Source organism: Crassostrea angulata, chromosome 5 (assembly GCF_025612915.1).
Source record: "Crassostrea angulata isolate pt1a10 chromosome 5, ASM2561291v2, whole genome shotgun sequence".
NCBI lineage: Eukaryota > Metazoa > Mollusca > Bivalvia > Ostreida > Ostreidae > Magallana > Magallana angulata.
Window position 1 is genome coordinate 51188678 of NC_069115.1, and position 117974 is coordinate 51306651.

General features: G+C 35.1%; 5 protein-coding genes across 14 annotated transcripts; 2 read left to right on the forward strand and 3 right to left on the reverse strand.

The window, feature by feature from the left end:
- Positions 1 to 202: 202 nt before the first annotated feature.
- On the forward strand, positions 203 to 3605 carry LOC128184091 (novel acetylcholine receptor chaperone-like). The gene is made up of 3 exons (XM_052853417.1): positions 203 to 361; positions 2362 to 2497; positions 2665 to 3605. Exons 1-3 carry the CDS (start codon positions 251 to 253, stop codon positions 2955 to 2957), a joined length of 540 nt encoding a protein of 179 aa, XP_052709377.1. The 5' UTR covers positions 203 to 250; the 3' UTR covers positions 2958 to 3605.
- Positions 3606 to 4127: 522 nt separating this feature from the next.
- LOC128184089 (protein MFI-like) lies at positions 4128 to 10426 on the forward strand. Of its 2 annotated transcripts, XM_052853413.1 has the most exons (14): positions 4128 to 4387; positions 4745 to 4791; positions 5005 to 5093; positions 5516 to 5618; positions 5973 to 6070; positions 6370 to 6559; positions 6717 to 6863; positions 6996 to 7152; positions 7654 to 7784; positions 7989 to 8053; positions 8304 to 8474; positions 9080 to 9135; positions 9366 to 9383; positions 9807 to 10426. In XM_052853413.1, the coding sequence occupies exons 1-14, from the start codon at positions 4333 to 4335 to the stop codon at positions 9947 to 9949; spliced, it is 1470 nt and encodes a 489-aa protein (XP_052709373.1). In that variant the 5' UTR covers positions 4128 to 4332; the 3' UTR covers positions 9950 to 10426. The 2 variants fall into 2 exon arrangements, with proteins under 2 accessions (XP_052709373.1, XP_052709375.1); XM_052853415.1 differs by lacking the exon at positions 9366 to 9383 and having other exon boundaries at positions 4136 to 4387.
- A 179-nt stretch (positions 10427 to 10605) lies between these two features.
- On the reverse strand, positions 10606 to 52459 carry LOC128185877 (spondin-1-like). Of its 5 annotated transcripts, none has more exons than XM_052855559.1 (15): positions 52020 to 52459; positions 40689 to 40798; positions 38648 to 38784; positions 30355 to 30431; positions 26850 to 27008; positions 23854 to 24008; positions 18389 to 18539; positions 17728 to 17834; positions 17145 to 17388; positions 16641 to 16661; positions 15712 to 16155; positions 14901 to 15071; positions 14017 to 14424; positions 13298 to 13476; positions 10606 to 12301 (listed from the first exon to the last, which is right to left on the reverse strand). In XM_052855559.1, the coding sequence occupies exons 1-15, from the start codon at positions 52213 to 52215 to the stop codon at positions 12293 to 12295; spliced, it is 2568 nt and encodes an 855-aa protein (XP_052711519.1). In that variant the 5' UTR covers positions 52216 to 52459; the 3' UTR covers positions 10606 to 12292. The 5 variants fall into 5 exon arrangements, with proteins under 5 accessions (XP_052711519.1, XP_052711517.1, XP_052711520.1 ...); XM_052855557.1 differs by having other exon boundaries at positions 10606 to 12597; positions 52020 to 52458; XM_052855560.1 differs by lacking the exon at positions 14901 to 15071 and having other exon boundaries at positions 10606 to 12597.
- A 10609-nt stretch (positions 52460 to 63068) lies between these two features.
- Positions 63069 to 93386, reverse strand: LOC128185876 (zinc finger C3H1 domain-containing protein-like). Of its 3 annotated transcripts, none has more exons than XM_052855555.1 (36): positions 92860 to 93386; positions 92268 to 92575; positions 91960 to 92025; positions 91317 to 91520; positions 90786 to 91029; positions 90322 to 90683; positions 89958 to 90084; positions 88763 to 88848; positions 88132 to 88647; positions 87807 to 87914; positions 87387 to 87602; positions 86951 to 87030; positions 86548 to 86722; positions 85992 to 86174; positions 83190 to 83654; positions 83006 to 83098; positions 82620 to 82729; positions 82378 to 82509; positions 80773 to 80894; positions 80381 to 80482; positions 79884 to 79991; positions 78033 to 78204; positions 77595 to 77784; positions 77250 to 77435; positions 73639 to 73809; positions 73194 to 73366; positions 72152 to 72272; positions 71703 to 71780; positions 71202 to 71302; positions 70827 to 70937; positions 67492 to 67596; positions 66013 to 66279; positions 65544 to 65645; positions 64687 to 64726; positions 64198 to 64260; positions 63069 to 64053 (listed from the first exon to the last, which is right to left on the reverse strand). In XM_052855555.1, exons 1-36 carry the CDS (start codon positions 93320 to 93322, stop codon positions 63922 to 63924), a joined length of 6282 nt encoding a protein of 2093 aa, XP_052711515.1. In that variant the 5' UTR covers positions 93323 to 93386; the 3' UTR covers positions 63069 to 63921. The 3 variants fall into 3 exon arrangements, with proteins under 3 accessions (XP_052711515.1, XP_052711514.1, XP_052711516.1); XM_052855554.1 differs by having other exon boundaries at positions 90322 to 90686; XM_052855556.1 differs by lacking the exon at positions 91960 to 92025 and having other exon boundaries at positions 90322 to 90686.
- A 4158-nt stretch (positions 93387 to 97544) lies between these two features.
- LOC128186331 (synaptotagmin-12-like) lies at positions 97545 to 113559 on the reverse strand. Of its 3 annotated transcripts, none has more exons than XM_052856130.1 (9): positions 113403 to 113559; positions 104197 to 104393; positions 103020 to 103170; positions 102554 to 102689; positions 101062 to 101191; positions 99047 to 99259; positions 98570 to 98693; positions 98238 to 98371; positions 97545 to 97935 (listed from the first exon to the last, which is right to left on the reverse strand). In XM_052856130.1, the coding sequence occupies exons 2-9, from the start codon at positions 104362 to 104364 to the stop codon at positions 97765 to 97767; spliced, it is 1227 nt and encodes a 408-aa protein (XP_052712090.1). In that variant the 5' UTR covers positions 104365 to 104393; positions 113403 to 113559; the 3' UTR covers positions 97545 to 97764. The 3 variants fall into 3 exon arrangements, with proteins under 3 accessions (XP_052712090.1, XP_052712091.1, XP_052712092.1); XM_052856131.1 differs by having other exon boundaries at positions 113415 to 113532; XM_052856132.1 differs by lacking the exon at positions 113403 to 113559 and adding an exon at positions 106721 to 106793.
- Between the last annotated feature and the right edge of the window lie 4415 nt (positions 113560 to 117974).

The window sequence follows — 117974 nt, forward strand, 5'->3', positions numbered from 1 at the left end:
CACACTTCTCTCTCTGTGTGAAGCTGTAAGCGATTCTCGATCCCGAGCAGATAAATTGAAATAAACCATGTTATTTGCCAGTGATACCAGAATGGAATAATTTCTACATATATTTTGATTTAATTAAGAATATTACAAAGTTTTTCGGTATATCCTTTGATATCGTTAAGGTCTTAAAAGTTGAATTTCTTACGCTTTATAGATCGGGATCGCGGTTCAATCTGCCGGGTTACAGTGAACACAATCGACAATGGCATCGTATGTTCTGAGGGTGATTTCTCTTACCCTTGGCGTCTTCTTTATTTTTATAGGAACTTTAAAACTCACCCCATCTGTTAACAAAGAATTACACAAGGAAATGGTAAGAACAGATTCCGTATTGTTTGTCTCGTGCACGAACGTGTTGTTGAAACTAAACTGTAACATTTGAACGCAAAAAAAATCTAAAAATATACTATGTACAGGTATATGCTATGCATTACCTTGAATCAATGAATGAAAATCCTACAGTACTGTGTCAGAAGCTCTGGATGATGATGATTTTGATGATGAATGTTTTACCGCGTTCTAATTGGTTAATACATCTAATCAAGATTGTTTTACTTAAAAATTTAATTTACTTTGTGATTTAATGTATGCTCAACAATTAAAGCTGAGCAGGACTCATAAAGTAATTTCCTATTCTCTAGCTGCAGGTCTGTAGCTCCCGGTAGGTCTGAAAAAATCGGATGGACGACCTGGGAGTTACAGTGCCTCTCGTAGTAAAAAACTGCAATTTATGGCGCACAAAATTTTGCGCTAGTTTTGGACTGATTAACCTTATTTCCTAACTAATTCTATACAAATATTTGATTCCAAAAAATGATATTTTACTACAGACTTCATCACTTAACTTGCCTCTGATATTCTTTTAAACTCCATCACCAGCCCTGCCCTGTGATTTGAAGTGGACTGTGGTGCAGTTTGTTTACATTTAAAAATGGCGACTCTCGAGCTAGACCAGACAGTTTTATACAATACTTCATAGTCCCTGGAACTGTTTGCTCTGCATAAAACATTTATCCAAGTAGATACATAGACGTTTTGTAGTATTATAATCACACGGATTAACAATTTCTTTTATGGGATCAATACCAAAGTACAATTTATCATTGAAAATGAATTCACAATAATGAAATCGAAGATTGTCATACACAGGACAGTAAAGTACAAAATGTTTTTCATTTTCAACTAATAATTTACAAGCATAGCATAAACGTTTTTCCTTTGGGATAATTGGTTTACGACATCTACCTGAAATCAGCAGTAAATTGAATGAAGAATGTAATGGAGTTAATTGTTTTCACAGAATAAGTTCGGAAATAAGGTTAATCAGTCCAAAACTAGCGCAATATTTTGTGCGCCGTTTTTACAGTTTGCAGTTTTTTACTATGGGAGGCACTGTAGCTCCCAGGTCGTCCATCTGATTTTTTTTAAACCAGGAGCTACAGACCTACAGCTACCTATTCTCCTGTGTGATTAAGTGCATTTATTATACTTCTGTGAAAATATTCTGTGTAAAATAACAATGAATAAACATGCTATTCTATCTAACCATGAATTTGTTTCCATGCTATCTGCCCTGGAAAATATACATTGAAACCATTTACCAGCGGTATTTTATATCCCTCGTTTTTAAACTTGGAACACCTCTGGTAAAGTGGTGTAATTCAGATTCAATTCTAAGTCCCATAACTGTAATTTGTTTACTCTCAAGAAAATCTGTATCACTGAAAAATGAAGTTTTCTTCAGTATCATAAAATACCAAATGTGTTTAATTTACTGACTACACGGACGATATCAAGTTCATTGTAAATTGTCCCCCTTAACAGCAACTATTTCCCTCACTTAACTTTCACCTTGTGAAATACATGCTGTCTCAGGGGACATTAAACTTGCTATTGTTCTTTTAGCCAGTAAATAGGTTGTTAGTTTAATTAATATCAACCAAGGAACAATGTAGATAAAACCTGTCCATTGAAACAGGTGATGTCAATACAGAGAAAAGCTCTGAACTATGATTACCGGTAAGTCCTAAGCTTATATACTAGGAGTAACCTAACAATAGGGGCATACCCTATATAAGCCTCTGAAGGTATAGCAGCAAGGAATCTGAGGTTCTTCTGAAACAGTTGATTTCTGCTTTTATGACATGCCCTTGTACATTTCATGATACAAAAGTGGGACAAGAGTCAAGAGGAATCTTGGATTATGCAGCAAAGAAAGAGATGTATTGTGGTCAAATGGTGGAGTTACTCCAGAAAAGTTATTTTTGTATTCATGATGACCTTTTTTAAAACCTCATCTTATTTCTCTTGCAGAGAAAAATGTATATTAAAAATGCCAAAGTGTTCCCATTAGTGAAATGGACAAAGTGGAAACCAAACTCCCATATGTACAGAAAAGTGATAGGTGGATCTGAGGTGGTGTGTGGTGCCATTCTTTCTTTCATACCTGGTAAGTACCCCTCTATAATTATGTTTCTTAACCATTAAACTAAAGAAATGCAGATAGAATGGAAAAGAATACTTATCAGCAAATCCATATATTTATCTAACAGTAAGTATTTCTGTTTTCAGTGTTATCATATGAGAATAAAGGCAATGTATCTCATTATTTCATAGGTCCCCTCAAAGAGGCAGCTAATGTGCTGATGATCCTGTTATCTTGCCTTGACATATACTCACATTACGCTCAGGATGAAGGCTTGGATAAAATGAGTCTCTCTGTGGTGTTCTTCCTTCTGCTGACGTGTCGCCTTATTATACATCTCCAAATGAAGGCTCGGGAGTTAGAGGAGGCGGCTCAACAGAACCAGGTCACTGAGCAGGCCACACCCACTTGTCAAGGTCACACCCACAATGTACACCCAGCAGCCGGGGCAGGCTTTTCTGCAGCTGTTAAAAAGACTCAGTAAAAGAACTATCAAGGAGAGTAACTCCGTTCTGTCACTGATAAAAGAGCTGCTAAGGGGATTAACCCCTGTTGTAAGAGCAAGGGATGAACAAAGAATGTCTGATTTATTTTGAGTATTTGTTTGTCGTGTGAAAATCACTGGAGTGTAATATTACAATAACTGTTATTGATGAGAAATCCATGGTATTTGTGCAGTATTGCGATTAAATGTGTGTTAATGCATGTGCAGTTTTGTTTAAGAAATAGTTGTACTCCCTCCTTTACACATTGAATACATGGTTGTCATTTTTATCTAGTTTTAGAATATACTCTGGAAAGGGCATTTGTGCAACTGTTTTGAATGTCATTTTACTGTATACATGTATTTGAACATCAAAGTTAATTTTATTTTTTATTCTTTGTCATTTTATTTAGCAAATGACTATCAAATTTGTTGTTGTTTTGATAATGACTGTGCTTTTATTTTGCTTTTTTCCATTTCTGATAATACATGTACATGTATAGGCAATGGATTTTGTTTGGGGTTTTTTTTAATTCATAGACCAACAGTCACAAGTTCTTAGCAATGATGAAAGAAGTGAGACCATAGTACATAAGTGATTACAAAGAGTTTTAATATCAGTACTAGTGTCATAAAATTTTAAAATAATCAAGAGAGTTGTAGTTTTTGTGTAAAGATTTTCTGTACATTTGTACACAGAAAAACACCTCAATTGTATTATACAGGCATGGATGAAAACCCCCTTTCCATCTAATTTATTGTATTAAAGTGTGGGTAATGCACATTCAATGTAAACTGTAATGCTTGAAGCATAACCTTAATTAAATTCAATGTTGTAAAAGCCTATAGGTAATTTACATCACAGGAAAACATTCAAAGTTGTCCGTGACTTTATTTCATATAAAAAATTTACATTTATTTTCAGTGATGTTCAAACATATGCTCTGCCCACAGGGGCCAAACACGTTTTGACAATGCTTTGTTATGGTTAGGCCTACCAGTACATTGAAATTAATATCAAAATGGGCTTGGCCACTGTGGCTCTGCCAGGAAGACTTGGGCAGAGATCAATATCTTTTGCAAACAAAATTTATATCTTCAACAATGTATATATAAAAGACAGTAAAATTTTGACTAATATAAAAATGATCGAGTAAAATACGTGTATTGTCTTTGGTCAAAATTTCAAAAATACTGATTAGTGTTGAGTCGAATTCAGTGTACACCCATTGTATATGAGAGACAAATTCACTAGACACCGCATAAAAACTTAATGCGCATGTGCGTAACTCAGTCGGACGAAAACATTGTTGAAATTAACAACGAGATGTAAAAATGTAAAACAAAGTGAATATATCCATAAATACATCCAAATATGATAAGTCAACGTGAAGCAGACGATATTGCATTTAAAAACGACCTAACAGGAGGTAATTATCGCAAAATTTAAGTAAAATCTCGTTAAATTGAAAAGTGGCATCTTGTTCGAATTTCCTCAGTCATAAAAATTGATATTTTACTCAATGATTGCTGAGGAATTTGATTACCGGTATTAATAAGTATGCTACATTTGTTATTGACAAGAAACACACACGTGTGCTTTATAAAAGTCGCTTAACGATATTAATGTGTCATAACTTTCCTCATAAAAGAATACGTATTTTTTTAAAATAAATAGTAAATTTAAAATTCAGACAATGGAAATTAAAACATGTTCCAGTATATTCAGTTCAAACCAGTTATCTATGGAAAAGATTTTTTGAATTATTAAGTGCATTTCTTTTCAGATGTAAAAGACAAGAAGTTAGCGAAAGCAAGCAAAAGTCTAAGAAGGGTATTACTTAATATTACAATATATGACATGCACTTTATATAAAAATAATTGATGATAATTATAATTAATGTGTGTAATGGCATACTTGAACACAGCAGATCTGGATATTGGTTTGATTCCAATTAATGTAAAAGTTAAAGAAGTAAATCCAAATTTGAGAGAAAATAATTGATTTTTAAAATGAATCTGAATTTATTGTTATCATGATTAAAGACATTGATCAAAGAGAATTCAGGATCTGAAGAAGCCAGAGTTTCTGCTGCTATAGAAATACAACGGGCTTACCGAGGATACTCAACAAGGTAAAAAAAAAATCTGTTAACATTTCCACACAATAGCTAAAAGGAAGGATATGCTACATAGTCAAGAGGCAGTGGATATCCACACAAAAATATTCCATTACAGTTTCAAAAATCATTAAATGGGTTTTTATGTAAATAAATGAACTATTCACACAAATCTGAAAGGTGTCATTTCTTTTCGCTTTTGTTAGAAAATTATCATTTTAATAACAATTCATCATATAAAAGAAAGAGTTGAGAACAATTGCATAGTTATAGAATATCATCCTTCGACGCAATCTGTGATGAGTTTTGTCATGGAGTATGCTTCTGTATATGTTTTCACCATTCTTTGCTAAACCTGATTGAAGAAAATCTGTTTAGGGTGTTCAAAATTAGGTGTGAATAATACATTTAAGTCTCGGAACTTGATTTTTTTCTAGATGTAATCTATACGGAACGGTGAACCCCAAGATCAGCAAGACTGCTGTGTACAGTAAAAGTCAGGATGAGGAGGCGAGGATACGAGAGGTGGCCAATGAACAGGTCTGTAACAGCAGGCAACTTAAGTTCTGATTGACTTAACAGCCAGATACAAGATTTACACCCAAAATTTATAATTGTATACATGTACTAGCTAGCAAGCTGATCATTTTGATGACTTTGAAATGTAACAATTTGTTTTGTCAAAATTTGCGCAAGATCAGATGTGTGTAATAATGACATTTTTTTTAAAGATTATGATCAATTATAATTTTTTGAAAAAGTTAAATTTCAGCACTTTATTTTTGCTTCCGTTAAAAATATTTTTTAATGCCCTTGAATGATAAACTCATAAAAATGAATGTTCAAAACAATTGAATGAGTAAACTTAGGTCTTAAATCATTGTGTCATTGCAGGTGCTAGACTATGAACCACCAAGTGAGCAAGATGAAATCCGAATCATATATGAGGAGTACCTCAGTACTTACGATAATCCAGATCAAGATCCCCTAACGTAAGCTCGTAAATCATTGCATCACTTCTGTCATCACTTCTGTATATAATTGTTATTACCACGCTTACCTCTGTTTTTGTTAATGGCTTTAGTAGGTTTCAAATTTTAACAATCACGGCATGTCATGCAAAAAATGAACTCTAAAGTCACTGACAGTTGAAATATTTTTCAGTTATATGAAGCATTAGTAAACATACAATATGCTGTATTTTAAACTGATTTGTCGGCTTTTATGAATGGCCAAATAAACAAAGTAGTTTTGGGTACCGTAATATCAGAACCTGTATTATTATTTGTAGCTATGAAGAGTTTGCTGAGCGGTATATGGAAGCCCTGAGGGAGAGTCAGCAGTCTGTGGAGACCCCTGTCCCTGTCCAGCCCCCACCCCCCGCAGTCATACAACCAACCCCTTACATACCCAGACCCAGGCCACGCCTTAATGACAGGCAGGCTGCTAGCATCATACAGAGGGCCTGGAGAAGGCACATAGTAAGGAATTCATTCCGGCATTCTTTTGATAGATCATATAACCATACAAATTTTCAGGAGAAATATTTTCTACAATGAGTACTGTAGTTAAATTATTTTATGATTATACCCGACTTGAACATATTGAAGTAACTGTTAGAGATTTATTCCGTTTCAGGATATACAAGTATACAGATATTACAGAGATCTGATAAACTTCAAGACGAGAGGAAACCCTGCTTTAATGCTCCGATGCATAAATCCAAATGAAGCAAAAATGTTAGATGCAGCCTCAGGGGTGCATGTCAAGTTCAGACTGGCAGGAGTAAGTCGTCTCAAGCTTTCACCAGAGCTTTTGTTTGGGATAAGTGAAGATTGTCTGAGAAATACTGCATAAGTTTATGTTGATTTGTGTTAGTAAACAGAGTTTATTAATGACTAGCTTCTGTTGTTGTAGGAGAGGTTTCCTCCCAATATCTACTACAAAATCTTCACCCACAGACCAGTTCAAGATTTGTGTGCCAACAGTCCAAAGGATTACACCCAACCAGCGGTTAAACTTCAGATTGGGAAAGACAGGCACAGCCAGCTCAGAACACAGGGTCTGCAGGATGGTATGGTTAAACTCAATCTATTATTATAAACAGATAAGTTTATAAAAGAGAGCATGTGGCTCAGTGGTCAGACGTTAGGCCAGTAATTTTAGAGTCATGAGTTCAAATCCTGATGTGGGCACTGGGTGTTGTGTGTTGTGTACTTGGACAAAGCACCTTGTTCACATTTTTTCTGTCCATACACCCAGCTTAAAACTATTGCTGGGAACGAACCTGTGATGGATTGGTGTTCTTTCCAGGCAGGAGTCGGTAATACTCAACTGCTTAGCATCACAAACTATGTATTGTATAAACTGCAGCCAGCCAGTTTAAGCTTCTTGTCTTGGAAAGGATTTAATTATTTTTAATTTATGCTTTAAAGAGAGTGATAATTTCCTTCATTAACAAAGTGATGATAAATAATAAAGGCACAAAAGAAGCCATATCTGTAAATCACTCTTTAGACACAAGTCATCCCCACAATTATTGCCGGTAATGAACTTTAGACTTGGCTCATTTCAGATCAGGATGGCTGGTACAAGAGGATAGAGAACAATGGCTGGAGGCTGGTGTCTGACCGCCTGGTCCAGCATCTGACAGATCCCATTACCTGGGAGACGAGCAACAAGAAGTACCAGTACTCCCACGACAAGGTGTGTATCATCAAAGGTCAAAGGTCGATGCTTCTCTGCGGAGTGTTTGTTATCTCCCCCTGTTCTCTTACACTTACAGTATATGTCATACTATGAATAATATACAGCTAGCGCTTGAGATGTAAAAACTTGGAGGAATATGAGATTACTTTAAGGTTGTAAATATTAGATTTTTAAAATGATGCCTTTTATCTTTATTATCAGCTTCAAAGAAAACAAGATGTTGAGAAAAGAAAGAAGAAGAGAAAGATTGAATGGATGCAAAAACTGTAAAGATCTGTTTTAATAGAGAAAGTTTGATTTTATAGAATTTATATTGCATATGCATGGGTAAAGAAGAAAATTTGCTAGTACATGTACATGTACCTGTCACTAGGACTTGTTTGTCACAGTACATTCGTTTAAACTTTTAAAAGAGTTCAAAATTATAAATTCCGATTAAAAAAACCCAGTATGTTTGTAGAGTGATAGGAAATAAGCAACTAAAAGGTAAATAGTATGTATGTTTTTCTAATTAAGGTACCAGGAAGGGATGTTAAAGGCCAAGTCTGACGACCCCGAGACGGTGAACCTGATAGAGGGCGCGGCGGCAGGAATGGTTGCCACTGTGGAGAAGATGGGCCCTGACGCCCTCGAGGATTGGGAGGTGGACGAACTCCTGGACTGGACCACCAGTCTCAACTTTGAGGAGTAAGTCCATGATTTATCAATGGATTAAGGTTGACTCTTGGGGGTAAAAGCTTGAGGAGTGAGTCCATGATTTATCAATGGATTAAGGTTGACTCTTGCATGTCTCAACATTGAGGAGTAAGTCCATGATTTATCAATGGATTAAGGTTGACTCTTGGGTGTAAAAGTGTGAGAATCAAAAATTGAAGATAAAAGAGTTCACTTCTTGGCGTTTGGTTACTATAGTATGTTTTAATTTCTCTGTTGTCTATGTTGCTTGCTGACTTCTGGAGAAAAAATCTTTTAACAATTGAAAAATAAATCTTTTTATTTTCAAGTGTTCGTACTTATCCAAAATAAATAATCCATGATTTATCAATGGATTAAGGTTGATTCTTGGGTGTAAAAGTCTAAGAATTCAAAATCCAATGTAGTAAAGTTTACTTCTTGGCGTTTGGTTATGTTTTAATTTGTCTGTGTTGCTTGCTGACTTCTGAAGAAAATTTCTTATAAAAAATGAAAAATAAATCTTTTTATTTTCAAATACTGGTATATAGTTATCAATAAATATTTTGAAAGAAAATTTAAAAAGCATAATATATGTTTTTCACTACTTTTTGATGCAGGTATCTCAATAACTGGAAAGATGTGGCAACAAGTGCCTTTTCAGAGAAACAAGTTGGTAAGTTTTTTTTTATATACCAGGGTAATTATGGAATCTTTTATGAAGTAAAAGTGCGTTTTTTATCAATATTTTTTTTTAATAATTTACCTTCCATTTTATAAGAAAAGTTAAAATTTGTTTCTAAAAAAAATCTGAATTTCTCATTCTATATTCTGGATGTACTTGAAAGCAGACAACTTTACATATTTGTTCTACAATCATTCTGTAATATGTATCAAATATTTTAGACATAAAACAACCCAAAAGTAAGTATCTCAGATAAACAATGGATGTTGCTAGAGTAACTGTGAAAGGTTGCATGACAGTAACCATGGTGACAGATTGTAATCAAGTTCTTGATATTGTGTGGTTTCTTGTTTCCAGTGAATGCAATGCTTAGTAATAATCCGCTTAACATTGAATTTTGCTTTTGCTTTTATTGATTGGTAAGAAAGGGAACAAAAAATTAACATAATTTAATATTGTACAGGATAGAAGCTATTTATAACACATACAGAATTCTTTCTGTTATACCATTGCATGGACTGTCCTGCTTTTTTAAAACCATCTGTGATTTTTTATTGTGTGGCGAGGGTTGGTGTTGGAAACTTTCTGATATGAAGTTCATATGTCAATATCTTTTAGATATTTGTCCGCATTGGTGTAAGTCAATGATTTGATATTTACAGATGATCGGATTCGCCTGATGACGGGGACATTGGATCCCTACGAGTTCTCCATTTCCACCGGCCCCTCGCGCTATCAGTCAACCCAACCCTCCAGGAACACCCCAGCTTCCAGCGTGTCAGGTCAACTCCAGGTCAACGGGTGAAGGTCAACTCCAGGTCAATGGATGAAGGTCATTGAAGAATTCAAGGTCATTGAAAGAAAAACAATTTATGTTCCAGGAATGAAGATTGTTACAAAATTTGTCTTATGGATATGTACTTACAAATTAAGTTTGCTTAAATTTTTAAGTTATTTGTCTTAATGATTGAGCAAATTTTATTTTACACATTTTTTTTAATGTAAACGAGATGAATTTACACATATTTGAATGTAAATGTATGGTAAACAATATTAAGTTCTAAATTGTGCCTCTATTCAGAATATTGATGAAGATTTTATTTTTATACATGTAAACAATCATGTGAAGAATTTGTGTTGTGTATGACTGTGATATGTGAATGTTTACAAACTCAACAATGAACAGATAATATCTGTTTATAAAGATATGCCTTGTATTATGCCTTATTTTGTTTCGAAGAGAACTATTGTTTTTGTTTTAATAAATATTTTATACTCATAATTGTGGTATTTTAGTATGTTTTTTAAAGTACATGTACCAGTATCAATATTTTTTGCAATCTCTTAACTTTTGTCAGTATGTAAAACCAGACCCTCAGTAGGCTCTGAGTGAATATCCATTGGTGTGTCTTGACTTCTTCATGTCAAACACTGTCTTCATTAAGCCAAAAAAGCCAAAGATGATATTTATAAGTTTTATTTAAAACCTCATGGGTACACAAGTACTGTTTGAAGAGAGTATAGAAATGGATACAGGTCCTGGCTAGACCTTTTTTTAACAGGCATAAATAAATACACAGGGCACACGTAGCACAAGGTAGCCATGACTTCAGAGTTAACAGTCATCAAAACAACCATATTTATAACAGCGAAAGAAAAATCTGTAAAAACCTCATAAATTTACAGAGTTGTAGAAACACATGGATGAGATTCTTGATAATTTTTAAAGTTCTTCATAAATCATGCATCAATTTTGTCAACAAAATTTGTAAACAATATAAATGTTTTTGAAATGTATGGGGGTGATAAAATGAAAAAATAACAGCTAAATGGGAATAATTAGAATGGAACATGAACAAGTGTATGAGGACAATTTAAATACACACATAGACAATGTAACATAAAATTACATGCAACTGTAAATTAATTAACAGTGAACCTCACTGTATCATTAAAGACATACTCTGATGAACATTTCAAAAACCTGAGTTTGATACATAAATCATTATAAAGCATGTGTCCCTGCCACAAAAATAATTGCATACAATTGAAAATATTCCCAAAGTTTGTGAATGCTGTACATTTTATGGATTTTTTTTTCTTCAATTCACCACTGTCAAAAAATTGGATGCATACGGTAATTAACAATGTTCTCAGTTTGGTTAATGGATTTTTTTACTGATGACAACTGTTTGCCCCTTGAGTTTGTATTTACAGAGCAGTAAAGCTACTTTGGAGGACATAGTTATAGTTAAGACATGGAAGAACTAGGAACATGTACAACAACAAAACTGCTGCCATGACGCTAGCATACATTGTAGAGTGACAACTATTTACATTGGAAAATGAATGATCAATATTTATATTCATTACAATTCTAAATTACATATTCATGATATATCATCAATATTCATGAGGTGAGTGATGACATACTGCACCACTGATACCACTTTTTATACGATGAAAAATTGTACGAAACGTACTTGTCTACATCACATAAAACAATACAACTTTACAACAAACTTTCAACAGCCAATACCCTGATATTATGCAATACATTAGAATGGAAAAAAAGTAAATAAATTACATTAGGTCTGTACAATAAATTAACCTTATCAAATCTTGTAATCAAATTTGAACCATTTTATATACAAAGATTTTCATAACACAGGATATGAATTTCAACTAAAGCAATTTATAAAACAAAATTTCATTGAAAATTTCACAAATATTTTGAAAATTAACATGAAAGCCACTATTTATAACTATATATCAGAATCAATCATCTCATTTTTCATTCTCTATCAATATCAAATCAATCTGTCAGTAGTATAAATGAGGTTATAAGTATGTATGTACAAATAACATAATATCAACGAAAATCACAAATTCTGGAAACAAAAATGCCAGACATGCATGTCAACATCTATAGAACTCCAGCTAACGTCACAGTTCTAAGCTGGTACTAGTCAGAAACGAAAATCCACACAATGGACATGCAGGTTAACTTTGTTCTCTGTCAGCATAACAGCAGAGTATATACCAGGGTTCTAACTGGTTCAACATGTTATTTCTGTTAGGCGAAACAGCACATAGGAATCTTCTATCATCAGTTTTTGTTAGAAGAAGGGTGCTCATTGGCCGATCCTTAGTGTATCTACAATAACGTCTTCAGAATGAGGTATTTCAGGCGTCACATTCATCGTCTAATGGATTTACAAACAGATACATTCATCAGTTAGTCACATGACCCGTCTCTCATAGTGGTCATGTGATGAGGTGTTAATAAAAGTGCACCAATCACAACGTTTGTTACATTCAAGTGGATGAATGTCAGATGATATGTGTAAGTGAATGCTATTGGCAGATTATGTTGCTTGGTTATCAAATTCACTGCTGTCAGGGCAAGAATCCTGGTATCTTATAAACTGCATCTCTCATCATCCTCTCCATCTATAACAAGTAAGATATATCAAATATTTTTTCCTAATGTCTTATCTGAAGTTTTATGGCCTTATCATTTACATTTGCAAACTCAAAAATTCTCTTTTATTTCACTTCAAGCCTTTGAATTTTGCCCTGTCATTTTTAACCCATCATCGTAAACCCAAAGCCAGTCCTAAGCATACCAATACGGACCAGAGACATGCAAACTTTTAAAGATTTTGAATCAATAATTTATGCCTTATTCTGATGGTTCCTTCACACTTTTGTGATGAAGATATCACCGATCACTTGAATTCTATCACAAATGCTTCGAACACTAGCAGATTTTCATAACATAATCCTTACTTGTATTTCTTAAATCTAATAATAAAAAGTTTCTATCTTTTTCATAGGTGAATATAATTAGTGATTTAATATTTATAAAACCAAGCAAATTTTATAGTTTTATTGATGGTCAGTTAGTGCATGCAAGACTGGCAATGGATTTCTGATCATGTTTAATTGAAATTTCATGCACATCTCAGATACTATGTTAATAATTAACAATCAAGTACATCTAATAAGTACATTCTCAAATTTGTGTATAAATATTCAGGTGCAGATAATTCAATAATTATATACAAATCAGTGAAATTTTAGTGGCTTGGTAAAATCTTCATTAACCATGCTATTATTACATCTCTGCTGGCTTTTCTTCTCCACTTACATCAGAATCTGGACACTTTGGCAGGACACACATTCTCTTGGCCCTCCGGGCGGGGCATATCTGTCCCCCCCTCTTTGGGCGCTTGATGATGGCTCGCCGCCTCTTCTGGACCGCATTGTCCCCACAAGTCTGTGAACACGGCGTCCAAGCACCCCATTCCCCCATTTGACAATCAACCGCTGAAATTGACAGAGGAATAAGGTCGAGTATGAAGTGTGTTTCTTGATGAAATAAAATTAGAGGAAAAATTTAAAAGGTTCTTTCATTACAGAATAAATACACAGTACATAACTACTGGTTTATCCATAATTAAACTCAGCAATTTAAAAAAACAAACTGATTTACTTCTATTATATAATTAGTAGCATGTACATTATTCTGCTTAAAACACATATTTCTGATTTAAGCAATTTTTGTGGAATAGATTCATTATGTTGAAAATAGCAAACGTACATAAAATACACTTTAAAGTACATGTATCTAATACTGTAGATTCCTAATTAAACATGAGGAATTAATTTCCATGTGATATTGCGAGAAGCAACCCTCACAGATTTTAAACTTTTGCTTTTATATTTCAAACAGTTTGAACTTTTGGAATTTTTATTTTAAAAATTGGTTATCGTGATTTTATATTCTCGTGATTTTATACAAAATACTGGAATCGCAGATTTAAGTACTCGCATCAAATAAGGAATTCACATTAAGTATATACTTACGACATTTTGATAATTTACACTTTCGTGTTTTCACCAGCTTTCTGGGACATCTTTGTCCCCCGTTATCGGCTGGCACTTTAATTGTCCTAGTTTTTGTCATCACTCCTCGCCCACATGTAACACTGCACTGACCCCAGTCAGACCATGCTGACACCATACAGTCAATAGCCGGACCCAGGCTAGGGTCGTGGGGCTCCACAGGGGGTCTGGGTTTCAGCGACTTTCTTTTCCCCTTCTTCTTGCCATTCTTCTTCCTTCTCCTATTTTTCTTCTTCTTGTTTTTCCCTCGCTTGGACCCCTTTCCTCGTTTGCGTTTGTTACTTTTGTTAATGTTTTTGGTTTTTATTGTTGTTACTTTTATGTCCCCTTCCATGGGTGTCACCACTTCGTTTCTTGAATTAAACAATGCTGTAAAACAAACAATAACTTTAACAATCAAATTCAACAGAGAAGACCTTTAATCATTATTTTGTCCTGAATTAACACACTGTGTTTACAACAAACATTAAAATAAGCTTTCATGAAGCAAAAAATATCAGCTCCATTTAAATAATTTTTATTGCTTTTTCTTAAAGATTGAATGTTTTTCATTGAATTATTTTATAATATGTCTGTAAACGCATATACTCTACAGCAGATACAATATCGTTAGAGATTTGAGAATTACATAATTTAGACAGATGTGTATTGTTCAACTACAAGTTATGACAAATACATTGATATTTTAGCTCAAATGACTACAAGTGATAGCTGACTAAAGCGAGCGGAAAGCAGTAAATGCTGCTGCAAATATATAAACGTTTACAGTTTTAAGTACAAGAATGAATTGAAAACAAATTGTAAATTTGTTTATAGTTGACTTTGACATAAGAAAGAATTTGTACCCATGTTTTCTGTACAATACTTGTTGCAATCGGCCTCATTCTCAAATTTGTTATCGTTACCACGGCAACCACCATAGGGGAAAACCATGCAAGTATTGAGGGTGGTGTTATAATACCAGCGAGGGAAATTTCCCCTACATGGCCCCACACTGGGACTCAACTGACAGATTGCTGCAAGAAAAAATTTCCCGTCAACCTCTTCATGCTTTAAATTCTAAATCTTTACATGTACATACATGTTATTTCAGTATACATGTACATGTTGTATCATTATTATCACTTTGTACTGAATTATACAAAAATACAGATAATATTCACTAGTTTGTTATTTATTACAAAATTTATTAAATATCTGACACCAAATCTTATAACATGCAATTTTTTTTTCTTTTGAAATCAAATTGACCTTGGAGTGTTTCTTTAAATAAAGTAAAAGGACTAAATCTATCTATCAGATTTTGATTTTAAAGAAAAGATTGTTGGAAGCTGCTCCAGAAGGGTGCAATGTGTATTGTGTTGTTGCAATTTGTGATTCCTAATTTGTGCAGCAGTGAGGTTATGATAGCAATTCATTCATTTATTGAGGCCATATCTGTGTGCTGTGCTGTTTTAAGGAATTTGGGCTGGCATATGTCAAGACAGCAAGCACTAAACTTATTTTCACTGCACCAACAGCTGTCAAACTTGTTTAAAATTTAATACATGTTAGTTTGGGATCAAAACAAACAAAAGGAAAAACAAAGGGGTTGAACAACCAAAAAAAGGGGAGGGAATCCAAACTCCATCAGAGAATGCAGTGCATCTTAAATACCTGAGTAGTCTTTATTTTGTATGGCTGACTGACAGTCAAGCTGAGCTCGACACAAGTCTTTCTCCATCAGGTGAATACCACACTTGCTGGTCGTGTTACTCTTCTTTAAGAAATTTCTCCACCTCTCCCTGAGACCCACCCCACAGGTCTGGCTGCAGGGGGACCAGTCACTCCAATGAGTGATGGCACAAAGGTCGGAGGGGTCACGGACCCTCGTGTCTATTTTTACAATGAAATCGTCAGGCAGAGTCTTGACACTGCTCCCTGACCCCAAGTCCAAACAATCTCCTTGACACGACCTTGACTCATCAAGGTCGATGCCACACACCTCAGGCTGAATTTGTGGATTTTTCAGCAGACGTCGTCGTTCCTGTTTCCCACTCCCACAAGAATTGCTGCAGACGGACCATTCCGTCCATTCGGTCGCTGCACATTTTTCTCTCTCTGAAATTAAGGTAGTTAGGGTTAAACGGTCTACATAATGAAAACCGCGATCAGCCCCATGCAATAATTAGACCACAAAAAAATCTCAATGTCATCCATTAGTAAGTCAGAGTTAGGACATAAACATACACATTACACTGTGAGAAAACTAAACAAATCCCATCAAAAATCTACAGCTGAAAATAAAATTCACAGTATCAATATATACAGATTGACCAATTTTGGTGTTTGTTTTATTCCCTTTTTTATCACACAAAATTTCAGATTTCATGTATAACTCTGACAACTGCTAAAGCATAAAAGGCATGCCTCATGCAACAAGTTATATTTGGTCCTGATGACTGCAGTATTTGTCTACAATGCGTGTAGATTTTGCAAAGGTATGCAGTATTAGACAAGATACATGAAGACGAAACACAGAGTAACAAGAACTGCCCTGTAAATGTGTGAACAGTACATCACAACAGTGAAACATGTCTACTTACTGCTCTGTAGATATTTATCAGCTGTTAAAATGAAAATGACAGCAATGGAAGAAGCAGGTCAGTGAAAGCATGAAGCAGAGTACAGCATAGAGAAAATATAGAACAGCATAGAGAAATACAGAACAGCATAGAGAAGTGGAGACCAAGGTTCTTGACTACTTTACACAGAGATAACCTACAAGTCCATTGTCTATCCATCAAAAAGAACACAGAGGATGCTTTCTTATTCATGCTGGCTTCCAATACAAAGGTGAATTTTATCAAGTGATTCTATTTCAGTCAATGATCGAACAGCATCCAAAAATGTTAATCATAACACAATCCAAGTGTAATTTCCTAAAAGAGTGTTACCCTTATCTGCTGTAAGAGAATGGACTAATCCCTACTACTCATTCAGCCTACTCAGACTAACAGATTCAGAGACTCATACCTATTATCACACACACACACACATAGAAGACACACACAGATCTAGGTTTGCTTGCTGATGATGCCGAGCCTTACCTATCTTCTTCTTCATCATCATCTTCTTCTTCATCAGCTTGATCAGCTCTGAGGTGCTCATCGTCTCGTCCTGGGTATCTGTTTCCTTTCCATCGCCATTACAAATGTCCTTGGTTTTGGTCAAGGTGACCCGGGCCATCGGTTTGATGGGGTGCTTCGAGAAGAAAGGTGAGCCTGGATGGTTGGGCTTCCTGTTCGTGATGTGCTGGATTTTTTCAGGGGGGTTGGTTTCTATATTGTCGTCCTTTTTAACAAAATATCAATATAATGTTAATAAGAATCATCCTTATAACAAATACAAATGAAATTATCCAACAGTTTGACACTTAACAGTGAATATCTGAGAGTTACCTCCCATGGAGTATATAGCAAAGAAGAAGGATGATTACTTCATGAGCCTCTTTTTATATTTTCACAGATTAATAAAACTATGCCTGTATCAAAAGGTCAGGACGACTCAAATTACATTTGTAATAAATTTTTTAAAAATTAGACCCAGAATATATACGGGTATAAATTATTGCTGTAGACATGAATATGATTGGAGCCATTGTATTCATTCACGCCGAGGACGTGGCCTTACAAAGTAGCTGATTCCACTGTCTGTGCCGGCGTCCCAGGGGTAAAGGTCTATGGTCATAGAGTCCGCCCATGTACAGTTCTGCTGACACAGGTCAACCTTATTCACACCTAAAAATTATCCAGAAAAATATAAAACAGTGAAAAGCCATAAATACAATCTGTCTTTTATTTTTTGGCTATTTCAATATTCTTTTATTGAGTGTATCTAATAAGCACTGAAGTTTCTACATACAGAATATAGTTGATTTTATATTTCATGTGTTGATCGGTAACAGGTTGATATTCATCAATGCCAATGAATGATCATAATTAAACAATTATAATAACAAATATAAACTCTGTGACCAGGGAAATATTCAATTAAAATTATTGAACATTGTGTGACAAGACAAATACCGTATATACGATAATTTTTTGCGATGATCTGATTTTCACTTTTTTCGCGATCTCTTTAAAAATTGCAAAATATTGAAAACGCAAAAATTTTATTTTGGATTATTTTTTATTTCAAACTTATAAAATCGCAAAAAATGACCGTCGCAAATTTAAAACGCTACACATTTCCCCCATTTTTGCAAATTTTGTGACACGCGAAAATTACCTAATATACGGTAATCAATGATTTTAAAAATTGAGCACTCTGCAGCCCCTTTAAGACATACCTACACACCAGTCGGGGCTGGGCCCGATCATAGACAGCAGGGAGAACAGGTGCTTGCTGGTGTCCACCTGGAACTTGGCCGTCACCGTACCTTGAAGGTTGTCCTCACCCCACAGGGGTGTGGTCTTCAGCACCGACTTGATGCTCTTGCTCTGTAATATAATAATTATTGATAACAACATGTCAGGAATTGTTTTTCTCATAAAGGTCAATCCATGGAGTGGTGATCCTATGGAATTTTTTTGTGTATTTCTGGGAGCCTGTGAAACTTCTGCTTCGGTTTTACATGAATCTCATCATCTGTTTACACTGTATGTATATAAAGCTACATTACTATATTTGAGCCTATACTGTATTCTATTGCAATTGCATGTAGATTTAATTATTAAATAAATATATTTCATTCAATTAACAAGAATATAATTTACAGTATTTTATCTTTAGTATTTGAACGATTTTCTAACTTTTTGTGTGTTATAACATTGATAGCTAATTTCATACAAAAAATCAATATCTTATCTTTAATAGTATGAAATTCATAAGATTCCTTCCTGTGTATGATTTAAAGCTTTATTAATAAGTACAGAGTACTAGAGATTTAATAAAATGTACTCTTGGAATTATTCAACAATAGATGATGTTCATTGCGTGCTTCAATTTGAATTATGTGAGCTTATCCTTGATCCATGGTCCAGGGGTCAAAGGGTTGACAGCTCGTTTGTTACAAGTAACCCCACCCATATGAATGTATCTTTCTTTAACCTGTCAATACTTTAAAATCCTCGGGAATTCGAGATGAATGCATTGTTGCAACAAACTGCCCTGTACTTTGGATACAGGGTTTTTAATGATCCACTTTAATACCTTCCTCTATCATAAAATGACACGTCTACATGGGAAGACTTTGGAATCAAAAAATCTAATAGAATGTTTTATGAAAAATAATCAAATAAATATGATGGACTACCAATAAACTTCAGTCCTTAACGCTGATAAATGCTGCCACTGGAATCTAGGTGCTACATAATCAGTGAGATTAATGAGCATAAATTTTTATAGCAATAATGCATCACATAATTCATCAACTGTAGCAGACACTCCACCAAACCTTATCAAAAACCAAGACTCTCGTTTGTGGAGAGGACAAGAAAAAGGCAGTAAAGTATGTGAGAGCAGGTCACAGGATGCAGTATATCAAATCCTCCCTTTATTAATTCAATAGATTACCCCTCAATGCTAATCCTTTCTCTCAATCTCCATTTTAGTCAAGAATGAATACAAGAATTCTTATTTATACAAATACTGTCAAAACAACCTAGCTGGCTTTGTATGGAAGTTTAATGTAATGATATAAATGCTGAGAAATTTGCAGCATTGGGACTGTGCAAAGGATGCAAATTTGAATTCAGGAAAAGAGACTGTTGGTGTACTAAGCCCGCTGCCCGCCCGACAATCAGTGCTGAGAAGTGGGCAAAGCAAGGAAACAGAGGCTTGAATCCTTGAGTTTTGCTGTCAATCATGTTGTATCATAATTCGTCTGAAGATGCCACTTTTAGAGTTCCTTACACAAAATAATTCAATCCTGAAATAGTTATTCTTGACACATACCAATTACACTTCTTTTTTAACTCTGACTGCCTCTGACTGACTCTGAGGTGTTATATGGCCTACACTTGCAGTAGATCTTAATTAACAAATGTGTATCCCCCTCTCCATCTTTACCTCTGTAATCAGCTAGTTGCATAACATGGCAGTTTTATTGCATCTCTATCAATAGCAGCAGGTCTTTTACTTTACGAAGACAAATACACTTGTGAAATCAAGCAGAATTCAGAAAAACTATAAATCTATCTGCCTGAATTATTAGGAGAAAAGATCATTGAATCAAGTCTCCCTTGCCAGGCTCTTAATGGAGTCCTGAGTGACACTGAATAATGCCCACACTTTTCACGGCAGTTTTCATATATTTTCCCTCGAATAGCTAGACTTCCCACAAATTTCCCTATCAAAACACCTCCACATATAATCTATGAAAATCGGCTTTCGTCATAGTTCTTCTAAATTCATGAAAGACATTTGTTGGCTAAAAATCTTACTAAGTTGGTTATGCATAACCTTGAAATTGTGACTGGTAAAAATAAAAAATAAAAACATCAAAAAAACGTATCATTCTGACATATCTTGATGAAGAAATTTTCCTATGAATTATTTTTTTTTCAATGTTTTTTATTTCTTTTATATTCTTAAGTACCATAAAACTGTTTTTAGATGAGTAAAAACTTTTTCCTTAAATGGACTCAAAAGAAGGGCATGAATAATTCATGCTTTATTTTTATTCTTTCATAAAAGCTTTGAATTGCTCTATTAATGTCTGACTGATTAATGTGATGTGGGATCTTTATAACTCATTAACAAATGAACCCCATGTTAATGAGTTCCAACCATTCTAAAAGGAACTTTGTTTTTATGTTGTCAATGAACCAAGTCACTGACATTTTTTTTTTGGTGAACAACAAAAATTGCTTAAATTTTAAAGAATGACCTCCCCTTAGCCCAAAACAGTTCCAGCAAAAAACAACCAGTTAAATTAAAGTACATCACGTAAAAATTTTTAAAAAACAATAGAGAGTAACCTCTGCCCAGTTGGATATATATCATGATTTGATAGTGGGATCTAGCTATTCTAAATCCAATTATAAAGCCAGATTCCCTCTTTGAAGATCTCAATATCACAACCATTCCTTGCCGATGCACACAACTTCTAATATCTACAGTTCTATGCTTGAGTGAGAATCGAACACATTTGTCATATCTCAAGCCTGTTCTCTTTCATCTTTTTAATCACATGAGACAAGTATAGTGCAACTATTTGATAACAACATAGATCATTACGTACTTTTTCTTGTAAAAAAGGGAACATTGTATTACATATGATTATTGCAGACAATTCCGACTAGACGTCGGATGTTTTGAGGAACAGATATTTTTAATTCTGACTAGTAAATCATGATCATTGGCATGAAAATTACATTTGTTAATAAAACACATTATATATACATCCGTCTTCTTTTTTTAACAAAATGATTGCTCACAAAGCCATGTACTTCTCCCTTTAGTGAAAATTGCGGTTGAATATGGATTTCAAAGAAGTTATTTTTGTGTCGCAAAACAGCTAACGTTTTTGGATAAATAAAGTACACCTAATTGTTGGTACCCATTCCTTTAGAAATTCTACAAATTCTTTCTTCATTTTATTTTGTGTTCAATCTGAAAAACATGAGTTGATGTCAATCCGGCAATGGTCTTTAAACAAGATCACTGCTCGGAAACACGGGAAAGTAGAGTGATGCGTGTCTCTACATCAGAAAGCCATGTTGACAAGAAAAATCACTAGAATTCTCCAAACAGTTTATGCTGTTCTCTGCACCACATGTCATTGCTCGATCAAATATAATCAATTAACAGAATATCTGACAAACTATTGAAAAATCTGAATAATTTTGATGGCTCTGCAGATCAGAGGCTAGCGGTCAGGAAGGGGGGGGGATAAGAAAATGGGGGTTATGAATCTGCAGATCTGAGCACAGAGGTCAGGAAGAAAGGGGGGATATGAAGAGGGGGGGGGGGGCATTTACTGGTAATAAAGAGACAGATAATTTCTAACTTATTGGTATCTTCCCTTCAGGAGGAAAGAGTGAATCCAATACTGGCTCGATTAGAGATGGCCAGCTTACTTCATCTTCTCAGCAGAAATCTAGTTTAAATCAGACTTATTAAGCATCTGTCATTCAGCCCAGTTTACCTCAATGACTCCTGTATGATTTGTCAGACCGTAAATACACTGCTTTATAATATCCCAAGTTTTGAGAATCAATTCAAATAATGTGGTTATCTAACCACTGTCTCATGCAAATATCCACATATGAACCCTCGAAACAGAATTGGAATATGAATGAAAATGACCAAATCATGACCTTGTGTTCCCAAATGACTGAATGTTTATGATAAAGACAGGAGTGTCGTAAGAAGAATAAATTGAAAGAAATTAGCTTTGAGACCTCATTTTGACCTCTAGCTTGGTTTTCTGGGATTATGAGTTGTAGTTAGGGATTAAGGGACACAATGTTAACATGGCCGTCCCTATTATCACCCTCAGTACACGGATGGCAGGGATATTTCTCCCTGTCTTCAATATCATGATGGATGTAGGCCTTATGAATAGGGAAACCTCTTTTCATATCTTAAAAGGGCTGGCTTTTAAAGGACTCTTTCATAAACCAACAAAAATTGTTGCAACTTAACAAATTTGCTTTTGATCATTTTGTTTGAAATTCGATGAATGCCAGATATGTAAAATTGTTGGTATTAGTGTCTGCACCATTGTCAACACATATAATTTGAATCAAGTTTTTGCCAATTAAAATAGTCTTAACAATTGCTCAATTTGACGCCAAACAAATATGCACTGTCATGCTTTCTAGTGGTTCACAAAGTCACTTTAATGATACAGCTTTCAGCACATAATGGGGCAAGGAAATTGACGAGTTATTTCATATTTATACCAATAAATGCCTTTATTTTCAGCCGAAGAAAAGTTTTTAGGTTTTTATGGAGTGTGAGATGGAATAAATTGCTGGTTTGAGTAACTGTAAGTTGATTGACAACTCGTCAGTCTGGTGCCGTAGTGTTCATTAAAGCGTTTGCTAGTCATACCCATGTACACATGCAATAAAAACACAAGCTATATAAAGATCCTTCTACCCCCTGGAATCATGTTAAAACATTTGATTACTGAAGCAGATAACTGTTTGAAACAAATCTCTTTGGGTGTCATGGAGAAAGAAAAATATTTTTATTGGCCAATTACCACATTTTTGATTCAATAATACTTAAAGTAAGTTAAAAAGAAATTCATGGGAAGCATGAGATGCTACAAAAAAATACACCTACAAATCGTAGGAGGCTAATGTCTACTCATCCTTTTGGAAACCAAAACAAACATTACTCATGTGTCTAAAATAGATTTTTATCCCAAAGATACCACCAGTAGAATTCCTGATTTCCTTACTGAGATCTATCTTTAAAGTACATTTCTCTACCTTCCTACAATTATCTTTTTTTTTCTCACATCCCACACTGATCATTGCTGATCTTGGGGTGCTTTAATGCCTTCTTTCATCCTTTAACAAAATGTTATTTCCCTGTGTTTTATGCCCTGGGATAATGTCTGGCAAGTAGGTCTAGGGCATTCAAAAAGATTTTAAGGCTATCATAAATATACCTTCTTTTACTATTGATATGCTCTTAAACATTAATACAAATAAAACATTGTACACTTCCAACTTCCAACTAAAATGTAAATCAATTTACAAAGGGAACTTTTATTTGACCATAGTTTTGCCTTGAATTTGTGAAATTCATCTTGCCCTTATTTTATGCCTTGAATTGCCCTTGAATCTGACTTACATTTCTCTTGAACTCTGTCTCCAGGAAGTTGGAGAAGCCATATTCGCAGACTTCCTTCACCCCGCGTGAGGCGTATTCCCCATAATTCCACACTGTGTAGTCATTAGTATGGGAAGCTCCTATGACGCTTGACCAATGCAGCTGAACTTTTTGCACTGAAAGTAAATAAACATGCTAATTAATGATGATGTTATTAATTTTCATAATTAGGTGTCTGCAGGTTAGTTTGCATATGAGAAACACCATTAAAATGAATTAATATGCATGGCATGTACAAAACAGAACATCTGTTTGCAATTCATTATCACTATTATAATTACAATAAAACTAACACTGTTCTAGTTTTTAGGTCTTAGCCAAATTCAAAGACATCTTAAGCATTTGATACTGATGAATAAACTTGATTTTCCAGATTCCTTCATGTAAAAATGTTCAGTAGTTCTTTAAAACCAGCTAGCTCATCTTTAATCCAATGTCAAATCCATCCCATCAATAACCCATTTTTTATATCTATGTGTCAGGGCCCAGAATTTTTTTACACTTTTTAAATAAGATAATACAAGGGATGAAACTCATCAAAGACCCACAACTTATACAGACTATGATTCTCTCTCATCTGTTTCCAGAGAATAAAAGCCTCATGATAACCTTTAGAAATATAATTCAATAGCTGATAACCAAATGAAAATTTTTCTCATACTTGGGCAATAAGCATGTAATCGCTTCAAGATAAATTTTGCGATTTTTCTCTACGGCTAAAAGTTAAAAAAACTATTTCAAACTTGCCAATAAAATAACATATTAAAACATGCATTACAAAATACTACAGAAGTCAGAGATACAAGGGGCACCTGTTTGATACAACGTATGATAACAGATATAGGATAGCATCAATTACTGTTCTATTTGGGCCCGTACAATAACAGTTGCTCTTACAATTAAGAAATCCCTTTTAATAATTCACTCTTCTGAAGAGAATCACAATTAAAATTTTATCATAAAAACTCGTACCATAAATTTTATCTGAAAAAATCACATCTATCAAACTTGCACTAGTGAATTATGAAATAACTTGGTTGCTGGCCTAACTAAGTGGCAAAACACCTTAATATTGGAGAAAAAATGACTTCAATGGGTGAAAATGATTGCTATTTGAGTCAGCTATCATTTCACTGGCTGATGAATTTTGACAAACAAATCTCTCCTAGTCAGATGCTATCTATTCATATTCTTCTCAACCAGCACAATGGCCAATATTATATATATACTTATATCACTTAGAGATATTTTATCTATAAGGAGATTAACCCTATCTGAATGGAGAAAACATGGGGAGCAAATCAAACTGTGGACCCCTAAGCAAACTCGACTGGCAAGCCACTCTACGGAATCAATATAGAACGATCTCATGTCCCCCATGAAGTGCATTAAAATCTTATCACTTTGTCAAAGGCTATGATAAATGGCTACCCGATAGATTCTTTTTTATCCCTGGAAGTCAAAAACCACAACTTTCTGTCAACTGTCATCATCTTTTCAATCTGATCGGGACAGCTCCATTTTGTTTAAAGGATACTGTTTGAGAAGACATTTAACAGAATCAGTTTCCAAACCACACATGGGGTGGAGCATAATGCAGATTTCTGCAATTTAGATTTTTGTATGGTGACTTCGTGTGGACATCTCATTAATGTTACTGCTCCAAGCAAAACATTTGGTGTAAGAAACAGAGAGGAACCATTTAACTTTCAAATTTCAAATGTCACTACTAAATCACACAGGGAAAACACGAAGACCCCAGATGTTATAAAAATACACCTCAACTTATGACAATATTATCATTTCAACGGGGAGAAAATGTTAAAGATTGATAAATCGTTAGCAAAGAAGTTAATCAAAAGTTCAGAAAAAAGATCTAGGTCAGAATCTTGGTTATATATTCATGATAAACAGATAAATAAATTCATTTCAACCAGTCAAAAATGGAACCACCTTAAAAATTCCAGTGCGGTACACCAATCAATTTCTTTCTGTCAGAAAAAATATTTTTGGATGATGCTTAATCAAACCCTTAATTATTTTCTATGCTAAATTAATATATTCGTTACCGAGCCCAGTAAGCATCTAGTCTGATGCATTGCATGGAGGCAACGGGTGCAGGGAAAAAGAAGAATGAGACTTCGTATTTAGCTTCAATGGTAATGAGATGAGTTTTTTAGCGCAGAAAGAATGCTAACACTATCAGACACCTGTTTTGCTAAATGAAGGCAGGGTTTTGTTTTTTACGACATGCTCTTAATAGTTTTACGGTGACGTTACTATCTTTTCTCATCATGACAACATGCTTTCTACTCCAAGTCAAGTCTAGCTGTTTGTCTGTTGTCTGATTTACAATTAACCATCAAGAGAGAATCTTGAAAAAATTTAATGAAAAATATCTAAACAAAATGAAAGAATGTGAAGTTGCATCAAGGATGGATTTCTTTATTCTATTCTGAGTTTTATAACGAGAGTGCATATTGCATCTTTGTGATAGAGTGCAAGATTTCATGGTTTTTACTAGTACATTATTATTCAATCTACCTCATCATACTCAATAAAAAGCTTGAAATCTGGGTGTGGACTAAGTACTGATACAGATCGCAGGACCTTGTGCCCTCATTGGAGGATCTCTTAGTGTGAACATCTGTTCCTCCTTTCCCCATCTCTTATTTAGTCCTCAAATTGCACCTAAACTTTTATATTGAAGCATTCCCCATGAATACCGATCATTAAAGGAAGCAACATTCCCAATTAACTGCTCCAATAAACAAACTTCCGTATTTGTAACTAACCCCTGTGGTTTACCTGCCTAAGACACTGATCCCTACTATCATCAATGGGGTATCCTTTAGGGTGGGTCTGCTAGGACTAAGAAATTGAGACCTATATTGTCAATGCATGTAAAAGGGTTTCCCTTGGGTTAGGTCTTCCAGAACTAAGTAATTGAAACTTACCATCATCAATGGGGAATCCCTTTGGGTGGGTCTGCCGGGACCAGAGGCCCTGGAAGTGCATCTTATAGCGGGCCTCCCCACAGGCACAGCACTGGGGGGCAGGCTCCACCTGAGTACCACCCTGGGCGGTGGCATCTCCCAGCGGAGCTTGTATAGGAACTGAAAAATAAGGATACAATTAAACTCTGCAACAAACATAAAGTAAAATACAATCTCATTTTTTCTTTATGGATTGTATACACTGGCACATGTTAGAAATACCAGATAAATCTTTTTCATCATCATTTGACCTCAACATAATCATATAGTATTACCCATTTTAGCTTATTGCCTTTAGTGCAATAATAATATGTGTCTTGATTGCATATCCAATTCATCTTGCTTTATTTTTACATGTTTTCAAGATAATCATTAATCTATCAGGAAAATGTGAAATTTTATTGATGACATCCATTAACTTTCAGTGCAAAAGAAAGAATTTTAATTTGAACAAAACAAAAGGCATTTGTCCACTAAAAGATTTTATTACAAAGAACAAATTTTTAAGAATAGCCAGTATCATCATAAGTGACAATGAATACCTGGCCACTCAAAATAAGAAGGCTATTGTGAACTTCTGCCTCTTAAAGATCATCATAACCTCGTGAGTGTAATTAAAAAACAGAGCCAATAATTCAAACATAACTGTGACTCCTGAATCAATAGGCGAAGCATTTCTCCGACGGAGGTAATTACAGGTTTTCGTGACACAATTAAGGCGAGGGCGATTCAGTGTAGACTTGGAGTCTTTACAAACGTGATATGAAGACATATATTTATGAAAAAAAAAACACAATATTGTCTTTTGGGGAGGGAACATACATTTTAAACTTTAAGCAATCCATTTAAAAAATAATCCATTGACTTTGTTAAATTGCATCATCTCCGATTCAAATTGAGAATTTCTGGCACGCAACTTGATCAGAAGTACATTTAACATTCTGTAAAGTGTCTGTTAATGTTCATTTAAATTTATCAAATCAATTAATAACCCTAACTTCCACATGCCTATCATTTTACCCTGCACATAAAAGTGTTAAAATGCAACTCAATATGACCACGAAAACCTAGAGTTTAAAGAAGCATAATAGATGATGTAACAGCTTGCCAAAGAAGAGACGTTTACGATTAATATCTAACACCCACTAAAAACAACTTGGTGTGCGGATGATACACCTCAAAAAGTGAGGCGATTTTTACTGCAATTAGAGAGTCTGTCTGGATGGTGGATACAATTTCATTCAGACGCATTATTACATATATTTGTACGCAACCACCGATGTGAAAACTTGCACACAATTGTTATGCATTCAAGTTATAATCCAAAATGTTACAGAACATTGTAAATTGCCATAAAAACATGCCGCTGATTTCATATCATTTTAACAACTTCATATTCGTCACTAAATCTAAAATGCAAGACACACAAAAAAGACTTTAATTTTACAGCCACTAGTAGACATATCCCATTTTATGGCCAATTTTAAGGACATTTATTTTTTTTCAAGGTCCTATGATTAATAACTTCATCACAAGATGAATAGAGAAAAAATTCGAAATTCTGCATCTAAGTTGATTTTTACCAAGCGATTTTTAAGTGTTCTCAAATAATGCTGCAGACAATGTTTGCTCTCCAACATTGAATTTCTATTTTTTTTTTCAACGATAACAGGTACAAACTAAACAGAAGCTGCAGAGCCATGATTTATCAGTGACCAGTTGAGGTTTTTCACAAGGTAATCTCCTGGATTCTTGATTTGCACTCTCCAAAGCTTTCACCAGATTAGATAATACTACCAGTATTACCCCCCCCCCCTTTTTTTTTTATTAAAAGTCTATCCACTCATTATTGTAAGTTGTCATTACAACTGGTATTATTTTTAATTTCTTCGTTACATGTACATGTATTTCTTTTGTAGGGAAGGAGAATGTGTGTGTGGGGTGGGGGGGAGGGGGGCTATCAAAATTGATCCTATGCATTTTTTCAAACAAATGAAGACAACTGCAAAAACATTAACAGGCCAAGAATCATAATAGTGAAAAGAAAAGTGTTTAGAGCATTTGAATATAGGCTCTTTGTTTATACTTTTCAGTTTTTTTATAATACCCTTAACATGAATGTTCATTAAATATTAGTTCTAAAATCCCTGTTAGTGAAATCCACAGAAGAACCCCCATTATTACTATCATCAGAATGCAGTTTTCAAGCAAATGAATGCATGATAAAATAAACATTTCAGGCCAAGAATTTTATTTGAAAAAAAACAAAAACATTTAGCCACTTACACACTTGCTTTAAATAGACTATTTTCTTTTACCCTCATTAATATTGCACCCTGAACATAAATATCTGTTTGTTTTATAATGGCCTCTGTTTGGTGTCAGATTCCAACAAGTACCTGTTTAATCCCTACCCCCATAAAGAAGCGATCCTCAGCAAGACCTTACACCAGAAACTACTTAAAGAAAACAGGTGTCTGAAGCACACTACAGCCAAACATCTCTGAAGATCCTAACTCAGATGTAAGTTCAAGAGATCAGTTTATCATAAATATCTATGAAAGGTTTTAACAGTTTTGACAAGTAGTTACCACACATTAAATCTTACACCATCATAACAGTCAAGAATTCCTTAATTTCTGCTACAGAGCAGTTACAATAAAATATGCCCCCATTCCAGATACACATCTAATCTCAGTTCTGTACAAGGTTACTGACTTAAATTGCAATTATGATCAATTTTATATATACTGGTACTTTATACTTTTTAAGTTATGTAGACAGAAATTCACAGTTTGAGCTACAAGAATTTTCTGAAGAAGACATTTCAGTTTGGCCATACTAGCTGGTGCACAATACCCACCCATCAATACCAGTGTATATATAGTAAATACTGAATGTTACTATGGGTTTAGCATCAAGTTGCTTTTTCATATCATACATAGTTAAAGGCTCAGCCATGATTTAAGCCTAAGGTTAATTTTATGCAGAATAATAGAACCATGTTAACATGAGCTTGGACTTTGGGTAGTTGTGTAAAACAGCAATGGGATGTAGGCCTGTCTATTTCATTGCATACATCCTACCGAAACTCCAAAGTCTTGTTAAAATGGTTCTATTTTGAACCAACAGCAATATCTGAAAGTTTTTTTTTCAATAAAGGCTGAGGTAGATAAGTACACGTAATATATCAAGAAGAAGAACTTGACAAAGAAGTATAAAGATTTGACAATTACTGTAAACATAATATATTTAGCGTGTACAATATTTGGCGGAATATGATTTTTCAACAAATTATCGTGGATTTGATTATTAAAGCGCATTTCTGAATGTACCTATTTATCTGCTAATATATTTTACATTTTGGCAATGTATTTGATTTAGCGGATGCCGTTTCCGCCAAAAACGCTAAATATAATACACAGCCAAATGTAATACATTTACAGTAATCCCCGGCGTCACTCACCATCTTCACACACTTTGTACGTCAGACCGCCTTCATCTTTGAACCAGATATCTGGATGTTCCGATATCACAGTGCCTCTACAAATAAGAAATGAAATAAAATTTAAAAACACCTCTTTTTAAATAATCTAAACAGAAATGACACAACATTAATTCAATAATTTTGAGTTGTTATAAATGAAAATCTCCCTAAACTTACACAAAGAAAAACAAAGCCCTATGACACTAAGACTAATAATATCAAATTTTGCCAGAATGCTGAAGAATTGGGCAATTGTTGTGGATTTTCTACAGTATTTGTGGGAATGTAGCAATGTGCATAGAGAAAAAAAAACAAAGTGTGCCTATCTATGATTGAGATGATAGGACACTCATGTACCCATGAAATCAATGGATTCTGTTCCCCTTAAAATCTGGCGATACTAATATTTCTTGACATGAAGTACAGGAGTTCTAACATTAAACACAATACCAACAAGCAACAGCTTGAAAATCAAAAGGTACTCGCCTACACAATTCTATCAAAATAATCATATATAAAAAAATATGCAGGGGAGTTACTGCAAGAAGTCCATAAAAAGAATTCATACAATAGAACACAATAAGTAAAATTGGGCAAGTCTCTCGGAAGCTAATCTTAACATACATGCTTTCATAAATAATAAAAGATCAAACAGGGAACCACAGAAAGCGCCAAGAATTTCTCAAGTCAAATAGATCAAATGGTGCCGACTCCCATGTCGAGATAAACCTGTCGTTTGGATAATTAAAATATTGCATTTGTTGAAATTAAACAATTTTACATCACAATTAGTTGTCAAAATATTATCAGAGGTAATTCGTTTTATTACTACAGGGGCTTTACGATTAAAATCTCTGATAGCTTTAGACAGGTTTTTAAAATTATTGAATTTTTTCATTTTTTCCACCCAATTGAATCACATATTATGATTTCGTAATTGGCCAATTTCTAATCAATTTTAAAAATCTGAAGAAAATTTTTTAAAAAAAGAAAAAAAAAACGATTTATCACTTGTATTTAAATACGTAATTTCTCACACTAACTGTCTCATCAAAACCAATCAACATATTTTTGACTTTGTAACATTGAACATTCCAAATCCCTATTTACCCAAAACAAGCCAATTTATTATGCAATAACGTTCCTAATTAGTCCCCAATAACAAAGGTTGATTCTCCCACTTAGAGCCCTCTCCAAAGTTCTTAATATGTGATGATCTGGTGGTCCTTTGTCTGGTTCTCGATCCCTATTACACACCTGGTAAGAGACTTGGGGGGACAGGGGATTAGGATCAACGACTAAACTCGTAGGTGACCCTGATCCCTGGGCAAGTGGTGCCTATACGTAACAGTGAATTGGTACTTTAATACATAACAAACCTTCAAGTGCATGCAAAAAATAAAATCCTTTAAGGATCATTACTAGGTTCCAAGGATTCAGGAATTAACATTGCTGGGGAATTAACCTCTGTCGGTTCAGAATATAAAATACAAAGAGACCTGTCTTTAAAATACTTAGCTCATAAAAAGATTCTTAAAGCAAATTTACTTGAAATTTTTTGAAGACAGTAAAATCTAAGTTCAATATGTATAATTTCTTTTATCTCTAATACAAATTTATTCACTGGTGTCTTGACGGCATTATCATGAGAGATAGTGTTTCAGCAGCAGTTAAACACACACCTTAATTGCTGCGACACATATTTTAAAATCATTAAATTCGATTCTCAAGAAACACTTTCATCAATGGGGGACCACCTAAAAAGATAATTTAAGCCTTTTCATAGATTTCTTATTAAAATCTACCTGAACAACCTGCGGACCAGAGGCATACATTGTACCTATCAGGTAAAACCAGGCATAATGAGCGGACGCACTTTGCTCGGGATAGGACCACAGAGACTATCCTTTGCTGTAGCACAAAGCGGTCAGCATTAAGAAACATTCAATCTGTGAAATTTTTGTACCACTGAATGAATAAATCACCAGCCTTGCGGCTACTGTGTTTCAAAACATGCTTACATAGGGTTGAGGAAATCAGACAAACACATTTTATGCTGCAAAGAAAACATCATCTTGGGACATGTCACACAGAAAAGGAGTTCTTTCTTAAGGGTTTAAGTGGGATAAATCACTGAAATATCTCTCCTGTTTGTTTAGATTCCCCGAAACCAAATGCAGCGCAGCCACAATGTTTAATAATAATATGTTAGAAAAATAAAACATTTCAACTTCTTAACATACATGGAATGTCAATTCCCATAGGCAATTTGACTTTAAATTTACATATGAAATATTTCATTGTTTATGTTACCAGGAATGCAAAAATAAGGCTGAAATGTTTAAGAGCTTGATGTATGGAAAGTTTGCGAACCTTAGAAGTGATTTATAAAGGGTTTCCATATTCCTTTTTATTCACGCAAATCAAATTTAAATATACAAATATGTGCATTATCAGCAAGTGCTTTTCAATTCATTTTCTCAATATATTTGGTGAACTTCATACATTTTTTATACAAGAAAGGGATTCTACAAAATCATGTCAATTTTATTTCCTTTCAAATAGTTTTGTATCATATAATGTCATCTACTTTTTTTTAATGCTTTGCAATATTCAGAATGATTTTCTTGGAAATTCGACGCATAACTTTTCAAATGGTATTTGCCATTTACTGATCTTAATATGGACACCTGAGAAGTGAAAACAGCATCAACTTATTAATTCTATGAATAAAAACACTTTGATTCTGCAAGAGTTCATAAAAACACAGTGAATGAATGTGAATGGTGACAAAAGAGATGACTATCACGTATATATATAAATCAGAATTAACATGGGTAAAAAAAATCTTATTGAATTCACTCTAAATTGAATACTATCAATATATCAAGTCCCATTCCTCATTTGACTACAGGTATCGATACATAAAACCTGTATTGTACTCTCACTGTGTTTTTTACCCCTTTGTCTGTTTCCATTGTCCGTCCAGTGTATTTTATTCAAAGAAAGAAAAAAAAATAAATGTATAAAATATCAACCACTACTTATCTAGTTACACAACAAGCCAGAAGGGAGATGGTTTGTACAAACACTGAAACCTGAGAAGTCCTTGTGTTTATACATAGATTTAATTTAAAGCACAAGTTAGTGACAATTCCAGTTTACTTAACATATAAAGCTCCTACATAATCAACAACACACAGACATTTGAGATGACACTAATGTATCAAGGCAAGCAGGTCCCGAGGTCTAAAACAAGGACATAGGCTAAACCTGATAATCCGACCCAACACAGATATTGTTTATGACTTTTGTTAATAATAAAGATATCTACCATTTCACTTTTTTATGTGGTTTATTTTTCCTTTTGAGTGACCTCTTTATTTTATTTAAAGCCAATCTGCAGCTGAGGAGATTAACAAGTGTTATTAGATATGTCCTGAATATACTGTTGTCTCAGGGTTAATCCCGATTCCAGCTCTACCATGTATGATACTGTTCGTAGTAATGATATCGGATAATGCATTTTTGTCTTTAATCCTATAAGTCTACCAGAAAGATGGGCTCAAAGCTTCTGGAGAAAGAAAAAATTACTTCTAGCCACCCAGTCCACAAAATCTGTCAGCAATTTGTAAGACTGTATGATCGTGATAAAGATCTGCCAAATTGGGTGCTTGCCATTTAACATTTGAGAGGACAGTTTGTAAACATTGGGAGGAGAAGGCATGTCATCCTTTTGTCGTAGCCGAGACCTTCTTCTCTGTTTTCATACAATTCCCAAATTATCACATCGGGAGTCGAGCTTCCTGACTTTGGATCTGATAATGACAGACTGCAAGACGGTGGACCAGCGGCCTGACGGATTTGAGTTGACACTACACTACACAATTATGACATATCCAAACATGGATCCCCGCTAATCTGACAGCATGACGTTAACAGTAAATAAATGTTCCAATTAAGATGGACTGGTCCCCAGAAGTTGACAGACAGGTCGAGTTAGACAGTTTCATGGGTATAAGTTTCACAGGTATATCTACCCTACTGCCATTTTCATCGCTAATTTGATTGCGCCTTTTTGGTTCCATTATAATAGGGGTAAAAAAAAATAATACAAATTTGAAAAACATTTTAATAAAGTTTTGAACCAGTTGTTGGTGTAGATAAAACACCTGAAAAGCATACAATTGCAAGCCATTTGCCCAAAGTGACAGCAATTTATCACCAATCATGAGTTTCCAGGTCTGTCAATTGATTTAGTGGACCAATTACCCCTGTAAGCACCTGTTGACTTAACAACCCACCGAGTTCACCACCCAGGCCTTCCTAATCTCATTAATCTGACCACCCCCTCCACTCAATCTGATGCTTTCTCCTACCACTAGGTGGCACCGACAAGATTTCTTGGGGGTCAATGAGGTCACAGGCATTGGTGGAATGACTGACAGGAAACATGGATGCTGAGCAGAGAACAAATGTGTCAGCCGATAACTGATGTACCCAACAGACATCTGACCATGCAGAGTGGACACAACAAATGTCTACTTTCAGTAGTTTACACATTTTTAAGTGCTAAATGAGATGGATTGACGAAAATGGCCCATCACCCAGGCGTACAGGGAGCATAAGATTTATCAAGTGGCAAGACTGTAATGAATGGCCCCCTGTATGTCACACAAGGCTGTACCACAGAATGCAGGTGTTGTCCTGGGAAGAAATCTGTCTAAAATAATACATAATTTGCACAGAATATGGCACATTTTTTTCTGTTATGTAATGTTTTAATTGTAAAATGTTTAACACTTTTCCCTGACCCTTACGTTGAGCAGATCTTGACTGAAAATAGCTGCATATTTCTGTAGAAAGTTTTGACATTTTGTCATCCACCACAAATCAACTTACACAGCCAGTGTTTTACAAGACCCCAAGTCAAGGCTGCGAAATCTCTGTCTCATTTCACAGGTGCACTAGCTGAGAAGGTTTTAGAGAAAAACTTGTCAAGCTAGTGCATTGCTTGAAACATTAAAACACACAGACATTAAAACACACAGAAGATGCAGAACCAAAACAGTACTCATATTTGTTTACATTCCTTGGAATTTTACTCTTGCCTGTCTCCGTTTTTTTAATTCATGAAATCATCATAAATTCAAATAGAGCAATTTTAACCATCTCCTTACATAATACAAAACAGTTGATATACATGTTATGCTGTATCCTTTCCAACTGAAGTCATTATTAAGATATGGTAGATAGGAAAAACTCCATGTATTTTTTAGACTTAAAACTCCTTCATTTAAATCCACTGAAGATGAAGTTAACACAAGCTGACATTTCTTTTTAAGCTTAAGAGTTTTCAAGCTTTTTCTATCTAATTTAAGACAAGAAATGAAGCATTCAAACTTTCTATTTTTTACTCCTATTAAATCTATGCAGATATGTATAATTTAGTTATCTTCATGCACATAAAAGAAATTATGACGATGATAAAAAAGAATCTCATTAAGAAAATGCCATGTGGTATAAATATATCTCCCTGTTTAATTATATCATCAGCAATCTGCCAAAAATCACAGATTTATGATATTTTTTGAGCTCATCATTTTCCAACTCACTGCCGAGCTCAATGGCTCAGAGAGAGCACAGAAAGAGAGACCTTGAGCCTGGGTGATGAGATACAAGATTTCACAAAGCCAAGCGACACACTAGTCAGTATTCAGAGTCAAAAAGATTCCTTAGTTCTCCTTGATGTAATAATCAGACAGAATTAAACAATTAATTATGCATTATACACAGGAAATATCAGGGATGACTCTCGACAGAACTATAATTTCATTATAAATGTCTTGATATTGTGAAACCACGCAAATATTCTAAAGGTCTGCACCAGTCCGGAAATTAGCCATGACATCCGTATCTATCTATATCTCCTAACAGTCTTTTATGCTTAATAAATAAATTACCCAATAAATTAGATGTGTTTCAAACGTCGTGTAAGCCCGCTATATATAAGATACATCAAATGATGAGGAGCCGATGAATGAATTACTCAATGAAATATTTCTTACATCTCTACACACACGCCAGTCGCCAGCCGCGAGATAAACTCATCTGTACATGCTCTTTAGCAGGAAACTAAAAACGTTTTAATAGAAAACATTAGATCCCCATCAACTTGCGATAAGTCCTGGCTAATCAGGGCTCGTTTGATATGTTTGATATACGCCTTGGACTTGCAGTCTTCCGCTGCCCATAGTTGCTTTTTCCAGATATGTATAATCAGAGAGCAGAGACTTCCGACTCCAAAACAACCATTCATGTCTTCAGTATCGCAATCACCAGAACGTGTTATTGTGCAGATCAAATGCTTCTATGCCTCATCAACAGAGGATATTACATATAGGCCCTAATTTTAACGACGCCATTCAGAGACACTTTATCTACTTGTTATTCTCCTGATCCCTTTTTCTTGTTTATTTGATTACAATGGTGGATTACTGAACATTGTCCAGAAGTTTAAACATGGCTATACAAATACAAATACGATTGTCTACAAGTAGATATCAATTAAACCAAAGCTGTCCAGATTTTGAAGACTTAGCATGAGAACAAAAATACATATCAGGGTCAAATTCTGCATATTTTAATGATACAGTTATCGGGTTCGAATTTTTGATATCTTCTTAACAAGAACTAAATGCGACTGCACTTCTTAGGACCGCCGCACAAAGACGACTGATTTCTGTAACCAGATATTGCGAATTAGCGAGAGAAGATCCTAAACAATACTGTCATGCTCCCCAAACAAATTTATTTGATTAATTGGCACACAAAATACCAAAAAATTCTAGATATGCTCCACAGTACTGGCAAGGTGTAGAATAGTTCAATATTTACTCTTCTGCAGTATTACGCAGGATAAACTTCAGAGGTATTTCATTACCAGCATTCCGCTTGGTACGATATTGACTTTGCAAGACCGATGAACAGACTTCTTTTTTCTCACCTGGTGCAAATTTCACCAATTAGTACTCAGATATCTAATTCCATGTCTATTCTCTTATTGTTTAACTCACTTAAAACCTTCTTAATCTGCACTACTTGAACATTTCCAGCTGGAATGTCTACCCCTATACCCATAATTGACACCTGTGGGACAACACAATCTGAAATTAATGACATCGACTTCGTGCCAATGTCACCAAAGGCCTGCAAAAAAGCATGTTCATGTCTGCAATTCTCTACCAAACACAGGGGCACTTTTATACACTGATCCTCTTTTTCTTAGAGCATTTGGAATGCTTTTTTTTTTAAAAGAGAAAAAAAAGTTTAGGGTGCATTTGTGAGAAATTTGACAGCCCTCCAGAAAGGGGAAGAGAGAAGCCTACTTTGCACATTTTCACACTAGTTGACTTCTTTTACAGGTATATCAAGGAGTGCCCTCCCTCAGGTCAATACAATCCCAAAAACTTCTAAACTTAATGGTAAATCAAGCAAAGCAAATTAATGAAATAATACCTACAACCAATTAAACCCAGTCACATGCCTTTAAACCCTCTGGTAATACTGTCTGAGCTTATTCAGTCAATGCTTAGAGAAAGTTATCAACATTCACCATCTCCATGTACTTTGTACATGTGATGATTCAACACAAATTATCTGATTCAATACACCAACATATTCCACTCACATTTGCACATCAAAGGTTTTAGTTTATGCAAAAAATCAGTATTTCATGTGCCCTTAGGTATTTGCAAAATATATAAAAGAATTTTTTCTTACACCATGTACACCTGAAATAAAGCAGAGTGACTCTGATTCACAGTAAGCATTCATTAACATTCAACAGAATTAATTACTCAGCTCTGTTGCCGATCCAGAAATTCTGAATTCAACATTGAATGAATTCTTAATGAATGATGTCATTTATAGATTACATGTGTAATTATGATTCCAAAACATGTACAGGATATTTCACCTACATGTAGCTATCAGAGATATCATAGAAATGAGTTAGTTGAGGGAAGTTTATGATGATGAGAAGTTGGGAAGATGAGATGGGGGGGGGGGGGGAAGCAAATATTGTAACTTGACAACCAAATATTCTAAGTAACTAAGTATGAATGTTGTTATCCTGTGAAGCCAACTCACTAATACACATTGAAAGAAGAGAGATAGTGATGCAGCCAGCACGACTCGCCCAAGAATTATGGTAGAGGGTTGGGGTATAAAGGTCCTACTAAGACAAAGGCCCTCAGTCTGCAATGCTCACCTGAACTCCACACACCCTGTCCCTGGTTCAGGGGCCTGCCATACAAATGACACCTCCTTTTTCTCTATGAGGTAATAATGGGTGATGACTGTGTGGTTACACTCAGGATTTTTTCTGGCCTTTCCAGTCCGAGGAAGCTGCAGAAAATTTAAAAACAATTCTTAAATAACAGAGAATTTATTCATTTTTTAATTCTTTAATACACATAATCTTCAACAACTGTAATTAATTTGAACTATGTGAAGAAATTTTTTTTGGAGAAAGACAAATTGGTTCTAAATTGAATTCAAGTTATTTACTTTACCACCCACTATATTGCATGCAAGTAGAAAAAGTTAATGCATTCTTATCTAATTTGAATCAATTGGTCATTCACACATAAATCTTGTAAGCTTGACTGGATGACAGCTTTTGGAGTGGTTGGAAAGCCAACAGACTTTAATGAGTAACTGACACAGCTTTAAACAAAGTGTAAATCAAATATTTCATTACCATTTTGAATTTATGTCTGAATAATAAATTTAAATGACCACGTTTATTGAAATATTAACATTTTTTGTCATACATTCAGTAAACTAGACCCATCTTTAGCTATACATCAGGTACATATACAATATGCTAAGTCAACATTTTCCACAAGTCAAATCTTTATTCAAATTTCAGTGAGCAATAAAATAAACAACATTTTATCACTGTGGACTACAGTTTGATAATGAATGGCTTTTTTCCTCGTTTAGATTTTAAGTCTAATGGTCTATCAAGATTCTCTCAAGTCTTCTACACTTCCATTCATCTGTATGATCCTGAGGTGGCCTATTTTGTTACAATTTTAATGATTCTTTCTCTACTATCGTACACCATCTCTTTATCCAACAATGATCAAAAAGGCTACATTCTAATAGTCACTGCAATTAATGTAGTCTAGGTGTACCAAGGATGATTTTAAAATAACTTTGACTTTCCTCTAAGATTCTTTTTTAAAATTCTATTTGCGCCAAACACATGTCATATACTGTAGAGAAAACTTTACTTCTGACATTTGTTTCCACAAAAAAATTGAATACCTTCTCTGATCATCAGATACTATGAATTAATAATCATAAAAGTTTGAATATTTTTTGGGGATTTGTGTTTGTGACCTTTTAATTAAACATCTGGTGGATTTCAAGATACCAGCAGTTTACCTTCATTTTTAAAGCTTTAAAGCTAACTTACAGCAATGGTCTAATTAGGATATCTATTTCTCACACTTGATTAGCTTACAAATGAACCTCCTGTTAGGCAGACTATCTGCTGAAATGTAGAAATTTTATCAAGTTTCTGTAGTTTACACACATTATCCTCCCGTAGTGACTAATGATCACTATTCCGTGTTTTTTAAAACTTAACATATGATGTATCTGAGCTAGGCACACGTCTTAACTGATAGTGAAAATCTTGTTTACTATTCAATATTGAAAAGCATTCTAACAAATAGGTATAGATTTGTCTACATATTACACACCAGATGGCAGATATAACACCAATTCTCATGTTAATGAACATAAAATGCCATTACATTTGGTAAACTGTATTTTGTCTTTCATTTGTGAATGCGTGATAAAAAGAATTTTACAAAAATGGAAATAACATGAACTAAACCATTCTAGAAAAAAAAATTGAGCATGTCTGATTCTTGTCTATATTGCAAAATTTATCAGAAAACTTATTATCAATTAAAAAACATTCTGCAGTGCACTCCTTGCTTAGTAAACTCAAAAAATTAATATTATGAAAATAAATCTCTTAACATTCCAAGACAAAAATCACATAGGATCATTGAAAACCACAGAGAGAAGCATAGGCACATGTCAATAAGCTATCTTTTGTGCGTTTCAATTAAAAACTGCAACTGGTTTACAAGTATTTGATGAGGGATTAGCATCCTCGTCTAAATTCTTCAAAGCGTTGTATTATCTCTTAATTACACCCTGTGATTAGCCGGTTTAATATACAGATATCGAGCGCACTTCAAGACAGAGGTTCTAATCAAGACACTTACAAAGAATTTTCCCACTGTCGTTCTTTCGTCTTTGGCTTTGTCCGATACAGCAACTATCATGAATCCCAAAAATCCATTGTCTTCATCTTCATACCGATTAGTAAGCTGAACTGTAAATAGGAATAAAAGTAAAATTATTCAATTAAACTTTTCTAATAATTAGATATAGGCATATCAATATGAGCTTGAGTTGTGTTATTTCGTCACTCCATATTCATATTTTTTTTATGTCAAAAAATCTTATCAGATTGTTTTTTAATTCATTAATCTTTGTGTATTTCTTTTCCTCTTTGATTTTTACTCAGTTTGAGACTACATGCCATATATAAACTCCGGAACTCAAGCAGCATTAAAGCCGAAAGACAATAAAATGTCACCTGTGTAAAATTTACAGATTATATATGTACATGTATCCCTGTAGATGAACAGACGAATGAAATCTCTTCAAAAAAGGAAAATATTTCTGCTATTTCAATCTGCATTTATCATCAAAAACGACTTGAAAAACAGAATGCCTTGCGGATCTTCTTGAAACTGATTTTAGCATAACTTAGTACACACTGGGCATACGGAATACACAGCAATCTCTCATTCTACCGGCGGTAGTCACAGGTAACAAAGATCAAAGCCCCTTATTTCACACGTTTAAAAGTTTGTGATTGACAAATTATACTTCAGTGAATGCAATGGCAACACAGCTCTGTTCCATAATCAGGGGCTAATTCCTAACGTCAGCAGGCGTTCGACAGGGTGATTCACCAAGCCCTTCATTCTTAATGCACTTGACATCTTTGAACTATTGATTCAAAATATATTCTTGTCTGCATTTAATCAAATTATTCTCCTTCTTGTGTCAATAATTTAACCAATTTATCTCGTATCAAGATCAATATCTGTTATGATTATAAGGCCTTGCGGTATGCAATCGAAACGAACCGAAATTCACTGTTTCTCTGTTAACATTTAAGTAATCAAATAGCTTTGTTTCGCTTCTTTTTCCTGATCAAAAATAAAGTGATTTCCCGATTGTTGTCTGTTTCGTGGTTTTCGTTCTATTGGTTCACGACAACATGCGGATTGTCTTGTTCCACTGAACGAACAACGACCTGGTTTTATTTGACGGTTAAATGAAAAATAAAAATAAAATTATCACATTTCCGATCAAAACTGAAGATGTATATTTTTTTTAATCGGTGTTCTGATGTTAAACCGATTATCAACTTTTAGAGGGAGTGGTGCATGGTCTATGGTGACCGACATTTCTAGGTTTTTGGAGGGTTTCTGACGAATCGAGTACAAAGAACGGGTCTTTCTGGTTTTTGCGTTTCCTGAGATTCGAGCACAAAGAACAGGTTTGATTATAGACCCCAGATACGGCGAAAAAGAAACTGATTAAACAGCAAATGTATTGTTAATATCATTCATTGATAAAAATCTGATAACTGATAAACGTGGCTTGGTACCATGCAGTAAAGACCATCAGGATCTGTTTGGAATATAATAGAAAGAATAAACTTTATTTTATAATTCTTAAAAAATTAAGAACAAAGAAGGTTATTTAACGCCACTTTAATTTCCCGTTTACCTATAGATGTTAGTTAATTAGTGGATATAGATTTCCTTTTTATAGACTAGAGTGTCGAAATTGTGTCGAAGTCCCTGTATATGGTTTTAGTTAGGTATCCTACGGTGATGAACCAAATGACCATATGACAAAGATAAGAAATAGAAACTTGTATTTTCTATGCTATTCAGTATAATAAGCAATATACTAATTTGCAGACATTTATTTTCTCTCGAGATTTGAAAAAAAAATCCAATAAAGTAATGGCGGGAAATTCTGCAAGGATTGGCGCCCTGATTGGGTGACCGCAAAACTGAAAGCGGTGTCTGCAATAATCCGATCTTGTGTTAAATTGGGTAGAATGATTAAAAGATCGCGACATTCACATCACATTATTTCCTAAATACAACCCAAAGGTAGGATTAAACATGAAAAGTGCCGACATCCTTCCCAAATGCACCTCCTTTATAATGTTAAATCAGTGGCAGGTCACACTAATTAGCGGACTCTCCAGGTGCAATGCCATTTTCATGACTACATTGATTTACCATCAATAAAGAGATCGGTCTATTTTTGAGTTTTACATTTGTTTTGTCGAAGAATCAACATGGTAACGCCCTCTGTTAGCAAGTTTCGCGTCATGGTACAAAAACTTAGGCACATTCTGTTTCTTACAGACAAATTGGAAGGTTTCGGCGCTAAATTGTCATCAGGGTGTCTGATAGTCAAATCAACTGTCGGCCTAATTCACAATTTTCAGGAAGCAAATTACCTGTATTATAGTATTATGATCTGCGCTCTTTACCGCAAAATATATCGTATATACATGTATATGTTTATAGGATATCATCGGATAAGATTAAGCACAATTCAATAAAAGAACTTTTCGTCGTTGGCCTCACTAAAATAGTTTTCACATTTCATGATTTTGAATGATAACTGTATGGAAATATACATGTAAGTGCAGTCGAACTCAGTGCAGTCTTTGTCGATGAATAGACTACATGTACAGGGTTAGATATATTTTGTACTTTATTTGTCAGTATGCAATGCCGGGGTGTAATTTGGGGAGCTGAGCAAACATTCAGTAACATTAGGTACATTACACGAACCCCTTACCATTTACCCGCTAAATCTGTTTGGCATGTATATGTGAAACTAATAGCCGGTCATTAAGGAATCTGGTAAACTGATGGCTGTCTGAATCGTGAAATTGAGTCAATATTCTTATCGCCGTGTATGTTTGTTGGTCCGTTTGGAAATTCATTTGACCTAAACTGCAAATTGTCATAACATTTCAGGATGGGTCGATATCGGGTCAAACAAACCGTAGATCCAGATCAAAAAGTAACGTTTAAGGCCAGAAGCAGGTGCGAGAAATCGATTTTAATTGGTCTTAATTGAATTCTGTACAATGCAAACGAGTGAAATAAAAACGTTAATGTGAGGATTAAAGGATTCTACTCCGTATATATCTGTGTATTTACACATGTCTGTTTATCCAATAAAAGTGAAGGGAAAAAATAAATTAAAATTGTTAAAGAGCTGGTATGGTTATCACAGGTGGGATCGAGAGTTAAAGTGTGTGATCACCAAGCGTCAAGCAGCTCAACATGCCAAATTTACAGCAGATATACACGGTAAATGAAAAAGATACAAACCACACAGACATAAGATACTCGCCGAAACAAGCCTGTGAGGATAGCTTGCTTACGAAAATAAAAGAAGTTAAAAAAACATTTGGTCCTTTTTTTGGCTAGCGTGTATACATGTAAATCTGGGGTGAATGGAGGGTACAGAACATCTGGATTAGGGTGGGATGGGAGGACCCTGGAATGCCGAGTGCTTGAGACGTTTACACGCGCTGGGACTCGCGGGGTTTTCCACGCAACACGCCATGCTTGTTTAGTCAGACAGAGTGGTGAAAAATCAGACACGACACGGAAAAGCGAATAAAATCGAACGTGTTTTGATGTATCAGCAGAGGTTTTTAACATCAGAACTAGACCGAGGGCTTGTCAGGGCATAGTAGAACAGAATCTTTGTAACAAAAGAACGATGTATCTATTGGTATAGACGCATGATCTATGTAAGCGCGACATTCATATAGGATTCAAATCCAAGATATAAGCCAAAGTCTGTAACTCAGAAAAAAACTCAAGTAAAACTGGTTATTCTTATTTGTGAATGAAAATATATAACGCCATATAACCTAAAAGTTCAAGCGATTTTTTTCTTATCGACGCCTGCCAAACTTTTAGCAATATCCCGGTGATTAATTGGTAGCACTAAAATCAGGACCCGTAAGCCTCCGATACGAGGTCCTCCCAACCCAGAGGACCGCATTCATTTCAATACCGGCACTCGCTATCTCCGCCTGTCTCACGAATGGTAATATAGTGAAGTGTTAAGTCTGCTTTTCCCCAATAACTGTTTATCCCCTTGACAACATATCGCATGATAAGGGTTTTAATTCACAAAAATTTCAAACAACGCTTTTCGATCTTTGTTTTTGGAGGTCAAAGGGATTTCTGCACAGCGCGGCTCGACATTGTCTATGATAGGTAACACTTTGTTGGAATCGCTGCCCTCCCTGACATTCGACGTGTTTTCTTGCTAAGCGACAACTTGAGCACCGAGATCAGCAGGGCCCAATAACCCCTCTAGACCTAATCTGAACCCCCTTACAATATATTTATTCTCAAGACAGTTCGCGAAATCTCCGAACAAACCATTTGCCAGGGTACTAAAACATTTATCTAATCCTTACATACATATTTATTCTCAAAAAGCCGTGTCTTGGTCTCAAAGTAATAAAACTCAATTCGCTCTCATATTACATCGTATTTTTCTCTTGTTGGCAAAATTCGCAGATCATGTTTCACTTAAAGATTCTAATGTCACCCAAGGGCATATGTTAATATTTTCATTGGGAAACTTGTCATAGTAGCATGTTGGTGTATCAGATTCGTTAAAAATTTGCACTTTAACAAAGCGGTGATGAAATTACTGTTGATGAAACCGAATTAGAGGAAAGTTCATTATACAATGTAACCTTAGCTGAGTGACTCTGCACGAATCGTCCCTCCAGTATTTCGCACCTGAAACTGAACGGCAACTTTAATGAACATCGCCAATCAATCACTCAGCGGGGGGACGCCACAAGGAACCATTTTTCTTGACTTTGAATTAAGGCAACAGTGACTGTTGTCCTGTCAAAATCAGCCTCATTGTCTGATCAAGGACACTTCCGCTGACCCGCTAAGCGTTTAGAGTTTCCTCTAAATGGCAAAAAACCGTTGCTTGTATTCCACGTCTTATGTTTCTAGTTCACAGGAACTTTTATTACAAACAGCAGTTAAAAAATTGTAAAATTCTTCATAATACCACTAAGTACACTGGTTAAAGATACACCTTGACCCAAATCTTCGTAAATTGCGTAAAAACCGAATGTTTGGCCTTCTATTGAGATTAACAAATCATAAAAGATAATAAATCGACGATTTTCGTGAATAAAATTTAACTCGCTTAAGCGTTTGTTAATTTCTTTTTATGAAGATACGAACATAAAGTTGTTGATGAATTAATCGTGACGGTTCCACCTCTTGTACACAAATCACATGTCTTCGTTCAAAAATGGGAAATCGACTTTTTAAAGAAAATGGGCGAAAACTTCTGCGTGATACAATTTTGTGATTTTTAAACATTATGTAATTGCGTTTAAAAAATAGTAAAGCAAGGTTTATCACATACATTAATATTTTTTTTTGAAACATAAGAATCTTCCCGCGAGTGCGTTTGCATTGTTAAGTGACAAATTCTTTCATTTGTTTCGTATAGAAGCGATGATCAAACATCATAGTCGCATTTCTGACAGATCAAACGCAGTGCTATTTGAAATTAATGTCTAGGCAAAAGAAAACCGTAGAGTCTCGTCGATCTGCAGTGAAAATGGAGGAGCTATGCGGGAAATGCAGCCGAGAAGAAATGGAATGTCGCAGTCGTTTTCACACTTAATTACATGGTCAGGGGTTGAACCCCCGTCCCCCGCTTAGCTCTGGTTTCTCTCTCTCCCGCTAAGAATAAATGACTCAACAAACATCTAGAATAATAAACTTATAAAGCATTCCAATTTGCGCCGTAGGTTTCCGCAGACGGTCGCCATTAAATTCCAAATGTATCCCGGCATCCCACCAACTTCTTCCACGTGATCTCCAATTGTCGCCTGCTACCTGAGACAATTGTCAAATACTTGAAATGTCAAGGGGTTTTCGACTGGCCGAAAACTTTCAATAGAATTATCACTTATCCTGTTTTGAATAAATAAAACAAGTATTTGTCACCTTGTTCAGAGAACTGGTCAGTAAATTTGCTCTTTCATTTCACACGCCATCAATAGACGGGCCCAATTATCCGGATGTTTTGATAGATAAACATGTCAAGTTTTATTGAATTCAAGTGAATATATTTACGATAAAATTGAGAAGAGGCGAGAAAGTAAAATGTTGTGGAAGGGTCAGTTTTGGTTTGTGCATTTCATAGTAGCATGGAAGTCGTGTAGCAATTTAAAAAGGCCGAATTTTTATTATGTGTTTCCTTTGATGTTTTGGTATAAAGCGATAATTTAATACTAAGTAATAAACGAAAACAATCTTATCATGTTTTCTTTAATCTGTGGCTTATTAGTTGTTGCCAAATTTATGCATCTGTCCGCTTTGAATTTCATCATTTTCAACCTACTAGTATCGTCTTCAACGAAAATATGAGACCGCATAATAAAACAAAACTATCCGCAAATATTCTTACTCGACAGTCACATAATATGTTTTACCTTTCCTAGTACACGTGCTGCAAATACAGACACCATAGCTGCACCCATTTTAGCATATTAAGTCGCTCTAAACAGATCGCAATACAAACTTATGGTATGTACTTCGACACATTTTCGACGGTTAATTTACATATTAAAAACATTTTTCATACAAAACAACGAGATGTGCTTATATTCGCTTCAATGCATTTACGTACATTGTTAAGCACCAAATACATTCAGATATACAAGCTAGAGCCGCATCAGCGAGATTCATTCAGATCTACAAAAATTAGTAGTTTGGGCAAATAATAAGATTGCATAAAGTTGGGAGTATCAAAGAGTTTAGGATAAATTCTAGATGAATAACCGTTTCTCTGTTGAATTACTTGTTTGACACCTTAGATAAGTTATACCCTTTGTTCCTTTATTTTCATGAATTCGTTGAGCTATTTTTCATTCGAGTTTTCGGTTATTCTACCTAATTTCCCTTTATGTAAAAAGGTATAAAGGGGTTCTCTTTAGAGCATATCTTTTTCATCAGCGTGTGGTATTATGGTCTGTGTTTGTCGAGTATACTAGCATAGACTCGCCAACAGATAGAGAAATTCCCTATCTTCCGCAAGAAAAAACACATGAACGCTTAAAGTTCGTCAGGGAGATTGTCTGGGGTTAAGGTTATCTGCTCTGAAAAGACAAAATGATAGCTAGACCCCAAAACACAAAAAACCAAAGTGTTATTTCAACAGAGAAAGCAAATAGTAAGATTAGTGACTTATAAACGCTCAAGAACCCCGCCTCAACGCAAGTTCAACGCTACTCCGGAAAAGGCTTTATCAGACTGGTTAAATATGTCATGTATTGTGTAAATAGCAAAAATTTATGTCCCGAAATGCTCCTATTTTATAAAGAAATTAAACTTTGTTATTGACGAAGTCTAAGTAGGGAGAGTCAACATTCTCAGGCATATAAACTTGTATTTTATTAAAAACCAAATCCAAAAATATTTCATTTTCTGAGGGAGGACATGAATGTTCACGAACCCCGTCTCCGCAATATCAGCTCATTTGGTTCGTTATATTAGGTTCTTCCCTTTTAAAAGGATCGACTTAAACATGAAAATAAAATTCTTTTGACTCCATGATGGTTTTGCTCCTGAAATTCGGCTGCAGTTCATGGGAAAAAACCGGACTGTCGCCATTTCTGCAATCGAGCGGAAGAAGTAAAGGCTTGAGTCAAAGAGAAGGCGAGAAGCTGAAAATTACACTTTATACCTACTTACATTTAAATTTACCTATATTTAACTATATTTTGTTCAAAGTTAAATGCCTCGCGGCATGTGCGTATTTAGGCATCCAAATTTCATAATTCTTCCGGAAAGATATAGAATTAATTATACAAAACCCCAAGATAGACATGCTGAAATGCAATCTTTTTAGTGTTTCCACGAAGCCTACATATGACATGCACTGAGATTTTAAGAATGAATGCCTGAAATTTTGAACACTGCATCGAAATTTCATACTTAAATCAAAATGAGAAAAAACTACAGTTTATTCTTTGACGGGATCAAGGTGATCTGGTGTATAAAATACTTTTTCTTCAAATTTTAATACTTTCCATGCAATTTTAATATCTTTGTTCGAATTTATTAAAGTTCGGACGCTTTTCATCGGCTGATGGCCGATACAAAGCATAATCCAATTATCATTGTCTATGTGATTTTAGCAAATAGATATTAAATGTATTTCTTAAATAAAAACATCAATATGATAAATTATTTCATTTTAATGGACGTAAATCTACGAACGACCGTATTCTGTTTCTTTTTTATTCTATGTAGCATATACAAACATCTCTCAAGATCACGTGGCATTCCGGGTCGCAAATACTCTTCCTATTGTCATATCATTTTTTGACCATTGACACCTTTTAGACATAAATTCAGGGAAGATTTGGACACACTTTTTTCTCATTTGTCAGGGTGTTGCCTTTACGTACATATAAACCGGACCAAAGGCGCGCGTGTCTGCGGGCGTTATGTCAAAATCCCAAACTTTTTGCCGTGATGTACGAGTTTAGTGTTCTAAAGCCAGTGTATCTGGGCGATGTTTCGGGGTGATTAGGCTCCTAGTTAGACAATGGTAAGGTGTCTGGACTAAACCCTTCAGAGGGATTTACAAGAATTAGGGACAAAAAACATATTTTACAGCACAATTAACACTGGTCATTTCGCCCTCGCCCGCCGTAATGCATGTTTTTCGCGTAGTTCACAAATATTTATTCTTTGTTGTTAATACAGTGAAGTATGTGTAGTCTAAATAAATGGATTGAAAGTGCTGCTAGCTTTATTTAAGAGTTGTTGGAAAAAGTAGACACAGCTTAAGTGCATATCCCAAAAATTAAGAGGAAAATATCTATATTGTGAAGATGTTTTTGAAATATACAGTTAAAATGGATAAAAATTGATAATACATTAATGAAAAAACATGTTTTATTTTATACTAAAGCATTGGGTAGTTTAATTGGAGAGAGAGAGAGAGAGAGAGAGAGAGAGAGAGAGAGAGAGAGAGAGAGAGAGAGAGAGAGAGAGAGAATGGAAGATTATGTTTATATATGTTTGAGCTATATAATTCAAAACACTGTGCCTATATTCAATTTGAATAAGTGTTACGTGTATTTGAAATTTCTATAAAGAGGCGTTTCGATATAAATCAATTTGATAAAAATTTCATTCTACAAAAAATAAGCCTTGCGCGTCTATACAAATCCGTTGTCTTTCTACTTTATATGAGAATAAAATGATACGAGCGATGTCTAAAATTTAAAACGACAACAGATTGTGTAAGAATATCAATACACTGAACCATAAATGATAGAGCGGCCAGATCGATTGTGTGAGGAACTTTATAGTTGATCATGTCCCTCCAAGTTGAGAAGGTTTACATACAATGCATGTATAGAGTTTCTTTTACCCCCTGCATATCATTTACAAAATGAACATTGATGTTATTAACTTATGTATGGCGAAACCCACCCGTGAGCATTCTTCTAGCTTGTGTTACGTATTTAATGATGGTGTTCGCCCCAAAAATTCAATAAAAAGCGGAATTAGGTCTTGCCAGTTTTCCATGTTTCGCGAGGTATTCTTATTCAAGAAGGGTCGTGTGGGGTTACACGAAATCAGATTTCAAAAGAAAGTTTGGCAGTAAAAGATCATATTAGAATTTTTCTCATCCCGAAATATACATATATGGAGTGATAGATTCGTACCTTGCAAAGATGGCGACGAGATAAGGATATTCGCTGTTTAATTAAAAAAAACTTTTGCATAAGTAAGACATTTGAAATTCATAATCTGTCTGCTGCTTCGCGAGAACGTTTGATATTGATGTACAAGTTTGACTCATGTCAAAGACCCCATGCAACTTCCTTAATGCACCCCTGCAAAGAGTATCATTCACATCAAGAAATCACTGTAAGTATATCCAGCAATGTATTTGCTTTGATACTGACGAAAAATATCGCCCCAGTTCAAAAAATGTTGTTTTGTTTTAACTGAAGTGATAGATTACTGATACGTATAATAAAAATCTTGACGAAATAATTTCGACAGAAGGACGCGGCGGCACGCGTTCTTTACCAGTGTATATAACTGGCGATTTAATGATGGAGTGTTCGATTGGCAACTCTTCATTACTCTTCAATCAATCCATCAAGCCACTTCACATCAAAGTCTTCGACTAAACAGGGCGATTGTGCTGGGAACAAGGAAGACTTTCTTCGCCTTATTCATTCTATCTACACCTCTAGACTAACAGCTGACTCTAATATAGGGTTCCGTCTTTAAAAACAAACTTCATCAGTTAAAGCAAAAATGATAATTGAAAGACAAACATTGATTTTGTCCGAAATTGACCGATAACAAACCGAGTGACCTCGTTATGGCTAATTTTATTTAATTAGGGTTTTCCTACGGCGCAAATCTTTAGCGGATTTAACTGTTGATTGTAGCCAAAACACATTTCAACATTAATCGTTTCCCGCGATTCTGAGTTAGATTTTTATTTTAAAACACTTCACTTTTGATTTAAATGACCCTATAAATGACAAAGTTTTGCTAGAATACTCCACAACCTTGAAGTAACGTCATGATTTTATCTTCTTCTTTTTTGTAAACTTTAAAACAAAAATAAAATCCAGACAAATATAGTTTTTGTCTTTGAGCTTAAAAACGTAAGTAGGACAAATCACTTTTTTTACTCATCAAATCATCTGAGAATTTGCAACGTCGACGATTTCCAATCCTTACCGAGCGTTAAAACTTCACTGACCACATTAAAGAGCGTACGAAACACCGAAAGTTATAACAAGAAGATTTACCTGTTGAATAATAATATGTGCACACCTGAGACATTGTTTAAAAGATACACAATATGCCGAATATAGATATAAACAAAACCCTTCAAAGGCATTCGCGACGCGTCCCGATTTCCATAACGTGTCTCCTATCAGACCGAAATGAATTTCAATGAGCGTAAAACATTTGTATGCTGCTACTGTATACAAATATATGCAGTTGTAATGTGCGTAATTCTTTGCTCGTAACGAGAGCAAATTGCCTTTAAACCGGCCCATTTCACGCGCCCTGGTTAAACTTTAAGGATATCGCTTTATTGCAAAGTGTTTCCGAACAAATTAAAAAATAACATTCTGGGGTTTGAGCCAGCTTTGTCAATATGTCCGTACTGTTAGGGATAGCTAGCTAAAAGGTCTTCAAAAAGGACCGCCATATCGTTAACAGGTGTCCATTATAAGTGTTTTCAATAAAAACTCAAATGTCAGGGCATTATATTGGGACTGTGACAAATTCTTATTCATAGGCCGCATCTTCCCGATACATCCTGTTTCTTATGTACATGCTATGGCATTGTGACCAAAAAAAAATTATTATTACCTGTATAATTTTGACTGGATTTGAATTTTTCATTCTTTTTGGAGTCTAGCTCCAGAAGAGAAATCTGAAATCCGTTGTCTCCTTTGGATTTTTCAGCTGTTGTATGAATGGGGTTGCGTTCACAAATGGTAAGCTCCGCCACACAAGCCGATAAACAGACGGACAAAGTTAACACAAAAACTCCAATCCGATACATGATTACAAGTAACTGGAAACGAAAATACGTATTTATAAACCCAGGGCCCAGAATTTCACGTATTTCATGTTATATCTTCTCGATAAATAAAATTTAAAAATCCCATGTGTATTTTTCTTTCGGCATACAAGAAAAAAAAATCGAAATCCAGAAGCGCATTCACATTTTTATGGGATATCAAAATTCGTATAAAAAGCACATGTATACTCCCCTCTTCATTTAACAAACATATACACCTTGTGTGGAGAAACCACAAAAACGTATTCCGTGTCTCTTACTTATCGCGCCTTGTGATTGGACAAAATTTTCCTAGCCCCGCCCACCTATCAGTTACTTGTAATTTTTTTGTAGATAATCGTATACCTTTCTCAAGCAGTAAAGTTTTCTTGGCGATATTTTAGCTATTTTACGGCGATACGAAGAAAGATTAGGTGAAACAGATTAATCGAGAGCGTGTCGGAAAGTAGGAATAAGCACTTCTTACGTAAGACTTAGAGAAGATTATGGACCTTAATATTATAAATGTGTATTCTTAAAACCCGGCGAATCCCATGTGTAACTGTTAAGAACAAACAAAATCTGTGTCGGGAAATGAAACTTTATTAAATAATGCGAGGAATTTCTGACCACTTGAGTCGTATAAAGAACAATCTGTGGCGTGATCACCTTAAAACTTCAACACTACATAAATCACGGTTCAAGGGCCGCTATTTAATTATTTATCATTGCATAAAATTCTCAATACGATATTAATGTTTCCGCTGCGTGTTAAAGGATCCCCATTGTCCGTGAGCAGAAATTAATCACACATCGGACACCAATGTCCTGTTATACAGGGCTGACGGGAGCTCTATCAACAACATAACATTATTTCAAGGTTTGAAAGAGCGGAGAGAGAAAAAATCAGCTACCTGACTCAGGTATTCGAAAGTAAAAGAAAAACAAAAATATACCCGAAGGGGAAAAATTAACTAGCTCATGTATATAGAAGTCTCTGAAAGTCAAGTATGAAAAAATATGGAAAAATAAAAAAACAAACCCGTTACGGTATTCGAAGTTGTACTCTAAGAAAAAATATTTGAAGCTAAAAATCAACAACTTTAACAGGCATTTGAAAGCAAATATGTTTGAAGGATAAAATCAACTACCTGTGTATTTGAAAGTTGTCTAAGAAAACAGAAAAGAATTAGGTTTATGCTGGAAGGAATGAAACTCACAGAAACGTAGCGTAATCGGCCATAATATTTATATGAAAGGTAGGTTTGGTTTGAAGGCGCGATTTGCATTAAGTACATAGAGATAGGTGTTGAAAAAAAGGACACTAAATGCAATTGAACAAATAAAACCTGTCCTCAATATTGATTGAAGAGGTCTGTCTAATAACCGCTAAAACCCTTCAGAAATCGCAGGGAAAAGATTTAAATTCTAAGCTTATTAGATTGGCTCTTAAATGTTTTTAAAGACCTCCCTGTGTGATAAAATATAAATTGTTGATTTTCCTCGAGAGGTTAATTGTGTTTTTCTTAAGTTTTTAAATAGAAGTTACAAAACTTAAAATAAGCACACTCAGTTATCAAAATAAATCCATGCAAGTCAAAGAAAAAACGTTTAAACGCAGATGCTTGTAGAATTAAAAACAGTCTATATAATCAAAGCAGACTTTCTTTTTCATTTTTTATGATAATATCACGAGTTTGTTTTATACTTTCACCGTGTGCACTTAATTTTAAAAAATGCTACCTTTATGTTTTAAATGTACTTTAGTGAAATTATCCAGAAACGTTCATCAAAGAAAAAACGCATCACACATCTGCTATTTTCTTTTTTAGTTTACCCCTGTAAGTTCGCATTATGCAAATTTATTAACTTATCGAAATGCAGAAGTAAAAAACATGTCGCCTGTTCTAGTCTGTTATTTCTCAGCGATAGCGGAAGTTGTGGGAGAGCGACAAAAAATGTTAAGCGCTTAATTCACACCGAATTCTCACAATGGCGCTCCGATCATTGAGTTCGGCCACCGTTCTGTCGATTTTCACCCAGAATTTATGAGGCGTACCTGTTTACGATACATAGATAATAGACTGGGTAAAACTGCACTCTGCTCTAAAACATTAGTTATCCTGGGGGTGGCGCCAAAGTCCAGGAGAATAATCCTACATATTATGCCCAGCCATCGATATTGCTTTAAAGGGGGTACTATACTATTATGGTGTACCTGGTCGCGATCAAAGTGGGAGAATCTGTAGCGGAGACAGCTTGGGGATGGAGGCAACGACTCGACTGATAAGAGGGTAGTATCTTGTAGGGTCCTTTGAATGTCGAATAAATCAGAGAAATCATTTGATCTCTTAAGAAATATTAACAGACAGCTTGATTTAGAGTCAGGATTATAAAACACTCTCTTTATGAATTGAGTAATCAAGATCCGCAACAACGGACGTTAAAATGAAGTGACGAAGAAGTGTTGGTGGGACAATGGGGATCTTGCCGAAACGTCATGAAGGTCAAAGGAAGGAAATAATTTTACAAGGGTATTAACAAAAATATAGTTAAAATAACGCCAAAGTGAAGGATGACCAAAAGCACCCCCTCCCCCGCGAACTGACACGCTTATTCACCCTCACAAACATACGAGACTAACAGCATGGTGAACCGTCATGACTCCAAGCTTTGAGAGGAAGATGACGATCCAAAGAGCGTGTACTCATGTTTGTGGTTACAAAGGAACAGGGAATCCTATTCACATGCTTATGTTGAGATGTATATACATTTTAATGCTCGTATTTTCCAGTTGAGAAACTACGATTGGAATTCGACCTCAGCTGGGTATACCATTTTTACAGGCAATTTAACATATTAGTGTGTCTTCAGTCTTGGATTAGGCTGAGCAATTTTTGCCTGTATTTGGTCAAGACTATATTACCTTGGTCTTACACTTTCGCTTTGTTTCCCTAACAGCTAAAACGGGTCTGACGGAATCTGGGGGTTTAAATTCTGGATATTTTGTTCAAATTAAGACAGATAATGTGCGATTTAGATGAAATGCTTGATAAGAGATCGTAACGACATCGGGTGAGACTAAATAAAGGAACTTTATGAAAACTTGGCGTCCGTTGAGATATAGAGGATTGTGGTCGTCTTTTGGTATTTATTTCGTTTGATTTCACAGCATAAAGAGATTCCATGCCTTTTTCTTACACCCTCGCGCAATTATAGAGCCTTTTTTATATTCCTAGATAAAAGACAAATTACGAAATTTGTGAAATGTATTAACACAAAATTCCAAACATCTGTTGAATTTCAAAAGTCATGCATGATGTCGAATTGCTTGATTTTACAAGATTTGATTGTCCATCTCTTGATCTCTTGGGAAATCTCACATGTCCAAATTTACCATATTACAAGTTACAACCAAGTTGTTACAGTGGAGTGACGAAATTTTAACCATTGCAAGATGTCCCGGAGTTTGAGATCCAAACTATAACATTGGTCATACTACTGTCCCATGTTCCTGTAAAATGGTAAAGTTAAAGCATGAATAGTTTAAAACTCCATAATTTTTTATTATGGTACATAAAAAAAGATGACAAGTAAATGGATTCAAACCCCGTGCTACAGCAGCTGAGCAGGTGTTCTACCACTGACCCACGCATGCATACCCAAACTTTGCTAAGTGCGCATGTCTGTTGAAGACATTAATTTTCCGGTGCGAGGCCTCGAGGCTCGTTCCTATTTCTCGCTTCACTCTTTCATGAACCATTACAAAAGCTTATGTTCCGGATTTGATGGAGTATATGCAGTTCGGAAGTTCATGTAAAGAAAAAACGGCAATTACAGTTGTAAAATCTACGCATCTGTTGTTCCGCTCGGGTGCCTGTTTTCTTTCACGTAATTTCTGTGGACTTTTAGATGTTACACTCGGCCTCTTATAAAGGTCTGCCAAGTTCACAACATGTAAAATCAATTAACACGGAATAAAACGGAACCTTTTTTAGCCCTTTTTCCCCAGCATATCCAGTATTGTCAAGAGGTTGATCTACATATTGTAAATCACTAACCACACTGCTATTGGGTTAAGGTTCAGAAATAGCAAAAATAAATTTATGGATATTGGCAAATGTCATTTCTGACATATTCTTATTTTAGAACCAACCAATGTGGAATATAATTGCTTTCAGAATTTTAATGAAGAATACTAAGATATACATCGGAACATATTTAACAAAGACTGAACAGATATATACTGCATTTATAAGCGTAATTGTAGACCATATTTGTTATATTTACATACACATATATTTTCAATTAAATCTTCTATAATAAGTTAATTATAATTTCTTAATTATAAACATCGCCTGTCTAGGATTTGAAAGAACTTATACTTTCTTATTGACTCAACAAAAAAGCTTCGAAGCAGTTTAGAAATGGAATACGTCTAAATGTTATTTATTTATAAATAAATAAACAATGGAAATGTAAAGAATTACACAAAATTTAAGTTTTAAAGCCACATTTATTAAAAACTAATACTAATCTAATTAAAGTTAGACATGTAATCCGCTTCTCTACGATACGCTTTCGATTAGATTGAAGTTAAACCCATTATAAAATTAATATTTCAAATGCATGTGTTCAAGTAAATGAATTCGAAATTATCGACAATTATAAGTTAGTTAGTAAAATAAGATTAAAAATCGAGGGGGAGAAAAGGGTATTTCTTTACCTAGGAGCACTGATGATATGTTGTGGCCTTCACTGCCGTTTTTTTCCTCTTATTGACATCAGAAATATATTACGGGGAGGAGAACAATGGATAAAGATAGCCGTCAAACCGACCGTTACTGCCAGAAGCGTTTGGTTGTCGTATTTCTTTACTCTAAAAATAACAAGAACGTGCACTGTTTCAAACAGCTAATTTCAAGAGATTTCTTTTGAATTTAAAAAAGAAGAATGAAAGCTGTGGCAAATACTTCCCATGGAGCATTTAGAACTGGAGCCTGATTACTCGGGACTTTCATTCATTAGTGAAAGCAAAACAATTCAAGTTCACGCCGTCTTTCTAAAACATGATCTCTTCTTCGTTCCAGAGAATTACCATTGATAACTGTGAAACAAAAATATACCGCCAGGGCAGCTCATTAGCTGTTTATAAACAAGGAGATAATAATGTTCATGCGATATCGCTGTTGGCAGACATTTTGTGACGTGATGGTAATCACCGGGGTCAGGATGGGTGACATGTCTTGCGTCATTTCCGGTTTGGTGCTAATTCAAATTGCAGTTGACATCGAAGCTTACAATAAGTGCGAAACATCGCTTAAATATAAATATTTTTACAAGTTATCTTTTCATGAGACAAGTCGTTATCTTTGTTTACAACAGAGGAGCCAATATTTTTTTTACCATCGTTACCATTCATAGGCGTGTCTTGTATTCTACATTCGTATTTTCTTACACATATCAGATGGTCAAATAGTGACATTTATTTCAATTGTTTGTATTGGAAAACTGTAATAATATTTTGAAACTTGTTACAGTGATTTAAACGCTTACATAAATTATTGATAAAACAAATTGCGTATCTTCTGGGTAAACTGAGTCGGTGATGTTTTGCCAATTTCTCATAGAATCTCTTTGAATTGCCCTAATGTAGTTTACATCTATCTGTACAGTGAATTTAAACGACAATCCAGCAGCATAGGACATCGCCCATTTCATAAATGAATTTTAATTTAGGGACACATATTTCTTTAAATAGGCCCAAATATTTGGACCAAAGGTTCCATTTCGCACAGAAATTAGGGTATCAAAAATGAGAAATGAAATATGACAAAAAGCACTTTAAAAACATATAATTAAGGAGGCGCGGTGCTCCATCACATTTAGCGGGCTCTACTTTTCACACATGCATGTTTTCTCTCGACAGCAAGAGGTATTTCTTTTGTATAGCATTTACTTACGAAATGTTTGCTTTTAAAAGAAATCTATGTAACAACTTGTAACTGCAAAGCAAAGTTTAACTGCAAGCATTCTTTACTGAATGTTATTTTTAAAAGTACTTTTTTTTCAAGGACAGCAATACATGTATAACATACAATTTGCCGGATAAAATGGTAAATGCATGGTTACAAACTACATACATACTTGTTTCGCGACTGGAAACAAACACGTATACCAAGGAGGTGGAAGTTCTATGTACATGTAGTATTCTAGTATTATATCACACGATATAAAATTGTATTTCTGTGCATTCAATAGGCCCTCTCCATTAAGCGGTTCTATGAAAATCAGAGTAAAAACTTATTCTTATTCTAAATGTTATACATGTACATAAACAATAAGCCGTTAAAACTTCCTTTTACGGCCATCAAATGGTATCGTTATACTTTCATGTTAAATACTGAAATCTGATTGGTTAAGACGCAGTTGATAATCCGTTCTATTACCCTCAGCGTTAGCAACAGACTTGCCAACGGGTAACACTATATAAATAATGCCTGTTTGGGAGGGTAACAGTTGAAATTGACACGTACCCCGAGGAAACCATTGTCAACCGACGCGAAGCGGAGGTTGACAGTGGTTTTCGAGGGGTGTCAATTTCAATTGTTATCCTCCCAAACAGGCACTATTTATTTTATTATACTGAACGTCTTAATTCTAGAGAATTTTTATATTGCTTTTATATAGAAATGACGTGAATTCTACGGTGAACCGTACGCGCATAATTTACGCGCATGTAACAATTCGTTTTGTCATACTTTCATGTTAAATACTGAAATCTGATTAGTTAAGACGCAGTTCATAATCCTTCCTATTACCCTCAGCGTTAGCAACGCACTTAGCAACGGGTAACATTAAAAAATGTTACATGAGCGAAAATTATGCGCGTACGGTTCGCTGTAGAATTCACGTTATTAATATATAAAAGCAGTAAAATTTTCTTAAAAATTAAGACATTCAGTATAACAAAATAAATAGTGCCTGTTTGGGAGGATAACAGTTGAAATTGACACCCCTCGAAAACCATTGTCAACCTCCGCTTCGCGTCGGTTGACAATGGTTTTCTCGGGGTGTCAATTTCAACTGTTACCCTCCCAAACAGGCACTATTTATATAATAATGTCCTCTATTTCAAGCATGTTTCATAAAAATGGCACTCGTTTGGCATCATTTTTGCCAGCCAAGGGCTTACAATCCACTCATGTCTCTAAAAATGAGGAGAGGAGTGGATTGTAAACCCTTGGCTAGCAAAGATGGCTTGACATTGATAATCATTCACATTGTGTCGACGACCTCTGATTATGCATTGGACATGCTGACAACTTTTTGTTTTGCAAAACTGACTGTCAACTCAATTTCATCCTTTCGTTTCTTGTTTTGAATTTTTCTTTGCGTGGCGATATTTTTGTTTAACTATGAATAATTTCGTCGCTTCCTAGAATCAGTTGTTATTTTCATTTAAAAGGTACACGTATTAAAAAATTCATTATAAAGCGTGGTAATTTGGGACCATATTACCTTGTTGGAACTTAATCTCAGACGTGTAATAAATCTGGTCGAAATGAATGAAAAGACGTAAATGTTAATTTATTTGGAAAATAAGAGAAAATTCATATGATTTACATGTACGATAAAAACAACCCTGACTAGTTTAATACTCTATAGCTCATTCAAACTGGAAAACAGTATATTAGAAATGGGTTTTCAAAAACACGTAAAAGGATATTATCAAAATACAGAACAAAAACTCTCTTAAAAGTTCCGAAGCGTCTTCAATCCATCTATATTCAAATATATAGTAACATTAACATTTTAGATACAATTAGTTACTTCCCAATGTAATTAACCCCATCCCTCACATATTGATGATTAACTTGGTATATAGTTTCGGCATTTCGCTTTCTCAGAAAAGCGAAAAAAAGAGCAACTGCTCCCATAGTCATCTACTGGATGTCGACTGTTATTGCCCGTCATAATCACCCACTGGGTGCCCTGCGATGCACGTGCAACTAATTAAATGTACATCCGAGTCGGCGAGTAGAGGCTATTGGACCCGCGGGCTATTGTTGGTAATAGTAATGTTAAAAGTGTTGAAAACACTGTAAATATCAAATGGCTTCATTTATCATAGCAAGCATTGCTTACAGCAAGCTGGATGTGACAAATTGGGAGAGGTATGGACAGAGAATGGTAGAAAAGGCGTTCTTTATTGGTCACCCGAACACGGTGTTTGGTACGCGGTGAAACCTCGCGGTGATATAGGTATTCACTCCATTGAAGTATGTTGGCATAAACGGCAACTAGGATGACCGCAATATACTGTCTAACGACTATGACTCGATCCAGATTTTCTTTCATTCAAGAATTAGCCACTAGACACATTGATGTCAAACTTCAAGAGGTCTCCAAACTGCCTTCGTTAGAGCTTTACAGTTCTATAAGGAAATGAACGGTTGATTGGAATAAATATATTCGTTGCTATATAGATTGGTCAGAATAATGTTTCACTTTACAATGGATACTTCCTGCAGGGTTTTTTTTATGTCTTCTCATTCCCCGCCATCGGCGCTGGTCAGTCACGTGGACGTAGAGCCCTGATGCTCCTAGCTATGACGGAGCTAATCGCTGTCATCATCATGACAACGAGGGTGTTTGAAGTGATAACTGGTAGTTCATCTTGTCAATGTGCTCATAGTGTGGCAATGACCAACATCCTAATTATTTAATTGCAGAGCGGTCTAAATATAGTCATAATTTGTGCTACTTTGTAGGTGATTTAAACAAGAGAAAATGTATCTAAAAAAACCAGGAAGGAATATAAAATCTCCAAACGCATATTATTAACGATTATTATGAGGTTAAGGATGGAACCCATTCTATATGAATTATCTATCTCCAAACATAGAAGAGTCTGCATGGCGAATTTATCTCTTAATCTTTAAATCAATTATTAAACAGGATGTAAAGACCATTTGTCAATTGAGATTATAACAAAGTTATTTTTAGTAAGTTTAAAGATGATTATATAAACCAATTATTGACCATTTAGCCTCCTTAATGAGATCCGTTTTAGCAAACCTTTAATCGATTTTCTATGTACTGTTTTTGGTAAGGGTCCTCCAAGACGTCTAGAAGTGTACAAATCCGTCGGTTTATCCACTTGCCCCTTAAACGCTAACTTAACATTATGACACACCTCATGAGCGCCCGTTTTTCATTCATTCCGGAAAAAGGAGAGTTCGCCTGTCATTCTTGTTGACTCAATGTAAATAGGGTCCTGTCGTCAGAAGTGGTCGGGTCCCCCTAATATCGATATTTTTGTTTATAAATGGATCTACAGATTAAACATTACCAGTTAATTTATTCTATTCATACATCATACATAGGGGGTGTACTTAGTATTATGTATTAGGTCCACGAGCCGCTTTCTTACATTGTCATTGAGAGTTTTTGCGTTAACCTTCAGTCATACATAATAGGGATCTTGCTAAAAGGGTTGATCTTCGTAATGACAACACTATATTTTTGTTAGGACCTAATTCAGTCCGATACAGATATTGAAACTTCATGTTTCGGTTTCTTTGAATTCGGGCATATTTGAGAGAGAGAGAGAGAGAGAGAGAGAGAGATGGTTATAGTTTCCATCTAGCAGCAAAGATTTACGGAATGTCTTCAAAATAAAAAGACCCTAAGACAAACGACCTACATAAACAAAATGCAATTTTCAAAAGTCATATTATCATAATCTAAATTTCAAAAGTCTTTTAAGCCTGACATAATGGCTGACATCAGTTTTCACCGGGTCATCCCTAACATACATAACTGTCCGCTGTTTCACTGATCCCGACCACAAAACACACAGTATACACGTTCCAGCTGTTGAGTCGTCAGTCACCGATTTCACACCTTTTTAAGTTTCTGGGTTAGAGAAGCAGCAGAACTTCGCTGTTCACTAACGCATGGACTGGTCCATCAGTTCCAATTCTTTTCATACATTATACATTGAACGATTTTTTTTCATAATTTTTTTATTATTTCCACACAATTGCTTTAATTTTTGGAAATTTTAAAATTTTTAATTTTGGAAACACTGAAAACAAACGAGAGCAAGATCAACTGAGGAGACTCTTTGGCTCTTCTGTCAATGTAACTTTCTGATCGTAAGTAAGGTTTTTTTTGTCATGTCCATAACCTTCATACCCCAATGAACAACCAAAGAAAGTATCTTATTACCCAAATGAAATGTAAGGATTTTCTTTAAAAAAAAAAAGAAGAAAAAAATACTCATAATGTACATATGGTTCATTGTTTGAAATATTTAGATATGTATGACCACAATTCAACAATTATCTTTTCTGACTTAAAATTTATTGAAAATTGTCTTCTACGGTACACCAATCGTGGTTCCTGTGGGTATGAAGGTAGGATGCAATGCGGAAAAATGACTGGTACATTCATACACTGACAAATTTTATTAAAATTGGTTTTGTCCGTTGCTCTGTGAACACGATTTCTAACTTGAAAAGATACTCCAATAATGTATTGAGTTTTATCCTCAAACTGTCCTATACAGCACATGTAAGTCATTCTAACCAAAGTGGCTGACGTCACAACACCAGGGATTCTGGAAATTTTATTGTTTCATAACCACGGTCCTGAGTCACCACTACTCCAAGCATCAGTGTGCCACCACATGGTCATTAATCATACAGAGGTCACAGGTCAAGCTTTATAAATTACTACTTCATATAATTGTACTAATTAGCCTTCCAACATACAGCTTCCAAATGCTAAAGAAAGGACTTTTCTTTTGTCTTTTTCAACTCCTCCAGAGTAATAACATGAGAGATCAGTTTGAAATGAATATTTATTTAATTCATAAAAGAATCGTCAAAAAAATGATTGTAGAAGTGATATAAAATTCATAAGATGTAATAACAACACATTTACTCACAACATCACTACAATCAAATTCACTGGGATAGCATGTATACCTCTCAAAAACTTTCATCAAACAATGAAAAAATACTGATTTAACCTTTCCACTGATCCAAAACTTTACCCATACCAGACACCAAAAGCATAAAAAAAACCATTAAGTAGATCAAAATTGATTATCACCATTTAGCTCCTTAATCATTACTTTTTTAAATAAACAAAAACTTGAGGTATATATGCTAATGCCTTTGAATATTAATGCAAATTAATATTCAAAATTTTCAATTCGTTGGAAAGACAACATGATCAGTTTTTTGATTCAATGTCCAATACATTCATCCTCAGGGTTCTTTCACTCACTCAAATCTTCTCGCTTTTGTCTTCACACATGGACAGACCACAAAAAGCCAGTTTCCACAATGAAGCTCAAGGGACATCTTGGGAGTGTATTGTATGACAAACACAAGATAAAATATTAGCTCACAACATTCCATGAAAATAAAGAAAAGCCCAAGCCCTTAACATGGGGTCCGTATATATATTTTTTACAGTGTACAGAGTTATATGATATAAACTTGGCAAGAAGGGGGCCTTTCCCCCGTCCTGCAGGGGACCTCTTCCATGTTAAAGGCTTAATATACTTACGATACTTGCTCAGAAATATCAGCTTCACCATGTCCGACGAATTGTAATTCTTGAAATGTATTTGAGCATTGATGTCATGATTTGAATAATGATTACTATTTCCTTGCATATGCTTCCTTATTGTCAAGAGGAAGCTTTTGAATAATTTGTTAAAAATTGTGAAAATTCCTCAATTTCTACGCCGAGCTCTTGGCAACGCTTCTGTATCCTTGGTACCATTGTACAGGAGCCATGGGTGACTTCAAACAGCAGGAACTACAACAAGAAAGATTGAAAAGTGCCAGGATAATGTATAGAAAGCTTGATTCAGCCTCTTATTATTGCACTTAAAAAAACTTCTTTGACTATAAATTGATTTCGAAGATAAACTTGGACTTGAAGAAAAGTGATAGATTTTACATCTTTCCAAAAGGTCACATGGTACGGATGGAACTGAACTGCTTTGTGGAAAAGTCTTCGAGTCTAAAAAGAGATCAAGTTCCTTATTTGTTAATGTACAATGAATTCATGTGTGACACTCTAGTAACTGATCATGTTTTTAATAGACATTGCATCAACAACATTGGATTTCATATGAACACATTGATAAAATTAGTAATATTGAATTCTCCAAACAAAAACAACAAAGACATACCTGCTACTGACTTCTGGAGGCTACTTCAGGATCATATCACAAAAAAATACCTATCTATATGATTGTGTATCAATTTACGCTGCAGCATATTTTTGCGGTCGAGAGCCATGATAAAGCAACTTTTGATTATCCTTTCCCAAACATGCTGCATAATGTTGATCAGTTTCAATTTGTACTGCAGGTGAGGTCGTAAACATCCCTCTTTATGACAACCTTGCTGCATATTTACCTTTTATCTATACAGATACACATACCTCTGCTATATTCTCCAGTTTCAAGCTCAAAGATATCGCCCTACAAAGAAAAGAGGGCAAAGTCAACTTAAACTGCCCTCCATCTGCTTCTGGGAAAACTTCCCTACAACAAAGAATGTCCCCTAATCTGTTCACAACTGTCTCAATATCACCATTTACTATCCAGGGTTAATCCCCGATGTACAAGGCAGCTCTTAAGTTAACATGCACTACAACGTGATGGGTTTTTATTGTACTTTACTGAACAGAGGAGGTGGAAGAACTCCATCCTTGCTGCTGTAAGAAACCCTATACGCTCTGTCAAGCTACAAGCCTATTTGTTTCTCTAACACCAACTACTCCGATACATCCTGATTCAAAGGATTTTTACAAAATTTTACAAGACTATCAGGTTACAACATCCAGTTATCAGAAACACGACAAACACAAAACATCTATTTAATAATACAGGCAATAGGTAACACAGGAAAACTTCATAGCAGAATTCGGGGGGTATTCCAGCAGAGAATCTTTGATCATCTTACAAATCAGAGAAGGTCATGTTTGTTTCTTTTTTCTGAAACAATTCTGATCATGTCATTGCTAGCTTTTAGAGGTTAAATATTGCAAAAAATCCTTGTCTTTTTAATTTTAAATATTTAAAAAGATTGTAAACATCAAAAATATGATCACAATGAAAAGAATGTCTTAAACACAAAATCAAGCATGAGTATTGCCAAAACAACCTTTGATCTGAACAATCACATGCCAACAGAAATTCTAGTGAACAGTACAGGGATATTTCGATGAGAGTAATGAGGACTGAGTATGAACTGGTAAGCTGTCCTTACCTGGCTGCAGTGATAGTATAGACTTACATCTTCCACAGAGCTGGGTTGGCCAGCTTCTCTATGACTGCGGTGGTGCAGAGACTCTTGGCCTGGTAGAAGTTCTCCCTCTGTATCACCTCTTGACACACCCTGTACCATCACCAAGGATTAGAGCATCAGGAAATTCACATCAATGCTAAAACTCTTATATACATTTATATTCTTGAGGGTAAGGAGTAATATTTTTAAACAACATAGGATATACAAAATAGGAAGGATTTCTATTGCATGCACTTAAATTCAATGAAAGGTATAAAGATGGTGGGTAATGGAAATACATCTCAACCGAAAACCACCAAATCATTTTACTAATGGCAGACTTTGAACAATAAATACTGAAACAAACTGCCTTTTATCTCTATTTTTAATCTAGAAACATGTATAATGATGGATGGTAATGCTATTATGCCAAATATAAATAAGAGGATAGAATGAACAAGGACGACTAATTTTCTACCGTAGGAGCAACTCCACATTGAGTGGCATCTTCTCCAGAATCATCTGATACTCGGACAATCGGTCGTCCTTGGGAACGCTGCTGATGTAGAGGTCAATGATCCTGTTGACAGGGCGATAATTCAGCCAGGTGGATCCTGGGGAGTGGGGGGTGTCAAACATCGTGGGGACAGAAGTCAGGGCTCGATTGAACAGGCTTACATAGGTCTTGGCTCCCATAGCAACTGTCTCCTTGGCAACCATGAGCCTCTGGCTGAAGGCTAGATATCTGTTGGCGGGAATTGGAGGTAAAAGGACATGACACTCACAATGAACTATAGAATAAAACTAATTGAAACAGGTCAATGAAATACCATCATGATCATTAATTCCAATACAACAACTTGATTGGACAAGGATAATGTGAAGAAAAGTTTGTTAAACATGATAACTACGTCTCAGGTTGAAAGAAAACAAATGACCAATTCTCATGTTGAATCTGTGAATGTTTGTAAGAAAACCTCTTGTAACAGTTTTATGTCTTGTCAAAACATTTCCTATGAATCAATTGCTCTGCATTTCGTGAAAAATATGCATGAACATATCGCTGAACCCTCTTCTGGTTCAAGCAGACTCATAAATCTAAAGACAAACAAGTTACACCACCTTACAAATGCCGAAGGAAACCCTGCCCTGGTGTAACCAGTGGCTCTGATTAATTAACGCACCTGAAATAAACAATAAACATCTACCATCTGAACCCTCCTGGTCTGGACAGAACTACTCCATAACCCTGCAATCACATGACAGAGGCACTAAATCAGGAGAGTTGTAATGGAGTCTGGACTGTGCGTTCTTCATACAGTACGTTGCAAGCCTGACAGAAAACCTATCCAACAACTTGGGAACTTTGCTCGCATGTCTGTGATAAATTTCTAAATTTGTCACCAAAGTTTTATGACTGAGGAGATTATGGGTCAGGCATGATAAAATGATAACTATAATTTGAAATTCTGACCATGTTTTCTTAGTTTATGGCATCTGGGAAAAGATGAAAAATTTGATCATAAAATCTTAAACAAGACACCAACACATCTTTTTCACCACATACTACCACAGCTTAATGGTACAGGTATTTACTCTGAAGTTTGAAACAGATATATTATCAAAAGGTATCTTTTTTCCAAGGTTGAATTCATGTTTGAAGCTAAGTGAACAGGCACAAACCTATATATCTAGCTACATCAAAGTTAAAACAGCTAGCTTGCATTTTCCGATTTAGCCTTGGGATTTTTTCTCTTGGTCATGTTCTAAGATTCCAGTGTAAGTAAAGGTTAAGCATTTAATGTGATTGTAGCAGTTTGGGCTTTAACATTTCCTTGTTCCTATTCAATGACTACTAAAACAGGCATGACATTTGAATAATTCTTAGAATAAAATGTGCTTTTTCCTTTTATTTTTAAACATATAAGTACAGGTAGGTTAATTAAGGTAGCATTACCTGCACCAAACCTCTGTCAGGTCAGAGGTCGTTTCCATGGAGCCCAGCATGGTTTCATAGGCTTCCAACGCAGCAGATGTGTCACCCTGTAGCTCCAACAGAAGACTGTAAAAAAACCATAAAATTGACAAGAAGTTATTAAAATGGAAATATAACAAAAAAAAAAAAGAATTCTGAAGGATCAAGAAATCATAAACACAAGATAAATCCATACAGAGGAAACCATCATCAACTGACGTTAAATACATTTATGAAAAACTTAATCTCTTACCACAGTCAAAAGATGACTTCAAAGAGAATTTGTGTAACATAAAGCCAATAAACAAAGCTGACTGTCAAAAGACAAACTCTAAGAAATCTAGTCAATTTGAACAATACCGTATTTGTATAGATTAATGCATGAAGTCAGGATCAATGTTATGACTATGCAATCTCTTACAAAATGAAACCAACCAATAATTATATTTTTAGTTAGAAAATCCCTTTACAAAAAAATGCATTTATCTGTATCATGCATACACCCACCCCCAACTTGTCTGGATGAGTAATGAAATACTCCTTGTTTTTTGCAACTCTATGAACCTACATCGCTTTTTCTTTCAGGAGATAAACAACATCTCCACATCAGAATCAACAATGTGTTTTGTTGTTTTGAAGCATATTATGTAGGATTGATCTTTCCTGCTCTTTAACATAAATTAATAACCAAAAAAATGTTAATGAGGTCACACAATTTGAAACATGCATAATTAATTCCTTTCAAAACAATGTTTCATTCGTAATATTTCAGAGGATGAAATAGTGCCCTAAGCTGCAAACATGACAGATGAAAAGAAACGGTGTGAATTTTCATGGTGGATGGCTTAATTGGAAAAGAAATTTGTGTGGCCTGCATTTTACTTTGGGCCACAATGCCAAAGACATTGTAACCCTGCACAGGAACTTTCCCCAAAAAGATGGATCCTTTTTAAAGCACCTGAGTGAACACAAAACAGGTCAGCATTCCTTCAGTTGATTGTTACATTAGATCTACATAACATGAAGGATGAATGCTTTAAGCGCAAACATAAAGAAATGGCAAAGTCCTGTGGATATTGTTTAAATCATGTCCAAAATTTTTCTCTCCCATTTTCAGCTTTAAAATAAATAATAATAAAAAAAACGCAATCCCATTCTGTAGGTATGACTTATGACCTAATTATCTAAACGTATGGGCACTTTGCTCTGAGTTACACAGATTCGTATAACATGGATATCCCCGGGGTCCTGGAAATTCTGCACCAGAAACAAATGTCCCACAAGTCTCCCATTAATTATAGAGGTGGATCCTACTCAATTCTAGGACAGTCTTGTCTTGAGGGGGCTAAATCCAAAATTACTTCAAAGGGAGACAAATCTCCCCCAATAGAAAGGTTAAAGTTATTGAGGACACAAACTGACCTGGTATTTAGAATTTCTTTCAATCTGTTTTTTTTATCTGTTTACTGACTGTGAATTATTTAGGAAAATTGCATCTAACATGATTGCAATTATACTTGCATAAACAACTTGATGAATGAAGATAAAAAAAAACCCAAGAATGTCATGTAGAGACATTTATCATTTTAAAAAACGTAAAAGAACATCTAATTTTTTAACAATCTGCAATTTTAATAATTTGTGCATTTAAAAACCTCTCTCTGAGTGGGATGTAAATATTGCGAAACATGCACTCAATTAACATAGCTAAAATGAAGTGATCCAAACCCTAATAATAAGTATATTTAAACACAAGCAATACATGTTAACAACTGGAAAAAAATGTCAGAGCTAAAAAAAATGAAATATCATATCCAACGTAAAAGCAAACATGTCTACTATAGTCATTGTTACTGGGCAGAAATGAAAATTTCAAGTATGAGATGTTTTAAATTATAGTGTAATTATTGTAATGGCGTAAGGCCTGGACAGAGGTGACGATTCTATCTGATACAGAGTGACTTGCTGCCTGACTGACAGGTTAAGAGGTCGGTAGATGATGGAGTAGTTAGTGGGTGACATCTAGGGAGGTGTCATTATCATAAATAACCAACACAGGACTGTGGCTGTAGTTAAGTTGTTTACACAGTTGTCAAAGACACAGTGGAGATGTTATGACATAAATTTTAAAATAGGGTTACTTTTTAAAACCCATAATGGACCTTAATAAAGTGTAATTAAACCAAAAAAAAGTCAATGCATAGAGCCACCCCTGTAATTGTTTTTAATTCAATCTCTCTTAAAAACCAGCTAAAAATTGTATTCAACCTGATGACTGTTTACAGTGAAATATACCTTTAAGTTAAACTTGAGTGTATTTCAGTGAAAAAACCTTCAAGTTAAATTAAAATCCAATAGATGAATATTTCCTGTGTCCTTGCCAATAGCACACCTTCTTACTGCATTCCTGCGACCAGTCATTTGTCCAGTCTATGACAAATGATGGAACAGCACCAAACAACTCGCCATCTCATTAATCAGCCCACTTTGCCAATGGCAAGTTACATTACAGCCTCAGATGTGTTAGTTTCCTTCCTTAACAATCTCAATTCACAGTGCAGAAAAATACTCCAACTAATTTTATATTAAAAGTATGAGAACGAACCAGCATCAATACATTAACCGCATTTTTTTTTTTATTTTTTTTTATATATATAACCTTCATTTCTCTGCTCATCTTTGTACAAATTACATAATTATTTTGAATGGGTAGTTAGATTTTTGTCAAGATACAAATGAGTTCAAGATAAAAAGATCTGAGTGAAACAGTTTGATAGAGTCATTCATTCAACGAAATAATTTTGCAAGATGGAAACTTGATAGAACTCTTTGGACACAAAAATATTTACTGTATCTCCTGTTTGAATGGAGATTAATCCTCTAATTCCACCGTATATTCATTTATTACACAGATACACACCATCACAAGTAAATGTCATTAGACAGCAAGCATACATCATGTCTCATGGGGTGAAAAACTTTCTGAAATTTAGTGTTGCCTGGAGAAACTGCATAAATACAGCAAGAATCCAGCCATTTTTGTTTTCACTTTATGTTCCCACCACATCAGACAACAGGAAAATAAAATGCATCCTGCCATTTTTTATCAGCTAAGAGGCAAATTATGTGTTTCAATTTTAACAAATATTTTCTTCTATAAATACATTTCAACTTTATTCTTCCTGCTTTTGCAACTTTTTACTTTGCTCTACATTCGAACTTTTCAAACTGTATGTGAGCATAATGTTTTTAACATTATCTATCTCATATTAATGATTCTCTCTCTCTCTCTCTCTCTCTCTCTCTCTCTCACAGACCTGTAGTTTAGCCACAGATAGAGATTCTCCTCCAGGATAAGTTCTGGGGTCACAGCCTCCTTGATGTTTGGGGGTGTGTATTTCACCGGGATGTCCTCATTCAAGAGGGAACTAAAAAATAGAAATAATATCCAATTACCATACTGATCATAATCCACTGGTTTTGGTTTGTAATACAGAATGGATACGGTATATCCCGTAATTTTCGCGATGATTTAATTTTCTCAATCTCTTTAAAATCCCAAAAAATAAAAAATGCAGAAATTATATCTCATATTATTTTCTATCAGACAATTTTAAAATCGTATTTCCTCCATTTTCGAAAATTTTGTGACATGCAAAAAAACCCAGATATACGGTAAAATGCTAACATACCAGAAGAGAAGATTGGGGTCAGCTAAATCTGACTCGATGTCGACATCGTAGAACACAAGGACACTCTTCTCCAACGTCTCTATGGCCTTGTTTGTCTCTCCCTGTAAAATGTCAAATCAAGGAGGACTTTCATAGATTGATACATGTACTACATGTATCAACTAAGTACTGTAGATTCTTATTTTACACTAGTACATGTACTTAATTCCCTGATTCAATGGTTTGGCATCAAATCGCAAGAATATAGAATCAGGAAAGCCAAATTCTTATCATAATTCCAATAGTTTACATCTGTCCGAAAAATTAAAGGGAGATTTTAAATTCCATGAGATGTGCTGCTTGCGGTTTTATGCGAATATTAATTCCTCACGTTTATTTAGGAATCTACAGTATAAGTAAACTCTCCTTCTCCTGCATTATGTTTTAACTTTATTTGAAATTGTTCAAAACTTTCAAAAATACAAAGAGTCTCAATTCTTTAAGTAAATTCAACTGATTTACCTGCTTTAGTTCAAAGTTTGCTGCATAGAAGTACAGATGAGGACTAAATGGATTGGCATCTAAACTGTCTGCAAATACCTGTAAATGAATCAAATGTTTATCAATAATTTGTTGCTGTTGTATTAGGTTTTTACATTTTTAGAGCAGACTTCATTGATTTGACTTGTGTAGTGGCCATTGGTTCTCCACAATAGAGTTCTAGTGTAGATAGTAGTAACATAACCTGTCTAGTTGTCTGCTAGTCGTGTATATGTTAGTGATATGTTACCTGTCAACTGACCTGCTACTAGTGTAGTTTTAAGTTCTAGTGTAGATATTGGTGACATCTGGCCATCTAGTGGCATTTAGCTTCCCGTAGTGGTGTTTTAGTGTAGATATTAGTGATATTATCTGCTTAGTGGCATGCGGTTCCTTACAGGGGAGTTAAGTGTAGGTGTTAGTAAAATTACCTGTCTAGTGGCCTGAGGTTCTCCACAGTGGCTGTAGAGATCTGCCACACACACCCACACACTGACCAGGCTAGGGTCCTTCATCAGAAGTTGTCGACCCAAGTTAGCGGCCTCCTCATACCTACATCAGTGAAACAGTGAGAGGGAGTAAATAAAGTTGTCATTGATAAGTTATACCATTCAATTTCACTTTTAAAACATCGTGTTTTATTTCACCTTTAATACATATTGCCATGCATTGTGTAATTTCAGTTTTTGTGCAAGTTTGAAATACATCTGGTTTTATTTTCATTTTTATCTATTGTAGATGATGTAAAAAATGGACCAGTAAACTCAGACTCTGTAAAGACCATAGCTTCAACCTACAAAAGGAATGATTAACAGCCCCAAAGACTTTAACAAAAGGTGTTTAATTTCAGGTCGGATGTGACATTACTGGCTGGTGGTACTAGAAGCCAGAGTCACCACAAAAAACAATTCATTGACAATGACTATTTGCCTGTTATACATTCTTTACTGGGATTTAGCTAAAAGTGTTATTTTTCATACCTTCATTTTAAGCCAAAAGACATTAAAATATAAGAGAACAATTAGTTAATTTTTTTTTATCTTTTACAGAATTCAGAGAGGCAGCTGGTTTAGAGAAATGACAAATTAAATATAGCAATGTGACTTTTATTGCCTGAATGTTGTTTTTAACAAAAGACATTGCAAAAAAAGATATCATTCCCTTGTCAAGTGTTTGCCATAGCAAATGTACAGGGCAAATTGGTACCCTTCTGTCCCAGATCTGTCTGTGAAATATGACGACAATTATCAACATTTACATTATATTCAATGAGAGGAACTGAAATACTTTACCATTATCACTATATCCACTTCACAGTAAACAAAACTTACTTGCTCAAATATCACTGCACACTTACACTATCAAATGCATGCGACTCTCAGAATCTCCCCAATCAAAATTCAATTGTTGCACAAAAATTTAAAAACAACAGTCAAAATTTGAAAATATGTTAGTAACACTCCCCAAACTTACATGGTGCTGACTTTAAGGAGGTGAAAGAGATTGGTGAACAGCATGGAACCCTGGGATATCTCCTCTCCCTCCAGACTCCTCACAAAGTCACAGGCCTTCCACATCATCTCCTTGAAATGGTCCACTGGTAGCAGAAGGTCAGGGGTCAACTCCCAGTTTAAGGTCAAATTCTCCTAAAAACAGTACATGTACAATTCAATTCACTTAGAATATTTGTGAAATAATACATTTCTAATTTCTTAATTCAAGCATGATTCTATTGGATGACAATATAGGTAGCAGATCAAGCTTTGTATTAATAATCTACCTTACTGACATTTCTTTTCTTTTCTCTTTTTGTAGAGAGGGATTATTTTAATAACACTTCAGGGCAGTTGATGTCCAACTCGTATCCAATAGATCTGAGAAAGGTGAGAGAGGGGCACCTGTCCTGTCTATATCTTACCTTACAGACAATCTTCCCTGTGGACTGGTTGGTTGGGTCGTAGAGCTGGTGGGGGACAGACTTGTAGCCCATGATGTGGAGGAAGGCCAGCCATAGGACACACCGGTCCTCCACGGACAGTGCAGACTTCAGCCAATCGTACCTGTTAGGTCCCTCAGCAGTTAGCAGGTACTGAAATACAACAAGTATTCATGGACAATGTTGTTTTTGACAGAAATCAATGACTTTTTTAAATTTTGTTTCAACTTCTATTTTGTACGCATAATAACTTAACAGTTAGCAGGTACTGACATAGAACAAGTACTATTAAATCATCAGACTTTGTGGAGGCTCAATTTTTTGTTGATTTTGTGGATATCTCATACCCATAAATTTAACACCCCCAATGAATAATAAAATACAGTACTGAGTATTTCTTCATTTTACTACAAGCATATACCCACAAAATCACATCCCAAGAACCTCTAAAAAATAAACAACCCTTGAAAATTGGCCCCCACAAGTAGGATTCCACATTATTTATAGCCAATGTAGTCTTTTATGGAAATCAATGATTCATCAACTTGGTTTCAACTTATATTTTGTCAGCATAATTAATCTTACAACTTTTCAAATGACTGTACATCGGTAGCTTTTTGATGAGTGGTATCATAATGATTTTACCCTAAATAATATGATCACTATTACGAGAATGTCAAATTCCATTCTTTCAAAGGAAACTATTTCATTTTCCATGCAACTAATGACAGAGAGCTGAACTGTTATAATCAGCAAAAGACGTTGACATCATTGTTTTTAGAAGTGCCATAATTTCAAAAATAGCTTCCCAAGGGTGAGAAACTTATTCAAAAGAAACCATTGCACCAAACATCATCTCAAAAAGAGGTCTCTGCACTCCAAAACTCGCCTGGATCAAGCATTCTATTGATATTGGAGTTCTTTTCAAACATGCTCTATTAAAGTAAGCAAGTAGTCATTTAAAGTAAAACACATATTGCACCCAAAAGCATCTAACATAGATATGAATTTCCACATAGAAAGCAATTTTCATTCTGCCAGAAATTAAGAAATAAAACCAGAATCCATTAACAATATTTCCAATGAACCTTGTTACAACTGCATTTTGTGAAAATACAAGTTCCAACTACTTGACAATGTATTAGGATACTCTTACCCAAGATTTTGTGAACAATTAATGTTGCAGTGACAGCAAATAATTCAAGGGTTCTTCAGACAGCTATCAGACAGTACTTAAACGCTCTGAGGGCTTTAACAACTGGCTCAGGTGAGCTACCATTGAGAGCCTTGGACAAGAGCATACTTAGACTCAATGTTTTTTTACTGTGTGGTCTAGAAATATTTTCAATAACATCCAGCTATTTTCAATAACATCCAGCTATTTCAAACCTTGAAATTAATAACACTCTTCTTCACTAAACAGGTGCCATCATTTTATGTCTTGTTGAAGTATCTTAACTGTTTTTCCAAAAAAATAAATAAAGATTATTTATCATGTATTCATAATTCAGGGTGAGCATTTTCACTCATTTTTCATAAATTTAGTTTGCATTAGTCAGTTATTTTGGCTAATTTTGCCTCATAATGCAGAACCTCTTGAAGCACAAGCCAGGGATGATTTTCGACTCTCCCAGTTGTTAAGTAGATCAAGGTGGCAATCATATGATTAACAACAATAATCCCCTCTCAAACAGCTCATTAAAACAGCATAAAACCTTTCATTACTGTCTTCAGAATGTGATTTTTAAACTCTATTCATCCAATTATCCACAACAATGCACATCCTCCCCAAAAAACTGCACATAGGATGTTTAAGTGTAATGTTAAATGACAAATTTGAAGGTGGGGGAGCTGCTCATAGTGAAATAAGTGCGTGATTCAGGTGATTGAATGTATGGAAAAATTTGTTGTCTTTGGCTGAATTAACTCAAAACTATCTGGTCTCATGCTGTGAACATGTGAATTGATCCATAAAAATAATCGGGTCAAGCAGAAGGGGGGGATAAAGGCAACCCATTCACCATTGTCGCCGATGACATTGGGGCTTATTATGAAGTAATTGTCCACTTGCGTCAAAACGTTTAGCATTATATTTCAATATTTTCTGTTAACTCATCATAGAGGGTAGTTTATCTTCAGAAGACAAGTTAATGAACATAATTGACCATAACAGACTCCATATGGGGTATTCTGTTACTAGGGAATTTACAATCCACCCAAGAAACTTATAACATAGGGGTATCTATAAGGATTGGATCTTCAACCTTGCGTCACAAAAACTGCGCTGTTTTTTGGTTATGTATACTCCCTAAATAACAGATCAAAAGGAGGTCCATAGGTACAGTAGTCCGGTGAACCCAGGGATTATTCCTTTGTAATTCTCTTTGTTCAACACGATATGTTTATGATACGCCAAGATGAAGGGTATTTCATGATTCCTCCCCTCCCAACAAAAAACCAAATGGGTGGGGCTCCTCTGACATTACTTCCCTAAAAGGCTCTGCCCAAAACTCTACCAGGCTCCCTAACGCTTTGGGTCTCAAGGTCGTATTACAAGGTTATTCTCTTTTTGCACAATCCCCCGCTACTGCTGTAAATACTGTTACACTCATTGGGGGGTTCTAAAGACTATCATATCAGTTTCCAGGGAGTCCATTCAACATCATTTTTACCGATGGTTATCTCCTAGGAGCACATTAAGATGTAATGGATACATCCAAGATAACTATCTGGAGTGAGCCAAAGGCTTATCACTACAAAAGTGATTTTTGTCAAATTAAAGAGTTCTTGTGACCCCTTACTTAAGACTTATGTGTAGTGTTTCAATCATCTGAAGTTCCTGCTTGTTCTGGAATGTCATAAATTTTGTTTATCAACAAATGGATTGAAAAGACACCACAGTTATGAGAACAGAGTGACAAGACAGAAAAATGCTAAGATTTTAAAGCCGACAAACTAATGATTTTATAATTGTAGATATTTTGCCTGAAACAGCAATTCTAAAATTACCTTGGACACACACAATCTTTGTAGTTTCTTCTCTCATTTATGAGTTAAAAATTACGGAGTGCAAACCACAAAACATGCCATTGTTCATCAAATAGGTCTCAATTGCTTCCTTTTAAAAGAGGGGCTTTTTTCAACTGTTATGCAAGGTAAATGTACAAATTCAGATATAATTATGAACAAAGGGAAAGCTTTGAGAGGAAAGGACATACATGGGCTGCAAAATACTCAGAAAATAAAAATGACAAATGTCTTTGAAAGAGAAGATATGCATTGGCATATGATAAATTCATCTCTCATGTAGCAGCAATGATTACATTTCTCCTAAATAAAATTGTTTCTTATGCAAGATCCCATATGATATCTTTAAAACTGACATTACACTGCATGAACATGTAAACCCCATTTTTGGTTGTTATCTGTACAATGTATTACTTTAATGGTTTGGCAGTATCAATGAAATTAGACGCTTTTGTAGTTAAATTAAAACTGACTTATTTTGAAACTTGTTAATCCCCTTTTCTATCTATCTAGGGACTGCTCTCTAGACTAACAAGGCATAGAACAGACCACAAGTTATCTCTCACCTGCAGAAAGTTGGCGGCGGTCTTGTGTTTTCCACTCCAGCAGTGAAGCGACATCTTATATAATACTGTTTCTAGGCACCAAAAGGAACGAAGCTCTGAGTCAACTGCATCATGGGACTTCAGGAAATTCAAAATGGAATCGCAAGTGTCTGCCTTTTTGTGGAGTGATTTGATAGTACCAAGATACTGAAAAAATCCAAAACAGCAGTTACAGTGTGTACTGAGGAAATTTTTTACAAATCTTTTAAAATATCATTTACATGTGATAACAATAAATGTTGGGGGCTTTACAATCAGAAAACAATATACTAATTGCGGGGGAGATGGGTGTTATAATGGACATACCTTCCACCAGATGGCGTAGCTTGGGGTCAGCTGAAGGGCGGTCTGACACATGACTCCCAGCTCCTGCTTGTCAGGGTGTCTGGCAAACAGGGTCAAATAATTCTCCCACAATTCCACACTGGTCTTGTTTTTCTCCAGACCCCTGGACAGAACATTGAGGGCATGGTCCAAACACTCTGAAGGGGTGTGGCTGAAATATACAGAGAGTGGTTTAAATCCAAATTATTCAAAGTAACAATAATAAAGTAACCCTTGCCTCCTTTTTAATACTTTGCAATTCTGAAAAAATACACCTACGGTATATTCTGTATGAGAGTACAGAAGGTAAATCTCTTTTCTGTTTGATCTTTGAGCTTTGAAATCATGTTCAATTATTACTCTAATCTTTTCTGACCCATTTATAAATAATGTGAGTGCGATTCACATCAAGCAACTTACCTCTGAGTGTCAGATAGTTTCTTGTAGGCCAGTTTGATCCACATGCTTGTGTCGTCTGGATTTTCCAGCACTGCTGATTCCATGTCCTGAATGTTGGAAGAGTCGGACATGAAATATCTGACGTCTGCTTCTCCGATGACATTGTCAAGGTCAGTGTCTGGCTGTTCCCACTCTGTGGCCAAAGATTTCAAAAATTAGGATCAAGACAGAAATAGTACCGTATTTTTCCGACGATTAGTCGGTATTTTTTTCCTCTGAAGCAGAGCACCCGACTTATCGTCTTGTTCGACTTGTCGTAGGCTCGATGTCAGAAAATTTTTAAAAATAGCATTAAAAATCTTGGTTTTAATCATCTTGAGTTGGCTGTGTGATTGAAAATTACGTTGTTGAATTCACTGTTCATCTTTAATAATTATCATTTTCACTCATCTGTCAACACTTAAATACATAATAATAACAACAGTTATTAAAAAATGTTACATTGTCCTTAATCAATTAAAAGTTTTACCGTTCCATTTTTATAAACACATCATCACATGGTTCTATGTATCACTAGAAGGAAGATAACATTGCGCAGTAAAATTGAAACCAAGTTTGAATGGAAGAAAATATTGCAGTAGGTCCGGGGGATGTTTTTTTAATTTAATTATTTTATTTGTAAAGAGTTGTTAGTGGAAAGTATAAATCAGAAATATTTAATGGTCAAATTCAATCTTAAAATACGTAATCGGCAATTATCAATACTACTGTTTATACAATAGGCTGACACCGGTTGTGTTAATTATCTTGCCCTAAGGCTGAGATCTTTACGGCAATTTCACTCCCTGTGTATATAAAGAGTACCTTTATAAGAGTGATTATAGTTCATTAATTATTGTCCAATTCTTTGATTATTGTTAGATAATTTCTTTAGGAAACATGTGTATGTCGTATATCGTCATTATCAAGTCGTACAAATGATCGATCTATTTCTAACAGTGTCTATGTAAAACAATAGCGTGTAACTGCATTACTGGATACAAAGTAAACAAGTTTCATTAAATCATAGTAATTGCTAAGCTTTCTTCACTTGAGATCCCCCTTTGAAGTCCGACTCGAGACAGGTGCATGCCTATGACACCGGAAATTGTTAAACAAACATTGACCACGCGCCGAGTCAACAGGTGGCTGGTTACGTAATGGCGAATACACTGGCGATAGTCAGAGTGGATACTTATTTTAATGCTTGGGAATAAAATATTTCTGACAAAGTAAGTTTAGTTTTGCATAACCTGCGATATCGGGAATTGTTTAAAATGCAAGCGACTTTGTAGAAGTTGCCGGTATTTGAAAATTTGATGCATAAGTATAAAGCGTATTTGTTTAAATGTTAATCATTAATAATAATTGGTAGCAATCGGTGACAATCAGTGACATCGTGGCATCATACACTGATAATGTTACTGCAGTTTATAGGCCATTTTGAAGTGATAAGATCGACGTATGGTCTGAGATCGACGTATCATAGGATTTTGTTAAAATTTTGGCTAAAAATGGGCAATTCGACGAGTCGTCCGCATCGACGAGTCGTCGGGAAAATACAGTAATAGCTCTTTCTGCAGATAAATTGATCAAATTTTGTTTTCCAAATTAAAGCTGAATATCTGTTGCCGTTTTTTGGGGTATCTTGTATTTAGGTACAAAAAAACTCCAAGAATTTGTTCACAATGTAGTTTGTAGTCAGGTGTGAGTGGTTTTTAAAAAAATTATATATTAAGGTTACCTGTTCTTATTTTTAATATTCCTATTAAGTAAAGCTGGCCGACTTTATGATACTTAATGATGAACTAATTTCATAATGTAAGCGCTGACCTATTTTATCATTAGAGAGGTCCTTAGAAGACTTGTCAGACTTCTTCTTCTTGTCTGTTTGGTGGACTCTCCACATTCTGGCCTCCACAAACATGGAATAAGGTTTCTCTGTAACAATTCAACATACAAAATAAAACTTTGAAATGCTGCTCGAGATATTTACTTGGCAATGCTATAGATACTAGTATATATCTTCTGCAATTGTCTCACTGGGCAGAATATTTTATAGGGGGGTTCAATATTTCGCAACGATATATTAAACCCAGGTTTATAATATCGCATAATAAATTGAACCCGGGTTCAATATTTCGCGGTATCAAAATATCATACGACATCGGTGCATCCACAAAATTACATCCCCCACTGATAAGCAAAAACCCAACGATCCATAAAAATTGGCCCCAAGGAATATAAATGATTCCACAGTACATTTATTATATTTGATGTCTGTATATCTAAGATAAAGTCTATCAGTACATTATAGATCAATGTCTCACTTTGAGCGGACCTCTCCAGGACCTGGCTGACCAGGAAGATCTTGAGTTGGTCGGATGTCAGTCGTCCACTGTGCTGCTTACTCAGGTTCTTCACATAGGTGTCTACAAACAGTGTAAACTTTTATTAGAAATCAGACGACTTTTTACTTTTTCATTGGTAATAATTTTCCTCCTCTAAGCAAGGTATCTATTGACTTGTTGTTAAGAATCACAAGGTTTCATATTTTTGTCATAAGTACTACTTTTTTATCTTCTTTGTTTAAAGTCTTATAACTTAACCCTCTTAGCAAAATATCTATTGGTTTGTTGATTGCATCGAAAGGTTTTTAATTTTTTTTGGTCACATGAGTGACCATTTTTCATCCAATACAACAGGAAGTTTGTCTTTTTACCAATAAGTCTGCTGCAGTAGAGGGGTGATGTATTTGATGCCACCCCACAGATAGACGGATTGTAGGCCACAATGTCTTGTAGGACTTCCTGCTCCGACAGCTGGTAGTCCTTCTGATGTTGTCTGAAAAATAATAATGAAATCAAAAAACTGTTTGGGGGTGGGGGTAAGGGCAATATATAAATCTTTATGACACAGTGACTGGTTGATTTTTACATTACCAGAGGCTGCCTAACAAACCTAATGTTGTATAACAGAGTGTATTCATATCGTCTGAGGATACACATACCCCTAAACCCCTAAATTTAACCCAGACCCTTTTTAAGCATTCAAACAACAGATAAACTAACACCAAATCCTTCTTGTAAGTGCATGAACTAGTAGGACACATATTATGGCTAATAGGGCTACTGACACAAACACACTAATTATGTTGAGATATGTGCCATATGGTGATAGCAAACATAAAATGTAATGTATCCACTGACTAATTGTAAAGTATCCACTGACTAATAGATTGCCAATGATGATCCCCCTACAATTTTGCAGTATAAACAATAATTATGCTAATTCCATCAGCTTATCACCATGAAACACACACCTTCCATTGACAGTGGTAGATTCGCTTGACCAAATACATGGCCACCTAAAATCTGGCGATTTATGCTGCAATTATGCTGTAAATATTTACAATTGTCTGACAGAAATCATAATGTTGCCTTAATTCAATGTGCCATCTTCTCCCCTTTGACCCAACAGCTTGTATTTGTGATTTTTATGACTGCAGTTTTTGCAATTTAACTGCATGTTAACAAGCATGCTAATCCCCTTATAAATGCATGAGGTGATATCTGGAAACATAAAACCTGTGTTTTTGTGACACTCAATCTGTAAAACAGATAATGACATCTAGCCACATAACAAGGGGGTTTGATGAAAGCGCTACAGGTGCGAAGTAAATGGACCCCCTATGATGTCGTAAACGAAACTGTTAAAACCGGTCAAAGGGAAGTAATTCACAGAGCCAGACAAAGCCTCTGCCGTAAAATACATATTCATTAATCTTCTTGTATTACACAGGTCATAAAATCTGATCCATTATTAAGACATCTTGTTAAGTTTAACACACGTATAAAGATTCTGATGCACATATAAAGGAAAGTCATTCAGTCACAAACTGATGGGTCACTCGGCTGCATTAAACTCTCAGAGTCTGCAGTCATTCATTTAAATACCTTAATAGAAATGTGACAGTTTGCTGGAATTTAACTTCATTCACTATAATGATGTTTAATCATGTTATGATTTACTGGGGGGGGGGGGGGGGGACTCAGAGAAAGATGTTACAAATTGCAAAGGCTTAGGGAGTAAGAATTTTTTATCCTCAGGCATATACCAGTATTTAATTTTCTCATAATTTGTTGCAACATTATAATTAGCAACATCATATCTAAATCAAATCAAATGCTGAAAACGCTACAACTTCGGTTTATTACCACTGAATATGAATGCAAGAAACCAAATGCACACAAAAAAACAATGGCATTTGATATGTATCATCTTGTTCAGTTTTTGGTTGTGGGACAGTTACAGAGGAACTACTCACCCAAAACACTCCTCGTCATTGCAGGTGCCCTGTAGATCGTATTTACACAGCACACGGTTCACATTCAGCTTGTTGGAGTAAGTCAGCGATGAAAGGGAGAGCTTGTTCTTGGTGCGGAAGTAGGGGCTAAATCTGTGGGCACAATAAAGTATTATCAGTACTCATTAATATGATATCTGTGTATCTGTAGCATGTGCTATACCTATTATGCTGACCAATATTCACACTATGAATCTTGTTACCTGTAGGATTTGAAATGGCGTAGTGGACTGACATAGGAGTAAGGAGCTATCATAGAACTAGGGTCCTCTTTCCTCCTCTGGACTTTCCTGTGTTCGACTATAGCTGGAATCTATAATTGTCAACAGAGAGCCATACGTTAATATGTATATCTAAACACTAGAATTTAATTAAACCATTCAATTTTTTTATTGATGTTTTCCTACTCTGCTTTATTAGTGACAACAAGGACAGAGTATCTTTGTTCAAATAATTAATTAATCATTGGTTTTATCTGTTTTCTTTGTATTTACCATCTTTTTATATTTAAGGTGAGTCCATATTGGTAAAGTTGAACAATCTTTCATATTTTTCTATATACGTGGGTACAAGCATAATTTTATCATACCTCTTGTGACTCTTGAGTGAAGATGTTTTCACAATAACTTGATGTCAACGGAAGAACATCTTGTTTTGACAAATATGTGGAAATGTTTTCATCCTGCAAGGCAAAAAAAAAGAAAATTCTATTACTCATGCAACCTCAGAAAATTGATAATTTCCAACTGACTAACACAAACAGACACACTTACCAACAAGTGTTTCAGCTTTTTTATTTGCTGAGGATTTGGCACATTGAAGTCAGTAGACTTTTTAGGACTGTCTTTAGCACTAACAAAAGTTTTCACCGGTAATGAACTCTCCTCTGCCTTTTTCTCAATGTTTGGCTTGGTGCTGGGGTTCAGCTCCAGAAGGGAACGGCGGCGCTTAGTCGGCTGTTCCACTTCTCCACCTCCCTCCCCCGTCTCTTCCGTTAGATCAATCTCGATCTTCTCAAGTCTAGGAATCTCAGTGGAGCTCTTCCTTCCATTGCTGATCCTGGCTTTCCGAGCCTGGATCTTCCGTTTGGCATTAGCCATTTTAAGATGCTGGATTCGCCGAGCATATTCTTTCTCCAAGTTTTGAAGGCGTTCTTTCTCTTCAGTGATATCTGGGACACTCTTTTTCTTGGTCTGTTGAATGTTTTCTTTCCCAGAGGCTCCTTTCTTCACTGCATGCTTTGAATAGACAATACAAAAAATACTAGCATTAATAATAACAGATAAAGCTAAATACTGCTGTTAAGTTAATCCCAGGTAAGTCATACATTTTCAAAAGCCACATGTGTTTTGTTGCATGTCAAGTCTTATTCATATTCAGTTGTTTAGTATCATATGTGCTTTGGGTTTGTATTGTTCTGATCAGATGTAAACCTCTCATTGTTCAGAGACAATGAGTGACCACAAAAGTCAATTTTCTGTAGCACCTGAATGAGACACTAAGGTCAGCTACAAAAACTTTAATGCCACTTAGGGTGCATATTCAAGTCAACAACAACAAACCCTGCATACTTATTTTGACATGTTGAACCTCTTCCACCAAATTTTGAATACCATTGTTAATTTGCACATATGACTTTAAAGAATAAGTTTTGATCTTTATAAAAAGTAAAAGCTTTTTTATTATCTACTTTCAAATTGACTGCTATAAAATCTTATGTACAGTTTGTTTGATAAAAAAGTCATTAAATCAGACGCAGAAAGAAAAACCTTATTTTCAAAAAGACCTATTGAGTCAGATGTAAAGTAGACCTAAGGAAATTATCCCTTGATTTTTATGTACAAATTTTATCAATATAACTAAGAATTAGAGAGCCATTAGTCTTTTTTCCCCTTTGCATTAAGAACTTTAAGTAAAGGATATAAGCCAAAAACTGTCCATTCTGTGAGAGAAAGAACTGATCGAGGCCCGAAGGGCCGAGATCAGTTCTTTCTCTCACAGAATGGACAGTTTGAGGCTTATATCCGACCTAAAACATTCTCCTCTTTTGTTTTAAGAATGGACTTCAACAGGTACACCAGTAGACAATGAAAATAGAGCTATTTACAACCACCCCTAACAAAAACGCGGTCTTGAGTAGAATTCTGTTTCTATTGTCTACTTAATGGACAGGTACAGGTGACTTTTTAGGTATAACTTGAACTGCATGATTTTTCATTCATTCACACAACTTGTCTTTTAGTATCGAGATGTTTTCCTCTGATGGAGAAAGCGTTTTCTTAAAATAACTCAGTCAAAATGCAAGGATGGTTATGAAAATCATCCAAACACAGATGGTGTTCTAAGTGACATTCTAGATATGGAGGCTGGTGCCAGATTTTGATTTAATTCGGAACTGTGTCTTTTCTGGTATCTCTGATGAAGATATGATTAACGCCAGTCAAGAGGTAGAGAGCAATAATAGGTTTTTAAAACCTCTGAATCAGCAGGATTTGGATGACTTAATACGGAGTGGTTTATCTAAGAAAACGGGGCAAAGTCAAATCTGAATTTTCCTGATTCCACACATGTATACATGTATACAACTGCATTTGGATTATTTTCCACTCATGTACCAGTGCATTTGAATTATTTTACAGAGTTGTGTCAATCCATTTGGATTATTATATTTCAAAGCATGCTTAATTAAATTTCATTTTGTTCTCAGGTGTATGGCTTTGCATGCTATTTGTTTTATTACACGTCACCTGTACCTGTCCAATAAGTTTACAATAACTATCCATTATTTTTTACTGGGCAGATTTCACTGTCCATTCTTTAAAATAATGGACAGTTTTTAAAACTTATTGGACACTTACAGGTAACTTTTTGGATTTGTTTTCAAATCGACAAGCACTTTATGCTATATAATGGTTTAAAATAACAAAGGATTGCATAACAAAAATGTTTTAAACAAAGATATGGTACATGTATTGAAATAAAGTAATGTGCAAACTTAAGTTCAGATCTTTATCAATATATGAACCATCAGAATATTAGACAAGTACACACATTCTCCCTTTATATCTGTGAAGAATAGCTAGGTATACTTTTCCTTATTTGATGTAGCACCTGAATGAGACACAAAGGCCTGAGTGAGTGGACCAGTGTGACACTTTTAAGTGCAGTCTGAATACCACCCTAAAGATCCATGGATATTATTCCTTCTAGAAAACTCTAAAGGTTTATAATGAAGAACAAGCTTATTGCTGTTTAGCTGTCTTGATTCAATTTGTCTTTGAAGTAGTAAAACAATGTAATTTAATTTTAAAATTGTATGAAATTCTAAGAAATAGAACACTGTAAACAAAAACTTTCAAGTGGGATTCTTTATCATTTAACCATCCTTATCCAGAGTAGATAAGAGTAAAGACTTTGATAAGTTAATGAAGGAGTGATACTTCTGAAGAATCCTACAATTTAACAATTTGTTTTTAACTTACAAAGACTTTGAAGGGCATTGAAGGCCATGAATTCCCTGATGTCTCCTCCCTCTATTTTACCTACACACTCAGGAGAAAGTACTGTTGACCTACCTCGTTGATGACAGTGACGGCCAGGTTTTCGACTCTCTTTTTGCCGGCCATGGTCACCTCCCGCCTGGAGTTGTTGATGCTATAGTCCTCACCATACACCTGGACTCCCTCCTCCTTCACTGCTGCCTCCAGCTTCTCTACCTCCGCTTGTTTCTGGTTCACTTTGTCTCGTAGACCTCGAGCCTGTTAAAATATCATCTCGTAAATCTAGTACGTACACGTGTAATAATATTTTATGTACATACGTAATAATGTATTGTAAGTCTTTATAAAAACTATTGTAAACCTTTCTCAAAACAAATGAAATAACATCTTTGTTTGTGTAATTTTTTTTAAGAACTGAAAATCTTGTATTTTTACTATATTTTCAATTAAATGATTTACATCTATCATGACAAAAGTACTTTACTACACATATCTTGAAAATATTTCTGGTTTAGCACGATTATTAATTATAGCAGTCAACAAATGAAAAAAGAAAATGTTGGATTTAAAATTTTCTCTTCTAATTTGATGCCAAAGCTTTGACTTGAAGATGCCCTATACTTAGCCTGACCTGTTTACGGGACATGTCGAACTGGTCCTTCTTCCTGATCACCAGCCCCTCCGCCTCCTCTAGCTGCTGTTTCAGATCTTCTACTCGGGCCTGGGCATCGGTCCACTCCTTCTTGTTCTTGGAACAGCGCATTAGCAGAGATTTAAACAGTTTTCTACCCTTTTCTACACCAATTCTACAAATAATACATAAATGGAACATTTCAAATCTCTTGTGTGCTATAAAACTGGTTATATCTAAATCAAAGTGTGATGCTCTTGACAAAGACATGAACAATCAATTTTTAAAGCAAATGATCAAGATATCAAGTAATTTTTTTTCTTTCCCTTATCACTACAGAGTCAATCCATAAAAATAATTTAAAGAAAGTTTGTAAGTCTTAAACTCATCAAGTCGGGTTTACTTTTGATTATGGAGATCTTCCTCCATCTCTTGAAGCTTCCTCTTCCTCTCATTGTCCTCTTTCTGCTTCTTTTCCTGATTCTGTAACAATTTTGAAATGTTTCACAAATGCTGTTATTGAATTTATTGAATTTTTTCCTTATTCCTTCCTCTGCTTATGTCCTAAATAAGGTCTATATTGCTATATGTATATATTACAAGCTATTTAACTGCTCTAAAAATATTCAACGAATACCTAACAGATAAAATTATAAATACTCCATCTTTTGGATAACATCCTTTCCGTTTTCTCACACTAACGTGGAGATAATGTCAATTACAGCATCTATTTTTACAAGCTTCAGTTTTAGAAGCTCATCCTACTGACAATAAGCGCCAATGTATTATTAAATCTATTACAAAAACAATTCTTCAACAAACAGCACACAAAACCTTACCCCAGAGGACAACCGCGCCTCTTTCAAGAAAGAGTCCAGGCCGGATAAAAAACTGGAGGCACTGGAGCGTGACTGGAGGGGCTTTGGTCCACTGTTCGTGTTACTGGACCCCTGGAGGGAGGACACAGGAATGGCTGATGATTTATGATGAGGATATTCCTCTTCGTCTGAGGAATCGTCATTCAAGTTTATCACAACTGGCTCATGGATTGGAATCTAATGTAACAAATAATTTGGGTTTCATTTTCATACATGTATGTCAATAACATCTGTTTCATTTCATTCATTTGAACAAATGTTCCTTCTCCTTATAAATATACCCAAAACTTACTGCTTATCATCATTTAAGAAGATGAAAATTGAAAATTCAATGCATATATCACTGAAGGTTAAAAGTTTATTCAAATAATGAGTCCTCACCACCAGCTGAGCCATGGGCTGCCGACTCCTGACTGGTTTAGGCTTCTGGTTCAAGGTCATCACTACGGGTGACTGAGATCGTGTGGGTGAACTGTCAGCAGATTGGGACTACAAAACATATATTCATTCATGATGTACTTCTTACAATGTTAAAAACATAAGCCTTACATGTACAATGTACATACATTTTACCTCATTTAACAAATCTTTTTCTTCTTGGATGTATATAAGTATGTAAATTTTAATTTTCTCGATTAAGCACAAGTTGATCAATACAACATTTGTACACTGCACACAAAGTGTATAAATTAAACACCACGTTTACCTCATTTTTTAATTTCTCCATCTTTTCTTTCATTTTCCTCGCTGCTAGAGATTTGAGTAACTGAGCCCTCAACTGAGCCTCTTCTTTATCCAGGTCATCTGAAAGGTCAGGGGAGGACCTCAGGGCCGCATATAAATCACTGTGTCCTTTCCTTCCTGTCTGTTCTAAACTGGGGGACCTTTCATCCCCTGGGGGAGGCTCTGAAGGGAGTGGGGGTGGGGAAGGAGCATCTGGAGGGGGTGGAGGGATAGGTTCATCTGGGGGTAAAGGTGGGGGAGGGGGTGGGGGTGGGGGAGGAAGTTTTAATGGGTCGGTGGTATCAGCATGGTAGACTTCTGTCCACGGTTTTAGACCACCACCGTAGGTGGGGTCGTTGTAACTCTGTTTGTAGACCGGGTCCTGAGGCCAGGAATTCTGGGAGTCAGGAATTTCCTCCGACATAATGTCACTGTAGCCTGGGAAGTATGGGTCGTTCCACTGTGGAATCTGAACATTGCCTGCTGAAGTGTCCACATTCTAAAAAACAGTAACAACCCAAGTCAGCCTTCTTTAATTGACTCATTTATTGATAAAAGCATGCTATCTCTTGATAGTTCTTGAATGACACTTGTTAACAATCAAAATGTCTCACCATTAGAGGCAATGGATACATGAAACCTTGTCTGTAATCCTTGTCCATCATGTCATCAAATCTGCCACTCTGATCCATAGATATGGCTGAAATTAATTTTTTCAATTCCTTTACAAATCAAAAACTTGTATGTGAGGATGAATCTTGGTGAATAGTACAGTCGCACCTGTTTTAAGCGGCCACCTGTGGGACAATGCCAAACTGGCCGCTAAAGACAGGTGGCCTCTTATTCCAGGTTTCAAATTAATGGGGAAAAAACATCGAGTATTTTCATTTTGGCTCTATTGCACAGATTTATTAATAGCATCTGTAATGGCGGCGTACACAGAGATGGTGAATGCACAGCTCGGATTGCTAAATAAACAGTTTATATTAATTTTAAATGGCCATTTTAATTCCATTTATCTATCAAGGGATTAAGAACAAAACATTTTCTGCTAAATACGCCCAAATGATAATTTTCAAGGGATTAAATGCAGTAAACAAACAGAAGTAGCGTTTCCGTACAAAGGCTACTTACTGAACTACGATAGCTGATGTTTTACCTTTTAAAAAAGTATCAAAATTCCATTCTTATATATATTAAGAACCCGTTTTATTATCTCAAAGAAATTTTCTAGGAAAAAAAGTGCATATTACCAGCTAATTGCTGCACATGTAAGCTGTTCCGCGCAAGACTGGCCATATACAATGACTTTGTAATGAAGTATATAAGTACGTGTCGATATATAAACAACACAAAACAGGTGTTATGATAATCAATTTTGACATTAAATCTCAGCAGACTTCAAATAACACACTCAATTATTTGTCATTAACTCATTATCAGCTTTCGAAGTTTGGCTTCTTTCGATACGGGGTCACATGTCAGATTCAAAAGTCATGTGACAAAACAGACAAAATGGCCGTTGAAAACAGGCATGTTGAAGCCACGGGACCTAAAAACAGTGGCCGCTGGCCGCGTTAGAAAGGTGGCCGCTTAAATCAGTTAAAAATATAGTGTGAAACTAAACGGGCGGGATTAAAACTGGCTGCTCATGGCGAGTGGCCGCTGATTAAAGGTGGCCGTAACAGCAGGTGCGACTGTATTAGGTAAGTGTTGTTACTCTGTGTCTGAAAATCAATAACTTATCTAAATGCTCATTTATCAAATACTAGTGTACACTGTATACTAGTGTACATGAATAGTACAAACTTGTTGTCTCAGTATCACTGTCTAGATCCATCTCCACCTCCTCATAATTGTCCTTCAGTGGGGGCGCTTTGTCCTGTGTGGTCTGTTTCCCAACCGATGGCTTCCTCTTGTTCTCTGTGCTTGAAAGCTGTCAAAAACAAATTATTGAAATTGCTGTGAAAATTTGAGGGAACAAAAATACTGCAATAAGAGACACATGTACATTTACTATATAAGAAAAGTTGAAAAACTGCTTAAAACTATCACCAAAAAAAACCACAACCAAAAAACCTTCTAAAATTAATGACATTATTATTCACTTAGGTGTACTTTAACATCTTTAAGACCTTAGTCACAATATAACTTTTACAGACAAAGCTTTTACCTTAGTGTACTCTGGAAATCGCTTGTCATCCAGCATGCGTAGGAATCTGTTGACCTGCTCCTGTGGGTCATCAATGGTGAGGATCTTTTGGATTTCTCTTCGCTTGTCCTCCTCAGCCCTTCGCTTGTCTTCCTCTGCTCTTCTTTTATTCTCCTGTCTTCTTTTCTCTGCCAGACTTTCTTTCCTTTCCTCCTGGCGTCGCTTTTCTACTATGCTTTCTCGTCTACGGTCTTCACTTCTCCTTGAATTTTGGCGCCTGATACTGGTCCCAGCCAGTGGCTTACGAGGGGCTGGTGATCTTCCAGATGAGGTTGACCTTGAACTTCTATTGCCAGTGCTTTTAACATTCTGAGTTGGTCTACCTGCTGATTGCAAAGAAATGCAACTTAGACTATGGATCTTAACTAATGATTTTCACCTGACCTGAATTTTTCCACATAAAAAGATATTTTGGGCAATTTCACCTCTTGTCTGCTTTGTCTGTCTGTTTGTGCCACTGCTGGTCCGAGTCGTGCTTCTTTCATTTCCTCTAGATGTTTTTCTTGGAGTCTCTTTTCTATTACTGGTGACTTCCTTAGATGGTGGCTTTTCTTGTGCCTCGGCAGATCCTTCTTTTTTTACTGCTGAGGCTAAGGCGATGAGACGAAGCTCCAAAAGAGCCATGTCTTCTTCTTCATCCTCCTCCTCATCAGCATCTTTATCTTCTTCCTATTGAGAATCAAATGATTTCTTACAATTGAAATATTCCTCAAACCATACATTGGAATGCATAATACCTGTGCACTCAACAATTGCTTTTGCATAATTTGGAAATAAAAATTATCCAGTTTATCCCTCTTTTGAACCACATAACTTTGGTTGAAATTAAAATAAAAAGTTAAAGTACATGTACCATTATAAACACTGACCCCAGGATGTGGTCAAGCAAAATTCAAAATACATGTTTTCTTCAAGCAGTTTTTCATTCTGAATGAAAGTTTTGCTCCTTGACTCACTTGTTCATTCTCTTTCCCTGATTCTTCATCACTGAGAACCACAACCTCTTCAACCTTGATGCTTGTGGCAACCTCCGAGACGTCTGGTGGTTCCTTCTTTATGTCGGCCCCACTGTCCGTTGTGATGGCCTGTGGTTCCTCCGACTTGCCCTCCCTATCATCAGTTGGCTCCTCTTTGACGTTCAACAGAGGTTCTTCCTTATTCTGAAAAATTTACAAATAAAGCATTACCAATTTTGTATATGAGTAAAATAAAACAAACCAATTTTTAAGCAGAATTCCCTCACAAAAAACAGGATTCACAATAATGTGGATTTTTTTTCTTCTTAAAAAGTTATTTTGTTGAATATAAACATACATCCTTTTTATTTCATATGTACAAAGTACCAAGATTTCAGTTACCAGTACATGTTATTGAAAGCAAAATTAAACAATCTGTGATTACTTATTATATTTTAGTCATTAAAAAATCAAATCACCCATGTATTTTTTTTTTATCCAAGAAACATTTATCAAAACAGTTACATGTAAATGATTAAATGGAATTATGGGGGAAAAATATAACCACAGATTTACAACACTGGTTGCACTTTAACAACAAGTCTGAAATGTGCTTATGCATCAAACAATATGTGACATTTACCTGCACTTCTTGAATGCAGCCATCTTTAACTTGCTTACGCCAAAAATTGGGAAATACTCTTACCACCTTAAGTCAAAAAGTGCCAGAAAATAATTTTCAAGAAAAGCTTCATCAATAAACTACTGCGTTGTGAAAAACAACTAACGAAAGTTAAATATGTTTCATTCAAATCCAAATTCTCCTCAACTTATTGAAAGCAAAGAATATAGAGCTAAGTGACATAAAAAGCCTTGCTTTATAAAATTTAACTTCTGTGGTAAAACATTAATTTATCAACGAGATATACATAAAGCATTGACATAAGGCACCTTTTCTTTGGCTACCTCGCCTGTGATGTCTACCACTACTTTAGTCTCCGGTTTCCTTGGTGTAATCTTGTGAATCGGTTGTGATTTTGTTGCAGTTAGTTTCTGGTTTTCAGGTTTCTCTTGAGTGGAAGTTTCTCTAACTGGTTCCTGAACAGCTTTTTCTTGCGATTGAATTTCAGCAAGCTTTTCTTTGATGTCCTGATATTTCTGTAGGAGCTGCTCATAATTATCAGCTTCATCATCTTTATTAGCCAATAGGGGCTCTTTTGGAACATCTTGAATAGGATACTGTTTATTTCTTTCATAAGCTAATAAACTTGTTAAGGATTTAACTAGTAGCATAGAATATTTGTACCGCTTTCCGTGTTTTCAAGGAGTGTTAATCAGGTGTCATAAAAAAAATCTTTAGTCAGTCAGAAATAGAGTTTCAAAATAGAAAATATATCTTTTGTTTCATAGAAACATAAAATTTTTATAATCGTCAAAATCTACAATAGGGTAACATAAAACCTGTTTCCCTACAACATCTGTAATTGTATGTGCAACTATATATAATTTTTCATACTATACATACATGTATAACTAAGGATACAGTGTTTATTAGTTTGCTGGACTCTTTGAATTGGTTGGTTTCTATAATTTGATGAATTCTGGGAATTTCTCATACGAGGACTAGGTGTGGGTAACAAGGGTCTGTTATTTGGTAGGCGTGGTCTATTGTCCCTGGGGTCCCATTTCTGAGGAGGGGGTGGGGTTGCCATGGGTCGAATTCTGTCGTATCTGAGTGTCCCCATTCCGTGGTTATAATCCCACGTAGACGGAGAGTTCAAGGGGTAATTTGGCATTATGTTTGGTGGTTGATGCCTGTACGATAAGTTCTGCCAGACTGTGTTTCCTCTATGTCGTGTATCAAAATTTCTATTCCCAAATTGGAACTCGTCTGCTTCCCTTTTCAGAACACTTTGGACACCATTGGGACAATTTTCGGGTTCGTTATCATCGTCTGATAACTCTCCCTCTTCTTTTTGTGAATCGTTGTCATTAGAAGTTTCCATATTTACGAAAACAAATGGGGTAAATTTCTTTCGAGTCTTGTCATCATGTCACTTTAACAATGGCGACTTTTTGATTTCCGGTTATGAACATCACACCCGATCAATTTTGTTGGACTAACATATTTTACAGATCACTATAAATTATGAACAATGTTGTGTTCTTCCTGAATATGAAAAATAATCTAAAGTAAATGGCCATTTTTGTTAGATTTTGGTAAGATTTCGATGATTACCGCGGATTTCGGTTATTCGATACTCCGTATTTTGAATGCTGATCATCAATATTTTATAACAAAAAAAAAATCATTTTGATTTTTGATTTTTAGGTGGAATAGCTAGTACACATGCAAAAAATAATTCACATGTAAACAATGTAATGGAAGATGTCAACATATATTTGTCTTATTGTTTTCTGTATTTTGAATTTTAAGTCGAATATAATATGTTTTACGGTGTGACCGTTGGGGCGAGCGCAGAAGGAGTCACACATCTGTCATCATTGTTAAAATGCAACCCGTGGACTTAACCAAACCAAAAAACTTTGGCTTTGTCTCGAAAACTTTTACCACCGCAAGGAACCGGAAGATATCAAACTTTTATTCCAATGGTCCCTTCCTAGGTTTATACACTTAAACAAAAAACTACCACTGAGCATTAATAAAATGTTAAACAGACTTATTAAAATATTTTGATAAACACAAAGCCGGTTTTTTTTTGTTTTTTTTTATCTCTTCTTTACCTTTTAATAATGATCATTAAAATCAATAAATTGTGTGTCTGTGTTATTTCTCAATTTGTTCCCTGTTGTTACCGGTGTTTTAATTTTCCTCTGTGACATCAATTTTGTTTTTGATCTTTTTCATTTTTGTACGCTATATAAGCGTTGTAGACATCAACTCGACGTTCGTACACGTTGTCTATGGAGCTCGCTACGCGGGCGGCGCTTCGCGCCGCCTCGCTGCGCTCGCTATGATTGATACTTATATACATATACGTACATGTATGTATATAACTTAATTAATGAATTCAGCCAGGTCAGTCAAGGCGCGGGAACTATAGATGTTTGCCTACACAATGAACAATAAATATTTTATTTTAAACAAAATGTCTTAAAACAAACCATAAAAAACCTGATGAACTCTAGTTTTACTATACCAAATTCAATATTATCAGAAGTCTGTTTCATTTGGAAAAACGGACATCTTCTTTAGAGACTTAAGATTTCAAATGCAATTGCTTCATTTTCTACTCAGTAAATTAAAGTAAATCACAGTACGTTATAATGAAACAAACATCCATGAAATCAAATGATTTATCTCTAACTTTGAGAATCTTTTTTTCCCCAGGAAATTGTACGGAAGCGAATTCGATCCACGTTGTGGATTTTTTCCTATAATATTCCAATTTTAAAGTTTCTAACATTAATCTTTGAATTGTCTGACTTTAACGTTGGAACAGCTTACAGTAAATTTGGAAAATCCAACTTAAAAGTTGAAATTTACCACAGACTTAATTTTGGAAAAGCCAACTTTAATGTCGTGATTCCAATTTTAATCCATTTGTTTTCCATTAAACCTTACTTAATACTTAGGCTTAAACAAGACATAGAAGTTCTAAAAAATGACTACATTAGTCTGTCCCAAGTTATTGCTTCCATCACCTTTTGATGATTTTTAATAAAAATTCACATACCTGTGAAAGAAATATAGTTGAAATCGATTAAAGGGAATATATCCAAGATATCTTCATAGAACAATAATATTATTTTTATTATTCACCAATAAAAGTTCACAGTCCAGAAAAGATGTAAACATTTTCCATTATAAATCTCCGTGAGAAAGAAGATGGGGGAATAAGATGGCGCAAATGCCCATTCGGTTTAGTAGTGAAATGCAATTTTTAATTTATTTTCCCCCAATTAAATCTATTCAAATATAGTATAATACAACTTTGCAAAAGCAAAATTTCTAACTATTGTCAGTTTTTGATATTTAAAAATAAATAAGAAAAAAAAATATTGTCGGAAATTTTGGTGGTATCGAACCCGTAACATAAAAACCCTAAATATATAAGGTTAGCTTATGCCAGGTACTCTAACCATTGAGCCATTTCAGACACAACAAAGTGGGCTTTTTAAATTTTATGTGGTGACTAAGGTCACGAACTACCGGACTTGTATTATTTTTTCAAAACGTTCAGTTGGTGGGATACAAAATTATATTTTTAATGTATAGTGGGTCATCTCTCCACGTTTTCGCTGATTGAAATCGGTTTGTTTTCCAATATACCTTAATTAGACTATGAGAAAAATATGGAGCATAGACCCACTTTATAAAAGAAAATGCCTTGAAGTTCTAAAAAATGACAGTATTTGCAGGTTTTGATACGTATACGCCTGTTTGAGTCAACATATTCCAAGTATTGAACATACCTATAGGTTAAAAATCAATGATAGGTTAAATATATATTGTTTTAAACGATTTTTAAAAAAAACCCATCAGATTTATTGATACTTTAATTTTTCAGTAGCCTGTCCGATCGCGTATGGGCATTTTACACGCCTTATCCACCCATCTTCTTTGTTTTCGTTCCTGAACGAAAATAAATTTCTCACGGAGATTTATAATGGAAAATGTTTACATCTTTTCTCCATTCGGAAGTACTCGGGACACCTCGCGCAATTTTTCAACGTTATCATCCGGGCTTATTAATGGCTGATGCAATGCAAAATCCCCGTAGACTTTCTATTTTGGGATGTGTATTAAAACCTTAAGCGGTAGAGGGGGCGTTTCAAAACAGATAATCTGGACATTTTTCATAATTAGTGGATAAACTTAGTTTGAGCGCAAAGGTACATGTATTTATGATTATCGAAATATCAAGCAAAAAGTGGTGGAATCAAAAACTCGGGACAGAGTATAGTTTTGGAGATTTTGATACGCATACACTAGTTTAACCAACATATTCCAAGTATTGAACATATTCAAGTGTTACAAATCGACGTGATGTTAAACATACATTGTTATGAACAATTTTTGTAAAAAAGTTATCAGATTTGTTGATATTTTTTCCATATCTTATCTGTCATAATATAGACACTTTTTACTGGTCTTTTCCCCTCATCTTCTTTGGAAAAAAAATCACAGTGTGGCACTAATATGCTTTCGTAGAATTGAATGTAAAATTGGTTAGTTTTCCGGCATTATAATTACATTTTGTTACTTAATTCTGATTTCAGAGTTACATTTCAAAATGAAATAAAAATTTAGCTTATTTTTTGTTGAATTTTCCTTCTCTTTAAAGTGCTGTTTTAATTCCTCCTTCTCCCTTTTACCACTAGTCTAGTATTTGCGTTCATATATTAATTCTGATGGCTATGCTTGAATATCAACCGCATAGCGCGAATCTTTAGACTAAATTAAAGTACAGGGAATATTTTTGGCTCTTACGCGTATTTCAGATGTAAAGAATATGTAATGTTAAGATACTACAGGTATATACAATGAACATGAGTTATTTTGTGGGCGTATTTTCAAACTCCTTCAAATCGTAGACAATGAGGTGTTTCAATTGCTAGTAGAACGTGCTGCATCAATCGCAACTTCTCGGGCCTTTCCGGCAAGCTCGGAAAAAGTGTTTTTCCGAGCTTGCCGGAAAGGCCCGAGAAGTTGCGATTGCATGCTGCATCCGACTGATTCCTCGTATTCCTAAATTGATGATACTTTCTTCCGTAAAATCTGCCTGCTTATGGATAAACTGCTTCGTTTGAGTGGAATGCACGACATTCCAATATTTTTAACTAACTTTAAAGAAAGGTATATCATTATTCAGATGATTGTCGTTTTTAGAGAGAATGGAGACTTGGAGTCTTGCAAGAGCAGTTCCTGGGAAGCACAGAAGGAGGCCACATCAACACCCTCAGGCATTCCATGGGTCTTGATGTCTAACGATCCAATCGATGTGATAAATAAAAGTTGATTGTGAACACTCCATCCATTACGATAAGACAATCCGGAACTCTTATAATGGAAGCCCTGAGTCACTTGATACACAAAAAACGGCCACAGTTTGGCTTCCTGGATGATAGAGCAAAAGTGGCGTTATTGATATCTGGCGTAAAGAGCTCTAGTGCTCAACGATGGGAATTGACACTAAGGAACATGCAAAAATTGATATTAACCTTATTCGAACGAGAGAGGAAAATAAGTCATTAACAATCATCAATGTTAAAATCAAAATTTATTCAAAACACTTATTTACATATAACATGAAAGATAAAATGATAAATCATATAATATAATTATGTAATGACAAAATAACACAAAATGATAACGCTATGATAAACCTTTAAATACATAACGAGATATACAGTGTACGTATATATAATCTTATTAAAACAATAAAATATGATGTGATAATAGCAATACACAGCAGTCTCCACGCTATTTCCGTAAATAGTGCCACATGGCTATAGGCTTTCTAGGCGAGGAAATCATTTGATTCCAGTGCGTTAGTTCTGTACCGGAAGTGTTAGCACCTACAATCACGTGGCCCAAAGATGGCGTTTTCCCGTCCATGATATGTTCCGCCACAGTTATTCTTAATTGTACGGTCTGAAAAAACCCGATACTTTCAATTTAGAGATATGCACTTACATCATTTTAAGTAAACACGGTTTAGGTGTATGCACAGCATTTTCGTCTTGAGCGACCACCCTTTTCAGTATGATTAGTCACAAAAGACACAATCTTTAATGCAAGGTTGTTATTATAAACCCAATAAGTGAGTAAGTTATAGCATAAATCATTTTTGAGATTTTTGTTATTACTTGCAAAATGAATGCTAAATAGTAAAACACTTAATTAATACCAATAAGATGAAATTAGGCAACTTATTATAAGACTGTGGTCCTTACAGACAAAGTGGATGAAGGTACTGAGAAAATCATGGCTTCATTGAAGATAGGATTCCTCTCCCCTCGTTTGATCGTCGTTTTCTTCTTGCTCACTTTTCTATTATTCTGCATCAAATAAACTTTAACAAAAGGATCTGAAAAAGAAGATACATGTATCATGTTAATACAAGTAAATTGAAATACATGGATACAGCCAACTTGACGGTTTTTGCCATTATACCAAGGTTACATGTAAATTGAAAGCGAAAGAACGTACACAGATATATAACGCCTTGTTATCTCTGTTCTATGTTCAAAGCAAAAGCGTATAATAAAACAAACCACATCCTTACCCCCGGAATCTCGGGCTGGGTCCGCCCATTTGAGATTTCTGGCTTTGACTATTACGATCGTTAACCGCTCAGCTGTGGGGAGATAACTCAGCGAAAACATGATATCACCATATTCCGTTGGTTTCTGTAAAGACAGAAGCAGAATTAAACCAACATCTTTAATTAGTACGAGATATAATTATCAAATAATTCTTTGTTCCTCTTACTCATTGAGTTGGTACCAGATCCCAGTGAAATAACGCATTAGGTCCGTAAAATATTCAAGCATAATTTTTCTGGACAAACTATAATTAATTTTTTTGCCAATTATCACACCTTAATACTAGTATACGTTCATCATATTCTTACGATGTTTTGTGCAAGCTAAGTTGTTGAAAGTTTCGTGTTCATTTCTCGAATATGCAATATATAGCATATTGCATGAAATGGACGTGTTCGAAAAATTCAAGAAGAAAAACTCCAATATATTGGTCTCACCTCGTCAATATCTCTCAGGTTTAGCCACATTTTTATGGGCATGCGCAGATCGATATCTCCTAAGCGTATTTCGGATTCTCCTATGACTTTATGTCGAGCGTATTTGTCCACGGAGAACACTTGGAACTGAATTACTCTATTCGGAACATCATCTGGATCAATCCCAAAGAGAAATCTCTCCTTGAAAACTGGATCAACTGTTCCTTTCTGAACCTAGAAAATTTGAAAAGGATGTCATGGTATTCGATCAATTTAACGAGGCCGGGTCTAATTTGTTCGGACCTAGATTTTTTAATGAAATTTTTTACATGAGTTTCTACTGATATAATTATTATCTTAAGATAAAAAAATAAGACATTTACCACACCGTTTGTTTAAGGGGTCATCTCAAAGTTTGTTAATTTTTAACATAGGACCCTATGGGATTTTGCTTGAAAGGTATCAATTTTGCACATTTTTTACCTTTTTTTTTAAACTTCTGCCCTAGGGATTTCCTTTTCTGTTCTACGTATTAAAGTTATTGCTTAAAGGCATCAAATGGTCAAATAAAAAAAAAAAAATTACCTCCTGGTTTGTTCCTGGGGTCTTATCAAAGTTGTTTTTTGTATGCCCAATTTCCCAGTTTGCCAGATAATGGCTATTTTTTATTTGTCAAAGACGGAAATGGTGATCTTTATTGTATTATTACATGTAAAACATTCAGACACATTTAAGTAATAAATAAATATGAAACATCACATAATAAGTTAATTAATATACAATACATGGTTACTGTCTTGAAATATATGAATTAAGCTATATTTAGGCGGGTTAAGAAAACGTGACAGAGGGCTAGGCTTGCTAAACCCTCTTCACGTTCTCGACCCGAGCCCAAATATAGCTTATACTTCGAGACATTTATGTTTATTCCACAATATAATATCAATTTTACGCATCAAACGAGCTATTTTCAACAAATTTTGCTAAATATCTGCAGTTGAAACTATCACGCCATGGCGTCAACAAAGCAAAAAGATGACGTCACAATACAAATGAAACGCTGCGCGAAAGCGTGCGTACTCGTTCTGTACTCGGCCTCGTTAAAATTGAATCTTCTCATCTCGGAATCAAATTGTTTTTAGATAAACGCCTTTCTTGAGTGATATGAAATTTTACTGGATTTTAACAAGGAATATCACAGGGATAATGAACTATTCCAAAAAAAAGTTGCAAAATATTCTAGATTCTAAATTGAATTACTCTGACAATCCGCTCATAAAAAGACCGAAAAACTAATGCGACTTGACACACGGCAACGCTCACCTTCGACGATTGTGGAACTCAAATCAAATTTCCATTTTCAGTTAACGACAATCAGATCAATACAGCAAGTTCTGCGAACACTGATGCAGTGTATCAAGTCTTATTTAACTATTATGGGCAATTATGATCCATATACAGCATGGCCTTACACTTTTTGTTGGCGTTAATTGATTTATTGCAACACGTTTTATGTCCAATCGAGCATATTTCTATGCACAAAGATGTAATTGTCTTTACAAATTTTGCATACGTACTTTATAATCTTTACCATATAAAATAATCTTGAAAACTTCAAAATTACAGAAAATGATTTAATTTGAACGGATTTCAATGGAGTTTATCATGTTTGAATAAAATGTCACAGCCTCCTCTAAGACCATTAGCTGAGAATAGCCTAAAGTCAACATTTTAGATTCATTCCATTTTTAAAATGCTATTGAAAAATTTAAGCGAAATTCTATAGTTGATTTATATGCATGAATATCAATAAAATGGATAACATTTTTTTTTTAAATCGTATATGAATACATGTGTTTTTAGCCTGTTATTCATTTTTTGCTTACGGTTTTGGGGCCAGGTCTTACGTAAATAATAAAAAGTAATTTATGTTATTTAACAGCTAGATTTTTGTTGTTGCAGTATTTTGTGTAATATCATCAGATAAGACACTAAAGAAAACCATATATAATGTGAGGTAAGACATTCTATTTTACCTTTGTTTGAAATTTGGCGTCTGACTTTGGTTGAAGAATTCCCCGGATGTAAGTGTCCAGTGTACCCGAGTACTGATTGGGTGATAAATCACGTGCCTGAATTATGCTAATTATCAACTCTGAAACTTCTCTAAAATGAAAAAAAAAAAATACATCGCGTATAATTTTTCATGCATACCATAATATAAACATGCATAGTTTTTATATATTATTAAAGCATAGTATGTTATTGAACACAAAGACATAACTTCATTAACAGAAACTGACAGATTTTTTACGGCAGATTGGCTTAGTTTTGATAGCTACACTGAGGCCAAGTATGATAGTGAAGCCGATTGGTAGAGAGAATCCCCTTCCGTTTTGCATTTTGACACATATGGTCATTTACTTCATGTATCCGAATTGAGATCTTTGTAATATTGAAGCTTTGTAAGTGTATTAGAGTGAACATATACAACAAACTAAACCCCAGCAAATTGATGTTGATTATAAGCATGTATTTTTTCACAATCTACCAGAATTATGAAATGAGATAATATCATAAAAGGCTTTGTTTCATGATACATGCAATTTCGAAACAAGTACGCAGTAACTAGTATAGCATACCCTTTGAGTCAAAATAAATATTAGTTTATATATAAATCTTGGAATTACAAATGAAACGTTACATAATTTGAAAATACCCGCGAAAATAAATCACCGCGAATAGAGATAAATGACTTAACAAAATCCACATCCGCTTAGATAGAATCTGTAATGTACGTGATGCTGACAGTGAATGATCGATGCCACAGAGCAACGATCTGATTAAGTTTTACCCAATGCTTGAGTCGGCTTCATTCAGTAAAATTGGTTATTTTAATCTGGAATGCTAAACCCATACGGCATCGCTGTGTTTAGATTACAGGTGGGGGATTCTATAACGTTTCGAGGGTGACAGGGAGCAGTAATCGATGGGGTGTATAAAAGAAGCGGTCTCCACAGGAACAAGAGAAACATCGGCCACGGTGCATGCAAACAAAAAAACCATGTCTGAAACATTAGCTCTGCGACACAGTGACAGGAAGTATCGATTTTGTTTTTCCGCTGTATTGGTGAACTTCCGGTCTTGTTCGTTGTCAAATTGAAGAAAAACACGGTCTGCGTCTGCGTGACGCCCTGTCATTCATTTACAGAAGCGCTGAGTCGGTTTTATTGAATGCTCTCACGTAATTCGTAGCAATGTATGTATGCATGAATCGTTGCGAAGATTTTTTGGAATTTAGCAGAGAAATCTGAGCATTAGCACTAAAAATTATTTTGGAAAGGAAAATTATCGCATAAAATCTAGAATGAATTTCTTATCAAATATTAGCAAGTTATTTTATAGCAATGCATGGTATAAAATAACTTTTCTACATAATTTTAAAAAGAATGGTTGACACAAACTGGGACACGTTTGGTTATTTTAAAATCATTATCAGCATCAAATGCAATTGTTTTTATTGAATACCTGTCGTATTCCAAGGCGAATTCTAGTTGTCCTATTTTAGGCATATCCGGTTGCATTTCCAAAACGGATGAATCAGACGCTACGCTGTCACATGACTCAGCTCGGCGAATCGCTGGTGGCATTTCAGCCTCGGACGCTAAAAATAGAAACAATTTGAAATTTGTCTGACAATAAGCAATAAAACAGGAACGAGAGCAATAATTTCAAGGTTTTATGCGGCATTATTTGTTCTTCTGGTTTAGTTAATGAAGCACGTCTCCGATAATTAAGTTTACTCCAAACAAATTTTGAAAAAATACAAAAAGAACACTGAGATTTGAACATCAATCATACATATAAAGAACTGTATCAAGAGAATCAAAATATCTAAAATGTTAAATGTCTTTTATATCAACATAATCAATACTTGATTTTAGCATCATAATTGCAATTTTCATTGCATGCATAGTAATAATCCTATTTTTACCAACGGATGCATTCCCCACAGAGATGGGACTGCTTCGAGCACTATCCGGAACCGGTGATTCCGCTGGTCTGTATCCCGGATCGTTCACATTATCATACTGTACGTACTTCCCACTAGAGTCCAGCACAAAATCAGACGATTCGGAATTGACCTGTTTTACAATTATAAAAAAATAATTAGCTGAAATTGTTCAAACATAATACAACTGATCTTCATTAATACGGCATATAACTTGATTAAGCTGAAAATAAAAAACGAATTATTAATTGTATTTACGAACCGTACATAGCTAATCTCCAATGTCTTCACGGTAATTTTTTTTAAACTGAAAAATACAGCAAATTCCGCGAATAAAAAGGTCCAAGGGATAAACGATTTCGATTCATTATGAACATAATTTGTTACTTTAGTATATCCATACGTTTACAAATAAATACATCATTTTAGACCAAGGAGAATGAAATTCGTTGTAAGCATGAATTCGTTAAATACTGTTTTCTTTGAAACCGCGTTTTACTAATATGGTTAGCGTCAAAACTTGATGAAAATAGTCTCAGAAAATTACAGTCGGGAATAAATGATCTTGCAAACATCAACCGAGATCCTAGTGCTATTGTTTAACCAAGAAGATTCGAACCAGAACATTTAATACCTAAAACAACTTTCCAATACTTGTACTCGTATGAATATACATGTAAATTTATCAAGTAAGCGATTAATGGAATCGAACATATTTACGTAATTTACGCTGTTATTATGGAATCGAACATATTTACGTAATTTTACGCTGTTATTATGAAATTGAACATATTTACGTAATTTTACGCTGTTATTGCAATGTATTGGTAACACAGAAAAGTCTCGGTTGTAAATTAGAAAATGAAACACCATGAACCTACAACTGTTGAAATTTAACCTTGTTTCAAACGTTGCAATGTTAAAAAGATAAAAACGATAATTCCCCCAAAACAACCCACGATGGTGGACCTCTGCACGTACCTAAAAGTTAAAACCCTAACGGTTCCGGCTGTTCCCGTACAGTAGCCATGATATAACAGTAGGTGTGAATGAATCGTGGAACTTCATAGATAACAAATTCAATAAACTTGACAGGAATGAAGTATTTGACTACTTATACTCATCTGCCAGACGATTCCAGCAGACGATAGTGACGTACCATGTAGCCATTGTACTGTTCATGCTGGGTCAGACCCGCTTTCTCCTCAGATGAGGCGAAGCAAGATGTCAGGTGATAGATGCCGTATACACGAATCAGCGCTGCGACAACGATCGTTACTATGACGACGATTACTATCACAACCAAAGCTATGGCAACATCACTCATAGTCTCTTCCAAGTCTCGTCAACGAGAACCTGCAAAAGAAGAAAACGTGAAGTTTGTTATCTCATACCAGACTTGGGGTAATGCTAAATGTAATGGTAATGCATTGCAATGCATTACATGTTTTCAAAGTAATGCTAGTAATGTGTAATGCCACAAAATTAGCATTACAAGTAATGGTAATGTAATTCATTACTTTCCAAAATCTAGTGTAATGCTGGCATTACATGGCATTACTTTGCATTACATTGCTCATTTATGCATGTTCACTTTAAAAAACGTGATGAATAAATGAATAGTTGAATTTGACTAAATTTATTTTTTTAAGAAGAAAGAAATAATTCTTGAGATAAAAATGTTTTAATTGTATTATTAAAAAAGATTTTTAAAAATTCATTTTTGAATTGTTAATATTACTAAATATAACAGCACAATTTCATTATAACATTTTTAAGAGTGTTGTTATTAAGAGTTTTTAATCATTCAAACAATTTACTCCTATTAGTTTGCACTTCAATATGAAATGTGTCAACAACACACTATGCCCCCAGGATAATCTAAGTATCAAAACAATCTATTGTTATAAGAAGTGCTAAACACCCCAATCCCCTTCCCTTCGCTATGTCCCAATAGAATAGGAGACAGACATGCACCTTTAAAAGCAAAATGAATGCACTGTCCATCCATGATGAAAATCAATATCACTTCCAATATTATTACCCATTAAAAAAAAATAATTTTACTTACTTATACTTTCTCTTTCTCTCTTTCTTGTATATTAAGTACACTGTACATTAGTTTAGACTGATAGAAAATACAAGATTCATATCCTAAGATAAAGATTGTCAAACAGTACTTTTCAGTCCAACCTATGGGAAGCTTCGACTGCTCCTGTAAAACATTTATTTAGTATAGCTGGGAAGATTTTCAAACTAACAGGATGCAGTTAAAAGATGAACCCTTTTGAAACTTTGATCATGAAGTGCAACATCAATCTTATGTCTTAAAGTGTCCTCAGTAGAAAGAAATACGATTCAAATACAGTATCTTAAGAAATATAACTGGGAAAACCATCTGTTTATGAATTAATACAATTAAGTGTCCAAAATTATAAAGATTTGTGTAATCTGGGAAAATAAATATCTCTATTAAGCTTTTTATAACCGCAACATTATTCCGTAAATTAAATTGTTTTTTGTTATGCATGTAATTCTGTGTCTCTATTTCGTATCCTACATTGTATCATGCCAAATGTCTATAAATATAATTTTACTTATGTAATATGTTGTTCATAATGCCACAAGATGATTATATGTATTGAGCAAATAAAGAATGACTCTTGTATAGTCATTGAATTTGAACCTGATACTGAGCATGAACCTGTAGATATGTTAAAGAGTGTTTTATATTTGAAACATTTGCAAAAACTCTTTATGAGCTTTACTTTTTAAAAACAAAGTAATGGTAATGGTAATGCATTACTTTACTCATGTAATGGTAATGTAATGCATTACTTCAAGAAAATCAAGTAATGGTAATGGTAATTTAATGCCCAAATTCATGAAGTAATGGTAATGTAATGCATTACTTTACAATGTAATTCGCCCCAAGCCTGTCTCATACAGTGTTTTTGCTATAGAAAAAAATTAATTGAGGGGCTTGGATTAAAGTGTGAGAGAAGTAAAATAAGGGTATAAAAACCGCATTTCATGTTTTGTGTAGGGCCTTGTAAGGCCACCGAGTTCTTAATTAAAATAGGTTCACTCCCAACTTTTCACCATATTGCTATATATAACTAAATCCTCTTTAGTGGAAGCGTCCGATTTGTTTGTTCTCTTCTGATCCAAGAGATGAGAATAAACGAACAGGACCCATTGCTGACAGAGATTAAATACTTAGTTACTGTTGCTACTGATTCAGTATCAGTTGCGATTGCTTCCGGGCAACAATTCATCATGGCTATCATCTCAGATCAAATAAAGCAAGGAGTAATATCCCCTTTATCCGTTGCTTCACGAGTAAACACTGCAAACCTTACACACTCATCCTATGAAAATGACATTCTTATTTGTTTTATTATCTTTTATAACAAGCGAGATTAAACTCGTTTTTCCGGCGCTATTGTTAAATCCATCCATTAATACAGGAAGCAGGCAGAGGATAGGTGTAAGGTGTATCAGTGGAACAGCACTGCAAAAAACTGTTTTCTGTTTGTAAACATGAAACTTGTCTCTGTTCAAATTGTAATACATACAGGGAAAGTTACTCGCCAAATTAAAAAAATAATTAATAGTATTCGAAATTAGAATTATTATCTGATTTCTAGTCATGTCTGATCCTTATACTAGAAAGTACATACATGTACATTAACTAGAGAGTCTGTACGCTGTAGGTCCCTAATCAAGTAAAGGCTCAAGGATCCAATCCACTGCTTACGTTTATGTAACAAAAAATGAAATAATTCAGATAAATACTGACAGCATCAAAACCTCTCACAACCATAAGCAACGTTCACTGATATATGGCATCATTCCTTACGGAAATAGTATCTTGTACAGAAATAAGTACTAATGAAATGTAATCAGAGCATGTTCGCATTTTTACATGTAATTATCAAAGTTTTTCTCATATCTCATACACACCTCTTTCTTTAATCAAATAAAAATCAGCCGCAGAAATTAAGAAATATGATATCTGGGATTGTCTTTCTACTCATTAATTCCAAGAAATAACCAAAACCAGAAGAAGGCTTTGATGCAATGATATCAGCAATGCGTTTGAAGACCTATAGAACTTTGAGCAAAATCTGCCATTGAAGATTCTCCTACCCTCTCTGTTGGGGTTTCTCGGTTGGCATTTGATATCCGCCGCATCAGCTGAGAAATCTTCTCTGTCATTTACTGTCGCCGTTTTAGTATCTCGTTCCCACTGAAACAGCTTTAGTTTTATCACATTGATTTTCCTTTCTCTCTGAAGGGCGACCATTCCCAGCACATAGAAACGTTTCCTTTCACGACCAAGGACGCTATTATAAACACCAAGAGAGAGGAACCTCTTCTTTGGAGACTAGTACTACGTGTATTTCGTGAGAAACTGTAGAGGTACTACATCCTAGCTAATTCGGAACGTTTCTAACATCAAAGCGTTTAGTTGTTAAAGTAGAAGCACGTAATGTCATATTTCAATGGCGTTGACATCATAAATCGTCATTAAGTGGAGATGATTATCAGGTGTTGAAGAGACTGACCGAGTGTCTTGCTGATTACAGAGTGTGCACGTGGGCTGACAGCCTACAGTCATCTTTATAAGGAGTTTTATAACCAATTCAGTTTTGTCCTTACTAGCAATTTTTAAGTCACAATTAATTACAATCATTTTTACATTCTACCATGTATATGGCTGGGATTCATTTTGTTAGTCATCCTCGTCTTCCGTCTATTACGAATACCACTATGTTATGGAACGTCAGGCATTTTCTTAATTCCGCAATAAATTGATTGAAGAAAAATATTCAACAAATGTTAACACTATATAAATTTGGGAACCTTATGACTACCATTGACATTGATTTATCAATAAAAATCGTCCATATTTGTTCAAAAAATAATTATTAGCTCCATTTAATTCTCTTTACTCTTCCTAACTTGACCTGCATTTGTACATTTGTTAAGATTTTGTACCTCATGTACCATTGATATGGTTTTAGAGAAATAAACATTTATTCATTCAATCCTTCTGCGTTTATCATACCCTGACTTTCCTTTTGACCTTGACTTTACTATTAATGTTCTGCGTTTCAATGAAGCTGTTTAAGATACTTTGATTGTAATGGCTCATATTCTTCTTACTTTACTCTCTGACATTGACTTAACATTCCTCGTTTTGCGCTTAGCCCAGTTTCAAAGAATTTTTTTAAGCGACAGTTTTTATAACGAAGTTTTATTTAAAACTAATTGTTTAAAGGTACATAACAAATACGAACAGAAATTCAACTTGGTCGTAATATGTTGATCTTCCCCTTAAGAGTAAGTTTGACGTTAACTTTACTATTATACAGTTGAACTTCGATATCTCGAACACTGTTATCTCGAGTGAAGTGATTTGTAAGTCCAAACCACTTATTTTTAACGTATTTTATCCTCTATATTTCGAATAAACGGATATCTAGAAGTTTTTTAAATAGTTTCATCTAGTTCGAGATAACGACGTTTGACTGTATATCTTATATATGTTTCGAACAGCAGTTGAAGAGTAAGGGATTCTAAACTGTTCCGGGTGAGCGTTGTCAACTAATCACAATTTGTAAGTCTGATACCAACTACTTTGTGTAGTACTTTTAGGAAGTAAGAATCATGGGATTGCAATGTATTTCATATTACTGTGCGTGGTTGTATATCAAACCTTTTTTCAACACGATTGGAGAGATTGATACTCACACATGGCGTTATATCTTCATGCAGCAATTCTTGCTGATATTCCCTTTTAACAGGATTAAACAAAGTTAATTGAACAAGTATCCGTGGATCAAGTATCATAACTATCAAGTTCATGTTTGTCAGTACATTCAAGGAGTGATCAGTGACGACATCAAATGTTTATTCCTTGTCTAATACATGTACGTTGGTAGTTATGCTTTTGAAAAAGGCTATTTTCGTGAAATAACAGAGTTTACAGGTTGATAGGTTAGTGATTTTCTAAACACGCTTACCCTGAACAAAAATTTCCCTCATATTTAACTTATCAAACATCAATTCAATAAAAAATTTTAAAAAAAATCAATACCAAATATTAAATATACATGGGGACAAAAATTCGTTTGGAAGTAGAAATGATGGAATCCATGAACTTTGATCTATGGCGACATTCAAATATTCCATATCTACTTATAATGGCGTGCTTTGCAGTCAGTATGTACACACAGATGTAAAGGTCCCGTAATGAACTCCTGTACTATGTAGGGTTGCACTCCTCCCTAACCTTTAAATATTGACAATCAGGCGCGTAGTTGCACATACGCAAGTATGTACATATCATCTTTTTTTAAACAAAACAAACCATGCACCCCGAAAAACAAGAGAGAGAGAAAGAGAGAGAGAGAGAGAGAGAGAGAGAGAGAATGAATATGAATATTTATTAGGAGAAAGAATTTACCATCCAGCAGTGATAATTTAGTAGAATCAACATATTTCCAACAAATACCAAAACAACATATAATGTATCTATTTTCCTGTGGAGATTGGATGTCTTCAGCACTGCTCGCGTGACGGACGATAAACAAGCCAATTGAAAATAACTATGGTAAGTCTCGACACAAGAGGAAGACATGGCTATTTGTCAGAAAACTAATCTATATTGTATTAAATCATAGCGAGCCTAGATTCATTTAAGAAAGAAACATGGATCTTCTACATGCAGATGGCTATGGCATTCAAATTTGGCGTGCGAAAACAAATAATCTTCATGGGTCTGAGAGGTTATCCAGGGTCTGTCGGAAGACTTCAAGTGCTCTCTCTCTCTCTCTCTCTCTCTCTCTCTCTCTCTCTCTCTCTTTCTCTCTGATCTCTTAAAATAAATAGATCTGAAGGTTCAAGTGTTTTCTTTTATACAATTTAATATTCTCATTTCTTTTCGCTTTAAATTGATCGCAAGCCAGTGCTTCTCTTAAGCTAATGCATGCTGGGATAGAAGAAAAGCGCCATACTTTTAAGTCTGACAGTTTCGTGATATAAAATCTTAATTATGTTTCCGAACTACAGGTAACAATTAATGTCAAGTGACAGTTGGAAGAATTAACTGACTGTCTAGCTATCGATCGAGGGAGCTCTTGTTGAAATGTTACCCATCCTACGCGCAATTCGCGCTGTCACGTGATCACTAGGATTCCGTTTAGTATTGAGAATCTGACAGCATTTCCACCCACTCATCAAACAGCTCCCAACAATAGCTAGGACAAGGCAAACAAACAGAAGGCACGTTTTTGTGCAGTCAAAATTTGATGCGACACTTTTACTAAATAAAAAACCGTTGAATTCAAAAACGCGGGGTAAACTGCATTTTGTATTTCATAATTCTTACATGTATACTACTATTAAGTGAGCAAACACAAATGACCCAACCACCCCAAAAATCAGTAAATACCTCCATCACCCCCTCTCCAAATAAAAAAAACAACTAAACAGTATATATAGGTCCATGGGCCACATCGCTCACCTAAGCAACAAAAGCCTTTGACCGTCTGTAGAGTGTCAAATACAAAATGCCCAAAAACATATTACGTAGAGTGTATCTTGGTTTTTTCAAATTTTTAAAGATTAAAAATTCTTCTCTACTTTTTTCAATATAAAAATTCAACCCCTTCCATAGAGGATCATCCTACCTCCGTGAATCATAATTTGTACAAACTTGAATCTACACTCTCTGAGGAGGTTCGGGATGCTCCCACACAAGTTACAGCTTTCCTGCTCAAAATGTTTTTGAGAAGAGATTTAGAGAATGCGTTAACACATTTTTTTTAGAAGAAGATTTCAAAAGAATTTTTATCTTTATAATCAGATGTTATAATTTGATTCCCCCTATTGTAGCCCACCCTACCCCTGAAGATAATGATTTGAACAAAATTGAATCTTCACTGACTGAATATACTTCCATTCTTTTTCTGACCAATTTTTTTTTTTTTTGATTTTGAAAGAAAACTTCTTCATACATGTATATTCCTAAATAAAAATTCGATCTCCTATTGTGGCCCCAGTCGATTCCCGGGGATCATGATTTGAACAAACTTAGTTCTCCACTACCTGCGAAAGATTCCACCCCGTGGTTTTGAAGAATAAGATAAAAATGTAAAAAGTTTACAACGACGACAAATGACAAAGGACAAATTTTGATCAGAAAGGCTAACTTGCGCCTTTGGCTCAGGTAAGCTAAAATAATAATAATAACGAATAATTGAATGATTGAATGGGTTAATATCAAAGAAAAGAAATAAAGTATTTATCTTACATGTATAACATTTAAAATCGTTAACATATGAGAATTACTGACCACTTGCAAATATTCTACATGCAAGCTCGTCAAAAGATGTACACTTAGGAGAATATGATACTCTGTCGAGTCAAATACAGTAAGTGACAAAATGCTGGTACACATATAATTGGCATCAATTTTCAAAGGTCCTCGTTTGAGTAACGCCCAACGTAATATTATACCAATACTTTTTTGACATGAAGTATTTGTGACTAAAACTTATTTTCGTTCAAATGACGAATGTTTGGCACGCAATAAAGCAGATGCTTCCAAACGGCTAGTCGCGTTCTTCAAAAACTACTGAGATAAAAAAAATGAGATTGAAAATGCGATGATCAATAAAGTATCAAAACCCGCAAATATAATCAATATCTATTAATTATATCAATTTAAAGGTTCATTATTTGCAAGACCGTTCATACTGCATTATTGAACTACAAATTGCAAGCCAAAAATATCTACGCCAACGCTATGATCAAATCTCAAGGGAGATGACTATGAATAATCGGGACACCAATGATGCACTTCAATGCCTTAGATCTTATATGAGGCATGTTGGGTTTGGTTGTAAAAATTGTGATAAAAACGAAGAGATATTTTCACTGTTTTGGTTCTAAAACGCAGAAATAAAAGAGTCTATATTAGAATGAACGAACAATTTAGATAAAAAAAACACCAATCAAGTAATCAAAGAAAACAAATCCAGATAAGAACTCTTGCATCTCAACCCCTCAATCCAAATACAAAAACTCTAAATATTTAATGCATGGACTTTTTGTTTTGCTAGTGGTACAATAATAAAACACCTTTTGATTACAATCAAAAAGTCCATGGATTTTATAACGAGAAATCAGCCCAGCAAATATATGCATCTAACTTCAAATAACCGAACCACAATCATTTCCAAAGTTCATTTGATTATTCAGCTCGATACGAAATACGACAATTAGTGGCAATTAGGGGGATTTAGTTTAAATGGAGGGGAATATTTGCCTCAAAGCCCGATCTAAGGACACAGCTCACAAAGTTGCCTTGATATTGCTATCGTCCCCAGTCACTTTTTTTCTCAGACTTATTTCAGAAAACAGGGTCTCTCAAGGGAATCTGAAGTACATATGGCAATGCATAGTCAAAAATTTGAAATGCACTATATAATGTGCCCGATGTTCGTTATTTTCCATTATCAATATCGATTATAAATCCAGATATGTATGTATGATAAGATGGACAGCGTTCTTGTGGGGAAGGTTTCATCTGGAAAAGACCAATAACATCTTGGATTCACCCTCCAAAAATAAGATAAACGTATTGATTATTCGATTAACACGTTTACATTGTGCTATAACTCTCTTATTTAGATTTCCTTACATATAGATTATGAATAGTTTCAACGGCCAAATGTACATACGACTCCACGGCCGGGAGAAACTTGAGCCAATTACTATATAGAAATGCATCTGATGCAGGAATAGGCTCAGACAAAGTGTGTACACAGGACAAACGATTTGTACGCTGTAGATCTTTAATTATTCATATCTTGAGTACTGCGTAACTACTTCAGGAAACAAACAAAGATCGATTTATTGGTGAAAAAAAAAACGAATGCAAAATTAATCACGTTGTTCAAACTGTTAAAGGTTAACTTAACCTTCAAAGACCAATTAGGTCGCCACAATGTATTTTATTTTACTATTATCATTCAGAGCAGATCTCTGATTATTATTCATAGCCAAGCGGTGATGTATATTATTCTATTCAAAGATTTAGATATCAATACATCGGATTGAGAGAGAGAGAGAGAGAGAGAGAGAGAGAGAGAGAGAGCCATCATTTTCTCTAACATTACTTGCTGTCCCAGGCTTGTCTTAGAAACTCAATGTTGAACATGATCAAATTAAAGCAATACAAAAATACTATCGCTATGCACGCGATTTTTCTTAATAAACATTAAAATGAGCATCACCCGAATCATCAAAACATTTTAAAGTAAGCATCAGAAACAGGTGTCTGAGACTCACCTTTTCGCACACCTGAGAAGAGATGTCTTTGCATCCACCCCTGCTTTCCCTAGCCTGTGTAGGATGTGGAACACGCAGTGACGCTTTTGACGGAATTTTTTACACTGCTGAGGTAACTTCATTAAGCTGGAATCGCGGAATTGTATCGATCGATGAGCCAATCCGGACTCCATGTTGTAAAATCAATGCATGGTGTCAACAGGCGGGCGGATCAAGATATGAGATGACAAATGGTCGGGAACTATATTGATAATAATTAGATCACCGTATTCTTTAAACGGCTCATTCTAAAAATATAATGACTGCATTTGTGTTCGGGTGTCCAAGTTTTGGCAATGCACTCGATTATCGGTGACCGCTGCGAAATGAGTACGATTCCAGTGAGTGGCAGAGGTTGCATGAGAAAGGGTATTTTGGTCGCCCGCTTGGACACGCAAGTTTTCTTCGGGTATTCCAGCTTCCTCACCCCCCTCCCCCGCGCTAACATTGGTGCCGAACGATATATATTTATAATGTTGTAGAGCGTGTTTGTCAATCGTTCTAAAATGATTTCAGTTTAGTTTTTATATAGTTCGCAATTGAATAGTGAACTGCGTTCTATAGAACGCAGTTCGCAATTCAAAATTTAGTCCGATTGAATAGTGAACTGCGTTCTATCTAGAACGCAGTTCGCAATTCAAAATTAAGAATTCATACTTGGGGCCCGCTTGCCTTATATGCAATTGAATAGTGAACTGCGTTCTATCTAGAACGCAGTTCGCAATTCAAAATTTAGAATTCATATTAGGGGCCCGCTTGCCTTATATGCAATTGAATAGTGAACTGCGTTCTATAGAACGCAGTTCGCAATTCAAAATTTAGTGCGATTGAATAGTGAGCTGCGTTCTATCTAGAACGCAGTTCGCAATTCAAAATTTAGAATTCATATTTGGGGCCCGCTTGCCTTATATGCAATTGAATAGTTCTATCTAGAACGCAGTTCGCAATTCAAAATTTAGAATTCATACTTGGGGCCCGCTTGCCTTATATGTAATTGAATAGTGAACTGCGTTCTATCTAGCTGCAATAATGTAGCCCTCTCCCGATTTTTTTTTTTGGGGGGGGGGGAGGGCTACAACTCCATAGGATCTCCGTAATGGTGCAAGTGCGGGAGTGATTCACTCCCGCAACGATTTCGTCTCTAATCGTACATAAATGACAATAACATTTGCATTTCTTACCTGAACTCAAACATTGTAGATGTCTATGGCATAAATTAATCAAAAAATATCAAGTATAGTCTATATATCGGTTATTTTTCGTGTATGTCAGCAACGAAAGTTGAATTTGTCCGCCATGTTTACTGACCTTGACCGGTTTTATTTTGGGACAGCCAATGAGAATTCAGGAGCGGATCTTGAACTGAATATAGGAATTTCCCTATTTTAAACATAATTAACGCGGTAAATATGAATTTTCCATTATATACCATTTCCTTAAATGATGTTTTAGTGATATAACGAGGTAAGATCGATTATTTACACTGACATTCACATTAACAAGCCCATCAAAACTCCAAGCGTACATCCCATAAAATCACGCGAGAACTGTCATGGCTGCTGAAAAAGACGACTGGCAAACATGCTGATGTGTTTTATCTGGTTTTGGTTTATATACGGTTAATTTGTTCAACCTGAATTAAAAAATCATTTTATCTAAAGGAAGTCAAATATAAAATCGATCTTTTTAGACCGAAGTCAGCCGCATTAAAAAATTAATTTTGCACCATTACGGAGATCCTGTGGAATTGTAGCCCTCTCCAGTAAACATCAGATATAAAAAATCGGAGAGGGCTACATTATTGCAGCTACGTTCTATCTAGAACGCAGTTCGCAATTCAAAATTTAGAATTCATACTTGGGGCCCGCTTGCCTTATATGTAATTGAATAGTGAACTGCGTTCTATCTAGCTGCAATAATGTAGCCCTCTCCCGATTTTTTTTTTTTTGGGGGGGGGGGGGAGGGCTACAACTCCATAGGATCTCCGTAATGGTGCAAGTGCGGGAGTGATTCACTCCCGCAACGATTTTGTCTCTAATCGTACATAAATGACAATAACATTTGCATTTCTTACCTGAACTCAAACATTGTAGATGTCTATGGCATAAATTAATCAAAAAATATCAAGTATAGTCTATGTATCGGTTATTTTTCGTGTATGTCAGCAACGAAAGTTGAATTTGTCCGCCATGTTTACTGACCTTGACCGGTTTTATTTTGGGACAGCCAATGAGAATTCAGGAGCGGATCTTGAACTGAATATAGGAATTTCCCTATTTTAAACATAATTAACGCGGTAAATATGAATTTTCCATTATATACCATTTCCTTAAATGATGTTTTAGTGATATAACGAGGTAAGATCGATTATTTACACTGACATTCACATTAACAAGCCCATCAAAACTCCAAGCGTACATCCCATAAAATCACGCGAGAACTGTCATGGCTGCTGAAAAAGACGACTGGCAAACATGCTGATGTGTTTTATCTGGTTTTGGTTTATATACGGTTAATTTGTTCAACCTGAATTAAAAAATCATTTTATCTAAAGGAAGTCAAATATAAAATCGATCTTTTTAGACCGAAGTCAGCCGCATTAAAAAATTAATTTTGCACCATTACGGAGATCCTGTGGAATTGTAGCCCTCTCCAGTAAACATCAGATATAAAAAATCGGAGAGGGCTACATTATTGCAGCTACGTTCTATCTAGAACGCAGTTCGCAATTCAAAATTTAGAATTCATACTTGGGGCCCGCTTGCCTTATATGCAATTGAATAGTGAACTGCGTTCTATCTAGAACGCAGTTCGCAATTCAAAATTTAGAATTCATACTTGGGGCCCGCTTGCCTTATATGCAATTGAATAGTGAACTGCGTTCTATCTAGAACGCAGTTCGCAATTCAAATTGTTGAATAGCGAACTGCGTTCTATCTAGAACGCAGTTTGCAATTCAAAATTTAGAATTCATATTTGGGGCCCGCTTGCCTTATATGTAATTGAATAGTGAACTGCGTTCTATCTAGAACGCAGTTCGCAATTCAAATTGTTGAATAGCGAACTGCGTTCTATCTAGAACGCAGTTCGCAATTCAAAATTTAGAATTCATATTTGGGGCCCGATTGCCTTATATGCAATTGAATAGTGAACTGCGTTCTATCTAGAACGCAGTTCGCAATTCAAAATTTAGTGCGATTGAATAGTGAACTGCGTTCTATCTAGAACGCAGTTCGCAATTCAAAATTTAGAATTCATATTTGGGGCCCGATTGCGTTATATGCAATTGAATAGTGAACTGCGTTTTATAGAACGAAGTTCGCAATTCAAAATTTAGTGCGATTGAATAGTGAACTGCGTTCTATCTAGAACGCAGTTCGCAATTCAAAATTTAGAATTCATATTTGGGGCCCGCTTGCCTTATATGCAATTGAATAGTGAACTGCGTTCTATAGAACGCAGTTCGCAATTCAAAATTTAGAATTCATACTTGGGGCCCGCTTGCCTTATATGCAATTGAATAGTGAACTGCGTTCTATCTAGAACGCAGTTCGCAATTCAAAATTTAGAATTCATACTTGGGGCCCGCTTGCCCTATATGCAGTTGAATAGTGAACTGCGTTCTATCTAGAACGCAGTTCGCAATTCAAAATTTAGAATTCATACTTGGGGCCCGCTTGCCTTATATGCAATTGAATAGTGAACTGCGTTCTATCTAGAACGCAGTTCGCAATTCAAAATCTAGAATTCATACTTGGGGCCCGATTGCCTTATATGCAATTGAATAATGAACTGCGTTCTATCTAGAATGCAGTTCGCAATTCAAAATTTAGAATTCATATTTGGGGCCCGATTGCCTTATATGCAATTGAATAGTGAACTGCGTTCTAGAACGCAGTTCGCAATTCATTTTCGGGGCCCGAAATTTTCAGGGGCATCTACTAGTGGTATTTCACTACCACTGTGAAATTTGGTGATGCAGTAATCTATAGTTTTTGAGATCTGTATGGTGTCCGGATAGGGCCATTTGCATTAGCGCGACATCGCGTTCAGATAAACGAGACATTGCGCTAACACATGTACACAACACACCGTCGCGCTAACGCAACTTTGCAAGTTTCACAGTCTAGTAGGAAGTCGTGTCCGGAAATATTAGACTGCGCATGCTGAAATATGCATGCACGCAAGCATGGATAAAAAATAAATAAAATGTACTTTGAAATATATATATTATTTTCATTTATTATCAGTGCATATGAATAAAAATATAGTTACTAGTGTGTCACTAGATAAGGATATGAATTTCGTGGATCATTGTTTAGTTGATCCACGAAATTAAATATTCATTGAAGTGCAATCTCCACTAACATTTTGTATTGATAGGTTCATTGGCCACTAATTTACGTATACTTGATATTGTGATTTTCACTTTATCCACGAAAATTGATGCCCTTGAATATTAATAAAACCACAGTATTCAATTGCATATAAGCCCGATTCTCAGAAACTATAGATAACTGCATCACAATATTT

Bases quoted from the DNA above. Each gene is read 5' to 3' on its own strand.
- LOC128186331 (XM_052856130.1), bottom strand. From the start codon at position 104,364: ATGAGTGATGTTGCCATAGCTTTGGTTGTGATAGTAATCGTCGTCATA. The intron at 99,260-101,061 runs GTAAAATAGAAT...CAAATTTTCTAG, and splicing joins ACGCCAAATTTCAAACAAAG to GTTCAGAAAGGAACAGTTGA. The intron at 98,372-98,569 runs GTAAGGATGTGG...CTTCTTTTTCAG, and splicing joins CCCAGCCCGAGATTCCGGGG to ATCCTTTTGTTAAAGTTTAT.
- LOC128184089 (XM_052853413.1), top strand. From the start codon at position 4,333: ATGATAAGTCAACGTGAAGCAGACGATATTGCATTTAAAAACGACCTA. The intron at 4,388-4,744 runs GTAATTATCGCA...ATTTCTTTTCAG, and splicing joins TAAAAACGACCTAACAGGAG to ATGTAAAAGACAAGAAGTTA. The intron at 6,864-6,995 runs GTAAGTCGTCTC...CTGTTGTTGTAG, and splicing joins TCAAGTTCAGACTGGCAGGA to GAGAGGTTTCCTCCCAATAT.
- LOC128185876 (XM_052855554.1), bottom strand. From the start codon at position 93,322: ATGGAAACTTCTAATGACAACGATTCACAAAAAGAAGAGGGAGAGTTA. The intron at 71,303-71,702 runs GTAAATCAGTTG...GACATTTTACAG, and splicing joins CAAACTTTGAACTAAAGCAG to GGAGAGACAAACAAGGCCAT. The intron at 67,597-70,826 runs GTCTGTGAGAGA...GTTTTTTTACAG, and splicing joins TATCTGTGGCTAAACTACAG to TCTTCTGTTGGAGCTACAGG.
- LOC128185877 (XM_052855557.1), bottom strand. From the start codon at position 52,215: ATGTATCGGATTGGAGTTTTTGTGTTAACTTTGTCCGTCTGTTTATCG. The intron at 17,835-18,388 runs GTATGTCTTAAA...GATAATTTTTAG, and splicing joins CAGCCCCGACTGGTGTGTAG to GTGTGAATAAGGTTGACCTG. The intron at 13,477-14,016 runs GTAAGTATATAC...TGTCAATTTCAG, and splicing joins GTGTAAATTATCAAAATGTC to CGGTTGATTGTCAAATGGGG.
- LOC128184091 (XM_052853417.1), top strand. From the start codon at position 251: ATGGCATCGTATGTTCTGAGGGTGATTTCTCTTACCCTTGGCGTCTTC. The intron at 362-2,361 runs GTAAGAACAGAT...TTTCTCTTGCAG, and splicing joins AAGAATTACACAAGGAAATG to AGAAAAATGTATATTAAAAA. The intron at 2,498-2,664 runs GTAAGTACCCCT...ATTATTTCATAG, and splicing joins CATTCTTTCTTTCATACCTG to GTCCCCTCAAAGAGGCAGCT.